General features: G+C 55.4%; 5 protein-coding genes, 1 long non-coding RNA gene and 2 other non-coding genes across 15 annotated transcripts in view; 3 read left to right on the top strand and 5 right to left on the bottom strand.

The window, feature by feature from the left end:
- SEMA6B (semaphorin 6B) overlaps nt 1–13,763 on the bottom strand; it is a 22,517-nt gene extending 8,754 nt beyond the window's left edge. Inside the window, exon 1 of one of the 2 annotated variants that reach the window (XM_076359321.1) lies at nt 13,748–13,763. The gene's annotated coding sequence lies outside the window, so the exon portion shown is untranslated. Of the gene's footprint in view, nt 1–2,846; nt 2,864–13,747 lie in introns of those variants that run through there. The other variant, XM_076359322.1, reaches the window with a different exon arrangement.
- Nucleotides 13,764–40,408: 26,645 nt separating this feature from the next.
- Nucleotides 40,409–49,339, top strand: TNFAIP8L1 (TNF alpha induced protein 8 like 1). 3 transcript variants are annotated; one of them, XM_076359343.1, is made up of 2 exons: nt 40,409–40,619; nt 47,866–49,339. In XM_076359343.1, the coding sequence occupies exon 2, from the start codon at nt 47,868–47,870 to the stop codon at nt 48,426–48,428; it is 561 nt and encodes a 186-aa protein (XP_076215458.1). In that variant the 5' UTR covers nt 40,409–40,619; nt 47,866–47,867; the 3' UTR covers nt 48,429–49,339. The 3 variants fall into 3 exon arrangements, with proteins under 3 accessions (XP_076215458.1, XP_076215457.1, XP_076215456.1); XM_076359342.1 differs by lacking the exon at nt 40,409–40,619 and adding an exon at nt 41,626–41,687; XM_076359341.1 differs by lacking the exon at nt 40,409–40,619 and adding an exon at nt 46,845–47,069.
- Nucleotides 49,340–51,303: 1,964 nt separating this feature from the next.
- Nucleotides 51,304–55,559, bottom strand: MYDGF (myeloid derived growth factor). Its single transcript, XM_076359344.1, has 6 exons — nt 55,395–55,559; nt 54,421–54,471; nt 53,631–53,692; nt 53,220–53,301; nt 52,553–52,625; nt 51,304–52,181 (listed from the first exon to the last, which is right to left on the bottom strand). Exons 1-6 carry the CDS (start codon nt 55,548–55,550, stop codon nt 52,102–52,104), a joined length of 504 nt encoding a protein of 167 aa, XP_076215459.1. The 5' UTR covers nt 55,551–55,559; the 3' UTR covers nt 51,304–52,101.
- An 832-nt stretch (nt 55,560–56,391) lies between these two features.
- Nucleotides 56,392–60,799, bottom strand: LOC143170781 (procathepsin L-like). Of its 2 annotated transcripts, none has more exons than XM_076359339.1 (8): nt 60,754–60,799; nt 58,550–58,675; nt 58,291–58,413; nt 57,888–58,037; nt 57,409–57,633; nt 57,155–57,323; nt 56,833–56,947; nt 56,392–56,617 (listed from the first exon to the last, which is right to left on the bottom strand). In XM_076359339.1, the coding sequence occupies exons 2-8, from the start codon at nt 58,664–58,666 to the stop codon at nt 56,518–56,520; spliced, it is 999 nt and encodes a 332-aa protein (XP_076215454.1). In that variant the 5' UTR covers nt 58,667–58,675; nt 60,754–60,799; the 3' UTR covers nt 56,392–56,517. The 2 variants fall into 2 exon arrangements, with proteins under 2 accessions (XP_076215454.1, XP_076215453.1); XM_076359338.1 differs by having other exon boundaries at nt 60,737–60,798.
- An 801-nt stretch (nt 60,800–61,600) lies between these two features.
- DPP9 (dipeptidyl peptidase 9) lies at nt 61,601–82,877 on the bottom strand. 4 transcript variants are annotated; one of them, XR_012997097.1, is made up of 22 exons: nt 82,852–82,877; nt 80,718–80,805; nt 77,463–77,716; nt 74,548–74,660; nt 73,313–73,486; nt 72,930–73,098; nt 72,654–72,767; nt 72,222–72,350; nt 71,657–71,718; nt 71,033–71,133; nt 69,401–69,578; nt 68,426–68,591; nt 68,238–68,317; nt 66,536–66,688; nt 66,185–66,320; nt 65,333–65,478; nt 64,885–65,031; nt 64,580–64,732; nt 63,870–64,012; nt 63,420–63,531; nt 62,528–62,953; nt 61,601–62,241 (listed from the first exon to the last, which is right to left on the bottom strand). XR_012997097.1 is itself a non-coding variant. In XM_076359324.1 (22 exons), exons 2-22 carry the CDS (start codon nt 80,771–80,773, stop codon nt 62,861–62,863), a joined length of 2,583 nt encoding a protein of 860 aa, XP_076215439.1. In that variant the 5' UTR covers nt 80,774–80,805; nt 82,852–82,877; the 3' UTR covers nt 61,601–62,860. The 4 variants fall into 4 exon arrangements, 3 of the variants coding, with proteins under 3 accessions (XP_076215439.1, XP_076215438.1, XP_076215440.1); XM_076359324.1 differs by having other exon boundaries at nt 61,601–62,953; nt 77,463–77,517; nt 77,614–77,716; XM_076359323.1 differs by having other exon boundaries at nt 61,601–62,953.
- A 574-nt stretch (nt 82,878–83,451) lies between these two features.
- On the top strand, nt 83,452–83,523 carry TRNAG-UCC (transfer RNA glycine (anticodon UCC)). Its single transcript has one exon. It is a non-coding gene; the product is annotated as a tRNA-Gly (tRNA).
- A 323-nt stretch (nt 83,524–83,846) lies between these two features.
- Nucleotides 83,847–83,919, bottom strand: TRNAV-CAC (transfer RNA valine (anticodon CAC)). Its single transcript has one exon. It is a non-coding gene; the product is annotated as a tRNA-Val (tRNA).
- Nucleotides 83,920–101,894: 17,975 nt separating this feature from the next.
- LOC143170784 (uncharacterized) lies at nt 101,895–112,258 on the top strand. Its single transcript, XR_012997099.1, has 3 exons — nt 101,895–101,957; nt 111,336–111,437; nt 112,210–112,258. It is a non-coding gene; the product is annotated as an uncharacterized LOC143170784 (long non-coding RNA).
- Nucleotides 112,259–122,126: the final 9,868 nt, after the last annotated feature.

The raw sequence follows: 122,126 nt of genomic DNA on the forward strand, positions 1-122,126 counted from the left end.
TTTACTGGCAGCTCACCACCACCAACCTACGGGGGAACTGAGCCAGTGCGTGGTGGCGTGGCAGGGCTGGGGACACGGGGACACAGGGGAAGCCAGCGAGGCTCTTCCCCCATCCGACATGCCATCGGGATGGCTCGGAAAATCCCTGGGGACACGTCAGAGCGCCACACGCCATGGCACCCCTGCCGCCAGACAGCCCCAATGCCACGGCCACCATCCCCCCCACCGCGCTGGGCCACCGTCACCGTCCTGCCATCCGTCCCCGTGGGGCAGCGGGGACTGGAGTAGGGCTGGGTAATTAGCAGCCAGGCAAAGATTTAATTGATTATCAATTCCGTGAGAGCAGGGAGCGGGTTCGATCGAACCGTCGCCCTTCTGCCGCCGCGTCCCCTGCGGGGAGCCAGGGGGGTGACATTGCGCGGGGCTGGGGGTCACGGTGCCAGGACGCCGGGCAGCGCCAGTGGGGAGACTCGTCCCCGTCCCCTCTGCAGTGTCACCAGCCTCGGGTGAGACCCAGCACTGTCCCCATCCCGGTCCCCTCTGCGGTGTCACAGCCTCCGGGGACATCTGACCCCGACCCTGCTGTGTCCACAGCCTCCGGGTAGGACCTGACTCCAGTGGGACCTGACCCCGGTGTCACAGCCCCTGGGGGACAACTGACCCCATCCCCACGGTCTCATGGACCCCAGGGACACCCAAATCTGTCCCCACAGTGTCACAGCCCCAGGGACACCCAAATCTGTCCCCACAGTGTCACAGCCCCAGGGACATCCAACAGTGTCCCCACGGTGTCATGGACCCCCGGGACATCCAACAATGTCTCCACGGTGTCACAGCTCCTGGGGACAACTGACCCCATCCCCACGGTGCCACAATCCCCAGGGACAACTGACTCCGTCCCCATGGCGTCATGTACTCAAAGAACACCCAACCCCGTCCTCACGGTGTCACAGCCCCCGGGGACACCCAACCCCCCCGTCCTCACGGTGTCACGGCCCCCAGGGACAACCGACCCTGTTCCCACGGTGTCACAGCCCCCGACTCTCCCTGGGTCCCCCCGGTGAGCCGGGCACAGACAGACTCACCTCCCCGGTGGCCTCCCGGGGACAGCCACAGCCACACGGGGCCGGGAGACCCAGCCGTGGAACGGGGCCGTGCCTCAGTTTCCCCACCCGCCCGAGGAGGAAACGGCACAGCCCCTTATTACGTTTTTTTTTTTTATATATATTTCTATTAAAAATAACCGACGGGCGCCTGCAAGAGCAAACCGTGCCTCAAAGCCCGGCGCGGCTGAGCCGGCAGCACAACCACAGCAAACGCCAAAAGCAACCCAGAGGTTTTGGCGTTACCGACGAGTTTATGCGCAGGAGTGGGATGGGGGGAGGGATTTTTCCCCCCAAAAAAGAGGGAAATGAGCTGTTTCTGGCACAGGCAGCTGCCGGTTTGTCACCCGCGGCGCACCGCCACCGGCCCGGCTGCAGCCGGGCCGGTGGCGGTGCGCCGCGGGTGACAAACCGGCTGGGCCGGGCCCCATCCCCTGGGTGCCAGCCTGGAAATTCCTATTTTTTAATCTATTTTTTGTGCCTGGGTTGTTTTATAAAAGCCATTAACAATTTAATTGCTGTAATTAAAGTCTCAGAGGCATTTACCGCCTGAGCTGAAACAGGGGGCTCCCCCAGCGCCCCCCCCCCCCCCCCCCCTTTTAGGGGCTGGCTGGGGGCTCCGAGCCCAGCCTCGTTACCCAAATGAGTCGTCCCGCTCGGGTAACGATGTCCCTGAGGCGTAACTCTCCCCCCCCGTGCCGGCCGACGCCAGCAGCAGCCGAAAATCACCAAAATTTAAGCATCCCCGTGGGGTCCCCAGGCGCCGGAGGGAGGAGGGGGGGGGGACCCCCAAAAAGCAGCCTGAGGGAAGGGCTCAGCGTATATCAGCCACCTGAGAACCCACCCACGCCGGGTGGGATCTGGGGTGCGGGGAGGTCGTGTCGCTGCCTCGGGCGCCTGTAACCCCAAGCCGGGGGGGGGGGGGGGACGGTGACACCGTCCCCCCCCAGCCTGCATGGTGACAGCGAGCGGGCGCGGGGTAACCGGAGCCTCCGGCGACATAAATGCCTGCGATTGTGTGGGCAAAGAAAAGGCAGCAAAGGCAGCGGGGAGGAGGGGGCCAGGGAGGAGGGGGCCGGCGGGGAGGGGGGCACGGCGGGGGGACGGGTGACAAACAGGGACCCATTCACGGCGATGGCGGAGGAGAGGGGACGGTCACCGTGCTGGTCCTCAACACGGCTGTGGGGAAACTGAGGCAGCCAGTGGGGAACAGGGTGGCCGTGCCGGGGATGCGGTGGGTGGTCCAGGGGGAGATGGGGGTCTCCAGCCTGGATGTCTCCGACACCGAGCGGCTGAACAGCCTCAGCCACGTCCCTTGTCCTTGTCCCTGCTGGAACCCCCTGCTCTGTGCCTCAGTTTCCCCATTTGAAAGCAGGCTTAGCCCTCACTGTCTGTGCACAAAGCTTTGCGGGGGGGGGGGGGCAGCTGCTCACCCTGTCCTTCTCCCCCACAGCATCTCCCCCACCCCCCGACACAGGGGTGGTGGGGAGGAAGGGGGAGCAGCCCCCCAGTTTTGCTTCCCCCCATGCCGTAATTTCCAAGGGCTGATAAAGGGGGACTGCAGCGATCCCCAAGCGCAGTGGGGTCCCTGTGACCCCAAAGAAGGGGCTGCCAGCCCCCCCCCACCGCCTGCCAGGTGGGATACGCTGCCCCCATTCCCCTCCCGGGGATGGGAGCCCTTCCCTGTGGCGTCTGGGCACAGTTCCTGCCCCCCCCCCACCCCCGGCACCTCGCTCTGCCCACCTGAGCTCCGCCGGCCACCTCCGCCGCTGGCCCTACGGCACGGCCACCGCTGTCCCCACCGCTCGGAGGGGGGGGTCTCAGATGCCTGAGTCCCATAGCTGGGGGTGGGTCGTTCCCCCCCCCCCCTCCCCAGGATGCCCCGACGGCTCTGGGGGCTCCGGCGTCCCGAAAGCTGCTCAGCTGTCGCGTAACCCCCCCCAGGGACCCCCCAGGGGAGGGGGGCCATGCCCCCCACCCGTGCCAGGTGGGAAGGTAGGGCTGATGTCACCGTAACCGGAGCCACCCCCCCACCCCGGCAGCTGTCACCGCAGCCGGGGACCTGGGGCGGGGGGGGGGGGGGGCGGCTACCCATGGGACATCCCGAGCAGCACCGCGGTGTCCCCTCCCAAAGCAGCATGAGCCCACCCGGTGACACCTCGGTGAGACCCCCCCCCCCCCCCCCAAGCCACGGTGGGGACAGAGGCACCGCGGTCCATCCGTCCCCCCAGTCCTCACCGGCCATCGCCGCACCCGGAGCTGATCCCGGCCCCGCTCATTCCCACGGGATCCCAGATTCCATCCGTGCTGGCTCAGCCTCAGAACATAAACCCATTAGAAAGGCACCGGGAAAGGGGGGGGGGACACGACGACGGACACTGGGAAATGGGGGGGGGGGACACCAGCCCTAAAATCCCTTAAAATACAACTTCTGGGGGGAATAACAGCAGCGGCGGCCCAGCACGACCAGCCACCAGCCCCTAATTAATCAGGGTTCGTTATTAGGAGGTGTCTGACAAGGGGCGCGTTATTCAAACCCCCCCGTATGGGGGGTGGGGGTGGGGGGGCACGGTATGGTCTCAATATCTAAACCCCTTCCCTTTTCATAGGGCTAATGCTGGATTTCATTTGCTGTTTGGGGTAAATTCCTTCAGAAAGTACCCAGCGCCAATTAGCAATCAGCAATTAGATATGCTAATGAGGCCCCTTATAAGCAGCGTTAAGGAAAATGCTGCCCCCCCCCCCCCCAGCCCCCCAAAATGCGGCTCCTGGTCCCCAGAGCATCCCTTGCTCTGCGGGGTCACACAGGGGGGGCACCCCCCCATTGCCATGGAGGGGAGGGTTGGGGGTCACCAGCAGTAGCCCCCCCCCCCCCCGTGAAATGGCTCCCCCCCCCTCTCCCCCAAAACCCAGCTGCCGCCGCCGCCGGGGCTGGGGGGCTCAGCCCCCCGCCCCGGGTTTCCGTTCCAGGGCCGGTTCAGATGGCAGAGCCAGGAAGCAGCTGTCCCCACGGCAGGGACGGAGCAAATGTCACCCCGGCCACCTGGCACCGCGGGCTGGCCCTGGCCCTGTCCCCTGCCATGTGTCCACCCCCCCCACGCAGCACCTCCCGGGGAGGGGGGGTGTGTGTGGGGGGAGCTGCAGGCGATTAGCACCCCCAGAACTGGGGGGGGTGCCAAGAGGATGGGGGGGGACCCCAGAGTTGGTGGGGCCCCCATGCGGTGACAGGGATGGGGGGGCCGCCGGCGTGGCGGGGGGGACACACACAGCACCCACCATTTACCTTGGTGCTTCTGCGGCCCCGCCGGCGGCTCAAATGTCCCCCCGGGCCTCCCGCTCCGGTTACCGGCTCCGCTTACAGCTGCCGTTTATAGCCCCCGTCCCCACCCCTGTCCCCTCCCCACCGCCCATGACCCCCCCTCCCCCGGGTGGGGACCCAGGCGTCCGGGCCCCCCGGGACATCCCCACGCACCAAGGGGGGGGGTCCGACCCACCGACATGGGCTCTGGGGATGGTGGGGACCCCGCAGTCACTTTGGGTAGTTTTGTCCCCGCACCCGTCACCCACCGCGGGTGCCCAGGGGTGACACGAGTCGCTGGGTGCTGTCAGCAACTTCGACACCCGCCGGGTGACACCCATGGGTGCTGGGTGCCCCCGGCACGTCCCTTCCACCACGCCAGGGCAGTGCCGGTGGCCGGCCAGAGCCGCGTGGTAATTTGCATATTAAATACATACTCATCTGCATATTAAGGATGGTTTCCTATCGAGGAGGCATCACGCTTCATGCCAAATCAAACCCCATGGAGGGGACAGTGGGGGATGACAGGTGGGGTACTGTCCCCCCCCAGTTCACAGCCTTTGTCCCCTGTCCCCAAGCACATGGCTGCCCTGTCCCCCCCCCCAAGTTCACAGCCCTTGTCCCCTGTCCCCCAGGGCACATGAATCCTCTTGTCCTGCTGGTCCCCCCAAGGCACTTGTCCCTACAGACACACGTCCTCCCCGTGTCCCTCCTGTCCTCCCCAAGACTGTCACCCCCCCTTGTTCCCAAAAGCACTCACCCCTCCTTGTCCCCAAAGGTGCACGTCCCCCCATGTCCCTCCTGTCCCTCCAAGACAGCCATCCCCTTTGTCCCCCTTGTCCCCAGAGTCACACATCCCCCCTTGTTCCCAAAGGCACTCACCCTCCTCGTCCTTCCTGGTCTCCTGTGCCACCCCAGGGGCTCTTGCACCCTCGCCGGGTCCCCTCGGGCTGCCGAGCCTTGCCCCGGCACCCTGCTTCGGCACCCGCGGGGCCCCGGGACCCCAGGGCCGTGGGCGGCCGCAGACAGGTCCCGCCGGCAGGAGCAGGTCCGGCCACTCTGAGTCACCGCTTCCAGCCTCGTGCCTCAGTTTCCCCTTGGTATGGGAAGGGGGAACCCCCTGCTCCAGCCCCGAACCCGGCCACCGCTCCTGGGGAGCCCCCACCCAAAGCCCTGTTGGTCCCCTGGACCACACCTCCCCTTGTGCAGCCCAGGGTGCCCCATCCCTATGAAGCCCATGTACCCAAGGAACCCTGTCCCCAGGGAGCCCATGTCCCCAGGGTACCCCGTCCCCAGGGAGCCCCGTCCCCAGGGTGCCCCCATCCCCATGGAGCCCCGTCCCCAGGGAGCCCGATCCCCAGGGATCCCTGTCCCCATGGAGCCCATGTCCCCAGGGTGCCCCGTCCCCAGGGTACCCCGTCCCCAGGGAGCCCCGTCCCCAGGGTGCCCCCATCCCTAGGGTGCCCCATCCCCAGGGATCCTTGTCCCCAGGGAGCCCTGTCCCCAGGGTACCCCATCCCCAGGGAGCCCCGTCCCCAGGGTGCCCCCATCCCTAGGGTGCCCCAGCCCTGAGCGGGCAGAGGGACGCGCAGCTCCTGGTTCAATCCCAACAGCCGACAGGCAAACCCAGCTCCACACAGGAGACCCTACGATAACAAACCAGCGCACGCAAACTCCGCCCCGGCTGGAGACCCTACAATAACAAACCGCCATGCTTACACCCAGCTCCAGGCAGGAACCCTACAATAACAAACCAGGGCACGGAGCCCCATCATTAACCGGACGGGAGGTTGCCGTACACACCCGCACCCATTGAAACAACCCCCCAAAAACACCCCAAAACAACCCCGATCCCGAGAAAGCAACCCTACAATAACAAACCCGCAGCCGGAGGAGGTGCCGGGGAGACCGGGAGCGAGCGCTCAGCCCCTCAGCCTGCTCATTTTTTAAGCCTTAATAAAGTTTAGATGGTGGTGGTGGTTTTTATCTCCATTTCGGGCTCCCCCGTGCCGGCCGCGCTCGGCTGCTCTGCTCCGGCCGGGAAAATGGGGCTTTTAATTGCTCCAAGCCCAGGCGCCAGCACTTCGAGTTCAGATTTCTACGCTTCAAAACACTTATTTGTAGTTAAATAAGATTAAATACCCGCTCGGTCAAACAGCGCGGAGAGAGGCGAGGGGTGTGGGCGAGTGCTGGGGAGTTGCAGCCCCCGAGATCCCCGCAGGTCCCAGCTGTGTCACCGTCCCCAGCATCACGCTGTCCCCAAGGTGACGGTGGCCCTGGAGCTGCCACCCGGGGTGCGTTCCCACCCAGGGCACCCGCTCTGCAGACCCCCCCCCTCTCCCTCCTCCGAGCCACCCACCTCCTGGGGACACCAAGGGACGGGGACCCCCGTGGGGGACAGGAGCCACGGCCACCCCCAGCAAACCTGCTCCCGCCGCTGCTGGCTCCCGGCACGGCCGGTGTGCCAGGAGGGTGGGAAGCAGCTGCCGGTGCCGGGGCGTGGGCCACAGCACGTGAGCCCAGCCTTCGCCCGGCAGCCTCCTCCTCCTCGCAGCGAGGCTGCAGGCTCGCCGATGGGACCCGGCTCCATCCCGCTCTATGTTTTGCAGACGCCGACTTCGAAGGCTTCGGCGGTGGCACCCGCCCCGCGCGGTGCGGAGACCCGCTCCTGTGATAGCTGGGGACAGATGGGAGCCACGGGGGTGACACCCAACACCCCCCCCCTGCCACGAGCCACCAGCACCCCGGCACAGGGGCACCCCGAGCCCCGACTGGGCTGTGGGACGCACCGGAGCTAGCGTGGGTGCCGGGTGCTGGCACTGCGGCACTGCCGGGGTGTGGGATGCGATGTGGGATGCGGGATGGGATGCAGGATGCGGGGTGGGATGTGATGCAGGATGCGGGGTGGGATACAGGATGGGATGCGGGGTGGGATACGGGATGCAAGAAGGGATGCGGGGTGGGATGTGGGACGCAGGCTGGGATGCAGGATAGGATACGGGATGCCAGCAGTGGTGCGGAACAAAGGGCCATTGTTTGCGGGCGCGCGCCCAGCGCCGCCGCCTCCGCGCTCGCCGCCTTGCCGGAAGGTCAGGTGTTTCCTCGCTGCCCTCGAAACAGCTCCTTGTTCTCCTGCCAGCGCCGGCAAAGCCCGCTCGGCCGCGGGCGCCCGCCAGGCCGGCACGGCCCCGGCCCCCTCCCCGCTGCCACCGCATGCTCCCGGCCACCGGCGCTGCAAAGCTCACGGCAGGACCGGTGACAAAGGTCCCCGTCCCCTGGGTGGCCCCGCCAGACGTGCCGGGTGTCATCTGTGTGCGGGTGTGTGCATGGGCTGTCACATGTGTGGAGGTGCGTGTGTGCACCATGTGCCGCGTGTGTGTGCAGGTGTGGGTGTGTGCGGCGGGTGTCACGCGTGTGTGCCAGTGCGTGCGCACCAGCTGTCATGTGCGTGCAGGTGTCAGCATAGGCACCGGCTGGCACACGTGTGCAGGCGTGTGGGTACCAGGTGTCGTGTGCGTGTGCCGGTGCGTGTGCACCGGGTGTCATCGGTGTGCAGGTATGTGTGCACCACGTGTCATGTGTGCGTAGGTGTTGGTGTGCTCACCGGCTGGCACGTGTGTCTGGCACAGGCGTGTGCCGGTGCGCGTGCACCAAGTGTCACGTGTGTACAGGTGTCAGCATGCGCTGTCACGCGTGTGCACCGCATGTCATGTGTGTGCAGGTGTTGGCGCGTGCACCAGCTGCCACGTGTGTGTGTGTAGGTGCGTGCGCATGGGGTGTCATGTGTGCGCAGGTGTTGGCGCGTGCACCGGCTGTCATGTGTGTGCAGGTGTCTCTGCACCGGCTGTCATGCATGTGAGGGGTGCGCAGGGCTGGGTGTGCACAGGAGTGGCGTGTGTGTCCGTGCACACAGGGCTGGGTGCGTGTGTGTGTCGGGGTACGCACACGTCCGCGCACAGGACTGGTGTATGTGCGCACGCGTGCGCGCGGGGCTGTCATGTGCACGTGTGGTGCGTGCAAGCGGCAGGGGCTGTGCAACGCACCCCACGTGTGCACCCCAGCTCTGACCGGGGTGCTGCAGGGGGGCAGGAGCAGAACACCCCCACCCCGGGGAGGCCGGACAGCACCTCCCCGGCCCAGCCAGGCAGGATCAGGCCCCGGGCCGTGCTCCCGGGCTATTCCCAGCGCTGACCTCACGCCGCGCCAGCTCACTCTCTGAAAGGTGACATGAAGGATAGGGCGCAGCCGGTGCCGGGGCAGCTGCCCGGGGTTATTTGCAGCTCTGTGCTCCCTACCTGCGGCCCTGGGCAGGATCCGGCCCCGCACCGGGCGAGGACAGATCCCGGCTCCCAGCCTCCCAAATCGCCTTTTCTTAACGCTTCCTAATTTCCCGGCATTTTATCTCGACGTCCCCCGGCGGGAGATGATGGATGGGGCTGATAATAAAAGCCAGTTACGTTCCCACCACCCAAACCAGGGCCAGATCAGGTCTCTCCGGGGGACACGTGGGTGCTGCCACCGCTGCCTCTTCCCATCCCGCCCTCCTCCATCACCTTGGGTTTGTTTTCGGCGCTGGGGGTGGGGGGTGGGGGTGGGGGGGGGAGAGGCTGCCACCCCCCTGTCCCGGTCCCCAGCTACTGCAAAGCCACATGCTGTTCCCTGCTCCGTGCCTCAGTTTCTCCACCTGATGCCCGAGCGCCCCACGGGCATCCGCAGCCCCGCATCGCCCCAACGAGGACGCGCCCGCAGCCGCCGCTCCCCCGGGGCCACCATGTGTGTGTCCCCCCCCCTCCCCAGATCCATCCGGCACCAAACCCGGCACTGAGCTCGTCTGCGGCGCTGCTGGGTTTGATGAGATTAGCCCAGCGGGCGGGATTAGACAGGGAAGAGCCGGGGATTAGCCACGGCGCATCGGCACGCCGCCGCTGCCACAACCACAGCCACGGCCAGCCTCGCCACCAGTGGGCCAAACTGGGAGGAACTGGAACCAAGGTGAGCCTGCCAAGTCCTGGGGCTGGGGTCCCCTGGGACCTCCCCCAGGGACCGGTGGCTTCACCAGCCACTCTTTAATTAACCGGCTGCCGGGAACTGGCACAAAGAGACGAGAGCGATCTTTTTTTCCCCCCCTTTTTTTTTTTTAATTTGACAAAATTGTAATTAAATAGGGAGTAAAATCCTGTTAGCACAAGGCAGCCCCGCTGGGATCTCCTCCACGCCAGACAATCGCTCTTCCTCTCCCTCCCGCCTTCGCGAAGGGAATCGAAACCTCCATCACCCCTTTCGAGAGACGCAACCGAAGCCCGAAGGTCCCTGGGGATGAGCCGGGGGGTCCCCAGGGCCGCCGGGTCCCCTCTGTGGTGGGGCTGGGCGCTGCCGGGGATACAGCAGCATCCTTTTGGGTACCACGCTCCGGCAGCTGCCTCCATCACCATCCTGGGGATGGAAGGATGGGAAGAAAAGACCCCGGAGCCCCCCAGGATGCAGCACCTGTGATGCCGGCGGCAACCGGGTGATGCTGGCGGCGATCGGGCGCAAACGGGTAAAGCAGGCGCAGCGGCACAGCCCAGATGGAACCGGGCTTGCTCTTGGTTTTCTTTACTACTCTTTATGTTGCCGAACGCACGCCGGATGCCACCGCACCGGCCCCACCGCGAAACCATCCCGCCCGGGCCGGTGACGACCCGTTCGCCCAGCACAGCGAGAGGTGCTGGCACGGGGAAAGCCACCGGTCCGCACCCGGTAGGAAAACCTCACCGAAGGCAATGCCGGGAAACAGATACAGCTGGAGCAGCCCCAGTGCGGGAGATGCACCGAGGGGCCAGCGCAGCTCGGCCCACTGAAAAATTAAATTGCATCCAAACTGGCAGGTTTAATTAAAAATATTCGAGCTTGTCTAAGGATACAAACCGCGTCCGGCACTGCAGCAGGGATCTGCATCCAGCTCCGGTACCCGGCGAGCATCGCGCCGGCACGGGCCTCGTGGCCAGGCTGAGCCCTCCCAGCGCTGGTACGGCAGAGCTGGTGGGGAGGGAAAAGCCCTCCCAGGAGCCGCTGGTTTAACTGGGAGCCCTCCCAGGAGCCACTGGTTTAACTGGGAACCAAACCATCACGTGGCATGTGCAGAGCAAGCTGCAAGGGATGCCGGCTCGGAGGGCTGAGGGGGCGTGTGAGGGGGACGGTGACACCCAGCCTGGCACGTCACCACCCTGCCCCGTGACTTCGGGCTCCTGGCAGGGCTTGGAGGGCTGCAAAGCCACCGAAAACCTCCTGGTTTAGGGAGAGCACCGGGGTCCCTGCAACCCCCCCGCAGCCGGGGGCAACTCTGCCACGGGGAGCAGCGCACACACACGCGTGCACACGCATGCACATACATGCACATGCATGGACACGCGTGCACGGCCATCTCCAGCCTGCTGCGGTCACCGGGCAGCGCAGCCCGGTTTGCCGGCGGCTTTGCTGCTGCTGGGGGTTGAATTTGGTGATTTCCCTTTGTTTATGGGAACGGCGGTGAAAACATCTTGGGAAGCGGCTCCCGGGGGGGGGGGGGGGGGGAAGGAGCCGCCTCCCCCGCAGCCGAAACACCGGCAGCACCGTCACCGCTGGTGGGGGCTGAGCTGCCCCCCAGCACCCTCAAAGCCCAAATCCCACCCCCCCAGGGACCATCTCCAGTCCCCCCCCCCGTGCACAAAACCTCCCCACTGCAGCCACGTGCCCCGGTGACAGCGGTGACCCAATTCCCGTGTCACCCCGGGGACTCTGCAAAAGGGGCATCTCAGCGGGGCCGGGAGGGCATCGCTGCCCGCGCTTGCCTCAGCACCCGCCTGGATCCGGCCCCCAGCACCCAGAGGGGACATGCACCTGCAAACAGCACCCCATGGCTCGGGGGGCAGGGGGACACACCGTGCCGCCGGGGCCCTGGAACCCAGGGCCGGATCCTGCGCTGTCCGGCTGTGCCCGGAGCTGGGAGCTGCCCTCTAGTGTCACCAGTTCAGGACCTAAATTGTGGCTAAAATTGCCGGGGGGGGCAGGTGACAGAGGGGGGACCCCCAAGTCAATGCACCCCTTCCCCACGGTTGTCTCAGCAGGACGGGACGGGGGGCTCAGCCATCCCCCCCCCAGTGCATCCCCGGAGCAGGATCCGACCCCGCTGGGGCACCCCCGGGGCCAACCCGGAGCCAAAGAGATTGGGGTGAAGGCACTGGAGCGGGACCCGGCGGGGGGACAGTGGTGCCACATGTGCCACCATCATCCCCACCTCTCCCAGGCACTGGGGAAAAGCAGAGGTGGGTGTCCCTGAGGGGGGGGGGCTTGTGGCAGGTCCCCCCCCTTGCTCCCCAGGGTGGGTGGAGGGGTTGGGTGCAGCACCCAACACCGGGGTGGGGGAGGGCCTCCCCTCTGCACCCCCCTGTGGCTCATGGCCTCGTTTGGCAGAGGGGAAACTGAGGCACGGCAGGAGGCAGCGCTCACCCAAGGTCACCCCGAGCCGATGGCATAGCCTCATGGCCCCCCACTCCCCTTGGGGGTGCTGGCCCCCCTCCAAAGCCCCCCCCCCAGGGACAGGGCTCCCCACTCCCTCCCTCCCCATGGGGGGTCTGAAGAGGCCGGCCAGGGCAGGCGGGGGCTCGGAGGGGCTCAGCACCCCAACAGCTCTGGGTTATGTGGGAGCAAGGGAGGCCAGGCCTGGGGGGGCCAGGGGTGGGTGCTGGGGTCGCGGGGTGCCTGGAGCACCCCACAGTGAGGGTGACAGGGCAGGATTTGGGTCAGGCTCAGCACCCCCCACCCTGCGTTATTTTAGGGCTACCCCCCCCCCCCCAAATCCGCAGACGGTGCGATGGTGCTGAGCCCCAAAAGGGGGGGACGGGGCCCCCCCAGCCCCGCAGATGCTGCCTGCACGGGGCTCCCCAGCCCTGTCCTGACGCTGGGGGGTGCCAGCCCACCCCTTCACGCACGGGGGGCGCCCCACTTCTGCCGGGTGTCCCCCCCCCACCCCTTGTCCCCACCATGGGAAAAGTTACGGCTCCAGTGAGACAGAGCCGGGCACCCCCTCAATTTGTGAGGGCTCTGCCCCCTCCCAGCCCTGCGGGGTTATTTGGGGGGGGCCCTACTACCACCACCCACCCCCCCCCCAGGCTGAGCCCTCATTGCTCCCCTCCGCCCTTTTGGGGGCTGCATTGGCCAGCCCCCCCCATTTCAGCCCCTCCGCCCCCCCCAGCCCAGCAGAGCCTGCATGGGGGGGGCCGACACACCAGCCCCCCCCCTTTTCCTGCCCCCCCCCCCAAAAACAACAAGCACTGGCTGCTTCCCAAAGAGGCGGCGGAGGCAAAACGGAGCCGAACGAAGCAGGGACCCCCCCCATCTCCATCCTCCCAGCTCGGGGCGGGGGGGGGGGGGGGCACCCCCCAGCACCTCGCGCCCATCACTGTGTCCCGGGGCTGGGGTGGGGGGGTCGGGGTGCCGGCCCGGGGTGCTGATGGGTTGGATGGGGGCGTGGGAGGGAATGGGGGGTGGGACTGAGTGCTGGGTGGAGGTGATGGGGGGGGTGCGGGATGGAGGTGATGGGGGGGGCTCAAGGGTACGGGGGAGGAGATCGGGGTGTTGGGTTAGGGAGAGAGGTGCGGGATCAGGGTGCTGGGGGGGGAGACGGGGGTGCGGGATCGGGATGCTGCGGGGGGACCAGGGTGTTAGGGGGGGACCAGGGTGCTGGGGGGGACGCCATGGTGCTGGGGGGGGGACAAGGGTGCAGGATCAGGGTGTGGGGAGGGTCTCCGGGGTGCCTGGGGTGGGCTGGGGGCGCAGGATCAGGGTGCCGGGAGGCTCGCCGGGGTGCCGGGGTGGGCTGGGGGTGCGGGCTGGAGGTGCGGGAGGTGCCCAGGGTGCCGGAGGGGGCTGGGGGGGGGAGGATTGGGGTGCCGGGGGGAGTCCCCCGGGGTGCTGGGGTGGGGATGTGGATGCAGGATGGAGGTGCTTGGGGGGGGGGGGGGGGCGGTGCCGGGGGGCCGCAGAGTGCAGGGACGGGGGGCAGAGGGGTGCGGGTTGGGGGTGCTGAGGGTACCGGGGGATGCGGGGGGGCCCCTCCAGCCCGTGACCCTTCAAGGTTCCGCCCGCTCCGCCCGGAGAGCCGCTAACAAAAGCGCCGCTTCCCAATGCAGCAGCAGCCGCCGGCGGCGGGAGGGGGGAGGGCGGGGGGGGGGGGGCACCCCCCGTTCCCTCCCATCCCCCCACCCCCCCGCAGCCCCCCCGGGAGGGGGCAACCGGTGGGGAGGCGGGGGGGGGGATAAACCGGGGGAAAGGACCGGACCGCATCGCCGGGGAGGGGGGCGGGAGGGGGCACCGGCCGCGCTCTTACCTCCGCCGTCCCGGGGGGGGGGGGTGTCGAGGGGGGCCCGGGGCACCGCGCACCTGCGCCCGCCGGCAGCGCAGCGCGGCTCGGCCCGGCCCCGCTCCGCTCCGCTCCGCGCCGCCGCGGCGGGAGGCTCCGGGGCACCGGAGCCCGGGCGGGGCGGGGCCGCGGGCGGCGCGGGAGGGGGCGGGGGGGGGGGGGGGGGGAACCGCGGCTGGAGCCGGAGGAGCCGGAGCCGGAGCCGGAGCCGGAGCCGGGCCCGCCCGGTGGCTGAGGCTGCACCGGGGCCGCTCCGGCAGCAGCGGCGCTGGAGGAGCCGCCGCCGCCGCCGCTCCCGGAGTGGCTGCGCCCCCCGCCCTGCCCCCGCCCCGGGGAGGCGGCCCGGCCCGGCCTCGGGGGCCCCCCCCCCCCGCACGGAGAGGAGGGGAGAGGCGGGGGGAGCCGTCCCCGCCTGCCTCGCCCCCCCCCCCCCCCCCGGCAAAACGGCATCCCCCCCTCCGCCTTCCCTGGCACGGGGAGGGGCTGGGACCGACCCCCCCCCCCCCCCACCTCAATTTCCACCCCATCCCTGGCACGGAGAGGCGGTTGGACCCCGTCCCCCCCGCCCTGCCTCAGCCTCGCACCCCCCCCCGGCAAGGAGGGGTCCCCCCCTTTGCTGCCGAGCACATTCCTGCCCCCCTGCCTCAGTTTCCCCCTGCGATAGGGCTCCCCCCTGCCTCCTTCCCTTCCCTGGCACCGGAGAGGTGGCACAGCCATGGCCCCAGCCCCCTGCCTCAGTTTCCCCTTGCACAAGGGGCTTCCCCCCCCCGCCTCCCCCTGCCAGCCAGTGTGATAACCCCCAGCCCCCTGCCTCAGTTTCCCCTCACACTGAGGGCTCAGAGCTGCTCTACAACGGGTGCTGCCCGACTGCAGCGAGGGGAGGCCAGACCTTCCCACCTCAGGGTGCAGGGGTTGCCGGGGTGGGTGCCTGGGGGGGGCACAGCAGGGTCTGGGGCTGACACACAAGGTGGAAGCCGGGTGCGGCGGGAGAAGGTGCTTTGCTTTCACTGCTTCCATGCTTTACCACCGTCGTGTCCCCCCCCCCGCCATCTGCTTCCCTGGCCCATTTTAGCTAAACTTTCCCCGAAAAAAACCCAAATCAGGGTAGTCAGAAATAAACCATCTGCCCCCCCCCCCCCTCCCCAGGCAGATGCTCGGCATGGGAAATCTCAGCTCAGCCCCCCAGGGTGCCGGGGTGTGCCGCGGGCGATGCCGCTGATCTCCGACATCGGTGTCACGGCTCTGCAGCTGGTTGAGTTTCTGGAGAAGCCAAGCACGGATCCCACAGAGCTGCCGGTGCCGTGGCAGCACGTTTCCTCCCTGCCCCGGTGTCATCGGTGCACCGAGTTGTGCCCAGTGCTCAGCCTGCCCTGGCAAAGCAGGAGGTTTCTCACGCCTCCGGTGATTCACCTCTTCCTGTCTCTCCTCCGGTCCCTCCTGGTCCCCGGGGCAGCGAAGGGGACAGCCACCCCCGGGGGCGGGGGGACACTGGGCTGCCCATGTCGGAAGCGGGGATCTCCAGGGGAAGGAAACTGCGGCCGTGACTCAGCACCTGAGTCACCGTCCCCAGGGGGACAGTGAGGGGACACCGCTGAGCCCCTTGACCTATTCACACACACCCCCCTGCCCTGGCCCTCAGCTCCCCACGCTGGCCAAACTCAGGCTAATTAAGATTAATTAACACTCCTCTGAATTAATTCCTCCCCAATTCTCGTGTGTCCTTCAAGCAACGCCGAGATGCTCTTTGCTGAACATCGCCAACATCCCGCGGCACCCCGGCATCCCACGGTACCCCAACATCCCATGACACCCTAATATCCCATGGCACCCTAATATCCCACGGCACCCCGGCATCCCACGGCCGTGACGGTCACAGGAATCCTCCCGGGTAGGGATTTTGGCTGGCAATCTGGAAAACCGCAGCTCGGGGAGGGCTATTCTCGTCCCCAGCCTCCGTATCGAGATTTATTCCGGGGCTGTGGGGTTTATTTGACCTTTCGGAAATAGAGAGAGTTGCAGAGGAGCTAATTGGCTCGCCGTAAATCCTGCAGCCACACGTGTGATGAGCGGTGCCGTTCTCTGGTGAAGGGGCAGGGGGGGCGTCTCCCAGCTGGCTGGAGGGGGGTCGGGGAGGGAGGTCGGCCCCCATGTGCGTGCGCCCCGCCGGCCTCGTGCATGCCGAGCATGCGGGGCAGCGCGGGGTGGAGCTGCGACCCCCAGGCCTGTCCCGGCACGCCTGCCGTGTCCGGCACGGCACGGCATGAGATCCCATGCCACCCCCTGCCCGGCCCCCCCCCCGGCCCCCCGAGCCCTGCTGGGGCCCAGGCAGGGGTTTTGGGGAGTGGTGCCTTCACAGCAGCTCCCATCCTCACTGGCAGAATACCCCCGGATCAGGACCCTGGCGGGGTCCCCTCCCCAGGACAGGGACCCCCCACCCATGTGGCGATGTACCCCTGGCAGCACCCTGCCCTCCTTCCTCCCGGCGGGGAGGGCGCCTTGGGGGGCAGGAGTGTGCGGGGCTGGTCCCCAAAGGGACCTGGGGCACAGCGGGTCCCCAGGGACAGGGATGCTGGCTGCCCCACCAGCCCTGGGGGGGTCCTGGCATGGGGCGTGGCAGCTCGGGGGGGGGGTGTCAGGCACCACAGCTTGGGGGTCCTCTCTTCCCCGTGCTCCCTCCGTGGGTGGGAACCAGCCGTCAGCATAATTTTGTGGGGGACATCCCCTGCACCCAGCCCCTGGTGCGTCCCCCCAGCCCCAGCCCTCCCCGGGGGGGGTGGGTGGGTGGGTGGTGCGGGGGCCAGGCAGGGCACCCAGCTCTGGTCCTGCCATGAAAGCTCCCCTGCGCCCGCTTCCAGCCCTGCCCTGAGCTGCGAGCTTAACCCCGGCTAATTGCCTCGCTCCTAATTAACTGCTGCTCACCGCCTGCCTGCGCCTACGGGAAGGCCCTGCCTTGCCCAGCAGCCCTCTTAATGGGATGAACTGGGCAAACTGGGAATCGCTCAGCATCCTCCCAGGCTGACCCAATCCTCTCCCCTTGGCCGGGTGGCCGCAGCACCCAGCGCTGGGTGCTGGCCCAGGGATGCTCCGGGCACGGGGGCACCCAAGGGTTGGGCTGTGCCACAACGGAGGCTGGGAAAATAAATAAAAGGCGGAATAGAAATAGGAGAGAGACAGATAGACGGGGGAGGTAATTCCCAACAAGTTGTTCCCTTAATTCCGCCTCATCCCGGCCCAGATCTCCTGGCGTTTCCCTGCGCCTGGATCCGGGAGCAGCAGCTGGCCGCTGAGATAGGGAGCGGGGTGGGGGGGTCAGCCCTGCACGTGTGGAATGGGCGCTGGTCCGGAGGGACGGCTTCCACCCGCCCTTGCGATCGCCTGGCCCCTCTGGAGGGTGGGGACCCTGTGGGTGCTGCTGGTGTGGGGCAGGGGTTCGTTCCACCACCCCCCCCCCCCCACCACGTGGTGCCTGAGTGTGGGGGGGTGCGGGGCAGCGCAGGGACCCGTGGGTGCTGCACGTGGAGCGAGGTGGGGAGGGTCCCAGTGCTGAGGGCGTCGTGGCTGGGAAGGTGGGGAAACTGAGGCACGGGGGGACCCAGGGACAGGAGCGAGGTGATGGGGGGAGACTGGGGCAGAGCTGAGTGCACGCGCGTGCGCGCGCGCGTGTGTGTGCATGCCTGAGCTTGTGCGTGCATGTATGCACGTGTGTGTAAACGTGTGTGCATATGTGCACGCGTGCGCGTGTTCATGTGCGTGTTCACCCGTGTGTATGTGTGCGTATGTGCACGTGTGTGCGCACGCCTCCGTGCGCGTACATATGCGTGCGCATGCACGCACGGGGGCATGCGTGCATATCTGTCTGCGCGCCCCCGTGTGCATGCGCGCGTATGCGTGGGCGCGCATGCACGTGTGTACGCGTGCGGGCACACACCTGCACGCGTGTGCGCACCCTGCAGCCCAGGAATCGCGTCTCCCCGGGGCCTTCCAGCTGCAGCCGAGGCCGCTGGGGCGGGTGCCCGGCGCTGGCTGGCTGCCCCTGGGCTCTGCGGCGCTGGGTGCCAGCGGCGAGGCCGCGCTGGCAGCCCCGGCGGGCAGGCTGCCCGCACACAGGCCTGCCTTTCAGGCGCCCCGCGCTGTGCCAACGCCACCCACCTGGGCCGGGAGCTGGGCACCGCACCACAGAGCCGCCTTTGTGCCGCCGGGCGGGCGCGCACGGGTATGTGCATGCGTCTGCACGCGTGTGCGTGTGTGCGCGCGCGCGCGCGCGCACGCACATGTGTCCCTGCCTTCGCTCGGCTGGGAGCGTTGCCATCGCCCCCCAAACCTCCCCAGCTGGCACCGGCCACCCCCCCCCACCCCCAAAATACACCACCGGGTCCCCAGCACCTGCCGCCGGCCGTGGCTGTGCCCGGCCCTTCCCCAGCACGCCGTGGCGCTCGGGGGAGGAAGAGTGGTAATTAAGTTAATTTGCACATGCAAATCATCCTCAGTTTGAATCTGTTAATTTTATAATTTGATGTTTAATGTACATATCTGCTGTGTTTTCCCAGCCAGAAACCCAACATTTTCTGGGTGCTAATGATGGGGGCTGTGCTCCGGGGGCGGGGGAGAAGGACCCCACGGTTGCACAGATGCTGATGATGCACCAGAGATTAATCACCACCGGTAACGAGCGCACCCTGCGATGTGGGTGACCGGCGGGGCCGGGAGAAGGGGCTCACCCAGCGCCCGCCTGGGTTCTGCCTTCTCCCCGCAGCCCTCGCCCGCCTGGCGCGGCAGCGGCCGGGGCCGTGCCGCAAACTGGCAATTTGAGTTGGGTTTTAAATATCTACAAATCACTACCTGTCGGCGAGGCTGATGCCGTCAGGGAGAAGGCGATGAGCTGCTGGGCACGGCCGCTCCTGGCGCGAGGGAGGGAGATGCTGTGTACACATGGGGCGCCCCCCAAAATGACTGAATTTGCCCCATTCTGGAGACGGCGGGGGTCCTTTCCATCTCTCCTGCCAGGGAGGTGTTTTGGGATGTGGGTGGTGGTGAGCTGAGACCTGGTGACTCGTGTCAGCCAGCTGCCAGCCTCCGAGGGATGGAGGGACGCGCCGGCCACCGGAGAGTCCCCACCCCACGGGGCCACCGGTGGCATTCACAGCAGCAGCCGGCTCCCTGGGGAGCCCAGCACCAGCTGTCAGCACCTCGAACTGCAGGGCCCGTGGAGGACACGGCATCCTCACCCCTTCCCGTCCCATCCCTGAGAGCTCTGCCGGCTTGTCCCCATCCCCAAAAGTCCTGCCTGAAGGCAGGGGACTGCAAAAACTGGGGCTGTGTGGGGTGTGCTGGGGCTGAGCATCACCCCAAGGCCAAATATTGCCCTGGGACCGAGCATCACCCCAGGGCTGAGCATCACCCCGTGGTCAAGGATCACCCCAAGGCTGATCATCGTCCCGAGGCTGAGCATCACTCTGAGGCTGAGCATCACCCTGGGGCCAAGCATCACCCGGAGGCTGAGCAGCACCCTGAGGCCAAATATTGCCCTGGGGCCGAGCATCACCCCAGGGCCGAGCATCACCCCATGGTTGAGGATCACCCCGAGGCTGAGCATCGTCCTGAGGCTGAGCATCACTCCGAGGCTGAGCAGCACCCAGAGGCTGAGCAGCACCCTGAGGCCAAATATTGCCCTGGGACCGAGCATCACCCCAGGGCCGAGCATCACCCCAACGCCGAGCATCACCCCGGGGCTGAGCATTGCCCCAGGGCCGAGCATCTCTCTGGGGTTGAGCATCACCCTGGGGCTGAACATCACCCCGAGGCCCAGCACTGCCCCGTGCCACAGCAGCCGCGGGCTGGCAGAAGCCGACAAGCCACGTCCCCGTTTATCTGCGGTGCCTGCTGGGGTTTTGCATACGCCGGATTTGCAGGTTCCCTTTGAAGCTCTGGCTGCTGCCGGCCCTTCGTCTCTGCCTCGGCGGAGATAAAGCAGTTCCCCACAGCCAGCGAGCTTGGGAAGGATGTTGCCACCCGCCTGCCTGGGGCTGGATACAGCCGGGTGATCCCCGGATCCCCAACAAGGCAGGGAGCAGCCCTTGGGGAGCAGGGGAGGGTGACGCCACCTTTCTAATGAAAACTAATTGCGATTAATCCCGTCTCATTGTTTACTCGGGGCTGATTTAAGCACATTTCAGGCTAGACCGAGCAGTTGAACATTTCTAATGTATTTTTCTTTCTGCTTTAATGACCTCGCTCCTGCCACTCCGCTGTCGTCTCCCTGCTCTGGGAGACGAGTGGTAACTTCATCAAGTTCATTCGGAAAGAGAAGAACCCTCTGTGGCTGCTCCGGGGGCAGCTGGGAGGGAACCGAGCCCCCCTCGACCCGTGGGGACCCGGCTTGGCCCGGTGCCGGCCGGGACAGCCCCTTGTCCCCATGAGCGTCACCCAGCCGTGGCCATCACCATCGCTGGGCTCTCCCGTCCAGCTGTTCCCCAAGGCCAAATCCAGCTGTTCCCATTGCCAGCCCCGCACAGCCCCTCCGGCTGCCCTCCCCATGATCCCAGGGCTCTCCCATCCAGATGTGCCCCCTATCACCCCCCTCCAGCTGTTCCCTTGCCATTCCAGGGCTCTCCTATCCAGCTGTTGCCCCCCCGACCCTGTTCCAGCTGTTCCCATTGCCACCCCAGGGTCACCCCATCCATCTGTTCCCCCACCACCCTCCTCCAGATGTTCCCATTGCCATCTCAGGGCTCTCCCATCCAGCTGTTGCCCCCCATGCCCCCAAACCAGCTGTTCTCACTGGCACCCAGGCCTCCCCCATCCAGATGTGCTCCCGAGAGCCTGGTCTCTCCCAATCCAGTTGTTTCCCTCCCCCCCCCCCAGCCCCCAGCCCCTTCCTCCCAGCCATCCCCGCACCCCAACTTGTCCCCACGTCCCCCCCAGTCCCCCCCTTCCGCCTCCCACCGAGCCGGGGCTATTTGTAACCTCCCTTTCAGCTCTCTCCTGCTCCACGCAGAGCCAGTGACTTTTGCAACCTCCTTTTTCTAACCCGGAGACTTTCCGTTCTCCTCCCTCCCTCCGGCGCCGAAGTGATGCCGGGGAGGCCCCGGGGAGGTGCCCGTCTCCTCGGGTCCCTGCTGAGGGGCTTTGCCACGCTCATCTTTTCCTCGGAAGAGCTGTTGCCCGTCCTCGCTCTTCCCCAGCCTTTCCCCTTTCTCCCCACCAGGACAAGATCCTTCGGGTTTCCGTATCCTGCTGAGGAAGAGGAGCAGAGTGAAGGCTTTTGGGGTGGGCGGCGGGGGGGGGGGGGATGTGCCCACCGGGGTGATAGCGTGGCGATGGGGTGAAGGAGCACGTGTCCCCCCCCCCCATCCCACCTTCCAACACCATTGCATCCCGCTGCTCCTTTCCCCACGTCCCCCACCTCGGAAAACCTCTCGCTCCCACCCCCCTGCCTCAGTTTCCCCAGCGGCCCAACGCATCGCGCCCAACGGACCACCCCCCACACCCAACCACCGGCACCAGCACCCCCCAAACCGGGCTGTCCCCATGGCGGGCAGCCAGCGCGGATGCCACCGGCCTCCCATGCGGATGCCCTTCGGCAGAGCGGCTCTTGCCGGGGAAAGAGCCGGGGTCGGCTCCTGGCTCGGCGCCCCAGCGGCGATTGTGATTTTCCCCTCAAGCGTGGCTAACGCCGGCGCTCGCCGGGCGGCACGGACGAAGCCAAAGCATTTTTCCACCCCCCCACCTCCCCCCCCCGGGGTAGCTCAGGCAACACCCACTGCAGAGACAAGATCTGGGGAGGGGGGGGGGGGGGATCCCCTCCCACAGCCAGCAGAGAAAAGAAATCACAAGAAATTCACCCAAAATAAGGGCACAAAATTGGAGCAGGCTGCTGAACCCATCCTGCAATTTCTTTGGGTTTGGGTTTTTTTTCTCCCCTCCATCAGCTATTTTCCAGCTTTCAGCCGAACCCTGAAGCTCTGATGTGCCCTCTCCGAGAGGATAAAACCCCAGGAACGGGGGACACGGACGGCGCTCTGGTCCTTGAACGACCAAATTCACTAAATTCAAGGACAATCAGAGTCGAAGAAGCTGCTTTTTTAATTATTATTTATTTATGCTATTATTACAGCGAGTTAGTAAAAAAAAAGATGCACTCCCAGCTTTGAAGCGGAGCAAACAAACCGCCCATAATGGTTAAAAAACCCCAATTAAATGGTGAAAATCCTGCCCTTCCTCCCTGTCTAAGGACTGGAGTTAAGGTCAGCTCTTTCCATTCCTTAATCTGTGATTTTTTACCTTGATAGTTATTTTCCCTGGGCTGCCAGCCGGTTGGTAAACGGCCTCTTTTGTCTTTAGCCCTTCCTTTCTTTTCAGGAAAATGGAATCCGATTTTTTTATCGGTGTGTTATTTATATGCCGGGGTTGCGGTACGCGACGCCACGAGACGGGGTGATGCTCTGGAACCCACCGCATCCCCGGGGTGGGGGATAAACCCACACCGGGTGCCGTGGGAGCAGCGGGGCCGGTTGCTTTGGGCATCAGCCCGTTGCTTGTTTAACGTCCCCGTCTGTCACCGCGAGCGCCCGGGACGCGGTCCAGCGAGCGGTTTGCGGTGGTGAAGTGCCAAGCCAGCACACCGCGGGCGCCTGGCAGGCACGGAGAGCTTTCGTCGGCATTTTCCGTGGCCGAGCATCACGTCGTCGCATGTCCCCAGCCCCGGCACGCTTTGTCCCCAAAGGGGTGTCTGTGCTGGGGGGGGGGGGGGGGGGTGGGGGGGGTGGTCCAGCACCTCTGCGGGTGCGTCGCGCTGGGAACGCTCCCCGCTTTGGCTTCCAGCCCCCGAGGCCGGATCCTGCATCCCCCTGCCTGGGGAAGCCTTTGGCCTCACTGCCGCCCAGGGCTCTGCTCCGATCGATGCTCCAGCCTCTCTTAACACCTCGCAGGGATCGATGGACAAGGCAGGGAATTGCCTGCACCAGAGGGACATGGCTAATCCCCCTGGCAGGGCTCTGCCTGCAGCCGCTCGCCTTAACCCTGCCAGTGCCGTGGCGGTCACGAGGCTCTCCGGCAGCGTCACCCCCCTGGTGCCCATGACCACGGCCTCCGCAGCGCTGCGTCCCCAGGGCTCTGCCTGTTTTAGCCGCCTGCTCCTGTCTCTGCCTCTCCTTTCCTCCAGCTGCAAAGAGCTCCCTGAGGAGACAACCACCGAGAAAACACCAAAATCCACCAAAATCTCCCCAAAACTGGAGCCTGCTGGTGACACCGGGGCCGTTTCCCTGGCTGCAGGTACACCACCGCCTGTTGCTGGCCTTCCCCTGCCAGATCCCCTGCCAGACCCCACACCCCGTTGCACGGAGCAATTTGATCACTAAAAGGCAATTTGGCACCTTAAAATCACGCTCTGCAAATGGGTGCTGGGGTGCCAACGCTCCCACGGGGCTCCCAGGTGGGTGCACGTCCCCAGTGGGGTCCGGGGGGCTGGGAGAGGGCTCCCACGCCGCGGGGACGGTGCTATCCTGCACTGTCCACGTGGCTGGAGCACCGGAGCATCCTTAAACGGGATCAGGAACTGGCTCAGCCAGTGCCAGAGACCTGCTGAGCCCTGTCACAGCTCAGCACACGCGTGAGTTCATCTCAAGCGGGATCCAGGTCCCCAAGAGGCGGCACGGCCAGGGATGCTGGGGACCACGACGGCCCGGTGAGGAGCTGGATCCCATCCTGGGAAGTCGGCTTTCGAGGAAAAGCGGTGCGGGGAGAGGGAGGAGGAGGCTGGAAAAGCTCCAAGATCAGCAGCGCTGATACGAAACCATAAATTATCCTCCCGGCTGAGCCGGCTGCGGGGAAAGGCAGCCCCTCCGAAAAGCTGGGGAAATGGCACAGCCGGCACTGACCCCGGCATCGCCGCCGTCTCCCTTGGCTGCCGCTAAATCGAGGTGAGCCGGCTGCCATCGTTAGCGGGAGTTGCAATTTCTCATCAATCCAAAGCGAATAATTAACGGGCACCGGTGGCTGGGGCTGCTCCCTGCATCCATCACGGCATGCGGCCCCGGGGCTGGCAGGGTTGGTGCCGGCTGTAAATCACCGGCACGGAGGCTCTGTGCTAAGGCATGCCAGCCGGTACCCCCGATCACCGGCCCCCCGGCATGAGCCGGTCCCTTGGTGGAGCAGAAACCCCCCGAATTTTGCAGGGGGCCGGGGAGCATCTGCGGGAGGACGGGCAGCGCCGGGATGTGCCGGCTGGGCTGGGATGACTCCGGTTCCCTTCATCCCCCTCCGGCGAGCGTTAACCAGTGCCACTTCCCGGCATCCCCGCGATCTAATTACGCCCAAGATGAAGCAGGGAATGATACCTTGCCTTTAATTAATAACTGAGAGCGTGAACGCTGAGCGCCAGCGGCTCGGGGTGCCCAGGTTTTGGGGTGCAGACCCCACGCACCCCACGGGCATCCTCGGAGCCCAAACAGGAAACAGGAGCTTAAAAAAGACATTTAAATAATAAATCCCAGCTATTAAGGGGAGACTGTACCTGGGAGAGCCAGCCAGCGCCGGCGGCCAGCCGGGTAATTAGACCACGGCTGAAATGATGAAAAGATATTTGCAGGCTTTGAGGCCGAGGCTTTGAAGCTGTAAATCCTGTGAAGGCAGCATCCCCCCACGCACCCGCCGGGAGATATTTACCCGGGACCTGTTTTCCACCATCCACGCCGTGCCCAGAGCCTAGAAATAAAAGTCCCCCCCCAGGAGATGCTGAGCCCAGAGGGATGCTTCTGGGTTTGGGGTGCACCCGGGGCTGGGCACCCTGAATTCTGCACATCTTGCTCCAGGGAAAGGTGTCCCCGGTGCTGGGAACACGGTTCAGCCGGAGGTTAATCCGGTGCCGTGAGCGGGGCTGCCTGTGCCGGGGAGCGCCGGAGCCTCGTCCTTTGGGGAGCCAGCGGCAATCAATGAGTGTTGGCGCTTCTGGGATTAAGTAAAAGGCCCCGGTTCAAAACAGGGGATGGATGAGTTCAGCAAGAGGGAAAAGCGCCGCCGGGGAAGGGTTGGTGTCGTGAGGGGTTCCCTCGGCCTGGCTGGGGCTGCTCCTCCAGCACGTGGAAGAGCCTTGATTTAAAACACCCCCCCATTGGGTTTGCATGTGCACACACCCGTGTGCACACAGACACCCCTGCACACCCGTGCATGCACGCACCCATGCACCCACCCACCTCTGCAGGCACCCATGCATGCACTCACCTTCGCATGCACCCGTGCACGCACGTACCCGTGCACCCACCCACCTCTGCACGCACCCATCTTTGCATGCGCCCATGCATGCACACACCCATGCATACACCCACCTCTGCAAGCACCCATCTTTGTACGCGCCCATGCATGCACACACCCACCTCTGCAGGCACCCATGCATGCACTCACCTTTGCACGCACCTGTGCACGCATGTACCCGTGCACCCAGCCACCTCTGCATGCACGTACTCATGCATACACGCACCCATGCACCCTCACACCCACGCACTCTCACCACCCCCCGCCCCGCACCCACACCCCACGTGCTCCCCAGCACCCCACGGTGAGCAGCAGCGAGAGCAGCGCGGCCTCTCTGGCCGTGGGTCCCGCAGCCAGACACACGGACAAGCTCCTGGGGTGCCAACACACCGCCCCACACCTCCCCGGCCGTGGAGCCGCCTCCGCTGCACTCACCAAGGCCAAGGCCGCGTGGGGGTGGAGCCCGTCCCTGGGAGCTGCCAAACAGGCACCCTTTGGTCCTTAAACACCAGCCTGGCTGTGGCCGTTCACCCAAAGGGATGCAACCAGGTCCACGGCGGAGCCAGGAGCATCCCGGGATGCGGGTGCTGGAAGGCGACTGCCCTCTGAGAGGGCATCCGTATGGGAAGACCCTTGGATTTGGCCTCCATCCACCCCCTAAACCCGTGGACAGGGGTCTCGGGCCGGCAGTGCCAGGGGATGCCGTTAAGGGATGCAGGTGGGATCCGCGCGGCCGGGCTGGACGGTCAGACCCCAGCAATAACGAAGCAGCAGCTCAGCACAGGGGTAATTAGCAGCTTGCGATTCCAGATCCTCATTAGGGGCTGGCACCCCCCGCTGTTGCGCTCCGTGCAATTAGTCGCTAAGTAACACACGGATATTTATACCCCGGTGAGGAACCGGGGCCGGCACGCTGCCGGCATCGCCGGGATGCTCCGGCTGGGGCCCAGCCAGCATGGGGCCAGTGACATTCTGAGACAAGCAGCTGGTCCTTGCAGGTCAAGGAGCTGAGATCAGGGTCCAAGGGGCACCCTGGGGCGCTCAGCAGTCGGGGCAGCACCCTAGGGTGGGCACCCAAAGGGACACGTGTGACATCGTCACCCAGGGGAAGCCGCAGCCCTGGCATCACCGTGGGGGACCGGCTACTCCAAGAGCCATTTCTATAGGGAAGATGTTTTATCTTCCCTCTCACCCACCCTAATTAATTGTTTTAATTAAGGAAATGCCACTTCCACTCCCGACTGCCATTTGCCTGCAGAAACGTTGCTAATTATGGTGAGGGAAATGTGCTGTGGCTTGTTAAACCTGTTCGCAGGCAGCTGGGAGGGGGGTTGTGTGCGTGGGGGGGGGCTAAAAATATATGAGAAAAGGGAAAATAAATGAGCTCTAAGATGTAAATCGCCATCCAGGGAGCGGAGGGAGGTCGGGGGTCCCCTGCGAGGGGAAGGGACGACCGTGGTCCGGGGATGTGCCTGGAGGTGGAGGTTTGGTCCCTCCATCCATCACCTCGGCCTGGCAGCGGGTGGGCACTAACGAAGCCTCCTTCGTTACCCGTGTCACCCAGACGGAGCCCGGCTTGAGAATGGGGATTTAACCCCCAAATTTGCAGATGTACGGAGCTGTCACCAACACCTCCTTTGCCGGCTTTGTCAGCAGCAGCCAGGAGCTCGCGCTGCTTTCTGCTTTTGAACAGGTTTCATGAATTTTAATGGGCAGTTGCTGCCGGGTTTCTCCTTCTCTTCCCGTTGCTTTTCCCACCCCGCAGCCCTTCGGGTCCTCCTTCTCCTCCCCAGGGCATCTCCGGGCTCATGGCCAGCCCTCGGCATCATCCGAGCCCCCCAAAAACCTTCCCCAGCGTCCCCCCCGCTGCCCCTGCAATGGAGGTCTTGCCCCAAAGGCACAACCGTCGGCGCAGTGCTGTCGGCACAACGATGCTGCTGCTCTGGCCGGTGGCTCTGGGCACCTCGGTGGCTTTTCCCGAAATTCAATGGATGTAAAGGCTCCGGAGATGCCACTTCAGAAACATCCGTCTTTATTAGCAGCTGTTTAACACCTCCCTGAGGGACCATAACGAAGGGAAGCAACTTAATCATCGTCACGCAGCAAAGTGCGGGCGAGCACGTCTCTCCCGGCCGCCCGGCCATGGCCGTTCCCATCACCTGCGCCGCCGCTTCCCCATGGCTGCGGTGTCCTTGGGTGCTCCCGCCTGGTGACAGTGTCTCTCCTGGTCTCACCCAGTTCTCTGGCAATGGCCCTCCTGGTGTCTTCTGGTGCTCTGATGATGTCTCTCCGGGCCCCATGCGACAGCATCCCTCCTGGTCCTGAAGCCTTGTCCCTAATGGGCCCTCTAGGTTCTCCTGGTCCCTCCTGGCCCTGCGATGATGTCCCTCCTGGTTCTCCAGTGATGTCCCTCTTGGTCCTGAGCAATGATGCCCCCCTGGTCCTTCCAGCCCCCTGACGACGGTCCCTCCTGGTCCCTCCTGTCCCATACAACAACATCCCTCCTGGTCCTGCAACCACGTCCCTCTTGGTCCCTCCTGGCCCTGTGATGATGTCCCTCCTGGTTCTCCAGCGACGTCCCTCCTGGTCCCACGTGACAATGTCTCTCCTGAGCAATGATGCAGCCCTGGTCCTCCTGGCCTGCCGATGATGGTCCCTCCTAGTCCCCTCTGGTCCCTCCTGGTCCCATGCAATAATATCCCTCCTGGTCCCTCCTGGTCCCACAGTGGTGTCCCTCCTGGTCTCTCCTGACCCCTCCTGGCTCTGTGCAGCAACATCCCTCCTGGTCCTGCAACCATGTCCCTCCTGGCCCCATGACGACATCCCTCCTGGCCCCATGACGACATCCCTCCTGGTCCCTCCTGGTCCCGTGCTGCTCCCGGGCAGGGGATGCTCCAGGCACCCCCCCCCCCCCCTCGCAGCCCCTCTCCAGAGCCCACAGCTGGGCCACCACTGAGGTTTCTCAGGAAGGGAGGCCGGATCCTGCCCTTTTCCCCGGGGGATTTGTGGTGCGGGGCCAGGGCGTTGCAAAGCGAAGGGGTTTGGGTTCGGGTCTGCAAGGGAAAGGCCATGGGGCCATGGCTCCCCAGACCAGCTGCCCAGGGATGGGGACGCTGGGGACGGCCTGTCACCAGGGATGGTGGCACCCCCTGAGCACCCACCGCGGTCCCGCAGTGGGGGGGATAACGTGGGGGTGCGGATCCAGCCCCACCAGCTGCCAAACCCCGACACCTCCCGCTGCGGCTCCATCTCAGCTCCCGTGGGATTTCCAGGCGGCTTCGCTCCCACCCCGCAGCACCCGTCTCAGCCCCACATGGGACCCCAGTGGCTCTCCCCACCCTCGGGCCACTGCCCGTCCCACCCGGCCGGATCCTGCACGAGGGGCTGGGAAGCGGGGGGACCCGGGCCAGGCTTTTTTCTTTCCCCGTCTCCTCTGTATTTGGGTCCACTTCCGAACACAAAGCACTGCTTCGAAACGACTTGTGGTTGCCGAAGCGATCGAAATAACATTTTCTGGCGAAGATTTCGCTTTGTTTTTTTAAAAACACTGCTTAGAAATCGCTCGGCGCTGTCGGTCCCTCCCCTGCCACCGCCAGGTCCCCGGAGATTTTGGAGCTGATCCCGTCTGGCTCTGAAATTCCTCTTTTTCTGGGGGAAATTTCCTGGCTCCATCCCTACCCCCACCCCCCGAGAGCCAGTGTTGGACCCGGGTGAGTTTTGGGAGGGATGGAAACAAGCCCGGGCTGCCGGCGGCTCCGCTTGGCTCCCTGGGCTGGGAAAAACCTGTTCCAGGAAGGGTGCGTAGGAGGGGGGGGAAGGAGCGGGAGAAGCTGGATCAATCCTCCCCGGAGCTTCTGCCACGATGCCGAGCCGGGTATTGGTGTCCCGGCATGGTGGAGGGAGTGTGGTCCCACCGATAAGTGTCTGGTCCTGCCGTCTGTGGTCGTTGAACTGCCCTGCCTGTCCGCGGGGAGATGGTGGTGGTGGTCATGGGGAGATGGTGGTGGTGGGGAGATGGTGGTGGTGGTGAGATGGTGGTGGTGGTCGTGGGGAGATGGTGGTTGTGGCCATGGGGTCTGCATCAGGTGCTTGAGTCTGCAACCAGCTGATCTGTCCCAGAGAGGGCAGGATCACGGCCCCATCTCCTCTTTTGCAGCCTCCATAGGCGAGGCAGGGTGAAAATGGGCCAAAAGGGGAAAAATGGGAGGTGCAGCAAAGGGAAGCTGATTGCCCCCAGTCCCTTTGCCAGAGGATGCAGATATTCCCTGTGCTCCCCACCGGCCCTCCCCAGGGAGGATCTCCATCACCCCCAGCCCTGCCTTCATCCCCCAGCCCTCATCTCCATCACCCTCAACCCTTCCTTCATCCCCCAGCCCTCATCTCCATCACCCTCAACCCTTCCTTCATCCCCCAGCCCTCATCTCCATCACCCCCAGCCCTTCCTTCATCCCCCAGCCCTCATCTCCATCACCCCCAGCCCTGCCTTCATCCCCCAGCCCTCATCTCCATCACCCCCAGCCCTGCCTTCATCCCCCAGCCCTCATCTCCATCACCCCCAGCCCTGCCTTCATCCCCCAGCCCTCATCTCCATCACCCCCAGCCCTGCCTTCATCCCCCAGCCCTCATCTCCATCACTCCCAGCCTTTCCTTCATCCCCCAGCCCTCATCTCCATCACCCCCAGCCCTTCCTTCATCCCCCAGCCCTCATCTCCATCACCCCCAGCCTTTCCTTCATCCCCCAGCCCTCATCTCCATCACCCTCATCCCTTCCTTCATCCCCCAGCCCTCATCTCCATCACCCTCAACCCTTCCTTCATCCCTCATCGCCCATTTCCATCACCCCCACCTTGCCTTCATCCCCACCGCAGCATCCCCGCGCCCGGATGCTGCGGCTGCCACCAGCTCCCACATCCCCGCGAGGCGAGGGAGATGGAGAGGAGCGCAGGGAACTGGCGCGCTGAAGATCAAGAGGAAAATGATCAAAGGAGGGATGTGGGTGAGCGCTGGCAACCCCGTCACCCTGGAGACGGGAAGCAAATATTTGGGCTAATAGCGCTCTCGGGGAGCGGGGCCGGGCGCTTCTCTTTGTCAGGCGACAATAGCGATGGGCAGCCGCCCCGCTGATCCGCTGCAGGCCCGGCTTCATTAGACATCGCTGGCACGGGGTGGAATTTGGGGTATCGGCAGGTTCGTTAAGGGAATTATCCATCAGCCAGTGCCGGGTGCTCAGCCGGAGGGATTCTCGGCCAGAGGGATGCTCGGCCGGGGGGATGCTCAGCCGGGGGGATGCTCCACCGGAGGGATGCTGGGGGTGGCAGGGAGGGCGACGGGGCCACAGGGATGATGCTCTCCCACGGGGACACCATGCCACAAGGCCAGCAGCACCGGGGGTACCACCACACTGTCACCTCCCCCAGTGTGCGGCTGGCTCTCACATCCCCGAGCTCAGCCTTTCCCCACCGACCGATCTCCCAGCTGCAGCGAGCCCCCCCCAGCCTTCCTCCCGCAAGTCACAGCCTCCCCTCCTGCTTGCCCAGGGGATGCTCCTCCCGCCTACCCGGGAGGGAAACTGAGGCACGGAGCGCTCAGACAGGCAGCGAGCAGCTGGGAAGGGTCCGCAGGAGCTGCTCCAGCCCACTGTGGCCGCATCCTGCGGCCCAGCACCCTTAGTGCAGCTGCCCCCCGCCTGGAAGGCCCCAGCTGGGCTGGCAGGATGAGGCCCCCAACCTCCGCCTTCTTCCTGCGGGTGCTGGGTGGGGATGGGGCCGGAGCAGCCCCAGCGGCGGCCACGCTGGGGGGACCAAATACACACACGCACACGCACTTATATATATATTATTTTTTTTTAAAAAATATATATATTTTTTAATAAACTCAAGCATCTGGTTGAGCACAGAGAAGAACATTTCTTTTTAAATATAACTATACCTCCATGTATCTCCAGTTTTAACCTGACGGTGCCCTTGTGGCCCACGTCCTTAAGGCACCGGGTTATACGGAGAGCAGCCAGGCTGCCACCTCCCACCCTCCCGCCTGGGGACACCCAGCAGAGGTGACAGCACGGCCCTCGGTGGCCCCGGGCCACCCGCCTGCTGGCAGCTGTGTCAGCGCCTGTCTGGGCACCCGCGGGTCTGTCCGCACCGGAGAAGGCAGGGTGGGCACAGCCCGGGGCGGTGCAGGGTCCTGGGGGGGACAGGAGGCAGGTAATGGTTTCAATATTAATATTATTATTAATAATATCATAATTAATAATTAATAATAACATCATAATAATATGTTTATACATGTATATTCTGTATTTGTATTATAATAATGTATTTATATTTATTTTATATTATCTATTTTAATAATAATATATTATAATAATAATACATTATTATTATTATTAATAATAATAATAACAACAACAACTATTATTATTAAGCTGGCAAAGGGCCTTTGGCTCGTGCTGGGAGCGGAGCAGTCCCCGTCCGTCCCTGCGGCGCAGTACCTGACGTGCCGCCCGCTCGCCGGTTCCAGGAGCACGATGGAATTGGAGTGACACGGAGGAAAATCAATCTGAATGAATGAGGTCACCTGCCTTATAAATAATTCATCAAAGCTGCGTGTTAACACACCGCTCTCCTGTGTGCCGCGGGGGGGGGCAGGTGGACGAGCGGCACAGCTGGGCTGGGTGCTGGGTGCCAGGGCTGGGTGCTGGGTGCTGGGTGCTGGTGCTGAGTACTGGTGCAGCACAGCCATGCTGGGTGCTGGGTGCCAGGGCTGGGTGCTGGTGCTGGGTGCTGGTGCTGGGTGCCAGTGCAGCACAGCCATGCTGGGTGCTGGGTGCTGGTGCTGAGTACTGGTGCAGCACAGCCATGCTGGGTGCTGGGTGCCAGGGCTGGGTGCTGGTGCTGGGTGCTGGTGCTGGGTGCCAGTGCAGCACAGCCATGCTGGGTGCTGGGTGCCAGGGCTGGGTGCTGGGTGCTGGGTGCTGGTGCAGCACAGCCATGCTGGGTGCTGGGTGCCGGGGCTGGGTGCTGGGTGCTGGGTGCTGGTGCAGCACAGCCAGGTTGGGTGCTGGGTGCTGGGTGCTGGTGCAGCACAGCCATGCTGGGTGCTGGGTGCCAGGGCTGGGTGCTGGTGCTGGGTGCCAGTGCAGCACAGCCATGCTGGGTGCTGGGTGCCAGGGCTGGGTGCTGGGTGCTGGGTGCTGGGTGCTGGTGCTGGGTGCTGGTGCAGCACAGCCATGCTGGGTGCTGGGTGCCGGGGCTGGGTGCTGGGTGCTGGGTGCTGGTGCAGCACAGCCAGGTTGGGTGCTGGGTGCTGGGTGCTGGTGCAGCACAGCCATGCTGGGTGCTGGGTGCCAGGGCTGGGTGCTGGGTGCTGGGTGCTGGGTGCTGGGTGCTGGTGCAGCACAGCCATGCTGGGTGCTGGGTGCCGGGGCTGGGTGCTGGGTGCTGGTGCAGCACAGCCAGGTTGGGTGCTGGGTGCTGGTAACTGGTGCCGGTGCAGCACAACCATGCTGGGTGCTGGGTGTTGGTGCTGGGTGCCAGTGCAGCACAGCCATGTTGGGTGTCAGTGCTGGGTGCTGGTGCAGCACAGCCAGGTTGGGTGCTGGCAATGCACAGCCGTGCAGGATGGGGCCCAGCACCAGTGAGACTCGGGGTGGGGGTGCCGCGCTGTCCTGGGGACCTTGGTGGGTGCCGGGCCCTGGCGCTGCTCCTGATACCACTGTGGGAGAGCGTGGCACAACCGGAGACGTGGCAACACCACCGGGGCTGGGACCTGCAATTAGCTGCAGCCAGGGGAGCGGGGCCGGATCCGTCCCGCAGGCAGGAGCGTGGCAGGACCCTGACCTGGCTGGAAAAAGCCACGAGGTCTCTCAACAGCCCCCCACGGCACGAAAACCCCGACTGCGGCCATCCCTCGCCGGGACAGAGGTGACCCCCCCAGCACCCGGCTGCTGCCGCCAGCTGCCGTGGGCACATGGCCCCGCCGCGGGCAGCGCTGGCAAAGGGGCTTTTGTCCCCTGGGACCAGCAGGCAGGTGATGGAGGTGCAGGCAGGAAGGGCAGCGCAGCCAGGGATTACAGAGGGAAGAAAGCGGTGCAGTGTGGGGCCAGCAAATGTTTTAATTCCCTTTAATTCCCCGGCTGCAGCGCGTCCCCCTGCGTGGCCACTGTGGCCGAGGTCATCGTCGTCCCCCCCAGTGCACACAGGGCTCTTCCCAACCTCCCTCCTTGGAGCTGTTTTGGAGGAAGGCGAGCGAAGGAGCCCGGCAGCACCGAAATGTTGCAAAAGAACATCTTGAAGCCATTCTGCCATCTGTTGTGCTTTCAGCGCAATTAAGCAGGCAGCAGCCGTGCCAGGCAGCGGGGAGCATCCCTGCCTGCAACATGCGTCGTCCCCCCCCCCCGCCTCCAGGCCTGGGAAATAACCCCGTGGGGAACGGTTGGTGGGTTTTCGGGTGCTGTGCCTCCCCCCCTGCCAAAGCCCGGCTGGTGCCGCGGTGATCGGGCAACCGGCTGGCAGCCAGGAGCGAGGGCGGATGCCCGGGGTTTGGTTGCTTGGTGAGTGCGGGCAGGGCTGCCTGCAAGGAGGCAGCTCCGCTCCCCCAGGGAGCCAGGCTGGGTGTCAGCCCCAGTGCCCCTCGCCGGGGGCCAGCGGGGTGCTCTGGGCCATGAGGGTTCATTTTGGGGTGCAGGCGGGGAGCAGGGACTTGCGGGACGGTGACGGTGGCACCCCAAGGGAGGGTGCTGCCTGCTGGGGGCTGCGGCACCCCAAAACCTCCCCCCCTGCCAGCCTCGGGGCCTGGGAACGCTCGGCCGAGGGACCCGGCTGTCCGGTAACACCATGCACCCAGTGAGGCCACAAGAAACTGCCACAGACGGGGCTCGGCGCTGGGCTGAGACCTGCCCAGCTCGTGTCACGAGCCCCGAGCCCCTGCTGCCGTCCCGCCAGACCCCGAGGCAGCGCTCGGCAGCGGGATTCGCCTCCGGAGACGCGGCTGCTGCCAGCTCGGGGCTTGTCACCGCTTCCCTCGGCTGCCGCCGGCGTTAACTTTCCCGGTAACATTGGTTTATCCCCTTGATCTTGACAGGAAACGGGGAGGCAAGGGAAGCGTCCCCGGGGAATCGCCGCCGCACGCGCCAAGCTTTAATTAGTGATGGGAAATCTCTGCCGACAGCCATGCGGGTAAGCGAGCGTGGCGCTGGAAGGGATTAGGACCAAAATTAAATCGTCTGCTCCGAAATGGGGAGCAAAATGCTCTCAGTTCAGATCCCGGTGATGCCGTGGGACCGGTACCAGGGGTACAGTTTCGGGGAGCAAACCCGCACCCCCCCCAGCCACGGGGATCTTGGCAGATGGTTGAGACAAGGCAGTGAAACATGGGACGGATCCAGCAAACGGCAGCAGCTGCGGTGAGGACGGCTCTGGCATCAGCTCAGATGGGGATGGAGGAGTTGGTCCGCAGCCCCCTCTGCCTGTCCCCAATCCAGCAGGCGGGTGGCCCCCGGGATGAGCCCACCGGGACCCCCAGGCTGGGCTGGGGACAGCGGGGACGAGGCCACGCGTGTAGCCTAAGATGCTCTCCTGGGCGGTAACGTCCCCACGGGCAAGGTCGGGGTGATGAACCGCGCAGGGCTGGTCCCCAGCACGCTGCACCCTCCGTGGCACGGCCACCGGTGCAACGGTCCCCCCAGCCAGGGACACATGTGGCACCAGTGACATGCATGTCACCTCCACCCGCATGGCCCAGATGGCACGGAGGCGGGCAGCAGACAGCTGCGCCGGGTGCCCAACCGCCAGCTGCCCATCCTGCCGTGCCAGGCCGAGTCCCGTGGTGACACCCACGGGTGTTTTGGGGTGAAATCCCACGGGTTTCGGGTCACCAACGTGCACGGCGGGTGAGGCCATCACCCGAGCCCCAGGGACGACAGCGTGGATGCAACCATTCCTTTCCGCCGGCAGCGGGATGCCCTGGGCCAGCGCGGGGGTCCCGGCACGCTGGGGCTGCGGGTCCCGGCACAGCGGCACGCCGGGGCAGCGGAGGCGTGGGGCTCAGTCGGCTTCGGCAAACGTTCCGTCTGATTAAATCTGCGATTAGCGCTCTCGCTGCCGCGGCGCGCTCCTGGCAGCCCTGGCCTCGGCTACCGACCGCGCCGCAATAACAGGCTCTATTAGCATAAAATACCGGCTCCGAGCCCGGCCGAGGATGGGGAGGATTAAGCAGCCGGCTTCTTCTGCTAATTAATAATCCACTTGATTAAGAATTGTCAGTCAATATGTCGCCGGCACAAGGACAGGCTCTGCGGCCACGAGCCGGGGACACCACTCCATGGGGCCGGCGTCTTCCTCCTCCGTGCCCCAGCCAGCCCCTGTGCCGCTCCAGCACAGCCTGCCCGCGCCCCGCTCTCTGCCCCTTCTTGATTGCCGCCATCTGATGTCATGGATCATGCTGATGATGTCATCAGCATCCTGCCTACCCCCACACCCCCCCTGTCCTCGCTGCCACCACCCAAAAGGCTAGGGCTCCCTCTGCCTGGCAAGGTGACATAACAAGGGCCCCCTCTCTGTCTGATGATGTCATTTGTCATGCAGGCTCGTGATGATGTCACGGGCTCCCACATTCACACCAGGTGCCACCTGAGTGGGACGTTGCCGGTTCCCACCCGATGGGTTGGGCAGAATTCGGCCATGAAGGATCCTGAAGCCTTGGGGCGCAGCAGGACACCCCCAAAACGTGGGGGAAAGCCGGATCCGTTCCTGGTGCTAAATAAGAGCATCGTCCCCACCGTCCCCGGCAGGTGACATCAGGGATGCAGCATCCAGCCGGGCTGGGGACAGCGGGGTTGGGGGGGGGGGGGCCAACGTGCTCCCCCTCCTTCCAGCCCAAATCCCCCCAACGCTGCAGTGGAGCAGGGGGGGGCAGGCAGGGAGGGGACGGTGTCCCCCCGGGGTGGCTTTAGCACAGGGAGAGTGCAGCAGGCAGCGATAATAGCATCTCCCCCGGCCCCGGCGCGGCAATGCGGAGCAATTAGCTAATTGCAGCGGGAGGTTGCGGTGGGTGCCTGCCCCGGCCCCCCCCCTTCCCCCCCCCCCCGGTGCAGCCGAGTGGGCTCCGTGTGCAGCAGCGGCATCGCTTTGTGCTTAACCTACATTTGCTTTTGTCCCGGCCAGCGCAGCCGGAGCATGCCTGGGGCTCTGTGTTTGGCACGGCACGGCACGGCACGGCACTGCTCGGCATGGCTCAGCATGCCACCCGGCACTGGGGTCCCTCTCAGGAGCCCCCAGACCCAAATTAAGCAGCCGGGGCTCAGCCTCGCTGCCCCTCGCAGGGCTAACGAGCCCGGGTAGGCAGGTCACGCTCAGGCGGCGGTGGTGACACAGTGAGATGCCATCAGGCCGTGGCACGGCGTCCCCAAGATGGGGATGGTGTTTCGCCTCCTCCCAGGGGGGGTAATCGCAGGAGCCCCTTCCCCAGGGTGTCTCCCCTGGAGCATCCTCCTCCATCCCTTGCCGGCAGGACGGGAGCACTCGTCAGCCTCTCGAGGGGTGGCACTCGCTGACGACAGCTTCGACCGAGCTTTAATTATCTAACGAGTCTCGGCGTTGGCGGCCGCTGTACTGTGAACAAACAGAGGCAGAAAGCGCCCACTCCAGCTGCGGCACGGGGGCCAGATGTGCAGCGGGGGCGGTGGGGGAGCGCCCAGGCAGGGTGGCAGGGGATGCTGCTCTGCGGGGACTGCCCTGCTCGGGGACGTGGCCCTGGGGACCCACGAAACCCCTTTGCTCTGGGGGAGGAGGGGTCTCAGCAAAAAGGAGCACCAGGAGCAAAGGGGTTAAATCCCTGGGTTGGGGACCAGCCCCCAGTGTTCCCCCAGTGCATAGTGACACGGTGACGTTGGGGTGCAGCTCATATGGCCGTGTCCTGCTCCACCCCTGGGGACACCCGGAAGCACCCAGCCCCATCACCCTTCGTCTCCCATCGGGCTGCATCCACCACCCCAAAGATGCCCCCCACCCCATGACCGAGCACCCTCGGTGTCACCCCTCCGGCTCAGCGGGTCCTGGGTCCCCATTTAAACCCCGTCCCTGGAGGGTTCCACCCTCCCCTGCCGCTGCCTGGATCCGGCCCCGCAGATGCAGCCGCCCTTGCAGAGCTGGTCCTTAGAGCGGCAGCTCCTTAAATCTTCCAAAAGCAAAGCACAAGCCCTTTGGGGGGACTCACCGGGACTTAGCGCACCCTCCCAGCCCGGGAAGGGGCTCCTCCGGCCCTGGAGCCCTGGGAGAGGACACGTGGGATTGGGATTCGGCTGTAATTACTGACGGCGAGTGCCCACGGGAGCCCAGGGACCAGCAAATCCCCAGGGGGCAGCGGGAGCAACACCTCTAATTACCAGTCCCAAGTGTTAATGGCAAAACTTCCTATTGCTGCTACCAGGGGGGCCACAAGCCGCCATCCCCGCACCCCTCCATGGGTCCTGCCAGGGTGGCAGCTGGTGACACCCATGCCACCAGGATGCCTGCAGCGGTGCCGGGCTCTGCCTATTTTTATCTTTATTTTATTTACGGTTGGACTCAGTGATGGGCCTTTTCCAACCTAAATGATTCTACGAAATGATTCTATCTCCTCCTTAATGAAGTTTGTTGGGTTGCTTCCATCCCCGGAGGGTTTAATAACCCCAGATGGCATCCACAGCCTTTCAGGAGGGGCTGCACCAGCGATGCCCCGGCTTTGTGTGCAGCGGCACGCCGAGTTGGGCGGCAGCAGGGAGGAAGCAAGTGAGCCAGCACCTCCTGAAAAATCTCCTCTGGAGGCTGTGGGAGCCGGGTGCGGGGTCATGGCAGGGAGAAAACGCGTCCGTGGGTCCAAGGGATCCTTATTTCCTGCAGCGGTTTCTCTCCCATGGGTGCCCCGGGCCAGGCGGGGATGAGCCTCACCCCTGTCCCAGCATCATCCACCCCGGTTCTCCTGGGATGCAGGAGCTGGATGGTCCTGCCACAACCACAGCCTGTCCCCACGGCTTTGGGGCAGCCCCGCAGGCTCACCGGTCACCCTTTGGGTGCTGCACCCAAAGCTGGCAGTGCCCCTAAGTGACACCTCCGCACTCCCTTTCCCCCCACCCAATGCTGGCTAAAAATCCCGGTGCATCTCTGGGATAACTGGTCCGGTGCGTGCCAGGGAGAGCATCCCCTGCTCATGGTTCTCCTCCAGAGCTGGCGGCTGCTGGGATGGATTTTTTTTTTACAGGGATCAATTTTTCCGCCTCGGTTGCCGGCGGGGAAGGTCGGTGCTGGGGAAGGGGCCGAGGCGGTGCAGCCGGTGCCGGTAACACGGCAAGAAGGGGCCATTGTGGTGAGGCGCAGCTGCGCGGGGTGCAGGAGGGGAGCGATGGGAATGCAAAATGCCGGCGACGGGAAGGGCTTGGGGGATTCACCCCCCCCCCGAGGGTGTTTCCCCACCCCGCACGTGCCCCAGTGACAATAGGGGCTTTATGGGAAGCGAGACGGTCCCCTGTCCCAGGGCTGCCCTGCCGCTGGACTCCGGCATATGCCGTCCCGATGGGGCCACGTGGGTGCTGGGGACACCCCGTCCTCCTGCACAGCCATGGGCCAGCCCCGCTCACCAAAGCGGGGTGGTGGTGATGGGTGCTGGGGTGCTCCCGGGCACCTGGTCCCCTCAGAGCCCAGGCTGTGCCACCAGCAACCTGCTCACAAGGCTGATGGAGATGGGACCTTGAAGCAGCGTGACAAAGTGATGCTGGGGACAAAGGGGAGGACAGAGAGCGGCTCCGTGCCCTTCCCAGGGCTCCTCTGCAACCCGGTGGGCAGCAGCTCCTGTTTCTCTTGCTGAGCTCTCATGAATTATTCAGGCGCTGCCTCTCCCAGGATGGTCCCCCCTCGCCCAGAGCGGAGCCCCCCTGCACCCGGCCGGGGGCCACAGAGGTGGGGAGCAGCCAGGGCTGGTGCCGCTGGTCGTGTGCCGGCCGCCGAGGCGGGATGCGCCGTGTGAGAGGGAGCGGGATGAGACGTGCAACCTCCCTGAGCATGGGGCGATGCTCAGCGTGCGGGAGAGGAGCCGTTGCAAACACCATTTCATTTCATTGAAAGGAGGAGAGGAGGAAAGCGGGGGGAGAGAGACAGCACACGAGCTGGCCCAGATCCTGTTTCTCCTCTTTTTTATTCTCTGTTTTCGTGCAGCACCAGCTCTCATCCCCCGCTGATCGGCAACGGCTGCTCCATCCACGCCAGCAGTGCCCAGCGCCACCCGGCAGGGATGGGGCTTTGCTGGGGTGAGCCCCGGCATGCTCCCAGCCGTGCACCACCCTCAGCCGCTGCTGGGACCCCAGGAGGGTTTGGGGTCCAGCTCCGGGGCTGGGAGTGACGTGGAGAGCTGTGCAATCCAGGGGACAGGCCCCGGGGTGCTCCCGGGGAGGGGTGGGAGACAGGGAGTGGGGGTCTGCATGCTGGGCACGCTGGGCATGTACTGGGGGGGAGCAGGGTGCCCCCCACATGTCCAGCTCATCCCATCACCCTCCGCAGCACCTTCAGCAACGGCCTGAGTGGGGTGAACACAGCGGCCGGGGCTGCAGGGATGCCCCAGCGATGGGGACGTGGGACGGGACAGTGATGGGGATGCAAAACAGGGTAGCAATGGGGACACGGGACAGGGCGGGAACGGGGACATGGGACAGGGCAGGAATGGGGACACGGGACAGGGCGGGAATGAGGATGCAGAACAGGGTAGCAATGGGGACATGGGACAGGGTAGTGACAGGGACACAGGACCAGGCAGCGATGGGGAGACGGTGCCAGGCAGAAGCCAGCCCTGCCAGCGGGAAGCCACCACATTCTGCCAGTGCTTCCCCGGCTCCATTCACCGCCTCCCCCCCGATCTATCACTGTCTCCTTAGCCCGCAGGCCCGTGCCACGGTGCTCCCGGCTAACGGCTTGTTTCCCATCGCTGCAAGTGGCCACCAGGAACAGATGAGCCCGGGAGGGTGATTTATGCCAGGCAGGTTGCCGCCACAACTGTTCGGGAGAGCGGCGACAGCTGCTCCGGCTGTTCCGGCACAACGTGGGGCCGGGAGCAAACCCTCGGCGGTGGCAGGAGCGGGGGCTCGGGGAGGGTGATGCCCCGGGGGTGTCGGGCATCTCCATGGGGTGGGGGGATGGCAGGGCTGGAGGGGGCTGGGGAGGATCTGGGGGGGCTGAGGTTCACTTCCCAGCCACTGCGTGAGACCAAGATTCAAGTCAAGGCTCTGGTTAATCCAGATTTTAATCCACTCTAAATCCCACCTTTAATCTGTTTAATGCCACCTTTCGGAATTAGGATTCTGCGCAGTGGCTCCTTCCCACGGAGGAGGAGGGGGAGGAAGAGGAGGATGCTCCGACAGTCCCGATGCTGGGAAGCTCAGGATGGGGGTGCAAACCTCGGCATGGCTCGGCGGGACCGCGGGGCTCGTGGGGTCCCCAGCACAGGGATGAGCTGACAGCCACGGTCCCCCGGTTGCTGTACCCCAGCCTAAAAACTCCTCCATGTGGCTGACGTCAGCCGGCAGCAGGGCCCGGGCTGCCCGGCTCGGGGGGCTCCCCGCGACGCCCCGGTAAGAAACCGGCCCTGCACCCACCGTGGGGGCTGCCGCCACCCACCACCCACAATGCCAGGCCCCACGCTCCCCCGGCCAGACGGAGGAGATGCCCGTCCCCGGTTTGTGCTGGCGGTGATGGGTGGATTGGGGCCGGGTGGGGGTTTTAGGGTCTGGAGGCAGCCCCCCCCCACTCCAAACCCCCCCCCCAGACCCCCCCACGCAGAAGCCGCCTGCACACCCCGGCATGCTGCTCCCGGCGAAGGGTGGGAGCGGGGCAGAAAAGGGCTCGGGGTGGGGATGTTGGCACCGGAGCAGGCGTCCCGCGGACCCCCACGCCGTCCCCCCCTTCCCACGAGTGTCGCATCCCCGGGGCGCACGCGGGGTCCCCCACGTACAGGCGAGGGGGGGGGCTTTGCGAGACCTCCCCCCCCCCCCGGTGCTGCCCACGCTCAGCTCGGTCTACCAGCGTCCTCCTAAGTTCTTGCTTAAAAGCGCCCCGGCACCCGGCCAGCATCCCACGCCGTTTCCGCGCCTGACCCTCTCACCCACGCGGGACCCCGTCACCCACCCGGGTCCCCGTCGCCCACGCGGCTCCGTACAGACCCGAGGGAGGCCCCCTGCACGGCACCGCCGTGCCTGATCCACGCCGCGCTAACGGGACCGGCCCACGCACGCCGGGTGCGCACCCACGGGCCGCGACCGCGGCCGCCCCGGTCCCTCTCCCGCCCCCGGGGGACCCCCCGCCGCCCGCTCCCATTGGCTGCTTCGTAGCAAGCCCCGCGTCGCCATTGGCCGGCCCCGCCCGCGGGCCCCGCCCCCCCCCCGCCGCCGCGCCCGGCCCCGCTCGGGACTTCGCCGCAGCCGCGGGCGGGAGGCCCGGACCCGCCGGGCACCGGGCACCGGGCACCGGCTCCGGGGGCACCGCCGCGGCCGGGCAGGGAGAGGCGCCGGGGGAAGCGAACCTCCCCGGCCGCGCCCCGCCCCGCCCCGCCCCGTCCCGTCCCGTCCCGCCCCGCCCCGTCCCGCCGCGGGCACCGGAGCAGCCCCGGTCCCGGCGCCGCGCTCCCCCGAGGCAGGCAGCAGGTAAGGGCCGGCCGGGCTCTGCTGCCCGCCGGTGCAGCGCTGCCGGGATCGGCCCCCCCCCCCCACTCCCCCGGTTCCCCCCGGTTCCCCCGGTCCGTGGGGGTGAGGGCGCTCGGTACGGGCCCGGTTCGTGCTTCCCACTCCGGGACCTGTAGTGGCGCGAAGCCTCTCGTCCCCGGAAGCGAGAGTGTCCCCGCCCTCGGGGCACCGGCCGTGCCCACCCCCCCGGTGTCACCGGGCACCGGCGGCCCCGCCAGGCCCACGGGGCAGCGCGGCCCCTGGAAGCCCCGGGGAGGGGGGGGAACACCGAGGGTTTGGGGAGCCCCGGGGGGCGGGAGCTGCTGGGTGGGCAGAGCCCGGGGCTGCTCCCGGGAACCCCTGGCCGTGCCTCAGTTTCCCCAGGCAGGTAAAACACGGGGAAGGGGCGATCTCCCCCCAAAACCGGTGGGAAATCCGAGGGGGGCTCGAAACGCCGCCGCGTCCGGCGGGCGACGGCTAACGGGAGCTTGGAGAAGGCGCCGGAGCCCCCCACCATGGGGCCGTGTCCGGAGCCCACGCACGAGGGCGGGGACGGGTGCCCCATGGCAGCGTTTGGCTTCGTGCATCGCCCAGTCCTTCCTCCGCACCCGGCCACTGCCTGTCCCCTGGGCTTTAACAGATGAAATTCCTCCATTCCCGGAGAGACGAATCCCTTTGGCAAGGCTGGATCCTGCCCGGAGCAGCACAGTTGGGTGTAAAACTTCCCAACTCCCACCAACCAAAGCTTTATTGGCTCCAGAGCGGTTTTTAGGGGAAGGATTTGGGCCAGAAATATTCTTTGCCGACCCCAAGCCCAGCACCGGATCTGAGCCGTCCCGCGGAGCTTTTCTCCCCTCCCGGAGCGGCTTTGTCCTTGCCGATCCCCGGGCAGGAAGCATGTGATGCACCAAGGCCCCCGTCGCGGGACGGACAGACAGACGGACGGTGGTTTGGCCTCTGTTCCCCCTCCCCTCTCGCTCCGTTTTCCACTTCCCCATGAGTCTCCTGAGCCTCCGTCTGCTCCGAACGAAGGAGAAAGGAAGTTGCTGCCGGAGAGAGCGGCTTGATGGCAGCTCGATAAAGAAAAGGAGGAAATGGAAGGCGAGACAGATGCTCCAAAATAACCCCCCCTTCCTCCTCCTCCTCCTCCTCTTCATGTTGCAGCTGCTTTCCCTCCCCGGGGCACGGTAATCCCCGGGGGGATTCCTTGATATGGCACCGGATCAGCTCCCCCATCCCGAATCAGCACCGGGTAGCACCCCAGGATTGCACCGGGTGTATCACCCCCCACCACCACCCCCACCCCCCTGCCGGAGCACCCGTAGTCAGCACCCCTCCATGTGCCAGGATCCCGTTCCCACGTGGTTGCCGGCAAACGGGAAGCGCTGGCGGGATTCACCACCCACGCCCGGGGTTGGCATCGCCGGAGCCCCCTCAGATCGGCCGCCCGGCTCCTTGCACAGACACGTTGGAGTTGCCGGGGCAGATCGGCGTTCCCAGGCATCGGTGCACGCTGGATTTGGTACAAAGGAGAAACCAAAAAGCTTCTGCTCCTTCCCGCGGGTGCCCGCGCCGGGGCTGCATCCGCAGCCCCGGCGCGGGCACCCGCGGGAAGGAGATTATGGGATAGGGGAGTTCAGATCCAGGTGTCAGAGATGGTGGGGGACAATGACAGGGACATGGCCGAGCGCTTGGCAGCGCCGCTGGCGTGAGCGCCAAGAGCGAGCAGAGCAAGACACAACCCCCTGGCACCGTGCGGTGCCCGGCTGAGGCGATGCCAGCGCTCCCCGCAGCATCCCCGGTCCTTGCTCCAGGCTTGTAGCCAGCTGCGAGGAGCCGCGGTGGCAGCGGTTTTTTACCGGCCTTGCCAAGAAATGAGTTTTTCCTCAGGCGAGGTGTTTACTCAGTGGCTTCCTCTCTGGCCTCACCCCGCTCCGCACACACGCGCCGGACCCGGCGGCTCTCGGTGCTGTTTGCACCCATGGCAACGTGCGAGGGACGGCTATTGCAAAAGGCGGCGTGGCTCCTTCCTCCTCCTCCTCCTCCTCCTCCTCTGCCACCCCAGCGCTGGTAAAATGGGGTCTGGAAGCTGGAGGGGTTATGGATGGTGGGGGACGGGCTGGTGACGGCGGTCGGGCTCTCCGGTTACATCCTCGTGCCGCGCCGGCGCTCCGACCTGTCTCCTGTAATCCAGCGCGGCGGCAGGGTTTAATTAATTAATGGGGGTTGGGGGTGCGGGGAGCTGGTGGAAAGCGATGCCGGGGGACTGAGAGGGGAGCAGTGGGATCCCATCCACCCCTCCAGCGTTTGGCCAAGGATTCGGGGGGACCGGGGATGCTGGCGTGCAGAGCAGGGGTGTTTTCCGGAGCAGCGGGAGGAAACAGCACACGGGATGGAGGGAAAACCGGGGAGATCTCCACCATTAAACGTTTGCTTTTAGCGTTGGCCCCGGCCGGGGAGACGATGCTTCTCTGTCGGAGGAAACTTGTAGCAGGACGGGGAGCGTGGGGCTTGTTAATATGGCTCCGGTGAGGAAGAGGAGGAGGAGGAGGTGCCTCTGCTCTCAGCTGGAGTTTCACGGAGCCCTCCCCTCGCGCCGCACACGTGCTCCGCACTGCCCCATAAATTATTTAAGTGCTTTGGCTTTCCTGCATGAAATATTCAGCCCGCTGCCGAGGGAGCTGGGGGGGAGGCTTGGGGGGCACGAGCACACGGAGCCGCTGGTGGGTACCCGGTAGATTGGGACGGTCGGGGGAGAGGGATCTTTGGAGCAGGTAGAAGTAACCCTGCGATGGCGTCGCTGCTGGATTCGGCCCCTCTGCCATAAATGAGCGGCCAGCTGGTGCTCACGCGGCGGCTCTGCCACGGCACGTGCCAGCACCACCGGCCTCAGGTGCTGGCAGGATGATGGGGTCTCGTCTTTCCCCCCTGCAGACGGGAGCTTTAATTGATGCTTTTTAATGAGAGGGCCGGACTCTGCTCTCGCTTGCACCCGCCGTGGTGTAGGAGATGTTTTACGGGGGGTCCCCAAAATGGGGGGATGAGGTTGCGGCCGGGTGTTGGATGAGATGTTCACGGGTGCCGGCCCGGCAGCGAGGAATGCCAAACTTGCCGGTGGAGGTGCCGGCAGGGCTGCCTGTCCTCTGACCGTGCTGGATTTGGCCCTCGGCTCCCCTGCCCTGCGGCGGTGCGGCCGGGATGCTGCTGTGCCCCGACGCTGGCACGCGTCCGGCCCCAGGGCAGGGACTTGGGCTGTGTCACCGCATCCCCACCTGGCGCAGGACATCCGGATGTCCCAGCCCCTGGGGTGAGCCCTCACACCACCACTCAGGGCTGCAAAATCCCCCCGAAACCTGCAAAATGGGTGGAAACTCCCCCCCAAAAAGGGCTGTGACTGTTCCCGAAGCCACCTTTGGGACCACGGCCCTGCCGCGCTCTTCCGGAGCAGGGAGGGACTCGGTGAAAGCAATGCCTGGTTGCCCTTTTTCGGTGGAAGAAGCTGTTTTTCGAGGGCGTTTTCATTAAAAAGAAGAAGGGAGGGGGGGGAAAAAAACAAGCCCTGAGCAGGGCTGGAAACTTCAGCGACAGGAAGGAAACGGGGTGGTTTATTTCGGTCTCGAGTTTGCTCGTCGGGGCAAGGCTTGCCTCTCCCATGCGCCGATAGCAGGCCCTCCGTGAACAATGGGGTCGCGGGGGCCCTTCCCGGCAGGAAAACGGGTCGTTCCGGTGAAATCTCCCAGTTGGTGCTGAGTCAGCAGGTCCTGGTGGGACAGAGCGTGGTGCGGAGGGTGCCGGGTTAACTGGCCCAGTGCTGAGCAGGAGCGAACGCACCGGGAGGTGAGCTTGGATTTCCTTGGGGTTTGCAGCAAGCAACCTGCAAAACAGCCTGTGGGCGCTGGAGAAGGAGCAGGTCGCATTTTTGGGGTCTAGGAAAGACCCCCCCCGCCATCGCTTCGTGCCTCAGTTTCCCCTCACGAGCGATGCTCATCTCCCCGGTCCCCGGCAGGAGAGGGCTGCGGGGCAGCCAGGTGTTACTCAGTGCCGGGAGCGGAGGGTTGATCTGTTATTACAGTTGCTAATTGGGAGCCGTGGGCACGCGAGGCAGCTCGCAAGAGCCAGCAGTTCCTATTTTTTATGGGCTCCGTAGGTGGAATTTGCACTCGCTTTATGGCTGCGGTCACCCAACAGAGAGCTCAGGCGTGGGAATTCCTATTTATCTGGGCACCGCTCCCGGTGGGGAGCCCGGGACACCCCGCAACCGCCACGGGATGCGAGGGAGAGGACTTCCAGGGCGCCAACACCGTGGCCAAGCCTTGCTCCATCTGGAAGAGGCTGCCTGCCGTGGGCAGAGCAGGTCCCCCTTTACAGCCAAGGGGGAGAAGATGGAGCCGCGCTGCCTCTGCCCATCCTGCCCATCCCTCCGGGCTCGGCTCCGGCAGCATCTCGCGCACGGGGCCATCGGCATTAAATGAGCCCGACCCGCCTGGGAGCTGCCGATGGCTCTGCAAGAGCAGCCTCTGCTTTGTAATTTCTCTCTTACTAAGCGCGAGAGCCTCAGCTCAAAGCTCATGCTGGCAAAAATCAATGTTTTCACATTGAAGGAAATACTTGCAAACCTCTGTGTTTTTCCTAAGGGCTGTAAATAACGCCGCATGCAGCAGCTCGCATGGTGACGGCGGCTCCATTACCACTCACTTAATTTACGCCCTCGCAGAGCCTCGGCCGCCCTCAGGCTCGGGGAGCCGGCGGCTGGAAGACGCCTGGGAAGCCAGGGCTAGCTTGCACCATCGCCCGTGCACCATTGCCCTTGCACCGTCGCCCTTGCACCGTTGCTTTTGCATGACCGGCTCCAGCGAGACGGAGCCTTGGCCACAGCGGGGTATCCGAGCCCCGTGGGAAGCCGGGGTTTGGTCCTGAGAGCCCGGCGTGCGTTCCGTGGTGGTAGGAGCAGGATCGAGGATCCCCAGATGGCGTCTGGGACTGCGCGGCGGCTCGGCCGGGGGTGTCCGCAGGGCTGCCCATGATGGGGACAGTCAGTTCTGCGCTAGAATAACCGGCGGGGCTGCGGATGAGAGACTCTCCTCTCCATATCCATGGCCAATTTATCCCCATCCATTCTCACACCAGCAGCATCCTTTAGCTTAAATAGCTCTTCTCCCCTCCCCGGTGATGTATTTATAGCGCAATCCCATCCCTTCCCCGCTCTCGCTTTGCCAGGCTGACCGTGCCACGTGCAGGCTCTTGCATAAGCAACCCTCATCTCTGCCCATCCATCCTGGCACGGGAGCCGGTGGTTATCATGCTGTTCTCGCCTCCCTGTGATTTGTAGCTCTGCGATTTCCCGGGGCAAGATGCATCTCCAGGGTCAGTGGCGTTTTATTTATTCACAGCAGTTTTTAAAGCCGTAATCTGCCCGAAATGATTGATTTGGTCCCGCTGGGGTGCGGGGAGTCGGGCTGTAGGTGAGCAAGGGGTGAGGTTTCTGGCTTGCCGAATTATTCACCTCCGTGCGATGCTCGTGGCGGCTCCGGAGGAAGCCGAGATGGCGGCAGAACAAGTCCGAGCTCCGACGGCGTGGGCATACCAGGGCGGGCAGCACCGGGGAAAAGGGCTTCAATGCACATCGGTGGGTGCTGCAAACCGGCTGTGCCGTCCCAGCCTCAGTGAGCGCCGGGCTGTACGCCAGCACGTGGCTGTGCCGGCTGCGGTGGGTGACTCAGCCATCACCTGGGCTGTCCCCAACTCACCCTGCAGGAAATGAGTCAGGTTTTAAGGAAGAAAAACGTTAAAATGATGGGGCAAGAGTCCTTCCTGCACGGGGAGGAGGGCGGCGCCAGTTGCAGGAAGGAGATGTGGATGGAAGGTTGCGGGCGACGCTGAGGTATGGAGACCTCGCTCGTCTCTGACGCTGCCCGTCGCACTGCAGCGTCTCCCCAGAGTTCGGGGGAAGGAAGGTGGGAACACCATGTAATTCATCCCACCAACAAAACCCGGGGCGTGAGCTCAGCTCGTGCCTGCCCTGGCACCCAGAAGCTCCTCTTGGTCTTGCCGTTGGCTGGAGACGCTCCTCCTCCTCCCAAAAGGCTGCGTGGGGAGGAGAGGGGACGGGGACTGATCCAGGGCATGGGCTGAACTGTGTGTGTGCCTCTTCCCCCTGCAGAGATGGACACCTTCAGCACCAAGAACTTGGCCCTGCAGGCCCAGAAGAAGCTCTTAAGCAAGATGGCTACCAAGACCATAGCCAACGTCTTCATTGACGACACCAGCAGCGAGATCTTGGATGAGCTCTACCGGGCCACCAAGGAGTACACCCACAACCGCAAAGAGGCCCAGAAGATCATCAAAAACCTCATCAAGATCGTCATGAAGTTGGGCGTGCTCTACCGCAATGGGCAGTTCAACCCCGAGGAGCTGCTGGTGATGGAGCGCTTCCGCAAGAAGGTGCATACCTTGGCCATGACGGCCGTCAGCTTCCACCAGATAGACTTCACCTTCGACCGTCGGGTCATGTCGGGTGTCCTCACGGAGTGCCGGGACCTGCTGCACCAGGCTGTCAACGGCCACCTGACAGCCAAATCCCACTCCCGCATCAACCACGTCTTCAATCACTTTGCGGACTATGAGTTCCTCTCGGCTCTCTACGGGCCATCCGAGCCCTACCGCACCCACCTGAAGAGGATCTGCGAAGGGGTTAACAAGATGCTGGAGGAGGACAACATATGAAGTTGGCCAAGATGGGCCATCGGCAGCAACTGCCAGACTCTGCCTTCTGTGAGACGGAGGACAGGATGTACGCCTGTTTTGACCATCACCAGGCTTGACGTCCTCTTCTCCTCTGTAGTGCTAACTCACTTTCTCCTCGTTTCTACAAAAGACTGAACCTCTTGACTTTGTCTAACCCTTGCCTGGGGTCTGCAAACCCGCCCTGCGCTGGACTGAGTCCTTTCCAGGTGATCCTGGGCTTCTGGGCTCCTGCTGTACGGTTTGATTTCCTTTGCCCACCAAGTGCTCTTAGCTCAGAGTCCAAGGAACTGGACTCCTCACCTTGAACTCTATCGTAACCCTCCTGGGGGAAAACCAAACCAAAGACTCATGGTGTGTAACACCTCTAAGGTGTCTCTGAGCGGGTGGGCAGTTGGTTGGATGAACGGTTGTGAGACCCTATTACCGGAGGGTTGTGGAGCCCCATGGTTTTCTTTCAGCAGCTCCATGACATGGTGGGAGGAAATCATGGTCCAGACTTGTGCTGCCCAGGGTAGGAAGGTGCTTCTGCAGCTTGCAGGCTAGCATGGGCTTTGGCTTCCTAAAAGACAAGAAAGACAAGCCCTTGAGACCAGAAGGATCCCACCTCACCTGGGCGAGCGGCTGTCCCTTGGGGCAGGGAGGCTGCTGGAGGGACCTGCTCCTTCCCTGCATCCCAGGTACACCCCTTCATCCAAGACCCAACTCCCCCCGCCAGCCTCCCGCGACAGTACCACTGTGATGGCTCCGACGCCTTCCCTGGTGGTTGTCCAGAGCTCTCCCTAGGATTTTGTACGTTTTACGTGTCCTCGACTGAGTTATGGTTGTTATTTTTTAGCAAACTCTGTAGCCCTGATGAGTTATTTAAATAAACTCACCTGTTTGGCCTGGGTGCTCCATGTGGTTGATACAAAGGCGGTTGGCAGCGATAAAACGAGTGCCGGGGGCAGTCGGTTTTGTCTTTTAAATGGCGATTGCTCCCTGCGACCTGGGGTTTTTACTCTCCGTCCCCCGGCATCGCTGCCGGCCAGGCTGCCCCTGCTCCGTGGCACAGCAGCTCTGGGCTTTGCACGGCCGGCGCTGAACTGGTGGGAGGAAACGTGGGGCAAAACCCAGCGCAAACCGATAGCAAAGGTCTGGGGTCCCGGGGGGAGCGAATCCTGCTCCCACGCAGAGGCTCACACGTGCTCCTCTGCATCCCCGCGTCCCCTCGCTGCACAGCAGGAGCTTAAAAAGCACAACCCTGACAGCAGAGAGCAACGGGCAACTTTGCAGAATTAAATACAGGCGTGTTGTAAAAGCGTTGTGCTCTCAGAGCATGGATGCACCAGCCGTGGCCCGCTTCCAAAACGCTGATCTCAGCTTTGAGCACCGAAAATTGCCCTTTTAGCATACAAGATGCCGCACAATCTCAGCCGGCCTTATCTCCGCAACCTTCTTGTGCCTCCTGTTCCATGGGATGTCTCCAGGCACAGGAGGCTGCCAATGCTCGTGGGCAGAGAGCGGCTCCGCGGCTCCCGTTCGCTGCTCCCTTTCCACCGCTGGCTCAAAGCACTGATAACTTTCAGCCTTAAAGATTAAATAAAAGAAATAAAGCCCCTATCTCTGTCATTTCATAGGCCTGGCTCCAGCTACCGCAGCTAATTTAATTGCGTGACGCAGCTCGGGGTGGAGGGTAAAGCACGTTTGCATGGAGGAGAATGCGGCCAAGCTCCACCGAGGTGGTGGTCCCTCGGGGAGGGCAGGGTGAAGTCGGCCTTTGGCGCGCGGCATTTGAGAACAGACGTTCCCGTCCCCCCCGGGCTCGCGGCAGCTGTCAGGTATGTGCTGAAGAGGAGCCAGAGCTGGAAACAGCTCGGTGGAGTTATCGGCAGATGCGGCGAGCAGGCAAAGCTGAACGGGGCTGATGGATACGGTGGCGGCGGCTGCCGCGCTGACAGCCAGAAACGCTTCGCTGTGCTGTTCTCGAGGTGCGCGGCGGCACCAGCTGCAAGATGCTCCTTAATTGCACGAAATGTCTCTGCTCAGACGAGCCCCGGCTCACGGCTGTTCCCTTTGTCCCCAGGGTTTCGTACACCCCAGGACCGCACTTAACCCACCAAATGCCTGGCACCAGCTTTCCGTCGCATACAGGTGTCTAGCCTGAAACTTCTCCCCCACACCCCACGGCAAACACCCACCTCGTTGCCAAACTCTTGCCTTTTTGTCCCGGGGAAGCCCTGGAGAGCACACTCTCTGCTAGAAGAGCCATCTTATGGCCTGGGTTTCCCATCCCAACCCTGGCTGTACAAGTGTGGGGAATGAGTCCCTTCAACTCCCTTTGGTCTGGTTCCCTCCGAGCGACTGGTTAAACAGGGAGAGAGGTCAGAGACCTGCAACATCAGCACCCTAAACGCGTCTCAGAGCTCAGGTAGGAGCACACTGGGGACACCCCTGGGCCCTGCAGGTTATCTGCAGATCCAGAAGCAGCCACGCAGCAGAGAAAGAAGCATTTAGGAACAGCCTGGACAACAGAGCTTGTAAAATCCCCAGTGCAAAGCACCCCCAGGCTGCCAAAAAACAGGGAAATCCCCCCCAAAATGGGCAAAGCAGCTGCCAACGACCACAACCATCACCGGGCATGAAAAGCACTCGTCATGAGAGTGCCGGGTTATGCAAACTTACAGCCGGAGTCTTGTTCTCACGTGCTGGGACTCCTCTCGGGTGGGCAGAACCCCCGTAAACCCTCTGCAGCTTCCAAATTCCTGTGTAACATCTCGGCTCCTCCTGGCCAAGCAAACGCCGAAGGTCGCGCCGCTCGCTGGGCATCCAGTTGGAGAGGGCAGGAGTCACAGAGCAGAGCAAGCTCAGGCCAGAGCACGATGCTTTATTTCTTTATTTGTGTTGTATTTACACAGGAAAGGAATTCCACATTCCCTCACTGTTATTACTCTAGATAAGAAAAAAATCACTTCTGTACGTAGAAAATAGTCCTGCAGTTGTACTGAGACACGAAAGTGTTGCTTGGATTGATTCCTGGGTTGTGTCAGAATAAGCAGCTCTGCCTTCCCCATGCCAAGTTATCCCAACCCGCGCTCTGCACTAGGGCAGGTCCAGAACATCCTCCCCAGCGAAGCCAGCGATGGTCTGCCGTAGCCGCGCTCAACAAGGAGTCAGATAGCTTTAGCCAACTCTACCCCTTCCTTCCCCCCCAATTTAATTATTTCCTCCTGTCATGCTTGCAGAGAGAGAAATCCTGTCTCCCCTCCAGAGACTACAGAGTTAACAACCTTCCTCTAGCAAACCCTGTTTAAATCCAGCCATTTATCTTTCTGCATTGCTCTTCCTAGCAAGGGAGATAAGGAGCCCCCGTTCGAGGGGAGCTTTACCATATTCAGCAGATCAACCAAGCAGAAAGCGGGCGACAGAATGGCTGGCTGCAGATCAGGAGTCTCAGAGGAGGTTTCCAGCTGCAAAGCACATTGTTACTCTGACACAAGACAGAACGCATCTGTCTTAACACCTCCAAGCCCCACTTGTGTTGGACCCTAGCACGTTTCAATATGGAAAACATAAAAGGTTTGGCCAACCCAAAAAAACCCGCAGTTAACAAGTAATCCTCTTCATCTGCCATGTTCTTCTGGCCAAAACACCCTGCCCAGCACCGGCCTCGGGGTCACAGCTCGTCGTGGGGTGTTTTTGCTACAATCATGAGTTTGGACAGTTCAAAGCGGAACTTGCCTTCCCTGTGAGACACTAGAAAGAGAGAAGACAAGCACAGGATAAACAGATGGTAAGGCATGAACAAAACAGCCCTGCTGGTTCATTTCCAAGACGATAAAGCCAGCAAGTCGGGCATTGCACTTCCTTTTTATGCACGCAACAAGCACGTTGTGATAAACCTGTTCTTCCCCCATGCTAATTTAACGTTTACGCTGGAACGGGACCTGCAAAATCCTGCCGCCAGCTATGGATCAAGAGCACTGTACCCCCGACTCCTGGGGCGAGAACAAGCACTGGTCTCCTGTACATTGCCACCTATCTGCTTAAATACTCGTCTCCTGGTAGACAGCCAGGCCTGTCTCCCACTCCAGACCCTTTCTCACACAGTTCTCTCGGTCACAGACCTGTTGTTTCGGTGATTTCAAATTCTTCCTGTTTTAAGGGGACGTCGCTTTGTCCACCCGCTGCAGCTTGAGACTGAAATGGGAAGGAAGAAGGTTTAAGTAGCTGAGGCAATCCAAGAAGGTACTGTATTTAAAGCAAACAAACAAACAGCACATTTTGAAGAATGAACTTGTGTTTTAATAATGTGGAGTGAAAGAATTAAACCCACAAAGGAAATTTGAAGGAAAATCTCTGGCTATTTTTCCATTTCCTATTAAACCACAAACTTGTGTCCTTCGGGTGACTGAAAGCCTCACCACCGAAGACTGGGAAATGGAAGAATGAACCAGACAAAAGCACCAGCAGAGTTTTTATTTACTTTGTCAGATGCAATTTGTTGAGGCAAACCAAGGCTCCCCTTGTGCAGCGCGCCCTGGCAGGACGGTGTCTTTTGGAGTCACCGACGCTGGCAGAGCCAGCAGCAAACCGATGGCATTGAGGGAGCAGAAATAAAATGGTGCAGGAGAGCCTACCTGCGGCCTCTCTCCTGACTGCCACCACTCTCTAATTAGAGACGTGACGGAGTACGTTTTATTGCACCATGTCTAATAAATGTCTTCCATGCCCAATTCATGTGTTATAGCAGCCTCCCACACGCCTGCTTCCAAGTGATCAGCTGGGACTTACATAAGCCATGGCATACTCTATCTTGGCTCCTTTCACTTCAGCTTTAAACTGGGTAAAGAAGAGATAAGACTTCCCTTGGGGCCTGAAACAAGAAAGCAGAGTCTTTGACATCGGCAGAGAGGGTAGAGGTGCAGGCGAGCTCAGGATTCACGGCTCCCTCCCTCCACAGCCACCTCTGGCTCTCTTGTAGCTCCATCTAGCGTAGAGGGGGGAGAGGGGGGAACACAGCATTTATCATCCACTGCCTGGCTGAAGAGCCCACCCGGAGTCACAGTATCTCTTGGGAGGGGAAAGCCCTCCGGTGCTGTCCGGCCGGGAGGCAAACCCAGCCGGGAGGCAGGGTCCCTGGCCCAGATCCCACCTGCCTTGTTGTTGCTTTTGCCTCAGAGAGTTTGGGGTTAAAGAACGCACCTCCAGACGGAGCAGGAGAAGAACAGGTTGTCTTCACTGACTCCAATGTTCATCTGCCATTGCTGCAGAGGGGAAAGGTCCGAACAGTTAATGTGGGTAAGAGCCTCCCGCTTCCCGCTCACCCCTGAGGCCAGTCACCTCTCCTCCCAGCTGCAGGCACGGCAAGTTTCAACCATTCTAAAACAACACAACATAACCACACAACACTTGCTGATAGCGCCTTTTACTTTGTGTTGCACAAAGCTCAAGGCCTGGTCGCCCTCTGCTCTCCACAATTTCATTAGTACAGTTACAGAAAAGAGTTAAAGTCTCATTTCCCTTTACGCTACAAGGACCTGATTCTAATAGGACTTGCAGATAAGAAAGTACAAACTGTGTATCTGCACAGCACTTACTGCAGCAGCAACAGAAGCTGCAAAATACCTTCAAGCCTCCTAAAGAACACAGGAGTTACTCCTACGAGGTCCTTCCTACCAACTGGGCTATGAAAATGTCACTCCCTGTTCTCCAGAGACATCCAGCCCAGAGATCTGTTAAGCCTTACAAATGTCAGGGCCTTGCGAACCACAGCGTCACTGCAACACACGAAGGACGCTTCTGTTCAGGGAGCAAATCCAACAAGTTACTTTTGCAAACATACAGCATTGGAAACGGTGCGACCACCCTTCCTCACAGCTCTCGGTCCCTGGAATCAGCTCATCACAAACAAAATCGTCCTGAACAGCTTCTCACTCTGTGCAGCCGTAAAGACTGAGCGTAAGGGAAACACATGGAGGTTTGCCCAACTCACCTCGTTCGTTCCTCCCTGAGCTGAGTATGTGAAGGTGCAGGTGTAATCCCCCTGAAAGAAGAGAAGACGACGATGAGCAGCCTCGCTCGAGCAGGACCTTCTCTTTGTTCACCACCAGCCACTTCTCGGCAATGATGTGAAGTCTGGGGACACCTGAGAGAATTACCGGGGCTGTGGCACTATGCAGCAGTCACCCTGGGGGTGACCACGGAGAGGCACGCACCACGTCCGTGTCCGGACCTCGGTGGAGCGCAGACAGAGCTAGGGACTGTGCAGCCCTCATCCCCCGTGGGGTGTCAGCAGGACCCCGTGGTGCTGGGGCGGGGACCCGTGTTCTGGGGGCCCAGGGACTCCCAGCCCCCTTCTCCATAGAGCCCCTTCCCCTTCGTGAGCCTCCTTCCCATGGGGACCCTCTTTCTTCGAGACCCCCTTCCCCCTGGCGACCCCTCCCTCCCCTTGGGGTACCTCCTCCTTCTGGAAACCCACCTTGGGGATCCCCTTCTCTTCGGGGGCCATTCTCCATGGCAAGCCTCCCTCCCTGGGGACCTCCTCACCACAGAGACTGTCCCACCTTGGGGAGCCATTTTCCCTGGGGACCTCCTTCTGCGGGAGAACCCCCCCTTGGCGACCCCCTTCTTTTTGGGGACCCCCTTCGCCCTGAGGACCCTCCTCTCCCTGGGAGCCTCCTGCCTTTGGAGACCCCCCTTGGGGACCCCTCTCCCCCTGGGGTCCCCCTCCCCTGCCCTCGTCAGGGGCCGGGTCCCCCCGCCCCTAGCAACCGGCCCCCTAGCAACCGGCCCATTCCCCCCCCCCCCCCCCGCCGCCACCAACTCGTCCCGCCTTCCCTCGCTGACAGCCAATCCCCGTGGCGGGAGGCGAGAGCGACGTGCCGCGCAGCCAATCAGAGAGAGGCGCGTACCCTCTTCCCCCCCCTCCCGCCCCCCCCCCCGCCCCCCCCCCCCCTCGCCTCTCACCAGGCTCCGGGAGAAGGAGTGAACCTCCCCGCCGGGCCGCACGTCGAAGTCGGCCGTGCTCGGTTCCTCCGCGGCCCGGGCCGCCAGGCACAGCAGGGCGGCGGGCACCAGCGCGGCCCACAGCCTCCGGCCGCTCCTCCCGCTGGACGCCGCCATCTTGGAAAGGAAGCCCGGACTACGGCGGGCGGGAGGGGTCAATACGGGCTGCGGCCGCTCAGCGGGCGCCCCGACGGCCATCTTGGGTGTGGGCAGGGAGTCCGGGCGGGTTAACCCTTGGGGGGCCGCGGTGGGGACAAGAGACCGTGGGGACAGGGGAACACCGGGACAAAAAGCCACTGGGATATGGGACAAAGGGACATGGAGACAGCTGTCTCCCCCCAGCCAGTGCCCCCGGGGCCATGCTCTGCTGTGTGGTTACTCCCGCGGGGGGATATGGGGCAGCTGTGGGACATTTTGGGGAGCCCACGCTGCCACGGGCCGTGCCCCGCGTCCCCGCAGCCCCTCTCACCCCAGCCTGGCCCCCGCTGTAAGAAGCCAGCTGTAAGATGCTCCGGGCTGCTGGGCTGTGTGTAGCACTAAATTCTCCAAATTATTCAGGACGAGGGGGAAATAAAAAGCAGGATGGGGGGGAAAGGTTCATTTTCTGCCTTGTCCTGCAGGTTTAATGGGGCAAAGACCTATTTTTTAAAGAGCTCGGCGTGCGGGGGCAGCGCTGTTGGCTCAGCCCCTGCAGGGTTGGGCAGAGCTGCGGCCACGGCCAGAAAACCCAGCCCTGGCTGGTGGCCTTCGGGATTCAGCTGGAAGGAAAAGGGGCCGCGGGAGGGGAAGGAAGGGAAAGAGATGGTCAGGCTGGGAGGAAAGGCGCGGAGAAAGAGCCTCTCTTGGCGAGCATCATGTGGAGGGAGCTTTGCCTTTCCCACCAGAAAAAGGACCGGCTGCATCAGCCGTGCCTCGGCCACCAAACCCTGCCCGGCCGCCGTTTGCAGGTGCAGAGCAATTAGCCGTGCCACTTTTAATTGTTTCTCGCCACACACAAACAAAAGCCCCTTTTCCAGAAGGAAACAGCCCTGGATCCGCAGCCAGGGCAGGGAGAGATGCCCCGGGGAGGGAGGAATGTCCTGGCTCACAGCACGGGGAAGCTGGCCTGGTTGGCCACCCCGCACTGGTTGTCGGCGCCCTTCAGCAGGCGGATGTAGCCCTGCTCACCCCACACCTCCGACCAGCTGCAGGAAGAGACGGAGAATGAGCACATCCGTGTTCCCATGCACGGAGAACCGGCCCTGCTCTAGGAGGGCGAGCGAGAGGGGGCCGGGAACTGGAGCACCCCATGGGACAGGGATGCTCCTGCTATGCCCCTCCAACCCCGGCAGGAGGGGGGACGGGCTGTGCGTGGGGGTGAAAGGGGCAGCGGGTTTGGGGAGACACCCTCAGCCCCTACCTGTTTTTTAAGATCCAGTAGCTCACGTTGCGCCCGCGCTCCTGGCTCGTGCCGTAGCCCACGGCCAGCATCCCGTGGTTCACCCGTTGGCTGCAAAACACGCTGCTGAAGATGCCTGGGAAGAGCAGAGCCGGGGTGAGCCGGGGGCTGGCCCCGATTGCTTCTTCTCCGGGTGAAAGCAGGGTAGTGGATCCTATTCCCCTGGGCGGGGTGCCCTGGGGAAACTCCGAGGCTCAACAAGGGCTCAGCAGCCGCCCCCCCCCCGCCCCGAGGCAGCCCTGCCTCAGTTTACCCATCCATGCCACAAAGAATGAGACGGTACCTGACTTGTAGAAGTGGAATTGGAAACTGCTGGCATCCACCGCCACAGACACGGGGCCCACGGCCGCCACCGCCTGCTCCAGCGCTGCCTCGCTGCCCTGGGCCACCAGCCAGACGTCAGAGCAGTTGGCCGCCCTGTCCTGGGGGTTGTATCGGCAGCTGGAGGTGTCCTGAGAAGAGGGGGAGAGTGACGCTGGGGCTGGGACCCGCCGGCACCGCTCTGCTGCGTCCCCAGAGCCGCCCGCCGTCCCTTACCGTGGCCATGTAGGGGTAGACGTGCTCCGAGTTCAAGCCGCCGTTGTCGCGCACGTACTGGAAGGCGCGGGTCATGTAGCCGCCGTGGCAGCCGTTGTTGCCCAGCTTTCGGGAGCAGTCGATGAGGTTCTGCTCGCTCAGCACTGCCAGCTTCCCCGTCCGGTTGAAGACGAGCCCCTCCAAGGCCCCCGTGGCACTGAACGCCCAGCACGACCCGCAGTGCCCCTGGGCGAGATGGGGACAGCGGGGAGGGTCACGGCATCACCCCAAAACCCACCGGAGAGGGATGCCGTGACCCCCCCCCGTGCTGCTCTCCAGCTCCTCGGCTGCAAAACTGCAGCGGCCAAAACTATGGGAGCTGCTTCTTGGGGTTGCCCAGAGGTTTTTTGGTGCTTGGGAGGATGCCGCTGCTTGTTTCTGCTGCCCAGATTCCCGGCACCCATCGCACAGCCCCGGCCGGACCTCCGCCCTGTGCCCACCTGGTTCTTCACGGGCGTCACGTAGCCCTTCGCCCGCCAGTCCACCGCCACCGGGGTCTTCAGGGCTGCCAAAGCCTGGAAGAGCGGCGCCGGCTCCTCCTGCCGCGCCGGGGTGAAGCCGTTCAGGAGCTGGTTAAACTCCTCATCCGTCTGCAGGTCACCAAGGAAAAACTCGTGTGATGCCACCAGTGCCTGGCTGGCACCACCGCGGCTCCCCACCGGCTGGTCGACCCCCGGGAAGCAGCCCAGCCCCAGGGGCACCTGCAGCTCCCAGTGGAGCGGGTTGGGGATATGCAATTCCCGGATCGAGCCCTGGGTGCATTGAGGGGTCCCTGGTTCCCGGATCAGGCCCTGGGTGCAGGGAGGGGTCACCGGGGAAGGTGCCGGGCATGTCGGCAGGTACCAGGTCCCCGTAGTGGTTCATGGCCAGGCGGAAGGCGTGCTGCCCCTGCGACTCCTCCTGGTTGTGCTGCTGGATGCGCTGCAGGTTCTTCTCCCAGACCTCCCTGCGGGCGGCCTCGGCCTCCTGCCACGGGGCAGAGCAGCAGCAGGATCAGAAATGTCCCCCGGGAGCACGGGGACGGGGTAGGTGCAGACGGGTGGCTCTGGGTGACACCCACCCCCCGGCGCGTGCCGGGAGGCTTGGGGGGAGCAGGACCTACCCCTGGGTACTCCTTGGCATGGAGACTCTTCCACCCTTCCCAGGCCTCCTCCAGGGCAGGATCCAGCGCCGCGGTGCAGCCCAGCAGGGCCAGCAGCAGCCCCAGCGGCAAGGCCATGGCACCCAGCTGGGGGGAACGGCGGGAGCAGGGTCAGGGGGTTCCCCAGCCTGAGCCGCATGGCTACCAGCTGGGGCCATGGGCTGGGAGCAGGGACGAGTCTTTCCAAGCCCGAATTAGAGGTGAGGGGGAACAGAGAAATGCAAACAGAGCGGCCGAGCCAGAGGGAAGAGAGACACGTTGGTTCTTTCAGCTGGATCAGCTTTTGCGTGGCCGCGCTGCCGTTTTGACAGGAGCTTTAGGAGGTCTTAGCCGTCCTTTGGGTGGTATTTAACTGTCCTTTTTAGGAGAGGAACAAGGAGCTTTGCAAGAGAGCAGAGCCTGGACGGCAGAAGGAGGCAAACGCAGACGAAAGAGCAGCGAGAGCGGCAGGGCCGGTGCTGGCTCTCCCCGCTCCCTGCCCCACTACGCTCCCCAGGCCTTTCCCCACCTTTATTTGCAGAACCCCACTGGTTTTCTCCGCCACCGTCCCGGCCCTCTCTTTCCCCCTTCCCACAGCAGCATCCCCGGCTGCAGCAGCTCTCCCTGCACCACCGACAAGGAGCACAGCTAACCGCCCCTGCCTGGGGACTCAGCACCCAGCAGGATCGAACCCCAAGCAAAAGGATGAGCAGAGAAGGCAGGGTCATACCTGGACCCCTCCGGAGCGAGGTTTGCCTGTTGGCTGGAGACAAGTGCCAAGCTCCAACCCAGAGCGGCTTTGGGACTCGAGGCAAAACAGAAGAGCCCGGCGGAGCAAGAGCCGCAGCCACTGGGCCAGGACGAAGCTGTTTTCACTTGAAAGCCAGCGGAAATCTGCACCAGCAGAAATCTGCACCAGCCTCTAAGCAAGGGGCTCGAGCTGGAACTGGAGATAAGAGGTTTTTCTACAGAGGTGGGGAGGTGGAGGAGCCGCTGCTCCACGCTGATGACTGAAACCTTGCATCTGTCCCAGCACGAAGGCGGGATGTCTGTCTGTACATGCTTCACCAAAATCCCTCCGTGAGGATTTTCCAATATCAATTTACACCCTTTCTTTTCGCCAACATCCACGCGCAGCCCTCCCCCAGCCCCGGCCCGGCCCCCATCGCCGCCAGCCCCTCTCCGCTGCGGCCATTTGTCTTCCTCACATCGCTGCCGCGCGCCCCGCGCCTCCTTTGATGGACCCTGGTATTTCTGAGCAACTTCAGTTATTCTGGGGGTGCTGCTCTGCAAAGCCACGCAAGCACACGGCAGGGCCCGGGCAGAGGACAGAGATCAAATGCCTGAGACACCCCTAATCACCGAACGCAGTTTCCACTGACGTGGCTTTCCAAGAGCGAGAGCCGTCGTCGCACCTGTATTCCACACGCTTTGGGAATGGAGATGTCGGAAAGTTTTCCATTCGAGCATCTTTCAGGGCCAGCAGTGGCTTTTCTGAGCTAATTTTGTAGCTCTAGCAGTGTTTTTGTTTCAAAAATAAGTCATCAAGAACATCTGTTCTCCCTCCACATCCTCTGCCTAAAAATAAAGCCCCACACGTTGGGTTTTCATGGGAGAAATGCCTCCCAAGCCGCTCTCATGCTCAGTCCCAATTTTTGAGGAAGAGTCATTTTCGCCCGGTTTCCCCGGCCACTTCCTCCGGCCGTTACCGCTCGCTCAGGAAATTAACTCAACTTCATGCTACAGCTGCAAATCCTCTCTCCGAAAGAGACACCATGAACCCAGCTGCACCATGCTTCATACTCCCATTACCCTTCCCACAGGACAGTTGGGTGGGGGCCTCCCACATCACTTGTATTTCAACCCCTGGCAGAGCCTGTTACATATTGAAAAGCTCAGGATTGCGGTAGGTGATTTCCCAGTTAATGCCTCTCAGGATTCTCAATCCCCGAAAGAAGAAAACCAGCCCCTTTTTATGGCATCAAATAATCCTACAGCTTCAGAAGCAAGCTTGGAGGATCAAAGGAGCTGACAGATTTGTAAACTCTTCTAGACAAGAGCATTTTAAGAGTGCATTGCAGACATTTTAGGAAACACTTGCTCTTTTGGGACAGGAAAAAGCAGTTTAAGACTGAAAAGAAACAAACCCTGCAAAATAAAGCTTCTTACCATCCACTGGCACCCACCCGGCTCTAAAGAAGGCAGGGAGAAAGGGGAGCAACTTTTCTGTCTGCAGGTTTCTCTCAAGGAAACTTCGGAGATGTGCAACTTCCTCTATTACGTCCCCTTCCGCCCCCTCCGACCTCAAAAGCTGCACCAGGGGTTACTCGACGGGGTGCGTAGTAGAAGCTAAAACGCGACTGCAATAGTCGGGACAATTATTTGGGCACAGGGATGAGAAGGGGGCAACAAATATGCTCACAACCGTATTCGGAAAACAAAATGCTCCAGCTGCAAGATGCTTTGCATGTGAAACAGAAGCCTCCAGCTTGCATCCTCAGGGCATTTAACAGCAGTTTAATTAATGCCCGACTCTCCTATAGAAAGGAAAAGAGCGAGGCCAGGTTTTGTGAGAGGGCAAGCATAGGCAGGCCCAGCACCTGCAGAAAGCAGCTCCGTGTATCCTAGCGTGGGATCAGAGCTGTGAGTGCTTGGAAGCGTTTGGATCCGAGCAGCTGCATCCCCCTAAGTCATCGGAGGGAGTCAGGGCGCTGGGCGAGGTACCGGCCTCCAGCACCGAGGCTGGTATTCGCAAGCTCGAGATGTCTGACTTGCTCAAGGTCATGCAGCACCTTAACGGCAGAGCCAAGAACACGGTCCAGGATTCCCAACTCTCTGCATCTTCAATTGCTTGGATCATGCTTCCCCCGAGGAACATCAGGGATTTAATATTCTCTCCACTGCTCAGCACAGAAACCGAACAGAGCACTTTGCTTTTACCACAGACACGGCTTTGGCTATCACGAGCCAGCTGCCATTTCCTCCCGAGCCCTCTCCTGCACTCCAAAAACAGGCACAAATGCCAGCCAGCGTGTCTCTTTCCAATATTTTAATGAGTCGCTACATCTTACACTCATAATTATAAAAGAATAAGAATCCATAAAAATATTTTCTTTTCATAATACGCACTTAAAATACTCCAGGGCAAGTCAACATGGTTCATTTGGGTGGGGTGGTTTTTTTTTTTTTTTTCTTTTTGCCCCTGGCAGAACCCTTGGCTTGAGGGGGGTATGTGCTCCCCTGAGGTGCGAATGCTCAATCCCCCTCCTCCCCAGAACTGCAGTCCCTGTTGACCAGGTAAATAAAAACCAAAAGAGAGCATTTTCTGAGTAGACGGGCAAGGGGAACAGTCACTGACCCGCAGAGAACTGAAGCACAGCCATTTTCAGTGCACATCTGAAAGCTCAGGGTGTCGGGGAAGGAGAAGGTGGGATCAGGAGGCAGCACAGAGAACGGAGGGAGGGAGGATTTGCATAAATATCATCCACCTTGTGTTGCAAAAACCCAAATGCTGCTGTGATCTCCGGAGAAATGATCTCTGCTTGTAGCCAGCTGCTTCAGCTGCCATGCTACCTGTTGGCACAACTCTGCTTGTGAACGGCCATTAGAGAAAGGTATCAGAGGACGCTGTTACCGACCCCAGCCACTTCCTCCATCTGCTCTGCAAAATTAAACTGAAAAATAGAAAAGACTAGTGTTGCATGCTTCTGTGGAGCTCTCTTCACATCCCAGGGCTCCACAGTGTCGCAGCAGGGCCAGGACACAGCAGCAGCAATCAGCTCCCCTGGGGCTTAACAACAGGTAGTTCTCTCTTCCCTCCCGCTCCTGGCTTAAGGCAGCTTGCTGATTCGGCTCTTCCATTTCCAACACAGGCACTGAGTTCTTGCAGGTAAGAGTATGGGAACTGCAGAGGTGCAGCGGAAGGGGAAAAGGATGGGGGAGAGAGAAATGGACACAAACCTCAGCCTCGGGAGACAGACCACTGTCCATTGATTCCCAGGATAGAGGGAGTAGCAGCAAAAAAAGCATTAACAGCCAGGCCGGAGGAGAGGAACAGGACGAGCAGCCGAGCAGGGGCAGACCTCCAGCTTGGAAAGTGAAAGAAGGTGGCACTGTCCAAAGGGAAGGTGCCCTCCACCCTCCCCCCTCGCTCAGGGGGGGGACACCCAGCCCAGACGTGGGCACTCAGCCATTTGTGCTCTGGGTTAGATGGCTGTCGAGGGAGGCGGCAGTGGCAGGGCACAGGAGGGGGAAGGTGAGCTGTCAGTGTCCAGTTTGCAGAGGCTTGTGCTCTCAGAGGTATTCTTGTAGAAAGTGCAGCAGCGTGATTTCGTAGTGCTCTCCTGACTCAGGGCACCGAATACTGTGTCTCTCGTTGGGGTAGATCTGTGCAGAAGCAGAGACAGGGCAGTTAGCCAGGAGCAGCTCATTCAGCATGGACAAGCCTCCTTCACGTCAGCCCTTTTCCCTCAACCCAGTCTCCATCGGGTCAAAGAGGTGCCAGGGAAGATCTGGAACACCAGCCCCCCTCCCTCATTGCACTGGCATGTGCTGCTAGTCCTCTCAGTGAGACAGCAACAGTTCAGCGGGGAAGGAAAGTTCCAGGCCCGAGGGCAGGAGCCCTGTTTGCAAATGCTTTTAGATACAGGCCACATCTGCCAGCATCGGAACAGCCACAGTGCCACCTCCCGGCCACCTCTTGGAGCCAAACTAGGCATTTACTGTCATCTACACTGCAACAAGATGTGGGAGCATCTGCCTCCACCTTCTCCCGCCCCCAGAACACACGGCAGAAAACTTTTCCTCTTTCCAGATTTAAGGGACCTTCCCACTTCACTCTTGTTCCTCCTACCTGCAGCTGGTAAGGTTTTCCAGCCCGGATTAGCTGTGATACCAGGAAGTTGGTGTGAAAAAAGTGCACATTTTCATCCAAAAAGCCATGGAGGATCAGCAAACGATTTGGCCTGGAGATGGGATGAGAGAGAGGATGAGAAACCACACAAAAAGCTCTGCAGTGGGTCTGAGCAAAGAGCCGCCAGTCGGCAAGCCAAAACTGAGCAATGGACAGGCGGTCACAATAGCGTAAGGCCATGGACACGGTCCTCAACCCCTCCCTGGCAAAGGGGGCTGGGGTACAATGGCCCCAGCTTGCCGCAGAAGGCAGCAACCAGCCACGTGAGTTAAAATTAACTGGGATCAGAATCCATCCATTCTTTTGGGATTCAGCAGAGGTGCAACTGGCGGCACCGAGCAGGACCCGGGAGCAGGTTTTTAGCAGATCACTCAAGGCCACGGTACTCACTCATTGGGAAGCTTTTCTACGTGTAATGCCACAGAGCCAGCCTCATAACCTTGCTGGTTGTTTTCTGGGATATCCATGTACCGCTCAGTATACCCGGTGTCATATGCCATCCAAACTGTGACAGGAGCACCTGCTATAGCAATCTGTCAAACAAATAGGTGGCAGGAGACAGCCTCAATTATCACGTGCTAAAGAGTTCAAGTGTTCCCTGTTTTCCTGAAGAAGCAGGAAAAACTGGCTCTGGACTGTTCCGTCACTCAGACCAGGATTCTTTTACAGCAAACGCACATAAAACCCAGATTCCTCCTCCTGCTATTCCTCTTATGGTCACAATGGGGCAAATTCCTGCATACCAGCACTAAAGGCTCCCCCTTTACAAGGAGGACTTGTGGAATGATCCAGAAACTGTGCTGGAGACTTTGGAAGGGGCTTAGGAATCAATTATCATCATTGGATGCTAGGCTAAGTCCTCCATTGGCAGTCACTGGGTAATTACCCCATCCCAGAGACCCCATCCTTATCGAGCCTCAGTCAGGTATGATCTGTAAGCAGAATGCAGGACTGTAGCCAGGGAGCTACAGGCAGGACTGAGGGACATTTTCACCCATCCATCAGAAACATCAAGCAAAAATGCCAACTCCAGATGCCATGAGTTACAGAAGCTGAGAGAGCTAAGTGTCCCAAGATGACAGCCCCATGTCCAGACTTACCTTGAAGACATTGGGTTTACAGATAAGACCCATGAGGGAGAGAAAACCCCCATATGACCAGCCATGTATGGCTACCCGACTCAAGTCGATGAACCCGTATTTTTCTGCTACGTAATGTAAACCTTCCACCTGGTCCTCTATCTCCACCTGACCCTAAAAGGCAACACAGAAGCTCAAGTTAGTGGCTTTCTAAATCTAGAAACTTGAGACAGAAAAGACAAGAGCAACACTCACACAGGAAACATGCAGCCAGGCAGCCTTAAAAAGAGCAAATGAGCAGTGATTCATCAACAAAAGTACATTACCATTTGGTTTTTCAGGGCCCCTTCAAATTTGAGTCCTCGCTGGCACGAACCCCTTCCATCAATCACTACCACAGCATAGCCTAGGGATGCTAGCGTGTTTAGCCGTAAGTACTTGATTCCTTTGAAGGAGTTGTTCACTAGCTGCACCTGCAGGAGGAGGGAAGAAAAGTTTCAGAGCTGAGCAGCTGCCTTCCAGTACCTTCCTCTGTCTGTCCCACTCTGTAGGATCCTGAGCTGGACAGCAGCCACTAACTGAGCTATCAGAGCCAAGCAAATCAGACTAAATGCTGGAAAAACCATCTGAGGTTTGAAGCAGAGATCAGAATAGAGATCCAGTGCTCAGTGCTAACCAAAGCGTAAGTCTTGATGCATGACTGAGCTACACAGAGCTCTGCCCTGGACAGCAATCCCATGGCCAACATCAGCAGTCAACAGTCTGGATTATTACCTGAGGGCCTCCGTACACAAAGAGCACTGTGGGATGCTTCTTCCCAGGTTGGACATCATGAGGTTTGTAGACCATTCCATAGAGCTCGACATCTGACTGAGTGCGGAAGTGAAAGATCTCAGGTGGGATGTAATCTGGGGGACAACCTGCAGAAGGAAACTCAGACACTAGCAATGCAGTAACTGGCAGCAGGCTCTGCTTCCTACTCCTGAGCCTGAACTACCTCATTCTGACCCTAGCCAGGGCTCTTTCAATAGCAAACCGTACCAGCCCTTAGCAATGCCTCTCAGAGAAGCCTCTCCCTGGGAAACAAACAGCCCCTATCTGCCTGCATAGGGCAACAGGCCATATAAAGAGTGAAGGGATCACCCAAGAAAACATCGTCAGCTGGGTATCCTCAGACAAGGCATGCGATGCCACAACAGCAAGGTGTGGAAAGTTAAGAACAGGGACAGGTCAAATGGAGAAAACATTTGCAGGAGGGGTTCATGTGCTGCTGTGAGTTGTATCTAAATCCTTAAAGGCCTTGGAATGAAGTAGTCACTGCATCCCAGATACTTGCCCCTCTTCAGACAAATCATGAATAAAGAAACACCTAAACCCACAGCCATCTAAACCCTGCACCCTGGAGCACTGCTTTCACTCAAAGCACGAAATAGTAACATCTTAAAAGCCCATATACCATTTCCTGGATGAGCTACCCACTAAAGATATCTCCCCCCCAAGATAACACAATTCATTTTCCCTTAGAGTGAAGTTACTTGGACCACTTCCCTCTCCATCACCTTTGGCTACCACTCGTAGGAAGAGTATCAGATATAACCTAGCACTGACACGTTCTACAGGACTTACTGGCTGCCTCCATCATGCTAGCCCAAAACTTGGGCTGCTTGTGGAGCGGGTCATCATCGGAGCCACTGAGCTTGTAGACGTGCACGCAAGGTGGAGTGCTCACGCTGCTGTAGTGGCTGATGAACATGTCGAAGTTCTACAGATGGGAGAGAGGAGAGTTAGGGGAACAAGGTCTTTCACTTCCTACATCTAATCTCCTCCATGCAGTTCTCAGACAAGAGCTCCCACATCTCAAGCAACCAAGACAAAGAAGCCCTCAGGACTCAGTACTGGTCGTGATTCATTACCATTCCTAGTTAGGATCCCTGTCAGTCAGGAGACAAGGGTGTCTTGTATCTAGAAACAACAAACCTGGCTCATTGAACAGCTGTGGGAGAAGCCCGGAGTGGTGAGTCGCACAATTTCTCCAGGAGACTCATAGCTGACTACGTAAAGGTGGTGCTCCAACGGGGTGTCCTTTGTGCCTTGGAAATACACCAGCTTCGTAGCCTCATTGACCCAGATCTACGCGGAGAAGAGAGGGCTCAGTGACAGAAGGATGAGAACTACTGCTCCTCTGCCAGTTCAAACAGTCTGGCCCCAGGCAGAGTCAGCTTAACACACAAATAAACCATGACAGACTGCTTGCGGCATTAGGGACCGTACACAACGCCTGTTGATACGATAGGCTAGAGAACACATACGCAGCACTTATGGAGAACTGCATATAGTCCAATGAAGTAACAAAAAGCCATCACTCAGCTTTTTTGAGAGACTCAAAGCATTTGCTTACTAAGGAGCATAAAAAGTTGGGTTCTGTTCCCCATAGGTGAAACTAGGAAGATTCTGTGCTTAAATATGGCGTCTTCCCGTAGTATGTCTGGATTATAAGGATATACGTGTATTTTTTCCAACAATCCTGATAATCAATTCCCATCTGTGGAAGGACCAGTCTAATAGCTCTAACAGTACCAAACTTCAAGCCACATTAAAATATGTTTTTAATGTCCAGATAAAGCTGCTTCTCAAAACCACCTGGCCAGCCAGGAATAGAGACTACAGCTTTTAAATACTGCATTGATCCAGCAACAGTAACTGAACTGTTTTCCACCTTACAGTTTCCAAATGCTGAAGCCCAAATGCTATTTCTGGCTAACCCACAGTTTGAAGACCACTGTGGACAGCAAAGGGAAAAAGATATCCAACTCAATTGGCCAGGAAAACCAGGCAGAGCCCTGTGGAGCAACTAATGCATCAAAATAATTGCTGCTAACACAATTTTAGCCATAACACATGCAGGGAAGAGCTGTAGCCAAAATCAACAGCATGTACAGTGAGAATCCACATGGGGAGGGACAGCAGGTTAATTGCAGATTGAGGAAAAGCAGCAGCAACCAAATGCATGGAGCTATAGGCCTTTTAAAAAGCGAGAAGTGAAAATCCAGATTAATTGGAAATGAACAGGCAAGGTCTTTATTTTGACAGAAATCACCTGGGAGCATTAGATATCAGACTCAGTTAATTCCTGAAGCAAAAATGGAACTAGGTTTCTAGAAGATGAATAAAAATTCATTTCTGGCTATTCTGCAACTAATAAGAGATACAGTTTCTCCGTATTCTAAATTGCTTTATACTCCCTAGCTGCCTTTTTCCTAAAGGCTCTACTGAGGGATCAGCGGGAGACTAAGAGTTCACTCTAAGCGCTAGGACATATTTCCAATTCACCAGTACTCATTGGGGTTAAAATGCTTCGGCAAAGGCAGCAATCCCAAGCTTCTCCACAAAATAGTTCTTTGTTGCTCTTGAACCTCAGACTTGTGTCCTTTTTTATGGCCTGACTCACTCATGGGATTTACCTGTGGAGCAATCTGAAGTCTGATTAAAAAGGCAATCAGTTCAATGTGCACTGGACTACAGCACTTCTGGGAAAAGCAGAGGCAGCAATGAAAAGAGAAACAAAATGAAGCTTAAATAGTTCTAGCTGGTCCCAGGCGTAACAGAGGGCGTAGGCCAGGACTATGGGCAGACAATGCAGAGCTGTAACACTGCAAGAGAAAATAAAAATAACCACTACCTTCGATCCATGCCTTGCCAACACCTCCCATTCCCCACCAGTCAGGGCAATCTCCTCTTTGATAGCACATTTGAAATCATCTGGAAGAAAGAACACGAGAATAAGTCACTGTATTCCCCAAAAGACGACACAAGCAAATCAGAGAAGGAGCTCCCAAAGCTGAAACGCCGACAAAGTGCAGCTCTTACCCTCACTATGGACATATGGCTGCAGCCAGTCATAGCTGCCTTGCTTTAGGACTGCTGTGACTCTGTACAGGTGACAGAAACCTGTTTTGCATTCGTTGGCTCGGATAAAGCAGAGTTCTTCCTCCTCTCCCTCTGGTTGGATGAAAGGGTAGAAGATATCATGAACCTGTCACACAAGGCAAAAGACCCGTGAGCGATTAGTATTGAGACAGCAGAGACATAGCCAAGGGAGTCAGTGCTAAACTACTGGGCTTTCAAAGGGAAGGAGAGGGGGGAGAAATCTCTCAGACGAGCAGCTAGTGGGGAAAAAGCCATTCCATACTTTCCTATTGCCACAAAGAAACTTTGGGCCCACATAGAAGACCGTGTGCTCTGGGCTTTCCATGGCTACCACCGAAACCAGCACCAGTCTTGCCTCTGAGCTAGACATTTCAGCTACATGAGTCCCACAAAGTGGTTGCTATTCCAACCCCTTCGGAATGCCACGGTGTGAACTCCAAGATCCTTTGTCACTTCAGTACCAAGATGCTTAATCTTAGAAACTGAAGTTTATTCCCTGTCCCCTATGTTCATTACCCATCTAAATAAGTACAAATTCCAGGGATTAGGGCTGCTCATGCCTCAAGAAGCCATTTAATCTTGTAACAAAATGCCCCCAGAAGAACGGCAGTGTTACATCCAAAAGTGTCAGTGTCCAAAATGCCTGTGTTCACTGAGAATGTTAGCAATAATTAAATGAACAGCTCCAACTGCAAGGAGATGGCAGGATCCTCATCTCTTCCAACGCCGACTGCATGAAAGTCCTTCTCGTGGCTTTATCAAACCCCCTGAATTAACACCAAATCTGGCACTACTGAGTAGCAAAGCAGTCTGCTGGAGCATGGACTAAACTGGACACACAGCCAACACAAAAATGGTTAACTGTGGGGGAGGAAGAGGCAGCCTGTGTTCTCCTCCCAGCCCCAAGCCTCTTACATTTATCCACACGTCAGTGGTTTCTTCATAGATCACAAATGGCTGGACATTTTCTGGCACAGTTTTGGCAAATTCAGCGCGCTGCTCCTCATTTTCTGGGACTGGAATAAAGAGTGCTGGAGGCAAAAGGATTAGCTGCAGCCGCTGCTGAGGTCTGTCTAGGAACATAGCCCAGGCACTGGGGAAAGAAGTTGGAGGTGAATGTCAGTACCACAAAATAGATGTCCCTTTCTAACACTCAGAACATGCAACCCTTTTTCCCCCTGCTGGCAGAAAGGATTTAGGCATCTGAATGCAAAGCTTTTCTCATCATTGCTGCTTTCTAATCTCCTGGAAGCTTTGCCAACAAACATGTATTGCCAGACATCTCTGGTATTTCACAGGGGTATCGTTCAGACAAGATGTCTGACAGATTTGCCAGAGTGTCTATTCCAAGGGAGTACTGTTAACAGAACCCTGTCTCCAGAACATAACTTCCTTGGACAGCCCCTCCATCAGGAAGCACTATTTGTTTTCTAGCAAGCTCCTAACGAGCTGAAGTGATCACTCTTAACGTGATCCATTTGTAGCTTCCTCATTGCATGCTGCACTAGCAGGGAAAGGCACAGACCTAAGACAACTGCCAAGTGAAGGAGTCGCTTCAGTCTCAGCCTTGTTCCTCTCCGAGGAGAGTCATTTGAAGTGGTGCTGCACTGCAGGCCTCTCAACATGACAGATGGCAAGCCACCGCTGCATAGTGCGGCTACCCCAAGGCCTGGAAGTGCATCAAGGGAAGTTTCGTCATTAAGACAGACTTTCAAAAGAGCCAGTTCTCCCTAGCACCTCAGTGACTGTGGATTTCATGAACTGATATATTCAGCACATTTAGATAAGCTCTGGTGCAGAACATAAGAATCACCTAAGGGATTACCTTCTGTAAAGCTGTACGAATTTAGTTTCCTGAGCAGAAAATTAATGATGAGTTACAGAATGCAATCTTCAAAGACAGCTAAGTCACCTTGACTTTATCTGGACAGAAACTAAGCAAGCTTTTGAGGGGAAAAAATTAAGAGCTTTAAAATTTCAAACCAATTGGATTGGTGTGAATTCTGTAACTCTTCAGGCAAGGCTGGCCAGCACAAGACTGTGTATCACATTTAGAGCAATAGCGAGCTATGGGAGCACACCGGTCACAGAGCAATCTTTCCCCTTGTACGCACTGCACGAAGGACTTAGCACCACACAAACTGCCCACTTTCCCGTGATGCATTTGGCATTGATCACAAACTGGACCAATGAACAATGATAAAACTGCTTACAGTACATTCCCATTTTCAGCAGGAAGCATACTGTACTTGTGTTAAACATCTTCAACTCAAAAGAACTCCCTAGGACTGCCCGCTTAATATATCGATGTCATTTAACTTTGTGGTTGTGTCTTAAACCCCACAGCTTGTCACTCTGGTCTACATTTGATTAATTTCTACTTTTAGGATGCTATAACATGGAAGAAGCCAAATACTCATGTGCCATTTCTGGCACTCATGGCTTTAAAACCAAGTCATGACTACAATACAAAGCATGTCGAGGGCCTGCAATAGTTCAGCCAGGGAAGCCCTTGGGAGCATTAGTTTGGAAGAAAAACTTATGTACTATTTGCCATCTCGGGTCCATCCAGCACGGGCAATGTACTCCACAGTCGGAAACAATGCAGCAAATGGTTGCACCAGCTCCTTGTCCTGAGCACACACGATCTGCAGCAAAAGGAAGGTCCAGTATCAAATCAGACTGCTACCAGACCTCCCCACCTCCTCCTATGGAAGCTCAGTGGAATGGGAGAATAAGGAAGTTTAACTATTGGCATCAGCAAGGGTCAGGCCAGGAGAAGCAAGCCTTTCTACAGATGGCAGGAAGAGAAGGGAAAAACAAGCTTCAAAGCAAAATGATTTTGGCATTCAGCCACAGAAAGGGATACAGCCAGGGACTGAAGCCCAGGATTAGACCGGGCTTCAACCCTCCTGCTCTGTTGACAATGTGGTATACCAGGCGAACCCTCCTTCTCACTTCCCTCCCCTCTCCCAGCTGCCTCTCCACCAGAACAATACTTTTCAGCATTTCAAAGTTTTTCTGTTTCTTGGATAAACACATTATAGAACCAGGTGTTACAAGAGGATGAAAACAAAGGCTAACACTATCTAGGATTTCTTAGTGACCTTGTCTTAAATCTAGGGAGCTTCAGAAGCAGTCAATATCCCATTCTGAGTTGTTATCACTTACCTTACCCTTGCTGTCTGTTTTAAATTCTGCCAGTTTTAATGTAATCTTGGGGTTTTTGCTGCCTGCAGAGAAGGAGTGAAAGAATACCAAGATGACCAACTTGAACACCCCATGGTTATACACAATACAACTTTCTAGAGAAGAACTGACCCTGGCCCTACTAAAATGGCTGTGTGTACAAATATCAAATTATGCATGTGAGCAAACACCACTAATCACAAGAGTCATTTTGGGTATGGGAAAAGTTTGCTTTTGCCTTGCCTAGTTGGCTGTGCATGTCTCAGGAGGGAGAGGAAAGACGGGATTCAAAATGTATTCCACACTATGCCACCAGATATATTCCATTTTCTCAGCAATCCTTTCATTTAAGCTGAACTTTAAATCCCATTCCTTTCTTGCAGTAGATTTTGGGCTCAGAGACTCAATTAGGCCTCAACATTTACAACCAGCTTCTACATCCTAGTAAGTACCTAGATTAACCATGCAAAGTTTATAGCACAAATTCCAGTGCTTCTGCCAGCAGGAGTCAAGAGTTGCATTAGGAGCCCCGTGGTATTTCACTTACCTGTCCTGGGGTACCGGTAGGAGTCTGTTTTTCTCTCCTCCAAGGCAGGTGAAGGAACATGAATTATCTCCACCTCTGACTCATCCACTTCCTCATACAAGATCCGCAGTGTTTTTAAATCCTCTGAGCCTAGGAACAGATAGTAAGCATGTTTGCGACAGTGTTTTCCGGCTGTTTCTGACTTGCCTGGAGCACTGCGGCAGTACACTCTGGGGCAACAGGGCGTCCATCTCCTGTATAGCTGCAGCTCCTAGTGACCACCTGCAAATACGCCTCAGAGCACAATTATAATCCCTCAGTGTTTCGTTCCTTCAGGTGGCCTCCCTAGAAACAGACCAAACCCAGGCCAAAGGAAAGCCTTGCTCAAAATATCGTTCATAGCAGGGACCGGCAGCAGTTACAGCATCAGAATTTGATAAGCAGAACCCTGACCTTCTGTGGAAGCTGTGGGACACCACCAATAGCCCGTGAACCGATCAAACTCCTCTTGAATGACAAAAGTGGCTACACCAGCAGACTTGGGGTCATCAAGAACATTGGACAAGCCTGGAGAGGAACAAAGAAGAGACTGCATTTACATTTCCTCGGAAAAAGCTGATCCAAAAGAAGAATGTACTTGTAAGAAATAAGCCATGAAGACATGAGCCCTTCCAGCCCGAATTTGTCAGAAGGAATTTCCTTTTGAATCTGGCAAGAAGCACCAGTTACCTTTATGGCAGTATGTCATCCGCTTCTCCTCTCCCGTCTCAATATTTGCTACCCACAGATCATTGTTATTAATGAATGAAAAGAAGGCAGGGTCGGCAGGGCAGATCTTGGGATCCATCCGTGGCCCTGTGCACTGAGTCTTGATCTCCAGAGGCTTCATTGGAGACACCTACAGCAACAGACACACAAACAGCTCAGTACCAAATCAGCTTCCAGCTTCATACTTAAAAGCCTAAACCACAGATACAGTACAGCCCATGAAATAGTGGCAAACAGGACACAAGAGAAATGACCATAACCAAACAGATGCAGATGTGCAGCCATCTCCAACCAAAAACATTGTCTCTTTCAGGTGATGTTCTTAAAATTGTTAGCAGACTCACCATGAAACCATTCTTGCCCCCATCTCGACAATGAAAGAGGCTGTTGCTGGCCTGGAAGAGGAACAGGCCACTCTCACTATGGAAATCGTAAGATGTTATACCAAAGACACCAAGTCGCTTGCGTTCCCTCAAGAGTTCCTCTTCTCTAGAATACATCCCATGATGAGGGGTTGCCTAGTATTGAAGGAAAGGAAAATCTGAAAGAATCTGCAAGGAGAGAAACTTTCACAGAACAGGAATGCTCAAGACTGGCACCAGATAGCCTGTGAATGCCCAAAATACAACCTACCAGACAAAAACAGTCAGCCATCTTACTGTACAGGTCCATAACTACTGTACTCTAGGCTACAGGTGTGGCCCAGGAGGACTAAACCAACCGCATGCCCCAAAGTTCCCTCTACATAAAAGGGATGAATTGTGAATCTATCATTTCTGCCGTTGGCACTTCAGCATGAACCGAGGACAACTGCACTTGCTCTGCTTATGCAAATCAGATGTAACCAATTAACTTAATGACATTATCTACAGCCTTCACAAACAGTTTCCATGTCAGACACTGCAAACAAAAGCTCTTCCGGGGATCTTGAATTACCGTGAAGGGGACTAGCAATCCAAATGGGGTCAAGACAGCTAAATTCTTTTCCACCAGGAACCTTTTTAGTAGGGAAGAAAGACCAACACCCTCCACTCTCTTCTTCATCAATGCTGTTAGTGACAAAGGACATTAAGATACTGAAATCAGGGAGGGGAAAATTCACCCCCTTTCTGGTTCACTCGCAATAGAATGTAGGGCAGAAGCAGCAGTTTAAATTCAACTTCCCCGACTTCCTTAAAAGCAGGAAAGATGGCAGACAGGCATTCCACCAAGCACAGCAACGAGCATGGCAAGAGCCCAGACAAGATACCTAGAAGAAAGGTGCACTGTCCTGATAGCTTATAATCTGAGGTAGACTACATGCTAGTTTACAGAGTCCTCTTTGCTAGGTCGGCCCTTTGCTTGCCACATCAACTGCTGTTTCGCGCTCACTGCCGGCTTCATTGCACGTGGATATCTTGCATTATGAAGCAAAGCAATTCTCGATACAACATTCCTACCAATACCATTCTCTGTGTCTTACACGCTGCCACGCTATTATCGCTATGGTTCAGTGGAGTAGTACCCACTATACCAGCCTCGCAACATCAGCCAGTTTTCCCAAACGCTGTCAACCCCGGCTCTTCACACTTCAGCTTACCTGAAAGTGATCCAGCATCTGTTTCCATGACAAGAGTAGCAAGGCCTCCTTCCGTACCTTTTTGGGAATCTCTGAGTAAAGAAGGGAATTCTCTCGGCTACCATATGGCATTCCTATCAGAAGGACAAAAGCATCATCCTACTTAAAATTAGTTAGCCAGGACAAAGAGGACCAAGAGCAAATTGGAAAAGAAAAAAAAAAAGTCTTTGATAACAGAGGGGTTGGGGCTGTCCAGAGGCTTTTACCAGCCGTCATTCCCAAGCAGCTCTCAGTTCAATTACAGAATAATATCTAAGTTATTTAAATTTAGATACTTATTTATTTAGAAATTTCCCTAAGCAAGATTTAACACTAACCAACCTCTTCAGAATTGGTTACGTCCAACTTTCTTCTCTGTGGACTGTTCAACCCACGCCCTAGATCCCCTCTAAAAAAGCCACTCCCTGAATGGGTGACTCAACATTACTCTCCACATTTCTCAGCCAGAAATTTGCTACAGGGATCTCATTCAGGCCAACGCACCAGCCTGCAAGATCTGGAAGAAAAAGATTGGAAGCTTTAGAAAGCCCATTCAAATATGAAACAGTATACTACATAGTCAAAAGACCTTGTCATTTTACATAAGCCTTTGACTGTGGTTATCAAATAAGCTGTTGGCCTTCATCCAATTTCCAAAACAACCACGAAAAATAAAATATCCTGACACACGATTTTGGCAGTTTCAACAAAATCAAAGACCATGAACTTGCCCCCTATGTATGCTGTAGAGACTCCCTAGATCAGAATTTCGTACAGGGAAATGTGCCCTGGTATCGTCTGCTCTGCACATGTTCTGGGCAGAACAGAAAGATTTCTGAGCCGGTTAACCCAGCAGTACAGTTACTTAAAATTAAAACTGAAATATTAATAAGTGCTCGGGAAGCAAAGCAATATGTGAGCATATAATCCTCAGAGATACAGAAACACCAAAGTGCTGAGCATGTGGTGTTTAATATAAGCAGCATCTGCCATGATACAACATAAAATTCTACGGGGACAGCCCAGGAATGATTTAAGATGTCCAAACAGGAAAAACTGCAGATAGGAACAAATTACTATATATACACACATTTAACACTCATGCGGCTGTGACCTGGACTTCCTTTCTCCTTATTATATTAGTACTTTCTACAATGACCTCAGGCTGACCACAATCAATCAGCATTTACAAGAAAAATATCGCCTTCCTCCCCAAAAGACATTATACTCTGCTCCCAAGTGAAGAAAAGTATTCAACCTCTACAGCAAAGTTCTTCAGAAGTCTTCATCCTACTCCTCGGCACAGAGTCACTAACAGTATTCACATAAAAACTTGAAAATGTTATTTAACATTGAGACAGTAATAGCACGCTGATGTTAAACACTTATGAACTGTTGAAATGGGTTCTGAGTATTTAACAGCACACGGTATGCAACTCAGAAGATGCTCATTATGGCAACAGAAAGTACCAGCATTTACCCTTTATTAGGAATGTCTGAGAAGAGGTACCCCAGCATTACCTGGCAGATACTGATCTTAAATGATGGATCAATCTGCTCTATGCCCTGTACATTTCCTTAAGGAAGAAAACACCGAAAAGACATTCGTGTATCTTCGTTCCTGGTTCTGGCTCCTGTAACAGTCACACCCATGCACAACAGCAACCAGCCGGTAGCTGGTCTGGTTGCCATTTCATACAATAGAACAACATTCTTTTTTTTTTTTTTAATTAGCCACTTAGACCCTTAGTTCTTTAGTTTTCTAGATCAAAAACTGTATCAAAGTCAACTTGGCCTTGAAATACATTCAGCTTTAAATCAAGTCTCACTGTTCAGATTCAACAAGAAAAATATGCTAACTCTGGATACTGCCCTTTACAGTAGCACTTGTGTCATAAGAATGTATGAGGAACTATAACAAATCAAGTCACTGACACACAGGAGCTGCTCGATGACAAAACAAATCAGTCCCTCAAATCCAGCATCCTATGTCCTACAGTGACCTACACTCAACAACTCAAAGAAGAAAAAAATAGCAGGGTCACTTCAGGAAAGCAGTTGCTGTACGGAGTTGCACATCAGACAATTTCTTTACTGGCCCAGTAACGATCAGCTCATGCCCCAGAGCATAACAAACTCTTTATAGTCTATAAAGCTTCCCGTGTTACCAACCACAAAATTATCCAGTTACTAAAATCCAACCACTCTGTCACTAATTACATGATGGCTCCAGCTATAATGAGGGACTTGTACAACGCAGCATTCTGCTGTCTTTCAATCTTACTGTAAAGAAGAGGATATTTCCCTGCGAATACCATTAATAGTTCATTCCCACCTAATCTTCTCCCCCCCCCCCCCCCCCCCCGACTCTTGAAAGCATTCTACCTACATGGTACTTAATAAAGCAGGGAGACACCACCACCCTGCCATTAATACCTAGAACTTGCAACATATAGTTAGTAATTACTGACAGCTAATTCCTTGGAAAGTCAGTCTGGTTGATCAATCAAGTAAATCCCATTTCTCCTAAGCTACAGAGGCACAAGATAGTCCTGAGTTTGGGGAACATCCCTTCTCTTGCCTCATCACCTGGGCTGACCTGGGCTGCCAAAGCATACTGCATTCATACCTCTGTCACGAGGTAGGTCTGGCTAGCCAACATTTCCCCTTGTAGCTAAGCAGAAAGGCTGTGGTTAAAGCGCTTGTCTGGGACTGGAGAGGTCTCTGCTCAGTTCCAGGCTTTGCTATAGATTGAGCATGCAAACCTTGAGCAATGTTACTTCATCTCAGTTCCCCCATCTCATAAACGGAGATACCTCCCATCCTTTTCCTCGCCTGTTTAGATTGGAAGCTCTCCTGTAACATATTCACACCTGGTATCTGGCATGCTGGCTTACCCAGGTAATAAAGACGATGAGAGTGCGGGCTGGACTCTTCTGTTTTCCGGACAAACTGGAAATCATGGGGAGCTTTGTTCACTATCATGCCCGAATACTTCCTGCTGCTGTGAATAATGTCACGCAGCCCATCCCAAGAATGCTTTTGCACCTGGAATTGGGAAGGCACATCCTCCATCTCGACCACTTCAGAGCTGTCTGATAGCGTGTCCACTGCAGTCATCCTCTCTTCCCCTTCAGAACTGGACAAAAAACTGAGGGAGGAGTTGAGGGAGAGAATTAAGCCATAAAATCGAGCAGGCACATTTTGTTGCTTAGAGAAAGCTCTAAGCATGCAACAAGCTTAAGAGAACAGGCACTCCTTAAACTACAGATCCTAGGATTCTCTGCACTCAAAGATTACATTCTAAACATACATCGACGTATTGAAAGGAAAAGTCCATCTCCCACCCCATATCGAGTCCTGCAAATGAAGATATTAACCTCAGAAAACTCACTCTCCCAGGACTAGTTCTAGAAATAAGCTGTTACAGGAAGTACAAGCAGCAGATTCTGGTGCAGAAAACAATCAGCTTGACTCAAAGGAAAACCACCCCAGGAATCTGGATGGATAAGTCATCAAAGCTATGAGCTATCGTAAAGGCACATAAACTTCTGCCCTGGAAGACCACAAAAGTGAAGTCCCCTTCCTGCCCTAAAGGAAAGCCTGCTCATCAGAGAGAGAGAGGTTTAAGCCCAAGCACAGCACCTCACTTACCTGAAGAGCTATTGCAGCCAGGAATGAAGTAGGAGAGATGGCAAAACAGGAAGAAAACAGTGCAATTGTCTTTGCTAACAGAAAGAAGACAGCAGTAACAGACCCTGGTCGTATCCTGCAAAATGTGGCATGCATTCCTCATACATTTCCAAGCTAGCAGTTATTGAATGAGTCTAAAAAAACGCCTCCACATGCAACTTGAAGCAAACGTTAATTTGAGGAGAGGTGGACTAACAGACTTGCCCAAGGTCAATGATGTAATCTATTGCAAAGCAGGAATGAGCCTAGGACTAGGGAAACCAGTTTTTGTCACCCCATTTGAGAAGCTGGATTTCCCTCCATGAGGACATTTTAGTTGTTTTGGGGGTATCCAGAAGAATGTTACAAAGAATTTCAGAAGAACTTCAGTTTACTGAAAAATTAGGCCAGAGACGTTTGCTCCACGGAGACAGAATCGCTACCTTTAACACAGCATCAAGAGGGCAAAACAGTGATAAGGACTACACCAAAAAAGGCCTTGTCCTCAGCAGCCCCAAAATTTACATTTTCAAATTAGATGTTTCTTGAATGCCGCCTGTCATTTGGGACAGTGACCTGCATTCTCACAGGAGAACAGCTTCTGAGATGAAGGATTAAGCAAGAATTACACATAAACCAAATCTTGAAGACTTAAGCCTCAGTAAGATGCACAATAAGTTGTTTCCCAGTGGAGGGAACCAAGGGAAAGGAGAAGGATGGTTATTTATGTCACCACAAGAAAACACTCGCCTCTGCCCATTTTCTACCAGGAGTATTTTTCAGGAGAACCTCGAGTGTTCCTTGAGGATTCCCCAGCAGCTTGCACCTTCTAAAAAACTCTCTAAAAGGAAGTTCTCACCTAGTTTGACATCTTATGCAATTACGACAGGAGATGAGCAAACCTAAACCAAAGTACATCTGGACTTCCTTAAACTGCAGGCACACAGTACAAGGGCTGCAAATATAACCGTATCTTCAAATTGCTAAGTCCCTAAATTGTACAAAATGTGCGAAGAATAACACAAGAACAAGCTCCTGAAATAAATCTGTAGGTACTCCTGGTACCTACTGCCCAGCAGTAAATCCACAGCTTGAAAATGAATAGAGAAGAGTATTTTCCAATCAAAGCCAGGCAGGAAGCCCAAGTGAAACCACAAAAGAGAACGTGACGGGATGTTCTAAGACTGCGAGAGCATCTGTGGGCTCTACTGCCTATATCCAGGGTCTCCATTACAGCAACTAAAATCACATCTGAAGGCAGAAGTGTTGCCTATCAGAAACGTGTGACAGGAAGACCACAAGAACCCATAAATCGGGGACAATTCTCTCAACCCAATCCCACTGCAGGCCAAGTCAGTCAATTAAAATAATCTAGCTTTGGCTCCAGATGCCTGACCCTTAGGTTACTCTCACCCAGCTGGTGAAAACGTCTTAGCCAGCTTGACTCCTCACGAGGGAAAGTTGTACCTTTAAGGGCTCAAAACAGCCCACAAATGTAATACTGGTACCTGTCCCAAGTTGAACTGGAGGCTGGAGTCCCTTCCAAACTGTATCGCCATGATTTTACAATTCACTAGGGAACTAAAAGGCACAACTTTTAGTTGGTACTGCTCTCATCCTGGCGACTTTGACACTAGAAGGAGGGTGGAGTAGTGGGATAAGCAAAGTAGCCACCACACAAAGTTACGAGAAAGCGTTGGGAAATACCGCTATCATAGCTGGAATGTGGCGGAGTCTCACGAAACTTAGGTCCTGACACGATACAGAGTAAAAAGAAAATCCAATTGCTTCATCCATCGCTACAGCCATCTCTTGGACAAAACGTAACAAGTATTTGGCAACACCATACATGTAGTAAACAGGTATAAGGAGTAACTTATCTAACTGAAGTTGCAGGGTGAATTTCGGGATGAAATTATTCAAAGGCGAGTTGGATCAAGACACCAATTTTAACCATCTTGTTCTTAGACTGCCTTGAAACTTCCACATCAATATAGCACATCCGAGATTTACACCTTACTGGGAAAAGATTGTCCTTCACGGTCCCCATGCTGAGGCACTGATTTAGATGATTCAGTGTTGTTGCAGAAGCACTGCTAATCCCACTCCCAAAAACATCTAGCTGTCCCTTGGAGGTCTTTTTCACGCTTTTTCTGCCCTGCCTGGCCAGGTTAGATGGATCAGGCATACATCCACCAAGCCCTCCCTCAGGGGGAACGCGTTAGTCTGAAGACTACGAGCAAGCATAGGTGGGACATCAGCACAGGAAGAAAAATTGTCAAGCTTGGAATTGGAAGTCAGGGGAACAAGTTATCTTCCTGAGTCACTTCCTGACCCACAGATCCCGACACAGAGCTCCCCGGGCAGAATTATGTACTTGGGATTCTTCAGAAACCTCGTTCACTCCAGGAGGTGATTATTGCTCTGTCCTACACAACCTAAAGGTCAATAAAGGCCCTGGGAGTAACTGGGACACATACCTTCTCCAACTTCCTGCAGTCTCGTTTTCCAGACGAACCCTCTTTATCTTCTGCATTAACTACTCGGCGAGCTGGGCAGGACAGGAAACTGGGAAGGAAGAGGAAAAAAGCAAATTTCATATAGCTGCAGTTTCCCCTGTCATAGGAAGAAGGCTGTATAAAAGCATCCTCCATAGGTCACATTTCCAACTGAGCGTGGAGGCACAAACAAAATCCTCGGTTTGCACTCTGCAGCCCAAATCTGTTCTGCCAGCACATGCTGGATATCAACAACCCAGATAAATCTGAGAGAGACTTCTTCACCTGAACAATGGGACTCGGTGAACTCTCTGGCCTCTCTCTTTCTTTCCCACAAAATTCTTCTTAAAATCTGAGAATTCTCAGTGCTGGCCCTTCCTTTCACTCCCCTCCCAAAATCCTGAAATTCTCGGAAGTATCAGGTACTGAAAATTGAGAAAACAGAGGTCTGGTCCGTACACTTACAGGCAAGAGTCAAACAAAGGACACCATAAGGAGCCAGACAGAGGGTCAGCAGCCCCACTACCAACAGCGTCACAGTCCCACCTGGGACATAAAAACCACATTTGTCTTCCAAGCCAGACTGCTGCTTGCCTCTGCCTCAGCCTGATGCCACGGAGGAACGCTGGCTCAACACACAAGCCCATTTTCCATGAGCATGAGACGGCGCTACCTTCACTATCGTCCTCTCTACCCAAGTACACTAAAGTACAAAGATCTTTGTCTCCTCTTCAAGAGAGCTCCGAATCACAGACACACCCGAGACCTGCCACTATCTTTTGCCGAGGCCGCTGGTCTGCCCAAACAGCCATTTCTCCACCAAAACCGCACTCACAGAGGATCAGGAGAGACAAAGCGTCACAAAGAAGCGCCAGCAGTGAAGCTCCTAAACTGCAGAGAACTGAGAGGAGCAGTCTCCAGTAATTTATGGGCAATTTTCGATGCAAGCACGGAGGGCAACAGGAGCGATGCTCAGGAATGCTGAGTAACCTGGTCTGATCTCACAGCTGACCCTGCTTTGAGCAGGGGGTTGGACTAGAGACTTCCCGAGGTCCCTTCCAATCTCAGTTATTCTGGGATTTTAATGATTCAGAGGAACATCTCACCCTCATCCCACCCGCCACAGCTCACACAGAGAAAAGGAACAATAACGACCTCCGATGCTGAACCCAGAGGAAAAGAAACTGAACAAAACAGACACGAGATATCAGAAACCCGGCATGAATCATGATACTCATTTGTCAGCGAGACCCCGAGGGGCCTGCTGGTGCATTCAGGAAGAGCCAAAGCAACACAGTCACCTAGAGAAGCCCTTACAAATGTGTCCCTGTCGTGGCCGGGAGCTTTAAGACCTCCTTCTCCAAAAATAAAAGCGACTGAGGGTGGAATAAACCGGTGGGGATTTCTCTACAGAGGGACGAGCTGTGGCAGAGGCTGCCAGCAGCCCATGTCCATCTCTGCACCCGTGCGAGCGGGGCTGAAAGCCCCGACGGGGAGCTCCTGCCCTTGCTGCGGAGGGAGGGCCGGGCCACGGGTTAGCGGGCGAGGGGGGAGCCCAGGGGACGGAGCACCCTGTCCCCCCACCTCCCTCCGCTGCTGGAGACGGCTCTTTGCCTGTGGAAAAAGAGGAGCGAGCAGCTTCTCACCTACCCGGCCAGAGCACAGGCTGCTGGGGGGGCAAACACCCCCTCCCCCCCCCACCTCCCAGGGCAAGGCGTCCCACCCCATCACCCCGTCCCTGGGGGGGGGGGGCGTGTTGGGGGGAGGGAAATACAAACAACCCCCTCAGGGGTTGGAGGGCAAACCGCGGGAGAACAAACACCCCCCCCCCCCTCCCCAGGACAAGGGGTAGCCGCCCCCTGGGCGGGGGACACAAGTCATGGGGGGACCAAATATACCACCCTCGCCCCCCTAAGGCGCCCCCCCAGCCCAGGGGAGGGGAGGAATGCGGCCCACGGAGGGGGCAAACGCTCCTTCCCCGGGGTCAGCGCCTCCACGCTGCGGTGGGCCCCCACCTCCCCCGACCGAGCCCTGCCCGCACCGGGGTGGGGGTGTGGGTGTGTGGAAGCCCCCCACTCCGCCGGTCCCAGGGAGCAGCCCTCCCCGCCTCACTCACCCCGGGGCGCGGCGACCTCCCCCTGACGGGCGGGGAGGGGGGGGGGCGGCTCCTCTGCGGGAGGGCGGGGGGGGGGGGGGGCGGCGGCGGCGGCGGCTCCGTCACTCCCGCTCCATGTCCCGGACACTGGGCAGCCCCGGAAACGGGGGAGGGGGGGGGGGGGGGGGGGGAGGCGGCGGCCTGCCGCAGCGCGACCTTTCACCCGGCGGCGGAAGTGGCGGGAGCGCGCGGGGCGGGGTGGCGGGAGCGCGCGGAGGGGGGAAAGTACCAACTCGTGGGGGCGGGCGGGGGAGAGCGGGGCCTGGGAGGAACCACTGCGTGGGAGGCGGGGGGGTGCCTGCGGGAGGACGGAACTATTCTCCCTAGTGAGGGGGGTAGAGAGAGAATTGAGGCTGACAGAGGGTTAAAAAAAGGCACAAAGAGAATATTCTTTCCCCACCCGGCCGCCGAGACGGGCGCCTAATTGAGCATTTGTTGCCGCCGCGAGGCAATTGTGGTGCTATTCTCGGCGCTCGCCGCGCCCCCCCCCAGCCGCTGGGGGATGGTTGGGTCCAGGCGGCTGAGGTTGCTGAGGGAGGCCGGGCAAAGTTTATTCGCCAGGCGTTGGTGGTATAGTGGTTAGCATAGCTGCCTTCCAAGCAGTTGACCCGGGTTCGATTCCCGGCCAACGCAGCAGTGCTTTTTTTCTTTTTTTTGGGGTTGTTTTTTTTCCCCCCCCCCCGCTCCCCACCGATTCCAAAGCAAATTCTGAACGCGTCTGGTCTGCGCGCGAAGCGCCCCGCCCGGCTGCGTTTTACCCACCCGAAGCCCGGCGGTCGCCAGCCAGGCGCGGCGGGACGCGGGCGCTGCCCGGCGGTGCGGCACATGGATGCCGTTACTTCTCTGCCAGCTCGCGGCGGGGCCCGGAACCGTCGAGGGACGGTGGGGAAATAAATAAAACCTGAAGGAAAAAAAGGTTAAAAAAAAAAAACAACCGAGAAAACCCCAAAACTAGGTGTTTCCGCCCGGGATCGAACCGGGGACCTTTCGCGTGTGAGGCGAACGTGATAACCGCTACACTACGGAAACCCGCGTTGCTGCCTTCTGCCGAGCTGCGCGTGATGTTCGCGCCCTCCTGCGCGGCGGCTGAGGGGCCGCGTCCGTCCCTCGGCGCGTCTCTCACCTCACGGCAGCTTCAAACAAAACCTACCCCAAACACTGAGAAACGCCGTGCGGGATTCCAAGTGATTAGCGTTAATGAGTAATTAGTGCTTCCAGAGGCCCCCTCACCTCAGAAGGGGGCTGAGGTGGGCGTCCATGCTCGGCTGCATTTCGGTGCTGCTCCCTGAGGAGACACAGGGGGAACGGGGACAGCCCCAAGAGGAACTTGCCTCTTCCCGCTGAGGGGGAGCAGGAGGGGCTCACCCCAAACCGGCACGGCCTTCCCTTCCACCCTCCTCCAAGCCATGCGGGCCGCCGGGAGGCCCGGGCCCAGGCCTCACCCTCCGGGCCCGGCCTCGCTCTCCGAGCCTGGGCACATCCCCTGGGCCCGCCAGCCGAGCCCAAAGCCAAGGCGTGGAGGCCGGGCGCGGGTTAAGGAGGGCAAGGGAGTGCCAGCGCTTGGGCCGCTTTGGAAGAAGCATCTTTTCTTCCTAAGGCAGCTGCCACCAGATGTCGGTAGAATAGTGGCAACAGGGAGTGGAGCTCCCTGCAGAGCTGCTCAGGAGGGAGAGGATCCAGCCCAGGGGAGAGGAGCTGGAAGAGGACTGGCCGTTTTTTGAGCGAAAGGACTGACCCTCGGTGGTCCCCCTCCACTGGGGAGAAGTTTTCCCTCCCTGCAAATGAAGCTTCTCTAATGCACAGTGGGCCAGACTCTCTTCTCATCACCGGTGTCTCTCCAAGGCAGTGGGAGCTGTGCAAGAGGTTGGGATGGAGCAGGGTGACGTGATGCCAGGATCACACTGTAGTGAGTTTCCCACCACTGAGGTTTTGGGTAAAGTCCCTGTTGCCGATCCCGGATGGTTCTAGGAATATGCTAGTTCCTCTTCTTTTATCTTAATGCACTGTTAACAACTCATACACCCGTGGCAATCGTTCTTTTTTTTGTAAAACCTCAGCCCTTGGAATCAGGTGGTAATGTGAGAATTATTTTTCCTGTTTTCTTTTGTTTGTTGAAGTGAGTTTTATGCTCTGCTGGCTGCAGAGAAAAGCTTAGAAGGGAGAAATGAATCACAAACCCAGATGAAAGTGAAAAGGACCTCACTTTTAATAAAACTTACTTACTTTTAATTTTATAATTTTGTAGCTCATCTCTTGATTTGGGCCCAAAAGGGATAGAGAGGAGGTTGTCACATGTCTTTGAACTCCAGGACTTGCCACCACTTTATTCTGATCTGACTTGAGATAAGGATTAGAACATTACATTAAAGTCCATTACAAACCTGAAGCCTTGGGACTTGTTTGCTTCACGTTGCTGGTAAATATCCCGGTGTTGCACTCTTTTTGCTTGCAGCTGGCAAAGCTGGCAGGAGAGGAGTCTGGTAGCAACCTTTGCACTGTGTATCAGCGGAGTGTGCTGGGGGCAAACCTAATCAATAGCTGGGGGCAAAGTCCTCTCCCTAGAGCAGGAGGAAGTGGAGCTGTAAGTGACCCAAGACCATCAATGGAAAGATTCAAATGCTTTGGGTTTTGTTTTCTTCCACAGACCTCTTTCAGTCTGGTGATCGGTGGAGAAAGGAGAGCTGCAGACCAGACAGCCCCAGGGAGGAAGCTCTTGGAAGGTACCTGTGGGAGGCAGAGGCAGAAATTAGACGAAAAACACTGTGCTGCCGGCGTTAACTCCCAAATATTGCACCAGTCCTTCATTAAGGCAGCACCGGACTCTGGTAGCCTTGAGACATACTGTGTAGATGGGTCGTGGGCTCTAGATCCTCCTCGCATGGGCAACTCTGGCTTTGAGGGCCCAGACAAAGCTCCCTCTTCGTGCTGGTTGCCGCTTGCTGGAATGGCTCCTGGGGATGTTCTCGCTTTTCTTACAAAGATCCATTGTCAGTGACTGCTCAAAATTTGCCCCGCAGGACAAAGAGACTGGCAGCATTTCAGTCTCCTCTCCAGCCCCTGACCTCTCCCACTTCCTCCGCTCCCAAGACTTACCACCCCTCTGCCTCACCCGCCTTCCCTAAGGACAGTCTCCAGAGTGCTAGGAAGGACTGTCACATAAATACCCAGGAAAAAGAAAGCAGGGGGCTTATTTGGAGGTGAAGGATGGATATTCTCTACTATTATCACCAGCATCTGCCCTTTCTGAACAAGGGAACCCTCCCCCAGCCAGCCTTTTCACCAGTGCGCTGAAGGTGGCCATGCTCTGCTTTGTTTGCCTGACACGCTGAGATGGCTGCGGAGTCCCATTCTCCCCTTTTCCTCCCTCCATTCCCTAAACAGCCTGCATGGCTGTTACAAGAGAGGGGAGCTCGGAGCACTGTCGAGCAGGAGAGCTGACAATCAGCGCTGGGAGACAACGCTGCCTTGCACAATACCCCCCCCAATTAGCCATTCATTTCTGCTACCTCTGAAATGGGGAGCACAGCCCTTGTGCTGGGAGATAAAACAAGAACGGCTTCAATAGCACTGATTTAAATTAGGTCAGGCTAGCTTTTGTGTGGCAGGGACCACACAATAGCAGTCACACGACTGTGGAGGGGAGCAGCATAAAGGAAAAGAGGCCAAGCAAGTGGCACAGATGCTAGGAGTCGGTGGGTGCTGGGAGATGAGGGGTCTATGTTCGTGAGTGATAGCAGAGGGGCAGACACTCCAACCAGCGCGTGATGCTAATACATAAAAGGGGACACATGGTCAGCAGGGGACAGAGAGGTCAAATACTGTCTCTGCAGAAACAAAATTACCGGCTCGTTCTGCTACAGCAAGGGGTGCGAGAGCACAGCCATGCATCCTTGGAAATTGGTCTTTAATCGTAACCGGTTATGAGGCAAAGGGGTGACAATGATGTGGACCCATAACATCCTCCCTGAGCACTAGCACAAGCCCTGTCGATCATACAGGGGGGAAGCGGGCAGAGACCCTCCGGGGCCTTTGTACTAAGGGACTTACTTCTTGTACCTCGGGCCCAGAGATACTGCTCTTCCTTTTGGAAAAAAAATAAAAAATTGCAAAGGGACAGTAGCTTTTCTGGAGCACACAGCAAGTCAGGCTATGATAGGTGTGATGAAGCCCCAGAGACCTGGGCTGCAATCCTCAGCGTTGACCAGGGTTTGCAATTTCTTTTCCCTCATCATCAAAAGTCCACACCCAGCCTGAACACCTGATGTGTGTTCAGGGATGTGATGTGTGTTCAGGGAAGTGATTGTGCCCCTGTACTTGGCACTGGTGAGGCCGCACCTCGAACGCTGTGTTCAGTTTTGGGCCCCTCACTACAAGAAGGACGTCGAGGTGCTGGAGCGTGTCCAGAGAAGGGCAACGAGGCTGGTAAGGGGTCTGGAGAACAAGTCTGATGAGGAGCGGCTGAGGGAACTGGGGTTGTTCAGCCTGGAGAAAAGGAGGCTGAGGGGAGACCTCATCGCTCTCTACAACCACCTGAAAGGAGGTTGTAGCGAGGTGGGGGTCGGTCTCTTCTCCCAAGTAACAAGCGACAGGACGAGAGGAAATGGCCTCAAGTTGTGCCAGGGGAGGTTTAGATTGGATGTGAGGAAAAATTTCTTTACTGCAAGAGTGGTTAAACATTGGAAGAGGCTGCCCAGGGAAGTGGTGGAGTCCCCATCCCTGGAGGTATTTAATAGACGTGTAGATGAGGCGCTGAGGGACATGGCTTAGTGGGTGGGGGTGTGGGGTCGACGGTTGGACTCGATGATCTTAGAGGTCTTTTCCAACCTCAATGATTCTATGATTCTATGATTCTATGAAATCCTACACTCAGTTCTTTATCAGTTGGTGGGTTTGGGTCAAAATCAGCAACTCCTTCAAAAGGATCTCTTAACCCAGGTTCTCAAAGACATCTGAGTGTCTGACTGCCTTCGGAGAGAGGTCCTGGAGACAGTTGCCCAGGAGAGTATAAGCACTGGAGACTAGTCCCAGTTCTCACCTCAGTATCATTACTATTAGTATTGCTGTTATTACAATAGTTACGCACATGTCCGTGTTTATCTGGCAATGGGAGAACATGAGAGCAGCATGCTTTCTTTAGCAATAACAGTGTGCTCAGAGCTATCAGTGAGAGCCTGATCTTTTCAGGCCGGGCTGAGCAAGCTGTTGTCATGGTCTAAATGAGTTTATCCAGGTAAGTCCATATGCAAAGGAAGGTCAGGGACGTTTAAAAGCAAGAGTTCACCCCTGTAAGTCTCCCAGGCAGAAACTGCTCTCACTGAATTGTCTTTTGTGACCCAAATTGGACTTCTACAGCTACACTTTGTTACAGTTGGCCACAGAACTACTGATGGGAGAAAATATGGGTGTGGGAAAGTTGAAAACATAATCAACAATTTAATATGGTGTTTTTCAGCCTTTTTGAACCAAAGGACAACCTGATATTCTGTGGGACTTGCAAGAGAAAGTTGTAAGCAAAGACAATACTTATCAGAAAAATGTTTATTGTCTTACAAAGCCATAATTTTCTTGCTAGAATTACAAGCATTATAATTGCAACTACTGATAGTAAAAAAGTGGGTGAGCCAAAGAACTGAGCGCGCCAGCCAGTGCCAAATGGAGAAAACTAGGTTAAATTTTGAATTATCAGTTCTTCTTATGCTCCTTCATTTGTTTGTTCACATATGAATGACTTTTTTTAAAACCCACGACAACTTAGAGTCATTCTGTGGGCCATCTTCTGACCCCCAATGGCCTACGCAGTTCACAGGTTGATTTAAACGTACCGCTTCCTACATGCGTACACAGACCGTAGAATATTCAGTGGCCAGAAGCTGATATGGGAAAGATACACACTAAAAATAAGTTGTCCTTTAACAGTAAGTGTAATTAAGCACTGAAATAGTGCCTGTTGTAGGGAGGTGGCCCTGAAGGCATCAAGCCAAAATGAGACATGTTGCTAAAAGGTATGTTCGCGTTCAGCCAGATGGTCAGAGCTCTGATGCATGAAGCACCAAGTGAAATTATCTACCCAGTTTATGTAGGAAGCCCGTCTGGAGCAACCATAATAGCCCTAATTTCTCTCAAAATACAAATACATGGTTGCTAGTTTTCACTGCTTTACTGCTATGCTATTTGGCATATTTTTAGCCTGTTAGTTGTGAGAACACAACTAAACACAACAAAGCCCCACTTTGTTTTTCATTTTGGTTTACTTTCTAAAGCCCCTGTCCACACTGCAGTGAAGACTGGAGGTGCCCAGATACCAAAAGCAGTTTAACTGTGGTAGCACAAAAATCTGTGTTATCCAATTTGTTCTGCTACTTTACTCCGCTCACTTGCACATCTGGTGCCTCTCCCTGCACATGGTGCAATATGAAGACAGAAGAGGCAAGACTCCAGCTCTTACAGAAAACTTACAGATATGATCCCTGTGGGTTCCAAACAAGAAGACATAAAAATTCTATATAATCATGTTAATAGTACACACGTCCATATATATAAATAAATCAGGACTATACAATTAGGTATGTATAGCTAGAGATCATTATTCTCAAGCAAATGGCATGATCTGGGATGTTCCTGAGTTGCGATTTTGTAAATCCCAGTATTACTGAGATGGACTCTATAACCTGAAATGCTCATTTGAGTCCTTCAGCTCTCCAGCAACCCAAAAACCACTGCAGAAACAAATATGTTTTGTAGAAGGCTGGTTCATTCCCTGGATATTTATTTACTGGTTTGGCGTTGGGGTATTTTTTTTATTATTATTATTTTTTGTTTTGTTTATTTCTTCTTTTATCAGCTCCAGCTGAGACAGGAGAGGGTGGGAGGAGGGTTTTGTTCCTCTGGAGATAACAGGAGGCTGTGTCTGTGCAGCCATGGTGACAAGATCCAGGGCGCTTTCTGGCTTCCAAGCAATTTGCTCCCCACCCCTGGCTCCCAAGTAAAAGTGGGGCAGAGAGAGAGAGAGGAGCTTTTGTTTCTCAAGTGCTTCAGCTGTTGCTACTAATTAAGCAAAGAGCTCTAGTGCCTTCCCACCTCCCAAGCCTAAGGAGGATCTAGTTGGGGTGGAAGGAGAGTCAAGAGGCTGTGCTGCTGCTTCTCAGCACCCTGCTCTCACTATAAGGCTCTTCTGTTTCATCCTTGGTTTGCCACAGCCTTGCTGGGTGACCCGTGGCCAACCCTATGCCTCAGATTCCCTGGCTGCAGGGGGGAAGAAATGAGAGAGACCAAGCTCAGCACGAGGCCAGATGGAAACTACCACCCTGCTGTTCAAGGTGTTATTATCGGTTTAATGCAATATGTTCCCAGCTTCTCAGATATGCTGACTATCAGCAGATTGCTCTTTCCTTCTCCAGCCTTCCCTGGATGTCATCCCCTTCTCTCCCTCTCTCTTTGAGATGCCGGCCCCTTCCCTGAGTTCTAACAGCATTTCTGCAACTTCCCCAGTGTGCCTCTTTTTGACTCCCTCCACTGTCACCAGAATGTGCTGGAGGAGCCAGATGAACTGTCAACAGCCAGGTATCAGGCAAATAGCCTTTGCACCGGGCAGTTGTGCTTTTTAGGATGAGGGGAGCAGGACGGGTAGAGGGCAGAGTTAGCGGCAGCTGTGAGGGCTGCAGGCTGCCTCTGCCCAGTTCTGCAACAGGGAACACATACTGTACCAAAGCATCGCACGCATGTGGGAAGGACTGCAGAGAGTAAAAGAGGGTGGAGATGTGGAGAGAGGCAAAAAAAAAATCAACGTAGGGAATAGGAATGCTGCAGGAATCCAACAGCCCATGGAATCGAGGTCTGAGCACTGGCTCAGCTCTGCAAGATGCCCAGGACTGAAGTAGCAATCAAGGTCATGGCTGCTCCCCTGTGCCTCTGCGCCCATTGAACTCAGTCGGATATCTTCAGCCCAGGATCTCGCAGGGAGAAATTTAGGGCCTCACTCAGGAACAGATGGTCTCCCTCTTGGGCCCCATCTGCCAAGCAACACTGGAGCAGTTGGTCTCTGCAGTGCTGAGCAGAATCTTGTTTACTTTCCCCTCATGTCAGCAAGGTGATATGTAGGGTAACCAAGCCCTGCTGTTACAGGCCTGGATTTCCAGGAGTGGCCAGGAACTCAAAGGTGCAAGAGCGTAACCCAAGAGCCATCTTTGAGAGGCCCAGGCAATGTGGCATCAACCAGCCCTGATCTAAGTCAGAGTCCAGCCCGAGAACAGGGCTGTAGTTGCAAGGGGTCAGGATGTTGTTTGGGAAGCCCCTGATTCACGTGCACGAAGAAAGCCCGTGGGCTAAAGGAGAAATCCAGAGTAAAGTTTCACAAGGGGCAGCCTGCAGGAGACGTGCCAGGAGCAACAGGCATGTGAGCCTTGTCCATGATGAATTGGTTCCCGGACTGCTGAGAAACACATGGAGTGTTTGGTGGAGGTCTTTGGCACTGACCTTACCTGGAGCCAAGTTCTGAGCATGCATTCACGGTTCCTGAATTGAAGGAGGGGGAATGACAAGGCAGCAGCCTGCCTTCTAAGACCCAAGTAAGTGCGATTTTCAGGGTGTCTTGGTCATCTGGAAATCCTAGTGAGCTCTGCTTACTCAACCTCAGTGTTTCTGGCCAGGCAGAAAGCTAGTGGCTGCTCTGGAAAAGTTCAGCCTTAATGCTTGGAAATCTCCAGTAGAAATCCTTGTCAGCAGGAAAGCCAGGGCCTGAACTGGCCCTCGTGCTGGACTCTTCCCTCACCGGCTTTCAAAGATGAGGCTGGCTAGGCAGAAAGGGTTGGAGAGATGGACCAGTACCTTACAGCTGCTCCTTCTGTCCCTGCTCAGGGCATGAACAGTCTCCATCCACCAGGGATGTGGAGAACTGTCTCTAGACAGTATTAAGTACACACAAAAATAGCAAGTGAGACCAGCTTTAGCAGCACCAGCCAAGTTTGCTGCCGCATGGCTGATAAAAGAACTTTACTTATTCTTTTCTGAAGCCCAGTATCAAGGACTGCAGAGGATATCATGCATCCGTGCACTAGCACATGTTTTCCAGAGACCTTGTTCCCAGAAGTCGGGCTGGTGAGGTCCTGCTCTCTTAGGTTGCCGGGTTAGGCAGTCAGTACTCTAATGGTGCTTGGTGAGCAGAGGGCACGGAGCATTACTCTATCCCCTCCCCTGAGGGCTCCCATCCATAGAGGCTCCGGCACAGGATGCTGCCTGTGTCGGCTCCGCAGTAATCAGCCCAGAGGCAGAAAGTGGAAACTTTCTGGTTGCAGCCACTTAGTTTCATTAGAAGCATCAAAAGAGAAAACAGGCCTCAGGTGGGGCAGTGAGAGGCAGAGACATGCAAGAGGTGGGGGAGAGGGGATTTGCAGCTTTGTTTTACATGTCAGTTAGCAGGTAAGCTTCAGCTAAGGACTGGAGAAGAGAGATCGGAAAGAGGGGCAGAGAGACAGGCTGAAGGTACGGCCTGTCACCCATATTGCTTAAAGAGTTGTCAGGAGAACATACAGCTCTGTAAAACCTGCTCTAACTCTGTTTCATGAGCCCAGAAATAGGTTTGAGCCGATGTCCCATCCTGCTGCCCTAAGACTCCCTCCCTGCCTCACATCCCTTCCGGAAGGATTTTGTCTGAATTTCTTTTTAAAAACCTTGTGCATTAGAAATTGCATCCCCTTCCCAGTGCTCTGTTCCAGGACTTAATTGTCCCTAACACTGCAAAGAATTTTCCCTGATGTCTAGCCTAAGTCTTCCTTGTTCAACACAAACATGATACTGTTCAGAGGTAGAATATTAACATATTGATTTCAATGAAGCTGAGCTCAATGGAGAGGAGTCCGCCTAGCCTTGCTCCATCCCCCTTGTGCCCCAAGAGAATGTTTTGTGTTAGACTAAATGCCTCTGTAAGTGCCTCTCAGCTTTGCACTCAATGCGAGCCATTCTGCATAGACACATTGAAGCAGGCAGGGCACAGGATCAGGCCTGTAATCGCATTTCCTTTTGGCAGTAGGGATTTTATCAGCCTTGGTCTCCCTGGGCAGTTTGAACCGTCTGGCTGTAGGCTCTCCTGAGCAGACCTCATAGCCCAGCCGGGCAGGGATTCTTCCACCAGTAGCAGCCCTCTACCCTTCGCCTCCCGTTTCACTCATGTCCTCACCCAAGAGCAGAAATTAATTCAACTGCACGCCGCTAAGCCCTATTTCCCTGCTTAGATTTTTCACTAAGCCATCTCAAATAAAGTAACACGTGCACACCAGTGACTTTGGGAGGGCTTTGGGAGTGGGACAGAGCTGCGCACATCTGGTAGGCAGGTAGTGGTTGGGGGTTTGCTCGCTGACCAGAAGCAGCGGCTGGCATCTTGAATCAGAGAAGATCCATCATTTGATGACTGCCTCTTGTGGTTAATTCTGCCCCACGATATCTCCAGAGCTGAATCCTGCATCCATCTCCCTTTCCTCGGTGGCTAGCAGCATCTCTACCCTTCTTTCCAGCTGAGAAAGGGATCTCTTTGGCTAGGAGGGGAGCACAGGTGTTAACAAGATGCCGTAGGTCCTGAAGACCAACATTTGCATCTCTAGTTCTCACTGCCTCTGCAACAGCTTTCCATAAGATTGAGAAGGAGAGCTGAAGATTTGACGATGGCCATGACATCTCAGAGCTGTGACTGAGCTTGTAGTTGAACTAGAATTACCAAAATAGAAGACAGGGCTCAGAGTGGGGTTGTTAAATACTGCAGTAGCTCCTGGATTCTGCTTCTGTTTCCACCAGTGACCCTGGCCAGATCCTCTTGCCTTTATATTTCTCTTTGTTCTGTAGGAAAGCAGGGATCTGCAGCCAGGGAGCAGCAGCTATTTCGATAAATAAGGCAGGAAAAAGTGACCAAGAGGTCCCAGAAGAAGAGATCCCAGATTCCTGAAGTCCCACTCATGAAAAAGTATTGCCTCTTGTTTCTGGTCTGTGCCTAGTTTGTGGACACAGATGTTCTATTATTCCCACACGGACGAGCGGTTGTTTTTATGTGAGCTCCTGTCCATGAGCTGCGCATCTTCTAGTTAGAAGGGTTTGTTTGTTAGCCTTCAGCAGAAATAATCACGTTTGGAGACACCTGCACCATTCTCCAGCGAGCTCTGCCCTGAGATAAAGAGGGGCTTGGACAGGGAGCCCAGTCAGCCAGGAGATGGAGCAGCTTGCCTCCTCAGCATGGTGCAAGCAGGGGACTAGGAAGAGAAAGCCTGGGCCCTTAGCAGGGCTCTTCTCTTTGATGAAGCAGATGTGACTGCTTTTTTATGCCACAACCGCTGTGTATTTGCGAAGAAGCTAAAAGGCTCATGGGTTTGTGGCTCGGGGCTGGGACATGGGGCCTTTCATTTTCTTCAAGGGCTCTCGAGGAAAATCTCGTTGTACCTGCTTGGAATTAATTCTGCCAATCCCCGGTCTGATCACAGACTCCCCATGCTGGAGTTCAAGAGAAGCCTTCCATTTTCTTTCTTCTGTCTGGGACAATCGATATCCTGGGACAGAGCTGCATCAACAGCCAGGACCTGATTCTAGTGAAGACTACACGGGCCTGGCTTGGAGCCTCCAGGAAACGGATTCTCCAAGTCTCCCTGCAACAGCTGCTGGCTGACAGCTTTGTCCCATTCCCCGATGCACATCCTTGTCCCCCAAGCCCAAGGGCCCCCTCTGTGCCCCATCGGCAGAAAGTGCTGTTCTGTTTGGGGCTACCTCAGAGCTGCTGGCACAACAAAGCTGTTTTGTTTTTGGCTGAGCGTTCAGCATCTGAGCTCTCATGTGGTTGGAGCCCGTTTTTTTGCAAGAATGAAAACAGTGGATTAATGAGCTGCTTGTGGCTAATGTGCAGGGTTTCTCAGAACTGGTGCTATTAGAACCCAGCATCATGTAGGAGGTAAATGGCAGCACATGGTGAATAAAGCAGTGATATAATAGGTTTAAGTAGTCCATTTCCCTTTGGAGTGTTACTGATAACATGCCCAAATGCATACAAGACCATTACCTTAATGAATAAGACCGCTCTCTGGCAGAGCACACACTGCAGCTCCTCACAAGGGGGTTATTTTTCATCATTTTCATCCAAAAAAAGGCTTGGGTGTTTGAGTTGGAGTGGGGTGCAGGGAGGGTAGGACAGACAGAGGGGAAGAGAAGGGCAGAAGAGAAGAAATATGCATGAGAATAGAAGGGAAAGAGAAATGAAGAAGGGACGTGAATAAATGCAGAACAGGCATGTTGTGGTTTGGACCAATACGGTCTCCAGGAACCCCAATAAGAGGAACTCATACATACACACACAAAGAACAATTACCGGACAATTGATCTTGTACATCGGAAGGGACATGTCTTTCTTTGGAAGCATCATTGTCCACCGCCAGAAGTGAAGTACTACAAGACGTATGGACATCAATGGGCCACTATTCTCTGTTTGAGATATTCAGTGCTCAAGCATTGCCATTTGCCTCCGGTAGCCCCAGTCAGTTCAGAACTAGGATCAGTTTATGGTAATTCTACCCACATCAGTGGAGTTTCTCAGGACTTAGCCTCTCTGATCAGCACTGTGCTCACTAATTGCTAGCCTAATTCTGCACTAGTTAAGCATCTGTCAGCTTGTTGGAGATACTCCATACTGACACCACTGCATGTGAGAGCAGAATTTGCCTCGACACCTTTCCTCATCTGCGGTTTACTCTTCTCCTGGGATGGGCATGTGGAGCAGTATTGCCTGAAAAATCTCTTCGAAGCACAATGACCACGCGTTTTCTGAATTTGCTTCTAACCAGTGTGGTGGAATCGGACTGTCTTGTTACGCAGTAATATGTACTCTTGTGCCAACTAAAGCCTTGTTTTCGCCACCTTCTTCTGGAATCTCTCTGCAGAGGGGACACTGGCTTCAAATCCAGTGTCAAATGACCCTAAATTAACTGTTTGGAATTTACCATATGAGGCGAGTTCCACAGAGGTGTAATTCTGTTAGGATCTAGGGGCAACAGCATCTAATTCGTAGCAGAATAAATGAGATGAGGATCACTAAGGATCAGGGTTCCTAAATGATTGATTATTAAGGCTCTGAAAGCCTAAATTGGTGATTCACAGCGTGTTTAGGAATATAAACATGGTCTGACTGATCCACAGCAGACACGTCCTTATCCCAGCGTACTGGCCCTGGTAGTAAGTAGAGGAGGATACTTAGGACAGTGTACAAGGGTATATAAAGAATAAGGCCTCTCCTACCTGTAGTTTTGTAGCTTCCAGCAATCTGCGAGGACTGCCTGGACGTTGCATCCAGACTATTAAGTTTAATCGCCACTGATAGACCAAACCTCCATAAACTTGTCTAAAACCTTTTGAACCTATTTATACTTTCAGTCTACACAATATCCTGTGGCAAATGAGCTCCAAAATTTAATTATGTGCTGTGTGAAAAAGCACTTCTTTTTGTTTGTTTTAAACTTGCCTGGTAATTTCACTGGGGCGCCAACTTCTCGTATTGTGAGAAACAGCATCTAAAATATCTAAGGGACATAGAATCCCAGATTTTATTGCAAGGTCATGTGATTTTGACTTCTAAGTGTTAAAACTACTTCTGAAAATGAAACATAGGTTCTACTTTTTATGCTTATGAAAATATTGCCTCCAGTGCTCTTGTTTGCTCTTCAGCTTGTTTTTATTTATTTTATTTTTTCCTTTAACCTCTGCTTAGAAACTGCTCTAGCCCCTGACAGTTCTCAAGCTTCTTGTTTACTCAGTTAGCATGGGCTTTGTTTTTACAATATTCTCCTTTTAACTGCTTTAGCAGCTGAGAGTCTTGCTCGAGACATGAACACAAACTCAGCCAAGGACAGGCAAGTTTCTCTGAGTGACCTCTTTCTCCTCATTATATTTGTGATGGTCTCAATGTCACAAGTTCAAGTACATGCACATGGGTTTTAATACAACACAGAGATAAAGGCAGGGAGATAGACTTCCACACTCTCCCCTGAGGCATGAACATACTCTGCCGCTACTTGATTGTACCTTTTGCAGACACCTCATTAAAAGTGTGTTCATTACACATAAACATACCCTTGTACTTTCACAGGCATGCATGCTCACACGCATAATTTGAACATGGTGAGAGATAGCTCACCCTAACACAAATATGTCTGATTCCTTACGTACGCTCGTACAGAGGCCTTGGCTCTAACAAGCAGTTGTTCGTTCATAGCCTTTTCTGCCCTCCATGGAGTTGTATCTTCCTGGTTGCATTGTTAACTTACACTGTCTTATATGCAGTTTTGAACATGCCTCCTCTTGCTTAAGCCTTTGAGCTTAGTCCACATAACATTTCTTCTCAGTCTGATACACCTCCTGTATCAAATGTTCTGATGTGGTGTAAAACTGAGTTAAGAGGCAGAGGAACCAGACACTTTGAATCTTTCTCTTCCCATCATGTAAATCCAGTTTGCTACGTGAAGCCATTCACATCTTACATTCTTGCAGGCACATGCTCTAGTCTGGAAGATTAGATAAAAGATAGTGGGTAAGCATCTCCTGAAAGCAGTTTGATCCAGAGAGTTAGCGAGGATGCATTACCTTCCTGGGAAAAAGGAGAAAGATTTTGGAAGGCAAGGGGTGTGAGGAAACCGAGCATGTCTGAGACATGTTTCCCTGACTGTTCATGTCCTTCAGCAATGCAAACCATTGTGTCAGCGGGGATAAATCAGTGTTGCTCTACAAAAATCAGTTGAATGAAGCTGACTTTCTGCTGCCAAGGTTCAGGTGTATGTGAGATTTGAATGGAAGGTCTCCTGGCACAGCACTAACCACCTCTGGAGCCTCACTGCAGCTAATGCTTACCCCATGACTAACAAAACTGGAGCAGCACTAACAAGCTTGGGAAGTTACCGTTAGAGCACACCGTGCAGATAGACAGCCTCCATCATAGTGAAAGGGAAAAGAGGAAAGATAGGCTGTTGTAAGACTGCCTAATATATTTGGAAGACTGGTATTACGGAACAGTGCTACTTGCCAAGTCAACTGCGTTTGCTAGTTCAAGGGACTTAATTTTTACTGCCAAGAACTGCTGGCCTGTGTACATGTGTATAGCACATGCTAGGCTTGTGAGACAATGCAGACACAACCCCTGCAGCTACAAGGAAGGGAAGAAGGGATGAGGGGGTGCACGCTAGCAGAAGTCCCTGTCAGAGGCGTCGGGGTGTGCTGGTGGACACCGAATGTACATTTATGGGTGCACGCACAGGAAGCGATCCTGAGATGTGCATCACTGGCTGCGTGCTCAGGGCGAGTGTGCAGATTGCAGGGAGCGTGGAATAAAAGTGTGAGTGTGTGTGCACATGCATAAGGGTGTCTCCATCTGTGTGCAAACAAGCAGGAACGTCTAGAAACAAGGATGTGAGTGTAAGTCTGCAGAAGTGTGTGTACAGAGGGAGATGCCTGCAAGTAGTGCGGAGTGTGTGCATGTGTAAGGACGTGTGTCTAGAGGGGAGGTGTGAAGGGCGGCTGTGTATGTGGAAGCCACCATGCCTGTGTGTAAGCAGCACTCTGGCTGCGTGTGTGGGGAGAGGGATTTGGGGGAGGGGGATGAGATTGGTCTATGTGGGAGCTCTGTGCCAGTCCACATAGGTAGGCTGGATCTGTGCAGTGGTGGAAAGCTTTCTAGGGGATTGGATCTCTGTCTGTAAAGGTCTCTGTAATATGAAAGAGAGTTTTTAAACACACCTCAGGAAAGGGGTCTCAAATATGTGCTAGAGCTCCTCTGAGAAAAGAGGAAAATACATGGGGGCTGGGAGCGTGTCTCTCTTAGCACGTAGCTGTTGTTTTGTTTGTGATGTGTCTTTGGTTTCATGGGGCGTATGTAGGATTGTGCATGAGCGATGCGTGCGTGGGCTGGGATAGGTGTGCAGCAGCTACGGCTGTGTGCACAAGGGAGGGTGTGCAGGAGAGGACGGCGGGGAGAGCTGAGCAGAGGCAGTCCCGAGGCTCAGGGATTTGAGCACGCACCGCAGGGCTCTGCTCAGAGGGCTTTGTCCAAGCTGCTCTGCTGCAGAGCTTCACTAAATTCAGTGCAGGCGCTTTCTATTTTGGGTGTTTCTCGGCACACCTTTGCTCCCGTCTTCCGCCCGGCTGGGCATCAGGCCCTCCGAACTGCGGCTCTCCCGCACTTGTTGAGGAGCATCGGCAGGAGAAGGAGCGGTTCCCTTGGAAACCTCTGGATGCCCAGCAACAAGTCGCTGGCAGCTGCCATGTGACCAGGTTCATTAATCAGACATGTTGTATGAATCAGGTCAGTTGGGGCCAAAGTCCAGCTCGCTCCCCCTTCGCTTCGTTGCTAATTACCAAGCCGTGAGGGCTGCTCTGAGTGGGGGGTGGAAAACAACTTGAAATAATTAAATAAAACAGTGACCTTTCCTGTTGTGGCTTCTAAGTTCATCCCAGACTTTCTCCACAAGAAAAATCTGTCCAATCCCCTCTTACACTTAAATGAACCCAGAATGCAAATGAGTGAGGCAGAGGAGTCTCCCAAGGTGGAAAAGCCAGAGGGAATGAATCTGCCATAGATGTGGTGAGTTTCCAGGTCTCTTCTCGCAATAAGCCCTACATTTCAAATGCATCTTTTGAATGAGTAGCTCAGGCTTGAGACAGTTTGGGACTGCCTCACCTCATGTTCACCTCATGAATACCTCATGTTCACAACTCAGATCCCTTTGAAAATCAAGTTTCTGAAGTCTCAACTGAAATTGCTGCCCAAAATCCCTGGTTAGATGGCACAGAGAGGACTTGAGTACAAATTCCTGCCCAATAGCTCTAAAAGAAGAGGCTACAGCTCTCAGGAAAACAGGCAGTGCCTGTACACTTCTCGTCCTTTGTGGACTCGCCATGCTACAAAATGGCTGTTCTTCGTAGATAGGCAGCTGGAGGGCTTATTCTTCATCATTCCTCGTGGCCCATTTCCTTAACCTCAGTGGAGCCTTTCTCCATTTGACTCAAGAGCAGGGACTTAAAGGCAGAAGCTGGAGGAAAATCAAAGATGACTTTGTAGCTGCAGCTCTGGGCCAGGGGATAGCAGCAGTTACCACATTAAGACTGAACTGCGAGCAAATTGGGAGAGTCCTGGTGAGCAAATGAGGTAAAGGGAAAATTAAGGATGAAGAGATCCAGCTGGGGTAATAACAGCCGTAAGCACTGGTCTCAGTCCCTTACTCTGGGTTTCCTGCCTAGTAGGATCTTCTAAGGGAATTAGGTACCCAAGTCTCACTGTCCTTTTGATGTATGTTCTGGAGGGACTTAGGCACCCCTCAGCATTTTCCATAAGATGCCGTTTACAGTTTCAGCTCCCGTCCTTTTCACGTTTCCCCCAAATTCCTGCTTTGCCTGGATAAAGCCAGAGCAAAGGCTTCCAGATTTGGCTCCTGAATGAAAATCTCTCACGGACACATGTTCAAGGCCAGGCACTAGCAAGGCTGTAACATCTTCTTTTACCTGTACACCAGTCTACATTCTTCGTGCTGTGACTAATGTATTGCAAGGTCATCGGGTACTGCTCAGTCTCCACCTCCTCCTTCAAGAGATCAGCGTTTGAGCCTCCCAGAGTATTCACTGATTCATGTCGAACATGGGTACATTCTGCTCAAAACCATCTTTTATCTTAGGCAACAACAAAAAAGTCGCAGTGGCCGGTCGGATTCTCAGCTGATGTAAGCCAACCAAAGGATTTGGCCCATCATCCACAATGGTACTGAAGACCAGAAAAAAAAAAAAAGAGTTGGAAGCAGAGTGCCTGGCTTTATTCTAATCATGCTGTAATTTGAATAGCATCCAATGCCACTTGAAAATGGGCTCCCTTCATGTCATCTGCTTTTAGATCCAGATCTTAAGAGCCCAGTATTTACCCGCAGGAGATCTGTTTATAGCAGGCAGCAATTTCCCCAAATCAGATCTGAATGTGGATCTCAAGTATTACCTAGACCATGCCTTTAACTCTGGACCATTTTGATTTCTATCTAATTAATGTTACAATCAATTATTATTTTTCCTTTGGTATCATGTGATAATATATCCCGTGCACAGGATATACCACAAGACAAAGCTTTACCTCAATGTACTGAGCATCTAGGACAATCTAGGGCAATCTTGAAGAATTGATGTCTGCAACCTGTGCATTTGCAATCTAAGAGGCGCAACACAAATCCATCCCAGCTGACACCCTCCAGTCAAAGTCAGAAACGTATGCGTGTTCCTGGATGTAAGGGTTAGGAAGTAAATTTGTTTTCACCAGCGAACGACTTGTTCTTTGGCACGCTTGAGGGAATCACTGTCTGACCTCCTTGCTGAAGGAACATAAGAGAACCAAATGGATGCTACATACTCGGATCTGACTCTGCAATTCAGCTTGGTATCTCTGGGAAGAAATGGAGGGCTGGGTTTTTGTGTAAGCTCCAAAACCAGGATGATAAAGGCTGAGAAGTTAGGGTGAAAGTTGGCTCGTCCATTGGGCTGGGAGGGTACGAGCAACAAAGCCCGAGGGACACTATGGTAGGATGGAAAGAACAGGCTGTTGAGGGTTTGGTCCTGGGGGATATTGAGCAACTTACCTCCACAAAGCAAAACATGCAGGTCCTTGCACAGACTGAAGCACAGGAAGAATCTCGTTGGCTCTCCCGACAGGCGGTCCCACCTGTGCATACTCAAAGCATGTGTCCCTCACGGGGACAGCTCCTTCACCCACTTCCCCACCACTGCCCTCTTTCCAAGGGGTCCGGGCGTCGCTACCCCGATGGACAGACCTGTTGCTATCTGCCATCACTCCTCTGACCCGCCTTTACGCGAGGAGGAGACTTTTACACTGAAGCGCAGGCAGCTCTCCATGATGTAATCTGTGCAATCTGTGCATTTGCAAGGAAAAGCAGCCTCCCGTTGGCCAAAGCGAAGAGTCCCCGCCTGGGTGCTCCTCCCGCCGCCCCCCCGGTGCCTCATAAAAGCCCCGAGGCAGAGGCAGGGCAGCTTTCCCAGCCCCTCTGCTTGCAAAGGTGACCCAGGGACAGGTGAGCTCCAGCAAGGGTGCGGAGGCAGGCTCGGCCGAGGGCGGAGAGGGCTGGGCTGAGCCGGGGATGCTGCAGGTGCCCGGGGGAAGGCGAGGGGCACCCCGGCCACCTGTGGAGCCGGTCCCACCTCTGCCAGGGAGCCGGACAACTCCTCCAGCGGCGGGTTCGGCAGAGGGACCCCGGCCAGGGTCCGGGGGGGGGGGGGGGCTGCAGTGTCCGGGGGACGCTCAGGCGAAGGGTCCGGCCTCCCCCGGCCCTTGCCTTGGGGGCAGCCGGGGCAGAGGGGAAGGGGAGCGGGGGGAGGAGGGCTGGGCTGCCCGGCCTGCCGGAGCCGCGGATCAGCACCACGGACAGGGCCCGAGCGGCGCGTCCCGCCCCGGGGCCGGGGAGGGCACCGGGCACCGAGCACCGAGCGCCGAGCACTGGGCACCGGGCACCGAGCGCCGGGCACCGGCACCTGGCCCGGCAGGTCGGGACAGGGCTCTCCCCGGGGGGAGCGCCGCCAGGTCCCCCTCCCAGAGCCTGCGAAGCGACGCTGGACCGCTCGCCGGGGACGGACGGGGCCAGGGTGAGTCCAGTCCCGGAGGGGACAATAACAAGAGGTCTCTGGGGGGGAGGAGGAAGGCGAGCTGGAAAGGAGAGCGGGCACAGCCCGGGTCAGCCCGCACGATGCCCGGCGCCGGGGCAGAAACGCCCGTGCCGTTTCATGGTCCAGCTGCGTCCGGGCAGGTACACACAAACGCTGGAAGATCACTCCAGTGCACCGAGAAAGGGGCACTGGGGAGGCAGGCTGCCATCAGGAAAGTTGGGATCTGGCCGAGAGCCAAGGGCTGAATGTGGCGGAAAGGGAGACTGGAATAGATTTAGCTGCATTTTCCCGAACGGCCCTGACAGCCCCAGGTAAGGTACACCCACAGCTTCGGGTCTGGGGTAGGGCAGGGACTAAAATAATTCAGGAAGCCACGAATGACTGTGTGATTCTGAATGGAATCTACACTGTCCACCTACTTCAATATCAAAGCTTTATGCTGAAAAACTCAAAAATATTGTTTTGAAAATGTGGCTGACTGGTGTATAAAGTTGCTCTTAAAATTCTCTAGTTTATAGGAGAAATAGGATATTTCACCAAGACGCTGTTGGGAGTAAATTCTTCAATGAACAGTTATTTTAAAATATTTTTCCTCAGTAGTTTATTCTATATGAGTACTCAAAATTTGTCTTGCTTTAGTGGTACGTTTCGGGTCCATTGACAGATTGTGTTATATTTAAGGGCTTAATGGCTATATCATAGTGGGTTTTTTTCACAAAACGCTTACCCTCCCCCAAAAAAATCGAGTGGGATCAAATTAACCAAAGTTTTTCTTTTTTAATTTTGACAAAATTAAAACAACAAAGTATTTAACTCTGGCTCAAGTCAGACATTTGAACAAAGCTGAAATAAAACATTTTTTCCTGTTTAGATTATTAAACCATGGGTATAATTTAGAAAATAAAAACAGATAAAATGTTAAAAGTAAAGTGTTTGAGCACTTTGGAAATAAAGCATTTCATATCGCTATTGCCAGATGAAGTGATTTGCTGCATTTGTTTTACCTCCATTTATGGAAGCTGAGACTATTCACTAAATGAATCCCTATTCATTGAAAATACTCACCCAGCTCTGTTAAACATATGTTTAAATACTTTGCTAAATAGAATCTCAACAAGGCAATATAAGCCAAGGCTCAGGCTGTCCCTGTCTCCTGTCTTTACACCTGTATTTTTCTTAAGTAACGTTGGTCTCCGAGAGGAAAAGGAAACAAGCTGTTCTCCATTTTAAGGAAATTCCTATTTGCTGTTTCTGAATTAAATACTTGGGGAAAAAAGAAAAACACTTGAAAAGAAAGTTGGTATTTCCTTTAAGGCCTTGAATATACACACAGCCTTCAGAGCTATACGTTATATACATTGAACAAAGTAATGGTGGAAATGCTTGCCTCTGGAATTTGAATGGAGAGATGTCTTTCTGTTATCTATCTGTAAATCTTTTGACATCTTCCATCAGTTCCGTGTCCGCACAGTGACTCAGTTTGTGATCCTTCTTCAATGCAACATAATGCCGAGGTTCAGTTTTTGTAATGCCTTGTCTCTTACAACGTCGATATAAGGTCTTTTCCCTTTGACGTTCAGCTGTAAAATAAGGCCAAGAAATCATGTTCTTTATCTCCTGCCCCGACACAGGCATGCAGAAGCACTTGAGGAGAAGCCAGAAAATTATATTGCACCAAATACCTATTCCTGCTTTTAGGGGTTTATCTCCGCATTCTGGGAAATCACCTAATCAGGGTTCATATTTAATATAAAAAAATATTAGGACGGATGATATCATATCCTCAAAGCTAACTAAATTTTGTGTTGTGCAGAGTATATTGCTTAATCAAAGTCACATTTCAATTTGTCTAGGGCATATTTTGTCACCTTTTTTTTACTAGCAATTTTCTGTACATCTCAAAACAAACACATCTCGTAGAAGGATACAATCCCGTCTCTTTTCTGAGAAATCCTGACACAGAGGTCTCTGAAGAACAGGGGATTCAGGGTAAGATCGGAACTTAATTCAATTGAATTCCTGACCCTTAAAGTATTTAGCAAAATGCATAAACTGGAAATCAATCTGGCAGGAGGTTACCACATTGCCTGCTAGAGGGAAACATTTTAAGTTTTGCTAGAAGTAAACACTGTATAGATTTTTGTTATTTAATTTTGCTAAAGGCAAGATCCTCCTTCCCCTTTCCTCCTCCCATCAGAGAGACAATGTGTTCCAGTCTCTGGGCTCTGTATGCCTTGCACAAATATTTGTCTGTGCGTCGCCTGCCACTCCAGTAATGAGCTGCTTTTCCACTGCAATCATGGCATCTGCTGGGGTTTCAGGCTGTGAATAGCTGGGAGACTGGGAGGTGCTTGGGAATCTCAGCAGGAAAAAGAGAGTGGATTTCAGACGCAAGATCTGCAACAGCTTTTGAGCTTGGATAAACATGTCGAGGTTCTTCTCTCTTTGGCAGAGATTTGTTCTGCCCCAGACACCTGAACTTGGCATGCAGACCTAGGCACTATGCCTGCTCCAGACACCTGCATTCACATGTAATTTTACACCCAGTCTCTTTCGAACACCTGCATTCATGCGCATTAATGTGTGTGTGTCTGTGTGCGCCATGGTCCACTACTGCACTGCGACACAAGCGTGGTCCTACCTAACCCGATTCTCCCCGCCGGACAACATGAGACGAGGGGTCTGGCTCAGCCAAGCACCTAAGCACACACTTCACTTTAAGCACCTGCATCCACCGCCAGTTCAGCAAACGCTTCAGCGGGATTTAGGTATGCAACTAAATCAGGGCCAGACTGAGATCTGAAGGAACAACTCTGAGCAGAGAATTTGGCTTTCCTGCTCACTGAAACCAATGGGAGTCATCTCCGTTAAGATACCAAATTCATACCCCTCCAGAGCAATCCATTACTAGGAAAGCAAAAGAAATAAACCTCACGTGGAACTACCCTAAGGTTCTGCTAAGGACCCAAAGCGCAGAAGAGATGAAAAGCAGGTGATAAAATTGATGTAGACATTCTGTATAGGCGGGCCTTCCCTCAAAGGATGCTCTGATGGTTGTGTGGCCTCAAGTCATTGTTTAACACCTCTTTAAAACTGAATGAGTTTAGAACAAACGTTAGCATCCTGGTGGGATTTGTAAAACAAGTCAGCATACATCTCACCTGAAAATAAGTAGGAGCGGGGTTCCAAATTCATTGGTGAATGCTATTAAAACGATCTGTCTTTAGATGCTGGAATATCTTCGTAGATCGTGTCCTTTGTAAAATAGATGCTGGGATACTAATTTAATAAAATTTCCTAAATTTGAGCCTAGAGACAAAATAGGGAAAGAAAAAAAGAACCAAGCTAAGGAACAGTTAATACAATATTCAATATTGATATTTGCGTTTGAGTATCCTAAGGCTGCCCAGGATATCTGGAGTCTTCAGCACTCGCTGAGATTAAAAGGAATTGCCCTCCAAGCAGCTCTGAGGATCCTCGCCATAGTTCACTGCTGACAAATCGGGACTGAGCATGCATTATCCTGACTCCTGTATGCACAGAAAGCATCCAGCCCTGCCTTAAAATAAGCTCAGTCCTGTAGTTACAGGTTTGACCCTGCAACAGGAAAAAAAACCCTACCGCCACGTTTTTGTTTGACTCAGCAGAGCCTTAAGCACGCTACTAGCTTAGTACTTGTTATACTGCTTGCATGAATAGGGCTATTCACATTCTACAGTCATTACACGCTCACGCCCTGACTCCAGTAGCCCTTATTTACAGAGACCAGATGGCTCCTGCGAGTTTTGATTGTGAGATACGGCCCCCTTCCTGGTGTATAATGAGTATGGAGTTTTTAGTTTTACCTTGTTTATAAACAGACCGCACGGTTGTGTGTGCGTAGCAGCGCAGCTAAGGGTCAATACCAAGATTTTGCCTTCAGCAGCCTCTGAGCTGTAAGGGGAGGCTCTAACAAGTGTTGCTTGGATTTTTCAAGCAAGGATTTTTCAGATGGGTTGCTGATTGACGAGGGGAGGAGCTGGGTGGGTTTTGTTTGCATGGTTACTTGCTTGCTTTTCAAGTGCATGTTTGCAGCCATGCAGCATCTTGCATTAATTCAAGCCCTACATCACCACAGCGAGCACGGTGAGCAGCCCGGCTGCATGAGACTGTAATCTCTTTGGGGCATGGACATTTTGTTCTGGGTTTGTTCAGCACCTTACACAGTCCGTGACTCGGGCTTTGGGGTTTTATGAAGTGCAAAGAACAGACATTTCATGGTACAGTCTGTGGCTCTGCATGTGAACGCATGGACGTGCAGAAAGTCAGCAGCGCCTTGCGTGCCCTACTCAGCATCACACTTCAGGACAGAGGGGAGAATTTTGCCTTTTGTTTTATTTTCATTTGGAGGCCGACTCAGGAATTTTCATAAAACAAACCTACAGTAACTTACATGGTATCAGGCCCCATTTGAGGAAAATACAAACGCAGAAACTTCAGCACTTAACTCCCACAGGAATGAAATACATGACTAAAGTTAAGCACTTGGCTGAACTGAGGATTAAAGGATGTTTCCATAATGTTATGCAAAGATCTTCTTTTTATCCTGTGTTACTTAAGGCTGTACACTCTTCCCAAGTCATGTTCAGAAACAGAGCACCCCCCTATGATTTTCCAAAGCATTTAGTGTTTTCAGGTGCCCAGCACGACATATTTCAATTAGTTCTGATTTTCAGGGACTGCTAAGCACCTGCCTCTCTCATAATCGGTCCCCTTTCGAAGTGTCTCAAACGCAAATATAAGGTATCCAAAATTGCTAACTTCTTTTGAAAATCTAGAGCCATGATGAACAGTCCACCTACAGATTCCAGCCCAGATGAAAATTGTAGGGATTCAAGCCCCCCGAATCAGACGTAATAGTCAGTACCTGCTACCATAAGATGTCAATACACCCTGCCATTAAAGTAAGAAGGAGAGTTTCTCTTAAGAAGAAGGAGAAAATTGCACAGTTCCCAGGGAGAACAATTGCAAATCTTTTCAGTTAAACTCACAAAATTATTAATGTTGTGGTCTGTAATTCTGTCTAATCAAATATTCCGTTGCTCCACGTTGCCAGTTGAATGCACTTGGAGAAATCAATGACACAAAGCGATAGAAAACTTTACTTAGGACCTCCCACTCGGTTAAGATGTCACCATCTGAAAGGCAAAGGCTCCAGAAAAGGGCCCCGTGCTTCGCAGGCTGCAGACTCAGACCTCGCACTTGAATCTAGCAGAAGCAATGGGAATTTCTCCTGAGCAAGGAGAGCAAAGGACAGGTCAGACAAGCCGCCTCTGAATTCAGAAAGTGCCGTCGTAGTCCTGAACGTTTAACGAGTTTATCAGTTGCTCATATAGGTTGTTTAGATTTGCTCAGAAATCATCTGTATTCTGAAAGCATACGGGACGGAAGGAAAGTTACCCTGATCCCATCGCCAGGTGCAACCTCTGCTCTCCGGATCACAGCACGATAAGGGAGCAGGAGAGCTGCGCCGTCACAGCAGCTGCATCTAGCTCTGAACACTGCCCGGCTCTTGCGACAGTCACTGTCCCCGGCTGGTGACGGGAATAGGGACACGCTCTGAAGGAGAGGACGAGACTCGCTCCCGCTCTGCTTGGCTGTGCAAACAGCGTGGCAGAGGCCAGTGGTGAAAACCCGGCGGTAGCTCTCTGATTTTACCAGCTTGCCTTCAGTGCACCGTACGGCCCGAGGCACAGGGATAGCTGAGAAGCAAACCAACAAAAGAGAACAGTTTGGTTGATTTTTGCAATCCTAATCTTAAACCTATTCCTAAGTAATGCACCTCAGATCCCTTTTCTGTAAAAATGGACATTGAGATACCCATTTCACAGGGGTACCAGGAGACCGAATTAAGTGATATTCATAAAACTCTGGCGATCCAAGAGCAAATGGAACTAGAGAAAAGAAAAAGGTTATTATCTTGTCATGTTTGGCCTGGGAGGAAGATTATCCATCTATCTTGCCAGACCTATTTATCGTCTTATTTTCTCCTAGCTTATCTTTTATCATCTTTCTAATCCTCCATCTAATTCAGCCAACATTTTATTTTAGCACAATTCTCACTACATGCTGATGAAGGTGTGTTTGGCAACAGAGGTATGTGCAGATTTTACATAACCTGACAAGGTGCAACACAGGTAGGTAGAACAATAGATGCCAGCTAGTGAGTTCACAACTTTTACAAATAAATTCGCTGATTGTTTTTTTTCTAGAAGATGGGCATTATATTTTTCTGCTGGCCTATCAATGAGGGAACGGGTTTGAAAGAACTCCTTTTCCTGAATTTTGACAGAATGGACTCTATTCTGTGTAACGTACGCTGATCTAAATAATGCATATATGTTCTACTCCCTGTGACGTGTGTGATACACACACACAAAATATGTATTTAAGTGGATGTAACGTATGAAATAAGTTTCTGTGATGGGAAGTACTGGGATGCATCATTTCAATCATGTAGGATTCTAAGATAAATTTGAGGTGGACTATGTTTTTCAAGTATTGCTTATGATTTGGCTGAACTGACTCAGAGAAAACAATGAAGTTCAAGGGCTTCCAGTCCCTTACAGGGTTCAACAACCAAATCACAGCATGCTGGGGATTTTTCTGAATACCAAAGCCCCTTGCATTTTTTCTTTTCATCTATAATCAAACGGCACTTCCCCCCCCCCTTGTTGCTAGTGAATGCATTAGGGTCTAAACTTTATAATCTCCAGAGCTGTTTCCTGGAATAGATGCAAGCTGAGCACTCGGTTAGGGACAGCCAGGAGGCTGGGAGAGATGATTACCTTCAGGCAGTCTCAGTGGAACGTCCCAGGGTTCCTACAGGCACAGCCTAATGCGGGACTTACAATGCTGAACAGACTTCCATTATGGGGGCTGGCTATGTTGATGCACATCCGCACATAGAGAACTCCTTGTTAAAATGCACACCAGTGGCTCCAAAATACAGCGGCTCAGTCGGGGTTCATTAACAGCGAAATCATTCCAAGGGACATTGTTTCAGAGAGGAAAGAATTTCATTTCTGCCAGGACTGGTTTTTGGTTGCATATAGGCTGGAGATTTTGCTAACGATTGTGTTGAAAATCTACTTAGACGGAGACTGGAGCTTGGCTGTGCAGCCATGCTGAAGGCTTTAGTAGGGTTAACTTGAGATGTACACGCAGCATCTACCACAGTGGGACCCCAGCTTACATAGGGGGCACGGTAAAATAAATTTGTATTAAAGAGGTGGCTTTAAAGCCTGTGTGTACTACGGGGATCAGTAGCTGATGTGAGAACTGCTCAGCTATGTGTCATAGGCTCCGCACTGCTAATGGAGGATCTCTGCCCATGACGGTAATGGGAGAGCAAGTGCGCTTTGTTCTGCTCTCAATATTCCCTTTCTGCAGGCTCACCAGCAATTGCCCCAGACCTGTTCAAGCTTTTGAGATGGCGAAGGGCTGCTGTGATGAGGAAATGTTAGTCCATTTTAATCACCAGGTATTAAATAAACAAAGGAATTGTCACTAGTAGATACAAATGGGTTGCCACACAGCTTAAGCGTCAACTTTCTCTTACTTGTTTACCAGGGACCATGCACTGGAACACACAAGACATCTAAGGGTTTAGTAATACACGGCAACTAAACATCTAACTACCAGGTCTAAGAGGGGAAGGAATAAAAAGCAACTGGGATGAAGCTATCAGCCATCATAGCTTTGATTTCTTGTATGGAGTCTTGCATGAAACATGCTGGTAGCTCTCATCTCACATGTATGCCACTGCTTCTCAGGAATAAGTCTGGTGCCTGTTCATTCAAAGCTCAGCTCTATTTTTAAAATCTACTCTCTCTGAAAGGGCTGTCTTTAAAAAAAAAACAAAAAATTGTACAGCAAAAGGGACAAAATTGCTCCTCAACAAAGGGGCCTATCAACAGCCTGTCAATAATGTGCCAAAGGCCAGAACCTGCCTTTCAAAGAGGCTCTGCAGCCTCAATGTGTACTTTGAGAGCAATTAAGGGACGTGAGCAACATGATGATTATCTCATGGGTGACATTTTCATTGGCTCTTTGGGAAAAGAGAGAGATGGGTTTGAGATGGCTGTGATCAATGTTCATCCTAGTCCCACATAAATGGCAGGAGAACATGTGGTAGATGGGCTGGAAAGCAAAATGCACAAGAAAAGGAAGGGGGGAAGGAAGACATGATGAAGGCAGAAGGATTTTAAAATCCTAGAAACTGAAAGAAAGAGCTACAGGGAGAAGTAGAAGGACACAACCTGAGAAATGAGAGTGGGAACGTCAGGAGGGCTGGCAGATCTCCAGAGGCTGGGGAGGGCAGGAATAGGAGAGGAAGGCACTGCAGGATTCCTGGTGGAGAAGTACAGGAAGAAGAGGGGAACGGATACCCCTGAGCAAGGAGAAAGTCTGGAGAAAGTCCAGAGAAAGTGGCATAGACATGTTGTGCTTGCACAGGGAGAAGTCTCTTGTAGGCCCATCGCCATGCCTCTTCCTTTCCCCATCACGGACCCTGTACCAACGGGCAGCGTTGTCCCAGACCGAGCCCATGGTGTCGTGCACCTCCTTACTTTATCAGTCACAGTTGCACTCCGAGCCTAAGGAAGGAGGAACAGAACATTCCCAGACAGAGACTAAAGTGATGTCTTAGCACAGAAGTGCAATTATGATTACTCTGCTTTTTTACCAGCATATTCCCATCAGTGTTGTCCATCTACCCTTCCTTCACCTCTTCTGTCTTTGTGCTGCAGGTACCACCAAAAGCCCAGAGCTGAGAGCAGACAGGAGTGCGCAGAGGCAGGCTGTGTTGGATGGGAAATGAATGCCATTGGGGTGCGGAGGCATGACTACACGTAAGAACCTCAGCCCAGTGTCTGAGTCTCATTGCGTGGTTACTAATGCCCAAGGGATAAGAGGAGCCTGGATACTAACCCAGAAATACAAGCTGGCTCAGTGGCATGAGCGCAGAAGAGCTCAGCGCAGGCCGTATCCCGCATGGAGAGTCAAGGCAGGGCACGGCGCTGCATTGCCCTCTGGCATGGACACTGGTGCATGCACGAGGTCCAGTACAGCAGCGAGTGTCCAACAGAAGCCCAGATGTCGCATATGCCCAGCTGTTTTGGAGCTAGGCAAAATGTTTCATGGAAAACACGTAGGCAAAAATGCAGATTTGGTTACGCTATTTCCCCAGTTTGCTGAATTGCTTGTTTAGGAAAACAAACTTAATTTTGGCAGAAGAAAATGTTGCTTAATTTGCTATAAACCAATCTCCTTCCTGCTTTTCATTTTATGAAAAAATTAAAAATGTTAATGCTGAGCAAAAGCAAAACTATTTTAAAAAATATTTGGAAATCTTCTCTTTTCCAGAAGATACTGTTACATTTCCAGCTCCTCTCTTTTCCAGTGGTGCACGTATCGGCACGTATAAGCATGTATATACATTTCTATGTGCATCTCCATTTATACCCAAGTACATGCTCACATGCTGTGCAAACAATTTCAAGCGGATCCGACAGACGTAAGCTTCTGCTCTGCATTCTCCAGGATTGTCTTTTGAAGAGGATCTTAATAATAAAAATAATGTTATGTTACTAGTTAAACATTGGGAATAACTCTCCATCATAGGCAAACTGTGCTGAAGACAGAAATCAGCTGACATGTTCACTCTGGAGGAATCCCCCGGGGTACCAGCAGAATGCATTAACAGTGCATTTCTCCAGTGAGCTGTGATGGGAAGAGCATGGAGCAAAAAAGAAGGTAAAGCGGTTAAAAACAACTTGTATTTTTAGACCCCAGTCTCCCACAGAAATCTTCGGAGATGCTGAGCTCTCCACCTCTGAAAATTGGGCCTCTTATTTGCAAGCAGAAATAATGTTTTAGAAGCCCAGCTGAGACTCCTGGTTTTTTTAAAACTGTCTGTAGTATTTTCCTCTAGACCAATTTGCTGTCCTCCTAATTAATCTAGCTAATGGCCGGGGTTTTTTTCCTTCATCAGCAGTTTTGCTTTTTGTTAACACAAGCAGGGACAACATGAAGAAACAATCTCTCGAAGGATGCAGACTAACAGCAATATTGCCATCTGACTAAAAAGAACTCAGACATACGCATAATCCTCAGGAAAATTCATCTCCACCCTCCCAACAGACCCCGGTGAGAGCCCTTGAAGTGGTAATTAAAGTCTATTGAGTGGGAACTGCACCTGTTTAGAGAGGAGAGTGCGGGTAAGAGGTGCACAAAGGGAGATGAGCAGCACGGAGAGGGAGCGAGCGAGAGAGGAGCTGCTGGAGGTGGGGAAGAAGGGAAGTGGAAAGAAGGGAAAAAAAAAAAAGTGTTTGTTGGAGAAGTCAATCCAATAAGATGTGCGTTTCCCATTCTTCCCTTTATTTGCTTTCTGCACCCCTTCGCACACGCAGCCGGCTTCTACCCCGCTCTCACACCCACTGATGGAAACTCCAGGGGGTTTTCCCCAGCCAGCCTGAGCCCTGGACCAGCCGCCTTTCTGGTGTAAATCAACATAGTTTCACTAAAGTCCTTGTGGACTTACAATCAGCTAGTGCTCATTTACGCCAGCCGAAGATCTGTCCCAGTGACACTCATTAGCAGTCACCGGGCTCCACAGACTGGCAGCCGGGACGTGCCAGTTCTTGTCTTTTTTCCCTAGAAGAGAGCACATCCCTTCGTGTTGGCTTTGTCACCCCGGTGCAAATCCTACAGCATCTGGGAGGAGTAAATCAGAGACGTTTCTAGATTTCGGCAGACGTGTCTGAGAGCAGAGTCTAGGCAGAAACTGAGGGAAATGGAAGAAACTAGAGAGGTGCAATGCCGTGTTACCAGTAAGGCTGCTGGTTTTGCATACATGCATGGCCCCCAAATGTTCTGACCCAGTGTCACCTCAAACGTTCCCGGAGCCTATAGGTGAAGCCATGCAAAATGGACTTACTCATAAATACTGCCGGTAGCTGTGGATTTTTCCATGCCCTTGCAGACCACCATTGGCCCAGGGACCACGACTGGGGAACCGCTGGTGTGTCCAGTGAATTGACACTTCGTAGACAGACTTGAGGGCCAAATTCTGTGGTATCACAGGAATAGGGCACTTCTGCTAGCTTCAGTAGACCAGTGCTGACTTGTGCCACCAGATAGAATCATAGAATCATAGAATCATTGAGGTTGGAAAAGACCTCTAAGATCATCGAGTCCAACCGTCAACCCAACACCACCATGCCCACAGATAATTGCACATTGGTTCCCTAATGGCACAAACCAGCAGATTAAGTGGTAATACAGTGTGGAGAGGAGGACACACAAAGTGGTAGAGGGAAATCCTCCAGTGTTTGAGGAGGAGAGTAAGAAAGAGAGGACATTCTTTGGTATAGAAATCCGGACTGCCCTAGCAACCAGGGAGCCAGAGACCAGCGCTGCACAGCGATCTAGATGCGTGGCCTTCGGAAATTGTCATCTTGAGACCCGCGGATTGATAGCAGAAATCCTGGCTCCTTCTGCCGTAATCTCAACTTCATCTCTGATGCCAGTAAACAGGGTTTCATGCTGTTTGCCCTGCTGGGCATTTCAGATAAGGCTATAAAAACTTAGCACATTGCCTTTGCATAATTAGTCAAAGACTCTGACAATAGCTTTTTTTTTGTAGAAGTAAATAATCATCCCTTACGCTCTACATACACACACGCGCTACTGAAGCCTGCTCATTTAACTCCCTTTATCCAACCTAAAAATGGCTTGCTTTCTGTGGTACTACGCATTTGGAAAGGCGCTATAGTAATATAAACGATCCCTTTCACTGCAATTCTATATGTGCCCCAGCAATCAACTGGACTAAGCTAGGATTCCTGGGGTGAGAATAGAAGAGGAAAGAGGTTCACCCTGAGAGCACCCTGAGGCTGAGCTGAGCAAATGATTCAGGCAGGATAATTTGACTGGTGTTTGTAAAATTTTCTCTCTCACTGGACCCGATGGCAGCTAGTCCCCCGTGAGTCCCTGACCTTCATACTCTGCAGGCTGCCTGGGATGGCTGACATAAACCACAGGACTTTTTTTCCTGTTCCCCGATTGTCAGAGCACACAACAATTCCGGTGTAAACGTTGTTGCATCTGCTTTCTACAAATACTATTAGCAATGCCTCTGTAGCATGCTCTCGTGATAGCTGTGCCAGGAAATGCCTCCTCGTGAATGAAGATAGAAAGGAACATGCATTCAGCAAAAGCCAATTCCTTTGGCTGTTACAGGTGGGATCTGCAATTGGGCATCTGATCCAACCATTCGGCTACAGTTAGCGGAGACAGACAGATATCTCTGGACAGCAAGGCAACCCGCCAGTCAAGTCCTGTCTTAGGGTGAGATTCATTTTTGCACTGACTGCAAAGGGAGCCCACGTCACTCACTTAACACTAAAAGCCTAACTGTTAATAGGCTAAAGTTACATGAGAAGAATCACACCTAAAATACTTTGCTTGCCTCCTAAATTCTAGTCTTGGGCATTAACAAAATCATTGGGTAGATGGATACCATGTGATACATTGCCTCGTTTCTATCTTTTTGCTCCCAAACACTCCTCTCATTTTTTCCTTTCAGCCCTCCTGTTCCTCTGCCTTTTTCTCTTTCCACCTTCTCTCTGATTGCTGAGCAGCTTTTTGACTTTTCCATCAATAAGTCTAAAGAGCATTTGAACCACTCTGTTCCCCCCTTCTCTCCTCCCTCCAGTTCCAAGTCAGGCAAGCTCATCGATCAGAGGAGCTCAGGAAATATCTGGTGTTTTGTTGTCAGGATGATAATAACATTGCAGTTGTGAATGGGCTGCTGCAGGCCTGATCATGGACACCTGCAGGGTTTGTTTAATTGCATTTAATGACAAATCCTATACAGAGGAGCATTGCCAGGGAGATTTATTATCCGCCAAAGAGGCAAAGCACAACAGCTCAAAATATAATTTGCACTGAGCATTTTTCCCCCTGCCTCTCTTTAAACCATTGTAATAAATAACAAATCGGGTAAAGTGGGCACCACCAGCCTGAGAAGGAGGTGGGGGGCAGAGGACAGAGATTGAAACCAAAGGAAATAACAGCAATAAGGCCACACTGTTCTTTCTACCATCCCTGTGGTCTGGTATATAGGAAATACTGTTTGTTTAATTTACAGCCTGGAAGTGCAGCTGGGGATCTCTCTGTGATGAGCCAGCCTCTTCTAAGATAGCTGGAGGCTAAGCTCTTGAGTCCCCACTCTTTCTAACCAGGCTTTTTTTCACCATGTTCTGTAGCTAAGTTTAGATCCTATCTATATAAACAATTACGAAGACACAACAGCGGCCTCTCAGCGCTATGGGGTTCATCTGCCATGGTTACAAGGAGCCATAAGCTTCCACATAGTTGAAATCTCTGGGACAAACTAGAAGTGGCAGATCCCATACTGAAAAATATCACATTGAGAAATATGGCCCTGGAGAGACAGATCGCGCTATTTGAAGTCTAGACAAGTCTCGCACACCTCTGAGCCTGGAATTAATGTTTTCTACTAAACACCTTGCTCCAAAAAGGGAATGCATGTGTGTAAAAACAGCAGAGGACCTCGTCCCTTTCTCAAGCCGAACAGTTACTTCTTCTATTTTGATTATTACATGGTTGTCTAGCGATAATTTGTGGCAAATATCTTCCTGGACCTGGTGTATCACTGTGCTGGGCAGCGTCGTTCCAGAACAAGGACTGTAAAGTGTCCTTGTCACCTGAAATTACAGTCCAGGTTAACACTTCCCAAACTATCTTCTCTCTCTCAAGTTCATCCATCTTTACAATTCATTCTCTCTTCCATTTATCCTTGGCGGAATACTGAATTGTCCTGGGCAGCTTATTTCTAAAAATTGTCTCGCCCCCCCCAGGCGTTTTCATTCGATACACTCTGTGGCAGGGCAGAGAGGAAAACACGTGGCGGTTTAGAGGAAATGCCTCAGTTTAGGAAATCCAAGCCCAGGCCGGGAACAGGCAGGTATCAGAGTAAAGCTGTATTCGGTGTGCGCAAGGGGTGCACGCTCACTACCGTTCCACTTTATATTCAGATTAATTTTTGCACTGTAAACGGTGAACCCCGGGAAGTTTGGGGATGACGGCAATCTTGTACGAGAAAATATCACCCTTCTGCAGTTGTTTGGTCTCTATTTTAATGTAGGTAGCAATCAGCAGTTGGCAATGTCATTACACAAACACAGTGTAGGGTAACACCTGGACTGCAGTTTTATCTGATTTCCTGGACAATGGCAGTATCACTAATACCCCCTGTTAAATAAGACCACCTGGACATCTCCTGGTATCAGCTCTAGCTATCACAAACACACTTGCTACCTAGGCTAGCACAATGGACTGTTATCTCCTGAGCAGCACAAATCCCCAGATTGAAACAACCCATCTGGAGTTTGATTAAAGTGTCCATAGAAAGCACATATGTTTTAAAGAAAAAAAAAAAAAAAGGGGGAGAGGGAGGGAGGGACTGGCCTGCTCTCTGTGAGCTTGCACGGGGCACAACCTCTGTCAGCAGCAGCAAACCCTCTCCTTTTGCTGAACACTCTTTCTCCTTCTGTGAAAGGAGCCTTTCACCACAGCAGCTCTGCAGAGCCGAGGCCGTTGAAGGCTACTTTTGTTTCTTTCCCTTTTTTTTTTTTACAACTGCTTACAAAAGTACATTTAACAGGCTTGGTTGGAAGACGGGAAGGACGCCGTCCCTTGTTTGATTTCAGTGGCTGAGGTAAGTAAGCCTCACTCGGACAGCGGCGGTCGAAAGGAATAAAGTAAGATCCTTTCCATGGATGTGAGCCAGCATTGTCCTTTCACACCTCATTCATGCCATATGCGAGGTATTAACAGGACAAAGCTGGGTAGTGGAAGCAAAGCTGAACCTGGGGTGAAATAAAGATTGCTCATCAACAAATTCAGAGAAAAGGAAACAGCAAAAAGGTTTTGTTTTTCTTGCTTAAATCAGTCAGTAGGATTCCAGGAAACTCGGCACTATCATTATCTTTTTCTTTGATTCCTTTTCTCTAGCATTCCCGAGTATATATTGCATTTGCTTATTTTACTCAGACCAAAACACAACTGAGAGATAGACAGAGCACTCCTGGAGAAGTTTATCATAGGGTAAGGAAAAAGGAGACCCTGCTGAGCCCTGATATCCCTGAAAAAACACTATCCAAATTTTTATAGGCATATATAATCTCCTGAGTGAGAAAATGGAGCAGAAACTCACAGGTGCAGTCCCAAGATTGGACAGACGATTATAGTGAGATTTGACATGGTCTCACAAAGAACAGTGGTTTTTTTTTTGCACTGCAAAGGGCAGCATCCATCCCTGAAATGAGAAACAAGCGTGGAAAGAATGAGAACAACTGAGGAAGGATAACAGAAGACGACGTGCAGGAGGATGTCCCTAAGGAGGAAGTGCTGCTCTCGGTGGTCTGGCTCTGCGTGGAAGACTAGTGATTTTGTTGTTCTGATTTCTAAAGGTGACAACAAATCATAGCCTGCCATACAGCGCAGACCTGCACCCTCGCTGGCAGGGGACGGGCTGGGCCACAGGGCAGCTGCCCACGGAGAGCCCTGTCTGCGATACAGCCGCTCCGGACCTGAAAGCTAAGTATGTATTTAAGTGCTTTGGTATGCTGGAGGTCGTATCGTGACTTATTCTGCTCCTCCTTTCCCATCCCCTTGAAGTTAACCAAATTTGGGCTCTGAGTGAAGCAGCAGGAGAAGCCTCCGTGAAGAACCAAGCTGTGGGGCTCATCCTGCAGCCCTGAGCAGCCCTCCCTAACCACGGCACTCAGCCGCTTTCACTTCAAAGTGATTTCACACAGAAACCAACTATCGTTATCTTCATATTGTGGACTGAGAAAAGTTAAGTGTCTCGCTCAAAGACCCCACAACAAATCTGTGGCAGAGTTAGGACTCAACCACCAGCTGCTGAGAGCATGGAGGTCTGCTGGGCACTCGGAGACCCTGCTTGTACCTTGGTGCCCGGAGGGGATTGTTTTGAAAGTCTAGCCCTTTGCTTCCAACAGGGCTTTAAAAAATGAAAAGAGCAAATTTTCAATACCACCCAGAGCCTCTATTCTCAAAGGTATTCAGGTGTGAAAATGAAACTCCTGAATCCTGCTGAGGCCAGTGGTAAAAGTAAGTACTGAAATGTCTTTAATAATTTGGGTTGTTGGTGCTGTCGAGCATTTTCTTTCTTTTTTTTTTTTTAACCTAAACAGGGTATGCTCAGCATTGCACACTTGTCATTGTTATTATGGCACATGTGACTTAGGAACTTAAGTCCTTTTGGCTTGACCTTCGACTAGGTCACTTAGGTTGAAAACAGAACCCTACTTGGACAGTTATCTGTAGAGCTGGTGCAGCAGAGCACCAGAGCATATTACAGCAGATGTCTACAAGGCGAAGACAGTCCACTGACCTCCAAATCTCTGTGCTTTGTCGTTTACAAACATACTTTACAGTCCTTGAAGCCAGTCAATAACATCCAGGTTCCTAGTGGGTCCTAATACTTCTTTGTTTGCAGCTGCTATTGAACAGGTTCTATTTCCTACGTGTCTATTGACCTGTTGCAACTTCTTATGCCAGCCTCTGCCTCATTTGGTGCCTCTCTAAAGGGAGGTGGTGATTCCTGCCTGTTAGGAAGATGGCTGACTTAATTCTCCATCTATCTAGAAGCCTGTATGTCCCTCATCGCTTTCGTATTTGAGCACTTTATTCCATCACGACTCCTACGAGGTAGGCGCACGTTACACAGCAGAACTGTGGCAGGGGATAGAGGTGGTAACTGCCCAAAACACACAAAGGAAATTGGTGGCTCCGCAAAAGCAAGCTGAGCCTAAGGCTTAGGTCTAAATCTGATGCTCTTGCTACCTTGCCATTTGCCTCAGAGCCAGTCTTTTGTCCTTTCCATTTGGGAGAGGGGGGGATCCAAAGATACTATTGCTATTATCATCTTAGATAATCTGTGAGGCAGGAGCGGAGCGATGCTTATCCCAGGAAATGTATTGCCAAAAGAGTTTAACAACTGTACAAATCACTGTCCTTTGATGATGCATGAAAGAAAAGATCCACGTATCATAAGCAAGAACAACTCACGCTCCCCCTCTCTTTTACTTCCCCACCGATATATTAAATCTAGAAAAATTCGGAGGGCAGCAGTGCAACCATTAATGTTGAAATTGCCAGGCTGGTGTCTAATGTAAATGAAACTACATTGATTTAGTGTTACCCAACATGCCTCTCCTGCTTGTTCATCTTCTGCAGTCTGATCAAAATCCTTCCTTCCAGGTAGCTGTGGCCTCATGCCCTATATAAGCACAGAAAATAATGTCATCACAAGCCTTAATGATGAAGGTAGTTACAGGACAAAAGCCCCTGCAGCAAGTTGGGTATTGGGTCATTGTTCCTGATAATGTCATGGTGCCATTTCTCCCTATTTTTAGACTTGTTCCCTTTGTACAGCAAATTTCTCATGTAGTTGCTTAACTATATAGAAGATCTTGTCTTCACTGGACCTAGTGGCAAGAAGCCATCTTCCTCTGACTTCTGGAAATCAGACAAACCCCTAAAAGCTGAAGAGATTGATAAAGACTTGGTACAAGCTGCCTGCAAACCTAAATTTAAAGTTTGAAAAAATGAGGATCTCGACTCAGTCTGCCGCTAACCCTTAATGCAGTGGCAGACTGAGCACAAAGACGTTGCAGAAAATTTTGCAGGCATCTAAATTATCCGCTCACAGTTTCAGAAGTAACTCGGGGATTCCGTAAATCAGCATGGACTTAGTTCCTAAATTATTTATATGCTTTTGGAACTCTTAGCACAGATCCAAACTTCTCCACATTTTGAGGGAAGAGGTGTGGAACAATGGATTAGGAACTTTTGAGCCTTTCATGCTAAAAGTGTTCCAAACTATATATCTAAGCCCTTTTATTGTTATCTACTTTGTATATTATGGTTGTCTCAGACTCCTTAGCATGAATTGAAGCTCTTTGCCTTTGGTTGCCTTATAAGCACAGAAGATGCAACCTGTAAATTCCGAGCTTGCAGTCTAAATAAGCAAGACAGATAAAGAACAGTTATTATTCTCATGTTATTGGCAGGGAAATAAGACATAGGAAGATTAAATGACCAGCCCAAGGTCACAAAAGGAGTCTCTAGCAAAGGTGGGGTCTCAGCCTACATTTCTTAAGTCTCTGCCCAATACTTTAGCCATCCATTCACTTGCTTTTTAAGTACCCTGTCATTATTTCTGTGAAGAAAATTATGCAACTCCTCCAGCAGCCAGTACTGTGTAATTCAGCTTGTCTGAAAGGGAATATGAAATGGCAGTTTCAAAAAAAATTAACCCTCCTGCCACACAATCTGGCAGTCCTGTCAAAACGTCTCATTTTTTATCTTCTCTTCCTCTGGTGGGTATTTAATTTCCCTCTATATTCTCAGAATACTGGCTGGGGCTTTATCTGCATTACCCTACAAAACCTTCACGGGAGTCTCCAGGGCCTTGTGGAGGACGTATTCTGTAGATGAGGGACGCGATAGTTTTGAGCCCTTCGTTTCTATCCCAGGTGTTCAGATCCACCCTCCGTCACTGGTAGCTGTCACTTGCATAGGAAGGTTTCCTGGCAGCTTCTCTGACAAGCAGCAGCAGCTCGAGCTCCGCAGGAGGACACGGGAAGCACCCCTGTGTACAGCCGCCCATCGCAGCACTGCGTCACCCAGCCACGCTTTTAGATGGGGTGTTATACGCTGGCAGATCTTTTATTCCCGATTGCCGTGTCAATGGAAGTAGGAGCTGCACCTCTGACGCCAGTCTGGTTCAGGAGACTCTCCACCTTCGGGTGATGTCTCCGTCACCCTGGTGCCCTGGTTTGGGACACCAATTCTTTCAGTGGTGACCTCAATAAGAGAAGCCAAAGGACGCAGAACCAAGGTGACAAAGGAATTTGAGCAGGACGAACCAGGGTGCCTCTGGTTTCTGCCCCTCGCAGAGTCAAAACCCTGCCCCAGACCTTTCAGGCTGACGCAGTTACAGCCCATCTGCTCCAGGCGAGCAGCGTGGCCACCCCCACGTTCGGCTGCCTTTGACTTCCCAGACCAAATAATCCCTTTACAGCTGGGTCGGGGACGAGGTATTGAGGCTCGAGTACATTTCATATTCACGGATCTACAGGGAGAGGCTGTTGTGACACTCCTCCTTGTGCTCTCTATTCTCTTTCTCATTACTAAGTGATTTCTTTATTCATGGAAAAAACATTTTCATCAGCTGCACTTCTACCCCGTGATGTTTCTGGCAGCCCACCCAAGAACTGGGGGCAGGCTCTGATGTAATTTTGGGACCTAAAAAGCCTACCTGGTGTTCCGGTGAATTCCATATGCATTCTACGGAGGGGAAATTAATAGGAAGCTTTAGTTAATAGATACTTCAGATAAAAGTGCGAGTGCATCTGATCACCATAGCAACATGAAAGAGCCATCAGGGAGAGGAAATGTCACCGTGTCTGTGCCTTGACCTG

The sequence above is a fragment of the Aptenodytes patagonicus genome, chromosome 25 (genome assembly GCF_965638725.1).
Source record: "Aptenodytes patagonicus chromosome 25, bAptPat1.pri.cur, whole genome shotgun sequence".
In the NCBI taxonomy this organism is placed as follows: domain Eukaryota; kingdom Metazoa; phylum Chordata; class Aves; order Sphenisciformes; family Spheniscidae; genus Aptenodytes; species Aptenodytes patagonicus.

What these genes read in the sequence shown, in the direction of transcription:
- DPP9 (XM_076359323.1), bottom strand. Translation starts at nt 80,773, where the DNA reads ATGCAGAAGATAAAGAGGGTTCGTCTGGAAAACGAGACTGCAGGAAGT. An exon ending in CTACCGGTACCCCAGGACAG is followed by an intron (nt 71,719 to 72,221) that starts GTAAGTGAAATA and finishes CCTTCTCTGCAG; the next exon opens with GCAGCAAAAACCCCAAGATT. An exon ending in AAACAGACAGCAAGGGTAAG is followed by an intron (nt 71,134 to 71,656) that starts GTAAGTGATAAC and finishes CTTTTGCTGCAG; the next exon opens with ATCGTGTGTGCTCAGGACAA.
- LOC143170781 (XM_076359338.1), bottom strand. An exon ending in TGAACCACTACGGGGACCTG is followed by an intron (nt 58,038 to 58,290) that starts GTACCTGCCGAC and finishes GGTGACCTGCAG; the next exon opens with ACGGATGAGGAGTTTAACCA. An exon ending in TCTACCCCTACATGGCCACG is followed by an intron (nt 57,324 to 57,408) that starts GTAAGGGACGGC and finishes CCCTCTTCTCAG; the next exon opens with GACACCTCCAGCTGCCGATA.
- MYDGF (XM_076359344.1), bottom strand. Translation starts at nt 55,550, where the DNA reads ATGGCGGCGTCCAGCGGGAGGAGCGGCCGGAGGCTGTGGGCCGCGCTG. An exon ending in CTCAGGGAGGAACGAACGAG is followed by an intron (nt 53,693 to 54,420) that starts GTGAGTTGGGCA and finishes TCCCCTCTGCAG; the next exon opens with CAATGGCAGATGAACATTGG. An exon ending in TTCTCCTGCTCCGTCTGGAG is followed by an intron (nt 53,302 to 53,630) that starts GTGCGTTCTTTA and finishes TTCTTGTTTCAG; the next exon opens with GCCCCAAGGGAAGTCTTATC.